Raw genomic sequence first — 110,020 nt, forward strand, 5'->3', positions numbered from 1 at the left:
ATAGATAGATAGATAGATAGATAGATAGATAGATAGATAGATAGATAGATAGATAGATAGGCAAACTGTGGACAATTCTTGGGGGTGCCAAGTGGACAAGCAATGGATTCTTGTTTCAATAGTGGAAAGTTTTCTTCCATGACAGTGAAAGGCAACAGGCTAGTTTAGGTGGATGGGGGACTGGAAAGGTTGTCCTCGAGACAGAAGGCTGGCCACTAGGCTCAGGACAAATGGTAGCAAGACTACCATTGTTGCCCCTTTCCCCAGCATCTGCTAGACAATCGTACCACTCTGCCTAATAGTAAGATAAGGGGTGCATCAGCACTGCAAAAATAATGCAGTCTGACACCGCTTTAACCTCCATGGCTCCATGCTATGGATGTTTAAGCCTTCTCTGTCTGGTGCCACAAAAACCCCTCAAATCCCAGAATTCCATAGCATTGAGCCATGGTAGTGGCATGTGAAATGGCATTATTTCTGCAGTGCAGATGCAGCCTAGTTCTGGTCTACAGAGGGACAGGATGAAGGAGATATCAATCCTGCATTACAAGAGACTCACTGTTCAGGTGTACTCAGTCCCCCTGAGCCCAACAGTCTTTACTCCTGAGTGAGTGTGCTTTAATAATTGCATTTATTTGTTTTGGTTTGTTTTTGTTTGTTCATGTATTTATTAATAAATGTACATCCTGCTTTTCAAGAAAAAAATTGGTTCAGGGTGTTTGCAGTCCCACAATTCTTCAAATCCCAGAATCCTCCAAGCCAGTATAGACATAGGCTGATGATCAAGCTATCTTGTGGTTTAGGTTAGAAGTAAGAATTCGCTGGTTCCATCTCCACTGCAGAATTAATGAATTTGATACTGCTTGAACTGCCATGACCCAAAGCCATGGAATTCTAGGATTTGTAGTTCTGTGAGTGATGTAGCCTTCTCTGTTAGAGAGCTCTGATGCCACAACAAACTACAAATCCCAGGCTTTTGTAGGGTGGAGTCAAGGCAGTTCAAGCAACGTCAAACTGCATTATTTCTGCAGTGCAGATGCAGCCTTTGTCCTACTCCTGAGGCTGCAGATTCCTTAAACAGCTTCAGTTTGTGAGTGAATAAATGTTCTATTTAAAAACAAATATCAAAAATTAAAACTCCATCCTTTTTTTAAAAGAAAAAAACAATAACCTCCTAACATCCCAGAGAGAGTACTGAGCTAGAATTCTGCATGTGTGTGTTGTATGCCTTCAAGTCTATTCCAACTTATGGTGACCCTATGATGAACCTATCATGGTGGGGTTATTGTTTTGGCATGATAGGTTCCAAGGAGATTTGCCATTATCTTCCCTTGAGGCTGAGAGCATGTGACTTGCCCAAAATTGCCAAGCAGGTTTGATGGCGGAGCAGGAATCGAACCCTGATCTCCAGAGCCGTAGTCCAACACTCAAACCACCATACCATGTTGGCTCTAATGGTTTTCCTTTCCCCCCCAATTTATAGAGAGATGCTGGGTTTTGTTTTGTTTTCCAACTTTTATAGAGAGATGCTGTTTTTCATGCAAGGGACCATTCAAAGATGAGATCCTTTCCCTTGCATCTCTCAATTGAAGTGGTATAGTCCATTCTACCAGTTATGGACTGTACCACCTCGTTTCATTCCAGGCACAGAATGGGGCTCAGGAATGTCCCTGGACTGGGGAAGGAGAGAACTGGAAGATTCACACAGCCACCTCCCAACAACCGCCAGGAGCAATTTCCCTATCGCTCAGACTTTGCTTGCTTGCTTCCATGTATAGAACAAGGATGTGCCAATTATCATAATTTATTTGCGTCGTCTGGGAGGGCCACTGGTGATGGCAAAGCTACGCGTGCCTGGACTCTCTGCTTCAGGAGGTAATAATCAAGCCTGACTCACCATATGATAATGGCTTACTATTCCGGATAAGGGAGGTTTTGAAGTTTACGATGCATATTTATCAAATGAGGGAACCAGCCTATTAGTACCATGCATCATCGACGCAGCACTTCCAGAGGTCAAGGGAACCCAAATTTTATTCACGCAACAGCATGGCTGTGGCCACTTATCCAGCCACAAGGGCCTTCCTTCCTTCAGTCATCCCAGATCCTCTTCCTCAAATAGATGGCCACAAGCTGCATAGGAATGCAAGAAGAAGCCTTTTGCAAAGTCAAGACTCTTTCTCCGTTTAGGTCAGACAGTTTCCCATGCTAATCTAATCTATAGATCTGAAAGCAGAAGAAAGGACTGACTTTTTTCCATTTTATTGTTTCCTCGAAACCTTTTCTTTTTGGAAAAACTGGGAGGAAAACATGGTTTTCCTTTTAGAACATTGAATGGCATGTTTAGGACCAGGTGCTCACCAATATACAGGCCCAATGATGTTTGAGGAAGACTTTTATGTAAGACTACATACAATGTCTCATATCACTGCAATTCCAGATTTCGGTTTCCTTTTCTCCGTTCTTTTGATGGGAAAGACAGCTTTATCTCTACTCGGCACAATGGAGAACTAGCGGAGAGGAAATAATTTTCTCTCTTTTACTACTGTTGCTTTCTTTGGTTTTTCTTGTAGGTTATTATCCTGCTCCTGAAAATGGCAAAACCAAAGAGATTCTATATAGTTCAGAACCTTTTAGCTGTAAATAAGTAACACATTTGTGTGTGTGTGTGTATTAAAAGGAAGTTCATTTTGTACTTATATTCTGAATAAATTGTACTTTTAATATGCCAAATATAATTTTATACCAAACCAGGTTATATATCATGTGTGTTATTAAAGTAACCAAATGACATTCCACATGTAAAGGGTGCTAATACTGCATTTCCCCCTCTAAAATGTTACCCACCCCCACCATGGCTTCAACATTTCCAGAAACTTTATATCTCTGATTTAGTCTGACTGACAATATCTCCCCAAGGTTCCAGGCGAGTTTTTTTCCTACAACCCAATACTCAGAGCTTGGAGGAGTTATTGTGTTTGTACTACAACCTGTGGCAGCTAGTGACTTTCGTGTCAATGGTACAGTGGAGGTGAATAATCTGGACTTTGCAGGCACTATGTGAGGTGCCACATAGGTTTGGATAATGTCTTTAAAGTTCAGACTATAACCCAGAATGGATTCACTACCCCATTGATATGGAACCACCAACCACCATGGACTACAACTTGCAGAATCCCCAGCCACCACTAGCTGGGAGGTTCTCCCAAAAAGTAACATTTCCAAGGTGTGTTTATGCCTTTACCTGGAGATATATCAGGGACTGAACATGGAACCTTGTACATGCAAAGCATGTGCTCCACCACTGATCGGTACAGTCGGCCCTCCGGATCTACGGATTCCTTATCCATGGATTCAAACATCCACAGCTTGAAAATATTTGAAAATTATTCAGTTCCAAAAAAAAGCAAACCTTGTTTTGGCCATTTTATATAAGGGGTACTATTTTACTATGCCATTGTCCTTAATGGGACTTGAACATCCATGGATTTTGGCACCCACAGGGGGACCTGGAACCAAACCCCAGCAGATACCAAGGGCCCACTGTACTTCATCCTAGGAAATCCTCAAAGTCTCTGAGCTTCCCCTAAAATAGCCATTAGGTGCCCATGCCACAAATAAATATAATAAATAAATATAATAAATAAATAAATAATGAGTGACCACAGCAGGTGATGCCAGCCCTAGATGCCAGTGGAGTTACCCAAGAAGGTTCTCTTCCTCCTCTTTTTCCCTTTCCTCTTCCTCCTCGGGCCTCCATCCCTCGGTTGCCAAGGCAAGGTGCCACCAAGGCAAGCGCTGCCATCTCTCCTCCTGGCCAGCAGGTGACCCTAAGCCGGGCTCTTCTCCGCCTTGGCACCGCGTGGGTGCCCAGGGAGCTTTGAAAAGGTGACGAGGAGGGTGGGCATCGAGAGAGAAACGCCTCCCGGCCGAGAGAAAGCCGGGCCACCCGTGCCACTCGCCTGGGGCCAGGTAACCTCTCCAAAAGGCGCGCGCGGAGCTCTCCAAAAGAGAAACCTCTCCAAATCCGTGCGCTTTGCTGGGAGGCAAGGGGACCCTTCGGGTGGCAGGGGCTGACGGGGCAATGCCAAGGAGCAAGGCTGGGCCTCTTCGGGGGTGGCAAAGAGAGGGTCCAGGATGGGGGGTGGAGGTGCCAGGGGGAGCTTTGGGTGGAGAGGGAAAGGAGGAGGGCCCCCTTTTGGAAGGCGATGGCTCCAAGCGCACCTCTTCTCCGTCTTCTTCTTCTCGCTGTGCGCGCTTGCGACTTATGGCGGCCCCTAAGGCGCACCATCTCTCCTGGGTTTTTCTTGGCCAGGTTGGCTCATACCTTGGCCATCCTCTGAGGCTGAGAGAGTGGACCTGGTGGCTTTCCACGGAGCAGAGCCCAAGGTGCCTGCTTCTAGCTGTCTCTGCGTTAAGGGCTTTGTAAGGCCAAAGAGCCATCCATCAGCAGTATTTGCAAGACATCCACAGCTGGCCCTCCAGTCTTCCTTCCTCTTCATCAGAGGATCTGGGGAAGGAAGGGGTTTTGGGGTTGTGGTGGGCCTTCAGTTCCTTCTCAGTTTATGGAGACCCTACTATGGAGTTTTCTTGGCAATGTTCCTTCAGAGCGGGTTTGCCCTTGCCATCCTTAGAGGATGAGAGAGAGTGTGACTTGCCCAAGGTCACCCTAGAGCAGTGATGCCCAAACTTGAGCCTTCTGGGTGTTTTGGACTTCAATTCCCAGAATCCCCAGCCAATCTTGACCAACCAACAGTCAGGAATTCTATGTGGAGAGATCTTGTAGCACCTGTGAGACTCGCCAAAAGAAAGGAGTTGGCCGCATGAGCTTTCACAGACTTCTGAGTTGCATAGATGCTTAATGCATCTGAGGAAGTAGACCATACTCTAAGAAAGCTCCTGCTGCCAATTTCTTTCTTTCAGGAAGTCTCAAAGGTGCTACAAGATCTCTCTACATACTGATTCTACACACCAACACAGCTATATCTTTGAATTCAGGAATTCGGGGAGCTGAAGCCCAAAATATCTGGAGGAGCAAAGTTTGGGCCCACTGACCTAGAGGTTTCCATGGCCGAGCTGGGATTCAAACCCTGGCCTCCAGAGTCAAAGTTCAATGCTCAAACCATTATGCCAGCCTGGCTCTCACATCTCCTCCACCTTAAGAGAGAAACTGGGCATCATTCCAGGAGGTTTAAATTCCCTCTGCCCACTCTCATTTTAGTTTGTCTGCCAAAAGGGTTCAGCCTGAGTGCAAGGGTGCTTATAAGCACATGCAAAGTGTACAGAAGCAGCATGGTTGAGCATGGGACTCTGGAGACCTGGGTTCGAATCCCAGCTGAACCATGGAAACCCACTGGGTGACCATGGGCATGTTACATTCTCTCAGCCTCAGAGGAAGGTAATGCCAACCCCCTCTGAAAAAATCTTGCCAAGAAAACACCATGACTGAGGGTCCCCATAAATGAGAAATGACTTGAAGGCACACAACAACCAAGAGAAAACATTGCACCAAAAAGGTAACTTCATACTTGAACAATACATTTCATTGGAAGTCTCTCCTTGTGATTCTCTAATTGTTGTCCTGGCATGCCTTCAAATCAGTTCTAACTTACAATAACCCCTTGTTGTTAACTGCTATCAAGTCAGCCTCAACTTATGGCAACCCTATGAATGAGAGACTTTAAAACTACTCTATTGTAAACAGCCCTGCTCAGTGCAGTAACATTCAAAATCCACAGGATTTGAGCTGAGGTGCCTGTATGCATCAGGTGGCCAGTTACCAGAAATGGAAATCTCAAAGGCAGAGGATAATAAAAATCATGTTGAACCATTATTGCTGCTAATGGACACTCAGATGCTGTTATAGTGCTCTCTTGTGAGTAGGATCCCAAAAAAGGAGATCCTCCAAATTGGCTAGAAAGATTCTACTTTAGGGTTCAAACCAACCATACATGCCCTCCTCCTAAATGAGGTAGGGGCTAAATCAGGTTTTTTGGGGTCCCCATTTGGCTCTCTGAGCTTTCTCAGTAAGCCATATCCCCTTTTACATGATGATGTCAGAAGTAGGTAGGTTTTTAAAGCTTTTGTACAGGGTTTGTTTGTTTTTGGCCTAAGAACAGCTTTCTGTGGGCATAGTTATTTTCAGGAAGAGTCTTATTCCAATGTATGTCCCAGCCCTTTTGCTTTTCATTGCACCCACCAGGATCTTCTCTGAAAATGATTTTCCATTCAGTTTTAAAGAGGTTCCTCTTTAAAATGCTTCTTTGTTCTTCTACAGATCCCAGCATTTGCTGATTTGTTGTTTTTGTTGTGTAGCTTCAAGAACTCCAACTTATGGTGAACCTATCATAGGGTTTCCTTGGCATGATGTCTTCAGAGGCTTGTGATTGCCTTTCTCTGAGGCTGAGAGTGTGTGACTTGCCCAAAGTTGCCCAGTGAGTTTCCAGGGATAAAGCAGGATTCAATCCTTGGCCTCCCAGACTCCTAGTCAAACCAGGCCTCAGACTACAGACTAGACCTCACTCTTCAAACTTTCTTGTTATGTGCCATCAAGTCAACAATTTATGGTTATTCTCTCCTAGAGTTTCTGCTCCTAGAGTTTCCTTGGCCAGATTTATTCTGAGAGAGCTTGCCATTGCCTTCCTCCAAGGCTGAGAGAGTGTGATTTACAACCCAAGGGGTTTGCATGGCTGAGCAGGAGAACAAACCCTGGTGTCCTGTCTTGGAGGCCAACCAGGGACAAAGTATCAAGCAAAGTCAGTCAGAGAGGAGACATTTGTGGCTACTGGGGAGTGGCACTGTCTTTCTCAAACACTGGCAGTTCCCTTGTCCTTCTTTTTCCCTGTCTGTGACATAATCTGAACCTAGGTCCTGGGAACAAAGCATAGCACCCTGTCCTTCTGCTTCACTGTCTGTGTCAGAGTTTGAACTTGGTACCTGGAAATGAGGTATGACACCTGGTTTCCCAGAGCCCTAGTCTGACACTCAGACCACTGTACCACTGGCTTGTATGTGTTGATACTTCCTACTTATTTCTGATCTACCCAATGGTGCCCATTTTGGCGACATGGTATTTGGTGGCATGTATGCAGTATGGTGGTTGCTTGCAAAACTTTGGAGGATTTAACTCTTTACTTCTCTATCCCATTCACAGCATGGCAGCCAGCATGGTTCTCCGAGTTGCCTTCAGTCTGATCGGCTGGCTCTCCCTCTACACGTGGTCTTACCATCGACACAAGGATCGCACCTGCGAGTGGAGCTGCCGACTGGTCACTCTAACTCATGGGGTCCTTGCCACTTGCCTCTCTGGCTACATTGGCTTCATAGATGGCCCTTGGCCAATGTCTTATCCAGGTATGCTATAACTGTCTTCCACCTTGGGATAAATATTGCTTCCAAATGCATATGTGCAGTAGCAAAGACTTTTGTATGTATTGTGTGCCATGCAGACAATGTCTTTGTTCATACCTCTGCTAATGGATTTGAATTTGTGAATATAATTCAGTTCAGCAATTTTTCATTCTAGTCTTCCTTTGTAATTTCCTTGTTCAAGGACTGCAGCCTGTAAATCCCTTACTGCATGTCGAGGAAAGTTGAAATGTTCTGAAACTGGTTTTGGGGTATTGCCATTTTTAATGTCAGATTTGTGTCCGTCAGTCGTTTTGCATGGAGACTGTCTTGTTTGTCCAATGTATAGAGGGGCATTGCTGGCATAGGATGGCATATATCCCATTGGAGAAAGAGCAAGCAAATGTACCTCTGATTTTGTGAGTGCTGTTATTGGCCCCTGTAATATTGCTTCTAGAGTAGATGTGGGGACAGAGTTGGCATCTGAGTTAGTGGCAAGGTCTTGTCCATGTATTATACCACCCATGTTATGAATCCTGTTGTAAATGAGTAGTTGTTTAGGCCAATAAAGGCCTGCCTGTCAGAGTTTGTAAGAGGTGTGTTATTCTCCAGAATTGCTTGTAGCTTATTGGTGATGTGTTTGGGTGGTCTTAGCTGGGAACTGTAGGTGACTGGGATGTTCTATCATTTTGCGTTTTTGGTCTGTCTTGTAATATATGATTCCTGGGTAAGGATCATGCTTTGTCAGTTTTTTTCTTCAGCTCCTTAGTTGGGTACTGTAGTTTGAGCCTGTTGTAAATCCAAGATCACTACTGCACGTAAAGCAAAAGGAATCTTCTCAGAGAGAGTGTTGAACCATGGGAAACTGACTTTTGAAAAGGAAATTTAATGCTTTCACACATCAACACTAACTGACCCCTATAAAGAACTGAAAGACCAATATCACATCAATGCAGCCCTTTGAAAATTTAGGGCAAGTGTCATGATTTGCATCTTTCTGGAATCCTGTTACATTCCAGCACACTTCAAAATTGTGTAAATATGCTTTATACCTGAGTATTTATTGTCACTCTAGACTGCATCTGAAAAAGTGGGTTTATAACAACAAAAGCCCATGTGAAAATAAAAACCTGTTAGTGTTAAAGATTCTGCCACATTTCTTTTTCTTTCTTTTTCCCATCTCCCTTCCTTCCTACTTTTTATGCTGCAAGAGATTAACACGGCTGCTTCTTTGAAAACAGTTTGATTGTTTTTAGCCTTTTAAAATTCATTTTATTGTGTCTGTTGTTGTGTGTCTTACAAGTCAATTCCGACTTATGACGACACTAAAGCAAACATATCTGTTTTGGACAAGATTTGTTCGGACAGGGTTTTGCCTTTACCTTTGCCTTTGCCTTTCCCTGAGGCTGAGAATATGATTTGCCAATGGTCGCCCACTGGATTTCCATGGCCAAGCAGGGACTCAAACCCTGGTCTACAGAGTCTAGTCCAAAGCTCAAACCACTACATCAAGTTAGTTCATTGCTTTAAACAAATGGTGTGAATTTTATAATATGCCACTCTGAGATCAAAATATTTTAATTAATAAATAAATATTTTTGTGATGTATATTCATTTGACCCCTGCCATGCCAATGAAAAAGAAACAATTCTGAAATGTAAACAAAGTGTAAATTTTTTATCAAGTTGCATGGTTTCTCAGAGTCACCTGCACTTGCCCTTCTGTCATATTAATTTATTCTGGGTAAGATTTTTTGTTAGGTTTTGCAAAGGTTGGAAGCTTCCAAACCATGTTATGACTCTCCATACGATTCTGTTGAGTGTGTGGTTTGGACTCAGGGGTGACACTGATGTCTCCTGTGCAGTATATTGTCTGAACTCCTTGTTGATGGGATGCAAGCAGGTTGACATGACTCTTGTCTCTTCTTTCAGGGTCACCAAACACCACCCTCCAGGTCCATGCGTTGTGCATGAGCTTGGGCTACTTCCTCTTTGACCTAGGTTGGTGTGTCTACTTCCAGGCGGAAGGTGCCTTGATGCTGGCCCATCATACCGTCAGCATTCTGGGAATCACAGTTTCCCTTGCCTTGGGCGAGTCAGCTGCAGAAGTCAATGGAGTCATCTTCGGCAGCGAGATCACCAATCCGCTCCTGCAGGCCCGTTGGTTCCTCCGGGAGATGGGGCTCTATCACACGTTCACAGGAGACGTGGTGGATTTCTTCTTTGTGGTGCTGTTTGCAGGGGTGAGAATTGGGGTCGGGGCTTGGCTGATGTACTGCGTGTTGACCTCCCCCAAACCCAAGTGGTTCATCAAGGCTGGAGGTGTGATCATGTATGCCGTTTCTTGGGTTTTTATGGTTAGCATCTGCCGATTTGCCCGGCGAAAAAGCATAAAGAAGTACCATGCTTGGAGGAGTTGGTGGAACAAAGAAATGAACTTGAATGCCAATGGATACCTGAAAGACCACTGACCCTAACCCAAGCTGAGTCCATCTTCATGAGTTGGCAGTGAAAGTTACCCAGGGCTTGTCCCATGAGACTGCGTTTGAGCGAGGAACCATATTGGAATGAAGGGCAGGTTATGCAGGGGTTAGATTGTTGGACTTTAAGTGGAGAGACCCAGGTTCAAATCTATGCTCAGTTGTGAGCTCATAATGAGCTAGCCATGTTCACGCAGTCTAACCTACCTCACAGGGTTGTTGTGGGGATAAAATGAGATAATTCCCACCCTGCTCTCTTTGGAAGAAGTGTGGGACACAAATATGATAGGTGGGCAGACCTTACACTGGCAGACTGCCACAGGTTCTGTTTCTGTTTTTAACACCAGGGATGTTTACACTCTGGAAACATTTATGGACAGGTGCCATAAGCAAAGCACTTCCATATGACAAAAGAACTAGTTTACAAAATTAAATGTTCTTGCACTCCCAAGCGTGTGGTTGCACAGAGTTTGCTGTTACCTCCTCCAGCACTGCCATAACCTTAAGAGGAGTTATAAGCAGCACCAGTATGTTTTTAGCGATCCAGTTCACTACCAGTATTCTCTTCCGAAGGTGGAAGTCCGTAATACTTGCAAAGAGCAGTGGAAGTAACTTGGGAAGGTGTACAATTATATAGTAGTTTTATACCACCTGGACTGCCATTGTTCCCCTTAGGGAATTGTGAGACTTTTGTTGTAGGTTGAGGACTTAACAGTTCTCTTTTGAACAGCTCTAGTGCTGCAACTCAGAGCAGTGAACTACAACAGTGCTACTCAGTGTTGATGGTCCATTGACTGGTGCTGCTCCGCAAGCCCTCAGTCCAGCCCTCAGCAGGTTTCCAGGAAACTGCAAAGATGATGATGATGATGATAATGGTGGTGAATATTATAATATGGCACAAGTAAAATAATAATAATATCCACTAGTAACCTTCATAGGTTCATCTTGGAGTCACCATAAGTTGGAAATGAGTTGAAGGTACACAACAACATTTATTAAAAGATGTAGTAATTTATTTATTAATAATTATTAAGAATTCACAAGAGCAGTGGTTCTTAACCTGTGGTCTGGGGATCCCCGAGGGGGCTAAGGTATGCTCACAGGGGGTCTGCAAAGGCTTGAAAGGTACTCAGCCCACCTCCTCCCTGCAGTAAGGCAGGCATATGATGGGAGCCAAGGCAAACGCTGGCAGGCAGACTGGGCCTCTATTGCCATTCAATCTGTGCCAGCTGCAAAGTGGATGGAAGACGCAGGAGCAAAGTCTTCTTTCCCTCTCCGTCTCCTCTGAGGAAAGGTTTCATGGATAATGGTTCAATGTTCAGATTGCATTATTATTATTATTATTATTATTATTATTATTATTATTATTAGGGTTTTATTGAGTTATGTCTTGGGGGTCTGTGGCAACAAAAGATATTCCAAGGAGGTCCCAGATAAAAGGTTAAGAACCACTGCCCTAAAGGCACCAGGTCCCATCTGATCTTGGAAGCTAAGCAAGGTCAGCCTTGGTTTGTACTTGGGAGGGAAAACCAGCAGTTAATACTAGGTGCTCCTGGCTATATTTCAGGAAAAGGAACTGGGAAAACTGTGTTTGAGGATTCCCTTGCCCAAGAAAACCCTATGAATCCACCATAAGTCGATGGGAGACTTGAAGGCACAGAAGGCACAGATTCTGATACATTCTGTGAGAAGACTGTCAGAAGATAGTTTAAGCTTAAAGAATGGCTAGCCAGATGCGTGGATCCAAGAGCTCTTTTTCATTATTTCTTAGAAACATAACTTAAGCAGAGGCTGGACAGCCACTATAATGTCCAAATCCTCTCTCCTCTTCCTTTTGTTTCCTCCACTTTATCTCAGCTTACTTCAAAGCACAAAAATAATATATAGCAAGTTATTTCAGAGAGGGGGAGAGGAGAGGAGGGGGAAGAACCTTGCCATTCCCAGTAAGCTCAGGCAAAAGCAAATAACTGCATTATCTCTGAGATTATGTTCTTCCTCCTTCATAACTTCTGCCACCTTAACCCCACTCTGGCATTGTTTGGCTGCATCCGTCCTGGTTTTCATCTGTGAAATGTTGGAGGGTATACATTCATCCACTGCTATACTTTGACGTTGCAGTTGCAGACTGAAATCAGTCATAATAATAATAATAATAATAATAATAATAATAATCCCTTTAAAAGTATGATTAGCATGTGCCTTATCAAACTGGGTTTCCAGTCCTCCTTTAGAAAGAAAGCACAATCATACTTTATCAAATCAGCCTGTTGTAAACAACCAGGTTTACCTCTAAACAACAAACCAAAGGTGTAGCCTTGTGAAGGAGCAAAGAGATCCATTGCTCCAACAGCTGTTTCTCATTTCTTAACAATTCTCATTTTTAAAAAATAACAGTTTGCACGGCCATCCGAAATAAGTGGCACTAAGGCTGGTGCCAGACTGAGGAATTAATGCAGTTTGATACTGCTTTAATTGTCACGGTTCTATTCTATGGAATTCAGAGGCTATATATCTCACAAAACTACAAACCCCATAATTTCATAGCATTGAGCCATGGCAATTCAAGTGGTGCCAAACCATATTAATTCTGCAGTGTAGATGCAGCCAAAGACAGGGCATGCAACATTTCAGTTTGAATGGATGAAAGGCCCTGCCTCAGTCAGTGGGAATCCGGGTACATTAGAGACAGGCAGGGTGGAGGCCAGTATGCGTGAGGGAGAAAGCTGAGCCAAGTGCTTAACTCAGCATAATCGACTAATCCGCTGGATAAGGAAGGTCATTTGAGCCACCCTGATGCTTCGGACAGAATAGCAGGACGGCTGCACCCTGTGACGTGTGCAACAGCAGCCGCCCCTTGATGAGCACATTCCAGGTGCAAACAGGCATAAGAAATCAAACTTGCAACCATCAGGATATTCACTGCCATTTAAAGGGCAGATAGACTGCCAAGGCATGTGCCAGTCACAGCCACCAGATCTGTGCGTTCGCTTCAGCTGTTCCTTTTTCCTGGGAACATGCCAGGGACCAGTGGTCAAAGGCTTGTGGACCAGCATAAGTCCAAGTACTCTTGGAATAGCACTGCTCTAAACTAGCTGCACCTCCAATTTTGATCCCAACAACAAGCCAAAATGCAGTAGCCAGGTTTGTTAGAGTTGCACCAGCTGTGCTTTTAAAAGTAACTGCTGACTTCAAATACAATCCTGTACAGGTCTACTTAGACGTCACTCTGGATTCGGTAGAGCTTACGCTTAGATTCACACATTTGTGCCTAGGAAACTAGCCTGATAGGGGGAGAGGCTAGGTAAATATGCCTTCTTGACATACTAGATTTCTACATGCAGGGAGATATTTCTGTATCAAATGGAGGAGCAGTCAAATAATTGATTTCCTATTACTGCCACATCTTGCAATCTACAGTGGAACAATCCACAACAAGACAACTCTTCCCTTTGAAAGGAATGGACAGTAACTGAAGGGGGTTTGGTTGGTGTTGATCAAGTGTGCAAAAGGACATTGTGGTACTAATTTACGACACCTATCTTGAATTACTGTGTACAGTAATAATTTTATGTTCCACCAGTGATGAGTGTTGCAGCTTTGTATTATATTTTATAAAAAAAATTAAAAGATTTTATGTATGTAAGAAAGATAGTAGTTTCTTTTCTCTGCCTCCAGGTGCATAAAAAGAAATGATCAGACTAATAGCCAATGATAGACAGCCAAGACCAGTTGATAGACTCCTCTATGACTTTTATCGACTCCTCTTTTACAGGCATCAAGCTGAGGTTGGAAAGGGGAGGGGAGATTGAATTGCAACTCCCAGAATCCCCCAGCCAGCATTAAATGACTTCTCCAACCACTATTCATCATACTGTATGGCAGCCAATCTTGCAAACTAGTAATGCATTGTAACATCAATCTGTTGTGTTTGACCTGAATTTGTAGTCAGCCAATTCATTGATCATTATGAGAGGAGGAGAAAAATGTATCATTATCTATTTTCTCTGCACCATACACACGATAAAGCATTTTTATGCATTTCTGCCATTTCTGCAGCCAACTGCCTAGCTTTCTTTCTCCCTCAAATTATGAAGCCCCAATATTTTGCTGCACCTCTCTCAGTGCTGTGACATCTATCATTTTAGATGGAAGTGGGATGGGCAGAATTGTGCATGATGTTGCAAGTGCTCTTTCAGATTTATATAAAGGTAATTGTCCACTAATTGGGTGCAGAGCAATTGTACAGTACTCCAGATCCGCTAAGAAACTATGAATATGCGTGCATACATATGCAAATACGCTGGCTGGAATCCTGTTTCTTAAGGCTATATTACACAAGGTTAAAAAGCAGAACTGCATATCCTGAACTATAGAGTGGTCTCTCCACATTTGCCGGGGTTCGGGGTGAAGGACCCCTGTGGATGTGGGAAAACCACAAATAAAAGAACACTTTTTACCTAAGAAAACACCACTCTAGGAATTTCTAGGTTGTCCAGTGCAACTCAGTGGTCAGCATCTGTTGATCTTAAAATAATGCTGGAGGACATTCAAAAGATGTGTTTTCTGTAGGAACTTCTAGGTTCTCCAGCACAACACTATGGTCAGTCTCTGGCAGAATTTCCATCGGAAGACCTAGAGATTCCTAAAGGAAAAGGTAAAGGTAGGCCCTTGACATAAATGTCTAGTTGTAACTGACTGTAGGGGGTAGTGCTCATCTTCGTTACTAAGCCACAGAACCAGCATTGTCCATGTGGCCAGCATGACTGCACTGAGCATTGTTACCTTCCCACCAAAGTGGTACTTATTTATCTGTTTGCATTTGTATGCTTTCAGATTGCTAGGTTGGCAGAAACTGGCACTAGCAACAGGACGGAGCTCACCCCATCATGCAGCATTTCCGCCTCAAACTGCCAATCTTCTGACCTTACAGTAGTCAGAATTGGCATCTTAACCACTAGGCCACTCCATCCCCAAAGATTTTTAGAAAGAGTATATTAATGAAAACCATAAATAATCAAATCTGCAAAAGTCAAAGCTGCAAATGTGGAGGGCCAACTGTATTTATAAAAGCTCAACCAACGCTGTACATTATTGCAATGATATACATTTGGGGACTGAAAGACAATTAAATGGGCAGTCAGAATTCTTATTAAGGGGGGGGGGGCAACAACCTCTTTTTGTTCTGTATCCCCTAGCTATCTCCTGCACCAGAGCATCCTAGAAATACACATCATCCAGGTTTGATAAGGGCACATCACCCTGCACAAAGGGTGGGTCATGCACACAGAAAAACCATATCCGACACCTGGGTTTGCATACTTGGCTGTTCTGTTTGCAAGTTTTAACCCATCAGCACTTATAATTTCTTTTTTAAATAAATCATTCTTGCTCACTGAACATGCTTTTATATGCTTAACATTTTCTTTTTAAAAATAATAATGATAAATTACATACAAACTAATATTTTGTAGAAGTCAGGGCTTTCTCCCCTGTAACAGTGACACCGACGCCAACGAACAAATGGCATCTTTGGAAAGTTTTGGGACTCTAGAGAAATACCAGCATTGTCAGCAAGTCTTTTCCTTGGATCCAAAGATGAGAGAGCTTTAAAAAGAAAAGTATCTGAACATGAAAGCTCTAAACATGCTTATGTAGCTTTTAGTTTCTTTACTGCATGGTGGTGGCGAGGGGTGTCTGTGAGGCGTAAGTACAGACTGCTGCTTTTTCCAAAGAACATGGGAGTTCAGAGGCCAAAACAGTTTTGAGCAGACGTCTTTCATTTCTTAACTCTTGCTACTTTGATCTTCTTCAGTCTAGACTGGGATGGATATTCTTTGTAGGGAGAGATGGAGGGAGCATAAATTCAAGAGAACGGGCTGTGTGCCGAAGAATACTGTTTGTGAGTACTGACTGGCTCCTCCAGCCAATATTTATTTGTTTCCTTAACTGTTTGAATACTAAGAGTTTCAGGAGATGACACTGCTGAAGGCCTCCCAGACCTTGCTGCTGCTTTGGTCTCAAAACATGCTTGAACGTTGACATACCCCTTCTTCCCAGTTGAGTATGATGGGAACCTGTCATTCGATGTTGGCATCATACACTCATGGATTTCCTTTGGAGTTTTCTTCTGCAGGAAACAGGAACTTCATGATGGCCTGGAGTTCAGCACTTGAAAATGCCACACTTTTGTTGTTGTTGTTCTATTAGTGATGAAAGCCAGCATGGCATAGTGGTTTGAGTTTTGAACTACAGGATTCAATTCCCAGCTCAGCCGTGAAACCCATTGGGTGACATTGGTCAACTCACACCCTCTTAGTCTCAGGGGAAGGCAATGGCAAACCTCCTACGAACAAATCTTGCCAAGAAAAACCCATGATAGGGTTTTCTTAGGGTCACCGTAGGAAACGACTTGAAGGCATTATCAGTGAGCTGGGGGGAAAATGAGAAATTTGGCAATTTACAGTACAAAAGAACAGTCTTTCAAAGCTACGGTGACAAAATTACACTCAGATTTTGGGAAGTGGGACAGATCAAAAACGTTTCGGCACCCCAGCATATCTAAAGATCTTAGGGCACTGTATACTTTTGCACTGGATAAGATCCTTTATAAGGGTTGAGGAATGAGACCATCAAGAATCCCAACTCTTGGAAAGAATAGCTTGACTAACCAGGCTCCACTCTAGCACTCTCCTGAGTTCACAAGTGTAGGAAACTACGGCTTGTTACAGACTGCCAAAATAAAGCTGCTTTGGGTCTCTTTGGAGGTATGCTGTTTAAATGATGCATGCATCCTAAGAATCCGGAAGCTGCACCAAAGCTGCACTCCAGTGCTTAGGAATGGATTGTGGCTTTGGTGCGACCTCCGGACTCTTAGGACCCATGCATCATTTAAATAGCATACCTCCAAAGAGACCCAAAGCAGCTGGCAGTCTGTAAAAGGCCTTAGATGAGTCTATATGTATATCATGCTTTTTGTCCCAGAGCTTGGAAAAGCTTCTTTTTGGACTGAAACTCCCAGAATCCTCATTGACCATGCTAGTGGGAGGGGATTCTGGGAATTATAGTCTAAAAATTAACTCTTCCAGGCCCCGTTTTGTCCCCATCTGTCACACAGTTTGTGAACATAGGAAATTCCACTGAACTGAGGTAGGAAAACCTACCTGTTTGCATTGTAACTTCCAGAATTCCCAGGTAGCATGGGGAATACTGCTGGGGGATTCTGAGTGTGATAGTCTTAAGAAATAGGCTGTATCCGCTCTGGAGAAATAATCCAGTTTGGCACCACTATAACTGCCTTGGCTCAGTGCTATGGAATTCTGGGGATTGTAGTTTGTTGAAGCATCAGAGCTCTGGTGCCGCATCAAACTACCAATTCCAGAATTCCATAGCATTGAGCAACGGCAGTTATAGTGGTGCCAAACTGGATTATTACTCCAGTGCAGGTACAACCTTAGTATACCAAGCTCTAGGAGTGACTGATATCACACTCTTCACAAATTTGTCTAAACCTGTGCCCATCATTGGGTCTTATGGCAGTGAGTTCCACAAGTTCATGTGTAGCTTGGAGAAGTTCGTCCTTTTGTCAGTCTCCCGTGTGTCACTTGTTCTTGTATTATATCTTTGTGTCTGTGCGTTATGCAGATGCCCAGTTCAGCTCACTGCTGTGGATTAATAAGGAGAAACCCATGCTTGACAACAGTGGCTTAACAATGATAGATTCTTGCATTAGAGGATAGAAGAGCTGAGGGCTGCCAATAGATTTTCTGGCAAGCTGAAATAAATGGGTTAGCTTCCGTTCCAAACAGTTTCTTTTTTGGTCTGTCCAGATGCTTTCCCCTCGAGGTGTTGGACCCAGAAAGAGGCAGAAAAACTCAATAACAAGTTTGTAGTCCCTTTAACATAAGTAGCTACCAATCCATTTATCAGGGTAGGATTTGGGATGTTGCACTTTCAGCGCTAGCATTCCTCTTTCCTAAGTCAATAAATTGAGTTTTGTTCCATTCTGCTTAGCGTATAGGAGTCACTTCTTTCATGTACTCTCTTTGCATCTGAAATGCAATGTTGTAAAGTTTAAACTGTTTCCAGAGCCAGTTATTTTGGCAGACATTTTAAAAAGTTTTCTTAACCATAGGAAAAACAGAACACCCTTCCATATAAATAGAGAGAATTATTTCGACCCATAACTTTTTTTATTTACTTCAATACAAAGATGAAAATACAGAAGATCAAATCGATAAATGCATTCCTTCATTACAGAATTCATATTGTACTATACATTCCTTACTGTATTATATATCAACTTATATTATTTTTGTAATATTACATTGGCGCGTTACAGACTGTCCCTTTGGGGCAGCCTGTAGGCGCGCCTTTCCCCGCTGTATCGGGGCCTCAGTGGTTAGAACGGCAGCCGCTGAGGCCCAGATCCGCCGCTTTCCGGGCTGTGGGGAAGCGGCAAAAGGCCCCTTCCCCACAGCCTGGAAAGGGGTGTCCTTGGGGCTTCAAGCCCCAAGGACACCCCGTGGCGGAGGGGAGGAGGAGAAAGGGGCTGCTTGGCCCCTTTCTCCCTTGTGTCGCTGGGCGCAGCTGTGTGAAGGCTGCGCCCAGCGCCGCAAACCAGGAAGGAGCTCCGAAACGGAGCTCCTTCCTGCTCCGTGAAAAGGGCGCACTAAGCACCCTGGCACGGAGCGACGATGTCACGTCCGCGCTGCCCCGTATAGAGGCGGCGCGGTCATGACGTCGTCATGGCGGCCCCCATGTGGAAGGGGCGCCGCCATTTTGTACAGACTCAGTCCATACTAGGGATAGGGGCGTCCGGAAGTGACGCCCCTTTTTAACCCTAGTACGGACTGAGTCCGTACTTAAAGGCCCATTTGTAACGGGCCATTGTTTCTTAAGCCTTCCCCTTGTATACTTTCTTTATTTTATCTAATTTTCTAAACTGAAATTATACAAACTCAATCTTTTTCATCTTTTCATGTTTCGTCATCTTATCTTGTTTTCCTACAATTTTGACACTTCTTCCCATTTATTGTTGAGTTGTCCTTTTATTTTGGTACACTGACAAATTACATAGTATGGCCAGATCATTCAGTTTTATAATCCACTCGTCTACTGATGTCGACCCATTTAAATTCGACTTATATCTGTGAAGAAAGTGGCCCAGACCTCCGAGGGAGGTATTGATCCTGATTTACGAAGCTCTAGATACGTTTCCATACCAAGGAGAGCCGGCATGGTATAGAGGTTTTAGCACTGGATTATGACTCTGGAAACCCGGTTTCGAATTCCTGCTGAGGAAGACAAAGGCAAACCCCTTCTGAACAAAGCTTGCCAAGGAAAGATTTGCCTTAGCGTCATCATAAGTCGGAAAGGACTTGGACACACAACAACCAGATACGCTTCCAGTGAGGAGTTGGAAAGCTCAATAGGAAACGCCTTGTGCTGCTATAAATTCCACCACCTTCTGTAATGATAGAAGAAGTATCTGGCAAATAACAAAAGCACTGTGTGTTTTATCTGTGAGAACACCTTTCTAGGAATTTCTAAGTCCTTCAGTGCGACTCTATGGTCAACATTTGCCAGGTATTGACCATAGAATTGTGATGGAAGAGCTGCAAAGGCCTAGCGGAGGGTTCTCTCTAGGAATCTCTAGGTTGTCCGGTGCAACTCTATGGTCAACATCTGCCAGGCACTGAACCATAGAATTGCGTTAGAGGAGCTACAAAGGCCTAGGAGCTACAAAGGCCTACAAAGTACTAGGTCCTCCAGGACAACTCTATGATCAATATCTGCCAGGTATTGAACCATAGAATTGCGTTAGAGGAGCTACAAAGGCCTAGCGGAGGGTTCTCTCTAGGAATCTTTAGGTCCTCCAATGCGACTCTCTGGTCAACATCTGCCAAGCATTCAACCATAGAATTGCAATGGAGGAGCTACAAAGGCCTAGCGGAGTGTTCTCTCCAGGAATCTCTATAGGTCCTTCAGTGCAATGTTTGGTTAAAGTTGACCATAGAGTTACGCTGGAGGACCTAGATATTCCCAGAGAGAATATATTAATAAAATCCTCCAATAATCAAATCCGCAAAGGTCAAAGCGGCGAACACTGAGGTACGAGTGTACAGCTTTCGCAGACTTTAAAACTGGAAATACAATGGCATGGATTAGGTATTGATTAAAACACTAAACGTTGCAATACGAAGAGTGTCCAGTAGATGGCAACATTTTGTAGATGGCACCTAGGTTGCAATTCTGCATCTGTACAGTGTGATACAATGTACACAATGTACCCTGAAATGAGTCCATTAAACTCAGTGAGGCTCACTTCTGAGTAGACATGAATCAGACATCCAGATTAAGCCCAGCACGCTTTAAAGTTCGGACTAAAACCCACAATGGATTAATTTCCCCCCTCCCATAGACGTTATATGGCTCATCTGTTGTGTTTTGTCTTGTGACCATAGAGTCGAACTGGAGGACTTAGAGATTCCTAGAGAGAACACTCCGCTAGGCATTTATAGCTCCTCTGGTGCAACTTTATGGTTAATTATTTTAATCTAATAATAATAATAATAATAATAATAATATAAAATAATAATAATAATAATAAATTATTTTAATTTAATAATAACAATAATAATATTTAATTTAATAATAATAAATCAATAATAATAATAAAATATTTTATTTTGATAATAATAATTTAATTTAATAAATAATAACATGTTATTATTTTAATTTAATAATAATTAATAATATTTAAATACTAACACTACTACTGATAATTAATAATTATAATAATAAATTATTATTAATAATTTATTATTTTAATTTAATAGTAATAATATTTTAATGTAATAACTAACAATAATAATTTATTATTTTCATTTAATAATAATAAAATAATAATAATTTATTATTTTCATTTAATAATAATATTTTAATGTAATAACTAATAATAATAATTTATTATTTTCATTTAATAATAATAAATTATTAATAATAATAATTTAATTTAATAAACAACAATATATTATTATTTTAATTTAATAATAAGTATTATTAATGATAATATTTTAATTTAATACTAATACTACTAATACAGTAATAATAAATTAATAAATTGGGGACCATTCTCTTTCTCCATATCCTGTCCTAACAGTGGAGGCACTACCCTTGCAGTCTCTCAGTTCCTTTCTACAAACAACCAACAACAACACAAAATTATTTCCTTTTTTCCTTTCCATTTTTAAAAGTTTTAAAGGGACTTTTTTCCTCCCTTTTTTACAAACTCTTACAGCGGAGGCGTCTCCGACGTCGGGACGGCTGTGCTTTGACAGGAAACGTGGGACAACGTCAGGACGTGATGGCGTCACCGGGCGGAGGGATCCTAAGAAGAAAGGAGGGAGGGGGCGTGGCCATGAGAGGAGGAGCGAATTCCTGAAGTCGCTAAAGAAGCCGAAGAGGGAAACAAAAAACGAGATCCGGCTTTTCCGGAAATTGTCGAACGTTTCCGAAAGGAGCCGAAGAGGCGATCGTTGGCCTGGAGGAGGAGGAGGAGAAGTGGAAGGATTTTCCAAGGAGGGGAAGGGAAAACCGGTTCGAAACCGAATCAGAGCCGGATTGGAAGGCGAGGAGGAGGACGGAGAAGGGGCCCTGCCTCGGTGGGAAGCCTGGGAGCAGCCGAAAACTTTGTTTAAAGACACTGCAAAGTCTGCTCCAGAAGAGAGAGGCTTCGCAAAGGAAGGGAAACAAGGCCAGGATCCTCTGGAAGGAGAAGGAGAAGCAAAGGAAGAGAAGGAAGGAAGGAAGGAAGGAAGACGCCCTGAAGGAGGAAAAGAGGGAGGAAAGGAAGGAAGAAGGAGGAGGAGAAGGAGAAGCTGCCTCTCTCCTCTTTCTATAAAGGAAGCCTTGAGAAGGAACCTGTTAAAGGCTGCTTTTGTTGCTCCTTTTTCCCTCTTCAGACTGATGGGCTTTGTAGTCCCCCAGGCTCCTTTGGCATTGCTTTGAAGCCCTCCCAGCTCCCTGAGAAGGGCTCTTTGTGAGAAGAAGGAAAGAGGGAGAAAGTTGGGATATAAAAGAAGGAACCTGTTGTGCTTTCTATTTTTTCTTCAGCCTGATGGGCTTTGTAGTCCTTCAGGCTTCTTTGGCATTGCTTTGAACCCCCCCTCCTCCTCCCTAAGAAGGTCTCTTTGTGATAAGAAGAAAAGAGGGAGAACATTGGGATAGAAAGGAAGGCTTGAGAAGGGACCTGTTAAGGCTGCTTTTGTTGCTTTTCCCTCTTCAGCCTGATGGGCTTTGTAGTCATTCTGGCTTTGGCATTGCTTTGAAACCCTCCCAACTCCCTAAGAGAAAAGAAAAGAGGGAGAAAGTCAGGATATAAAAGAAGGAAAGGATAGAAAGAAAGGTTTAGTTAAGACTGCTGTGTGCTTTGATGCTTTTCCCCCCTCTTCAGCCTGATGGGCTTTGTAGTCTTTTGACATTGCTTTGAGACCCTCCCAACTGCCTTAAGAGTTGTCATAAAGAGGGAGAGAGTTGGGATATAAAGGAAGGAAAGGATATAAAGGAAGCTTGAGAAGAAGCTTCGTTGTGAGAAGAAACCTGTTAAGTCTGCTGTGCTTTGTGCTTTTTCTCTTCAGCCTGATGGGCTTTGTAGTTGCTTTTTCATTGCTTTGAACCCACCCATTCTTTAATCCTCCCCCCTTTTCTTCTTCGAAAACAGGACAAGAGGAGGGACCCTGCCTTCCCTGAAGGAGAAAGGAAAGAGGGAGGCTTGAGAAGAAGTGTTCCTCTTCCCCTTGTTGATAAGAAACCTGTTCTGATCAGGGACCTGTTAAGGCCGCTGTGCTTTGTTGCTTTCTCTTTGGCCTGATGGGCTTTGTAGTCCTTGGGGAAGCTGCTTTTGCGTTGCTTTGAAGCCCCCCCAAACTCCCCTTTGCCTCCAAAAACAATTCAAGAGGGAAAGGATCCAGTCCTGAGAGAGGGAAAGCGAGTGAGTTGTGGGATTCTGGAGAGCTTTAATCTCCTATTACTACTACTATACTACTGTTTTGCTCACTTCTCCTAGAAAGAGAAGGAGCAGGTCGAAAAAAGAGAACTGCCCACCCTTCCCAAAAAGAAAGCATCCTTTCCTTGACAATCCCATAGAAGGAGAAAAGCCTTGTTTTCCTCCCATCTCCGAAGGCAGCAGTAAGGGATCAGGTTCTGTAAGGTTTGAAAGGCAGAGGAAGCAGTAGGAAGTTTTTTTTTGGGGGGGGGGGGGGACTGCTTTGCTGAGTTGTTTTTCCTTGCAGTCAAAAAGAGGGAGACCAAAGAGGAGTCGTGGGGCCTTTGGGAGAGGCCACCGAAGGGTGGAGGATTAACCCCCGGAGAAGCCTGGCGTTGGGTTTCCATGGGGTAGTAAGGGTATGGGGAGGCCAGCAGCCCCCTCCCCAAGTTCCCTCTCCTTCCCATGGATGGGAATTGTAGCATTGTTTCTCCTCTAAATGGCTTGGGGTGCCCTAATGACCTGAAAAGGGCTCTGGAGCTCAAATGACCGGACCCAAGGGCTGGAGATAACTCGGGAGCGGACACCTGAGAGTCACCATCTTGGCCAAGCTGCCTCTTGAACTGAGATGTACATCCCTTCCGAAGTTTCCATAGGATTGGGTCATGACTCTGGAGGCCTTCTCCCTTTCGTCTGGTAGGATTTTGGCCCCAACTGGTTGTACTCTGATATGGATTTTTTGGGGACAGTTGTGAAGAACAAGTGTTGCTAACTTCTTAAAACAGAACAAAGAACACAAACAATCCTGACTCTATTTGTACCTCGCTTTGGTGAAGCTGGAACCCGAACTTGGTGTTGTGTGTTTGGGGATGTGACAGCTAACCTCCTTGAAGGTTATAACTCGTACCATGCAGATTGGCTAAAAGGTTGTCTCCTTGCCAAGGGCTCCAATGAGTGGCTCACAGTCCGCAATCACGGACAGGTCAGTATGAGGAGGATAACGCTGGGAATTTGGTTGGACTTAAGCTTCAAATCTCGTGTTGGTGTGAAAGGTGCAAAAGTTGATCGCTTGGAGCATACGGAACCGGGATCTATTTCTGGAATGGTCAACCCCCCATTTGATCTGCTGGGGTCTGAACCAAATGGGTTAGTTGGGAAGTCGAAGGCTTTCATGGCTGGCATCCATAGTTTTTTGTGGGTTTCTAGGACCATGTGGCCATGTTCTAGAAGCGTTTATCCCTGACGTTTCACCAGCATCTTAAGAAAACCTGGGTTAGGTTGGAGAATGCTTTAGCCCAGTGGTTTCCAAACTTTGTCCCTCCAGATGTTTTGGACTTCAGCTCCCATAATTCCTGACTGTTGGCTAAGTTGGTTTGGCCTTCTGGGAGTTGGAAGTACAAAACACACGGAGGACCAAAGTTTGAGGATTGCTGCTTTAGCCTAATACAATGTTCAGGGTCTCTTGGTCCAGATCTGCATTCTGGCATTCTCTGATGGTGGTAAAAGTTGCTGTGGGGAGATATGTCTTTGTATTAAGCGTTTAATGTGTTTATTTAATGTTGTTAATTGTTTACTTGTTGTTCCTTGCCTCAGTCCATGGGGAGAGGTGGTTAAGAAATAGGTTATTAGTTTTGTGTGGGTTTTTTTGGGCTATTTGGCCGTGTTCTGGAAGAGTTTATTCTTGACGTTTCGCCAGCATCTGTGGCTGGCATCTTTCTGGAAGGGTTTATTCCTGAAACGTCAGGAATAAACTCTTCTAGAACATGGGCACAAAGCCCCAAAAAACCTACAAAATTATAGATGCTGGCCATGAAAGCCTTTGACTTCACAAATATATTATTAAATATATTATTATTGTTGTTGTTGTTGTTGTTGTTGTTGTTGTCAGTGAAAGCTTGGGCTTTCTATAGAAGCCCTGCCAGTTAGGCTGCAAATAGTGGCAGTGAAGATCCATTTGGAGGAAATGGGGAAACATGTAATATGGTGGTCAACTTACATGGCACAGTGACCTTCTTCATTCTGAGAATGCCTCTGTTTCTGGAACCCATGATGTGTCTTTATATTTAGTTCTCCTGAAACTAGATGCTGAACTCTCCATCTCCATAGTAGAAGAGAAGTGTATTGAGGTTGGCATATGATTGTTGCTTTCCCTGTTGCCTTTTTGGATCTCACTGCATTACATTATTTTGTTGGTTTTGTTGTTGTGTGCTTTCAGATTGTTTCTTATGTTTGGCAGTCCTAGTCTGAACTTCTCAAGGGGTTTTCTTGACCAGCTTTGTCCTCCTCTGAGGCTAAGAGAGGCCTCTGAGGCTAAGAATTGCCTTCCATAGTCAAGTGAGGATTCAAACTCTTGTCTCTGGAGAGATCTTATTGCACCTTTGGGACTGGTTGACTAACTAACATGGCTATGTCTTTGAAGCCTAGTCTCCTGAGTTGTAGTCCAAAGCTCAAACTGCTACATCATACTAGCTCTCATTGCACTACTACAGGGATAGGGAACTTTCGGCACTCCAGGTTCGGATGAACTACCATTCCCATCATATCTCACCACCAGCCAAACTGAAGGAAGTTTTAGCCAGGCTCATGAGGGCTTGGTTTGTAGCATCTCCCCTTATGGAGATGCTACATGATGCCACAACCAAACCCTCAATGAGCCTGGCTAAAACTTCCTTCAGCTTGGCTGGTGGTGAGGTATGATGGGAATGGTAGTTTGTCAGAACCTGGAGGACCAGAGGTTCCTCACTACTAGCAGTACTCAAACCTAAGAGGTCGGTCACACAGGTGGGCAGCCTATGCCATTCCAGATGTTTCTGGACTGTAACTCCCTGCAATGGGAGTTGTAGCAAGAACATCTGTTAGTCTGCAGTTGCCCTCTTCAGTCTGTTTTGTGGTAATGGTCTAGTTCAGTGGTCCCCAAACTTTGGTCCTCCAGGTGTTTTGGGATTTCAGCTCCCAGAAGCCCTAACCAGCTTGGCTAGCCAGGAATTCTGGGACCTGAAGTCCAAAACATCTGGAGGACAAAAGTTTGGGAACCTGTAGTCTAGCTCATTGAGACTTAGGTTATCTTTAAATAAAATATGAAATCTCCAGCTTCTTTGAACAAGCAACTGGAGCGGCTGGCATAAAATCCCAACAATAACTTAAATATAACCCACATATCCCTCTTCCACTTAAAATTACAATCAAACAAGTAATAATTAAAATAATCTGTAAAGAAATCACAATTAAAATCTCACCAATTTAAATTAACAAACCACCGTCAATCCAATCTGGGCAAAGGCTAAATGGGGTATAAAGTAGACAAGTGCCATTTTTATGGTTTAGGTAGCAGGTGTCATGCATTTTTAAGTGTGGTTTTTCCTAATCTGAGCCATGATAGTTTCCCATTTTGATGAGAAGAATATGAAAAATTCATTAGGCAGCTATTTCCCCTCCTGGCAAATACCTCTTAATCTTCCTAATAGAAGGAATGCTAGTTCGCATTTCGCCTCTCAAAAACATAGCCATGTTGGTCAAAATATTTGACCTTGTGATCGCTATAATAGTCCTGAAGAGTTTATTTTACATCTGAGTCATAGAGTCACCAGGAACATAAGCAAGCTCTCTTGATCTTCTGAGAGATAACGTTCTGGATTCCAGAGCTGGGTACAGAACAGACCAAAGGTGGAGTCCTCTGAACATTTACCCAGCTCCATTGAACTCAGTAGGGCTTACTTGTGAGTAGACTTTTATAGGCTTGACCACTGAATGTAGCAGATTTCTAAAATGGTGAGCCTGTTTTATTTTTATAGCCTTGACTTAAATTAGAGCTGCATATGATTAATTTTACATTGCATAACTGAATTTTGAATATTAGGAGCTCTGAAACAGTCTCCAAGGCTCCATCCGCACTGCAGAAATAATCGGGTTTGACGCTGATTTAACTGCCATGGCTCAGTGCTGTGGGATTCTGGGAGTTGTAGGTTGCAGCTGTGCTCTGGTGCCAAAACAAACTGCAGTTCCCAGAATTCCATAGCATTGAGCCATGACAAATAAAGCGGTGTCAAGATGGATTATTTATGCAGTGCAGATGCAGCCGCAGAAAAGTAATGTGTAGCAATAACATTTGTTCTACATAGCTTGAGCTCAGACTTTGGTTATTTGTCTATATGATAACGTTGTTTCCTCATTCTAATTATTTTACTTGACTTATAAGTACCTAGGTCCAAAACACACTGCAGAAATAACCCAGTTTGAGACGGCTGCAACTGTCCTGGCTCACTGCTAGGGAATCCCGGGACTTATAGTTTGCTGTGATCCCAGAGCTCTCAACAGAGAAGACCAAATGTCTCACAAAACTATATTTCCCAGAATTCCCTAGTGTTGAACCAGGGCAGTTAAAGTGGCGTCAAACTGGATTATTTCTGCAATGTGTTTTGGACCATAGTAACTTAATCAAATATTAAAACACAGGAACTGGTTGGTGGCTTTAAAAAGGGGGCACTTCATTCTTGTGTTTCCAGCAACTGTAAAACTATAGGCTTACATTTGCAGATGTTTAAAATATTTGCATACTTGATACGTGCATCCGGCTGACTTTTACAAAATATCTGCTGACAATGGTGGAAGCTTACTTTCTGTCTATAGCTTAGATGTGGGAAGAAATAAAAACAGTAGGAAGCTTATACTTCCATGCCACTGCAAATGACCTCTGCTCTTAAAGACCTCTTTTTCATTGGGCCTAAGTTTTGACTCTGCAAACATAATGCTGTATGTAATCTTGTCTTCGTCCAAGATCCACTTCTTGGTGAATGTCTGAGGTGAATTCATTGTGGTTAATTTAGTTTTGGTTGTAGGTAGTGCTTTCTTTTCCATCTGGCTTTGCTCAATATATCACTGACTGATACCAGTGGTTTGTGGCCAGCTTTTTGTCAATGATCTGTGAAATTCAAATAATCATGAACTTTTGATCCTCTTTGGAGTTATACTTTCTTTTTACAGCAACACTTTTTTAAACCTGAGAGAACACCTCTCTAGGAATCTCTAGGTCCTCCAGAGCAACTGGATGTTTAGCCTGGAGAAGAGAAAGTTAAGAGGTGATATGATAGCCCTGTTTAAATATTTGAAGGGATGTCATATTGAGGAGGGAGCAAGCTTGTTTTCTGCTGCTCCAGAGAACAGGACCCGGAACAATGGATGCAAGCTGCAGGAAAAGAGATTCCAGCTCAACATTAGGAGGAACTGCCTGACAGTAAGGGCTGTTCGACAATGGAATGCACTCCCTCGGAGTGTAGTGGAGTCTCCTTCCTTGGAGGTCTTTAAACAGAGGCTGGATGACCATCTGTCAGGGGTGCTTTGATTGTAATTTCCTGCATGGCAGGGGGTTGGACTGGATGGCCATAGCAGTCTCTTCCAACTCTGTTATTCTATGATTCTAACTCTGTGGCCAAAATCCAGCAGATGTTGACCATAAATTGCTCTGGAGGACCTACAAATGCCCAGAGAAGTGTTTTCTCTAGGAATCATAGGTTCTCCAGTGGGACTCTATGGTCAACTTCTGGCAGAGTCAGGCTTCAAGACCTAGACATTGTTAGAACATATTAATCAAATCTGCAAATAATCAAGTCTGCAAAAGTCAAAACCACAAATCTGGAGGGCCAACTGTAGTATTTCTTAAATTGCTCACCATTCAGATTCATGGTGTGATTCTGGGTTCTAGTTTCTCTTGGGTCTATATATTAATCTCTTCTTATTTGTTGCTCTGTCTAATATATTCCTTCACTGTCATTAATGTAGACTATAACGGCCTTTTTAATTTCTTTAGGGAGATCATTGTATCATTCTTATTTTTCATTGTTACTTAATCTTGCCCTTTGAGCTTACATAATAAATGTCCTCTAACTGATTTCTCAAGGGTTTGAAATTTGTCTCCTTTTTAAAGGTTCTTTCTGTATCCTTAATCTTTTCCCCTCTATGTACATATGTGTCTTGAAGATGATTCACGGTGATCCTATAAATTTCATAAGGTTTTCTTAGGCAAGGAATACTCAGAGGTGGTTTTGCCAGTTCCTTCTTACTCATATGGAAAATGTGATTATACTTCTTTTTTTAAACTTTCCTTTTTATCTCTGTCTCTCTGCTTAAATTGTGTTAAGGTGAAGTTCTTTATAGATGTATGCATTTGGGATTAATTCCCATTGAATTCAATGGGGCTTGTTTCAGAGTAGTTATATGTATCTCAGAAACAGGCCCCATTGAATTCAGTGGGAATTAATCCCAAATACATTCACCTATAAAGAACTTCATCTTAACACCATATGTATGTTTGTGTTTGTGTGAGATAGTGCATTTATGATGATTTGCTGGATCAGTTTTTATTTTCCCCTGAATTGACATCTGGCTTTAATGGCTCAGGTCTCGCCTGTTGGATAACAGAGAAAAGAGAACTTCTGTCCCATTCTGAAAGCAGACAATCTGACTTTGGACTTCCTCTGTCCTACTGTTTTGGGTAGACAGACTTATGGTAGAGCTATGGCATTCATAAAGGTTTCCGTCTTCATTGCTGGGGAAGCTAGTGCTGAGATGAAAATTGGAAATAACTAAGAGGGGTCATTTTTTTGTGCCTAGAAACATTTGAATGTACCCACCTTTCCTGTTAATTTATAGTCCACTTGTCCTACTGTAGGTGAAACTTTTTTTTTTATTTCATTGCTTTGCAGGTAATGATAATTCAGATAATTTGGGATAAATTGAATGTGAAAATTAAAAAATGCTACCCATGTTTTACCCATGTTCAGCATTTTCTGTTGGATGAATTCTTAGGACAGTGTCCAAAACCCCTTCTGTCATCACTGTAAACTGGGGTGAAGAGGAAATTTTATGCCATTACAAACTCCTTCATTGCTGCTTTCTTCCATCAACTAAATACTAAAATAGAGGGATGTTGTAAATCTATGAAAACCTGTAAGTCTCACTGAATTCAACAGGGCAGACTTTGACTAGACATGTACTATAGGGTTGCAAACTTTCCCCCCCTTCTAATTTGCTTGAAGGAACAGGTGTGTGCCCACATAGCAATTGAGGAATTTCAGTTGGTGGACAGTGGGATTTCCCAACTATTGTTCATGAAACTGTAGCACATTAATTGAAAGCTTTTCATTCTCTAACTCAGAGATAAATGAACTGTACTGGTGGCAGTCTTTCTTTTCCTTTGAATGTTAAGGTAAGCATATTTCTGACTATCTCCGTCTCTTCCCAGACACCATGGAAACATACTGAAGTGAGTGATATAAGCCAATAAAATATAAATAAACACACTCTCTATATTCAAATATCTATATTCCATTTTGCAGGTGATTTTCCTAATGTGATTTACAAAAAAAAATTTTTTTTGCAAGCTAAAGAACACTAATTTACTAAAAGAGCACAGAGAAGCTAGGAAGATAAATTTTGAAAGTGAGATCTTTTCATTCAGGCAAGATGGTCCTTAAGTAACCCTACTGTGAGAGTTGCAAGACCGAGAGGCAGCATTAGCTTAGTGTGCAGGGGTCATTCAGGTAGTGTTAGTGATACCTGTTTCCTTTATGAGAAGAATGAACATTGTGTGTAGAGTGTGCTTATGTTGACGTTCAAGCACTTCACCACGATGTCTGCAAGCTGGTTGTTTGCACCATCGGCAAAGAAGAGGTCTCAAATCTGCTTTTTTAAGTAGCAAGCTGTAGCCTTCCTCAGCCTGTGATTTCTAACTAGTTTTCTTGCAAACTGGCATTACAAAAAATGGAGTCCTCCTTTTATGAGGGTCTCACTTTCCTGCAGTCAGCAACTCTGTCCATGAGATACAGTTTTTACAAACTACATCTGCTGATAGCATATCTTTAGTTTGTGGTTGCTTTTAGCTATTATTTCTCTCCTCGAAGTAAAAGCTGAAGGCTTTGGTCATTCTTGTCGCTTAAAACTTGTCACTTCTCTCCAGGCTTTTATTCTGGTACTAGCAGATGCTGGAGCTTGATTTTCTGGTTTTGAAGAAAGCTGTGGGTGCCAAGGTAATTACTTGGGTGGAGGCAGGATACTGCTGGCCAAATGTATGTAATATTTGGGTTGCACTGAACTTAGAGTGACACAAGCCTGTAATGCTTACGGAGAACTGAAAGTTCAGGGCAGTAATGGATACTGCATTATTTCCATGTCATCCAGAACATCATCTTTGGATTAAGCCAAAGTCAGAAAGAAACCAATTAGCGAGTCTTCGTGTTTCAAATTGGCTAACAGTATGAGGAAGGAGAGGTGAGAATTGGACAGCGATTGCCAAAAAAGCTGAGGAATTCCCCCCCTCCCATCATCCTTTTCATGTGAGAGCTACTCCACAAGCCTTCAGATTTTTGTTACAACCTGTATAGCTTTACGGTCCTTTGTGTTCAAGTATTTTTGTTATCCATAACCCCTCTAAAATTTGTACCACCTAATTAAGAGAATTGGATAAATACTGAGTCTTACTGCATGCAGCACATTTCTGTGATTACCAGTTTCTAGTGTAACACCATAATGACCTGAAAGGGTGCTTCCCATGGCATGCAATAGGTGTGTAAACCACTCACATTCCCTGACCATGTAGCTCATAAGAGTTTGTAGCTCACTTCAGTATAATCTGATTTGTCTGGGTCCTTATCCCAATGTTTGTCAACTGTCCTTCAGCGTTTGGTGGTTGATGACCAAAGAACTGCGCTCTCTGTTAGAAACATATTGTCATCTTTAGGATTTCAACCGGTTGTGCTGACTTGGGAGATGCACTTTAAGCCTTTAAACTTGTTTAAACAGCTCAGAGAAATTATGGCTCTTCTGTTATGATCTCACTGGGAGACGTGGTGTGCAGCGCAAGGTGTGAATTAACCAGAGTTGGTGCGGATAGAGAAATGGCATGTAGAGACTGCCAAAGGGAGAACTACTTAGTTGTCTGCCTGTACGCACACGAATGAGGTGTGGCTTTGCAGAAGCAATCTGCTTGGAATAGCTTAACCTGTCTGCAGCAAAGTCTGTGCAGCAAGGAAATCTCACTTATTTAAGCAATTTTCCGTTGCAGCTAAATGTGCTGTTCTTCCATAGTTCTTGTTTGTGTAGGAAAATGAACTCAGGCTTGCTCTGTTCAGAGTCCCAGTTTGTTATGTCACATGACGGAATAATTGGATGGCTTCCCATGCTGAAAAATTAAAGCTGATAGGAGTCTGTGAGCAGTTTAGACATGTTTTTTGTGGAATATTGAATGAGCCAATATTATAGAAGGTGCCTGGAGGAAGAGCTCTTGGAATCTAGTCTGAGGGAGGAAGGGTCATTGGACCTTGGCAAGAACTCCAGATGTACTACAGGAATGAGGGGGAGGGGGGAGAAGAAGTTAGAAAACTTTGTGTGAAGGGGGGAAAACTGCACAAAGTAATCCAGGTAACAACAGCATGTGTTCCTCTACACTTATTGCTGTCAGTGCTTTTATTGTGTGTGTGTGTGCCTTTTGGCAACCCCATGAATTTCATAGAGTTTGCTTAAACAAAGAATACTCAGAAGTGGTTTTGCCAGTTCTTTCATCTGGTGCCTACAGCATCTGGTGTTCATTGGTAGTCTCCCATCCAAGTACTAACAGGGGCCGGCCTTGCTTAGCTTCCAAGATCAGACAGGATCTGGTGCCTTTATAGCTCATAGAATCATAGAATCATAGAATTGGAAAAGACCACAAGGGCCATCCAATCCAACCCCCTGCCACGCCATAAATCTCAGTCAAACCATCCCCGACCGACGGCCATCCAGCACCTTAGCTTAAATACCAGAAAGAATAGTTCTCCATAAACAACTACTGTGCCAGGGAGAATGAAGGCAAGGTGCAAGTGCCCCCCTCCCAATTGTTGGAGGAAGAATGGAGCAGAGAAGGGACAAATAATTCTACTGGGATGTGTAAAATGTTGACCCATTGAGTTATTGGTATAAAATCAAACTATGGTGTTAGGCATGTAATGGTGTTAGGCATGAGAGGAGGAAAAAACCTAAGAGAACTCAGCTCCCTAAGGATTTGAAGCAAATATTGATTGCAAGACCAAGGAAAGCACATAACAAGAAGCTGCAGATTTCTAACCGGTGATACGCTCCTGCCATCTGTTAATAAAAAATCAAGATGAGAGATTGTGGTTTCCCATACGCAGTTCTTGTGGTGTCTAGAGGCGGAAGTGGCTCTTGTGGGTTATGATTTTATCACAGTTTGGTACTGCATCTGCCGTTTCCACTTCCACTTCCATGGCTGGTTAGGGAAGCTGTTATCTGGAACTGACTTTTATAGGCAAGGCAATACAGATTTTCAGCTGATGCAGCATTCAGAGAAGCTGAAACCTCTGCCAGATACAGACATACGCTGCACCTCTAAACTCCAGAGTCCTGAGTTACCACTGGAGTGTTTTGCAGCAGGGGTATAGAAGGTTGTATGTAGTTTGGAGATTCTTGTCTCATTCTGACACGGAAAAGGGCATGTCAACAATCCTTAACCTTTTGTTGTGTGCTTTCAAGTCATTTTATGAATTATAGTGACCTTAAGGCAAACCTATTAGAATGGGTTCTTGGCAAGATTTGTTCAGAGGGGATTTGCCTTCACCTTCCTCTGAGGCTGAGAGAGTGTGACCTGCCAGAGGTCACCCAGTGAATTTCCATGGCTGAGTGGGAATTTGAATCCCGATCCCCAGTTGTAGTACTGTATCTCATAACTTGGTTCCCTCTGTGATAGAAATAAAAAGCCTACTTTGCCCCATAAAGACAATTAAATGTTTACAGATGTTTTGTTATTATCTTTACCATCTGTAAATAAATTTGTTTTAATGCTGTTAAACTTACAGTTTTACTGCTACAGTAACTGTAAACACACAGATAATGTTTAATAAGTGTTAATGAAAACGCTAGGTCTGACCTAAACTACTCCTGTATCTATCAGTTGTATGCATGCAATTGGTTGAGGACCACTGAATTGTATTATTATTAGGTTGTGCTGCATACAGCTGCAAAATACAGATAGAAGTAAAAATGTCTCAGAAAAAGCAATATAGGCTCAGAGGAAATACTATATATTAGTGTTCAAGGCAACCTACATGTTTGAAATGAATATTTTATGAAATTATGATAAAGGAAATTGTATCTCTTGCAAGCCATCATTTGCTGCTGCATTCCCAGTTCTTATTCCCAGTGACTGAATGCATTTCATTTTATAGAAAGGACTCATCTCTTCTTGATATAATACACTCTGAGGAAGTATTGGTGAAGAGTACTAGTTTTCATGCAATTTTAAGAATAATCTCTCAAATGACTTGCCCATATCCATCTATATACCTGTCTGTCATCTTTTTTTCTAGCCTGTACGTACACAATACATAAAAGCTATGTGTGAAGCATGAATTGTCTGCTGAAAATAATTCTTGAAGCATTTCACATTTCAGTTATGGATAATAAATTCCAAATGCTTAACTTTCTCTTGTAGTCTGGGACTTTTTCCATTAATGTATAATCTTATCTGTTTTTTTAACCTGAATTTCTGCATGCTCTTTGCAAAAAACCAGGAAACTACCTCCGTTGTTGGGGATATGAAGCTGTCAAAATAAATAAATACATACATTCCCAGCTGTGGTGACTCAGGGTTCACCGTTGGAGTGTGAAAAGCTTTTTGGAAGTGGCTGAATCCTTTCATAGGCCGACATCCCTTAGCTCTTGATATGTATTGCTGATGCTTGCTAGCAGGTGCAAATCTGGAAGAAATGCTGTGTTCTGAAAAGATCCTATTTTTGACTTTTGTGGTAGGCTTTCTGAAGGAGGGTATCTCTTCTAGAAGCATTCCTTTGCCATTGATAAGTGGTAGATAATTAAACATGGTTGAAAAATAAACTTGCAACAGGTTGTGAGTCATCGGCTGTTTGCTGCTCTCTCTGGTCTCATTATCTGGAAGACAGCCAGTTGACAAGGATCCCATTTCTGTCATCAGTGCTTCCACCGCATGCTGGAAGTTCTTCATCAGGACTGTTTGTTTATTCCGCTGACAAGAACATCAGGGTGCCTGAGAAGAAACACTTTACATTTTTTCCCTCTACCTATCACTCGTTTTGCATTGCGAGGGAATCATTCTTTTAGATCTGTGCAGTGCTTCCTGAGATATTTGAAGAGCAAATTCCACCGAACGTTTGCAGACGCTCACATCACTTAAAAAAACAACAAAAAAGAAAGCCCATGACTACTCTGTCATCTTTCGGGTTTTTATTATTTTTTAAAAAAACATGGATCATTTAAATTTTTTAATATTTTATCTCCTATGCTGAGCAGTAGATGTGGTCTTCTTATTTGAATTAGAGCTGGTGTTTGAAATAACTGAGGTGGAGAAACAGAGCAAAGAAGCTAGGTATTAATGATGCACACTGTACCTGCCCTGTCGAGACATATAATGTGCAGTGAAGAGAGCTGAAGTTAAGTCTCTGGCGACTTGTCAAAGTTACAGCTACTCGTTTCTAGAATATTTCTTTCTTTAATAGATTATTCAGCTGATGAAAGGCCCTGACTATCTCAACTGCTTCCGCTGTAGCCTTTCAGGGACATAAAGGTAGGCAGTATCTGCTGGACCTAATCCCCTGCCCCATTCACTTCTGCTTGAGTCTTAGGTGCGTTATAGATGCGCACAAAGTACGTGCTCGGCACATACTAGGGTTAGACGCCCTAACCCTAGTACGTGCCAAGCACGTACAAAATGGCAGTGCCCTATACACATTGGTACGTCACGACCGCGCCGCCTCCAAACGGAGTGGTGCGGAAGTGACATACTGGCGCTGCGCGAGGGCGCCTGGGGTGCCCTTTGCACGGTGCTGGAAAGAGCTCCATTTCGGAGCTCCTTCCAGCTTTGCGTCGCTGGGTGCAGCCTTTAGATGGCTGCGCCAGCGACGCACAACATAAATGGGCCAAGCGGCCCCTTTCTGTTTGTCCCCGCCACCGTCAGGTGTCCTTGGGGCTTGAAGCCCCAAGGACACCCCTTTCCAGGCTGCGGGGAAGTGGCCTTTTGCCGCTTCCTTGCGGCCTGGAAAGCGGCTGATCGGGGCCTTAGAGGCTGCCGCTGTGGCAGCTGAGGCCCTGATCTGGCGGGGAAAGGGGCGGGAACAGGCTGCCCCAAAGGGATGGTCTGTAAACCGCCTTCGTTAAATTGTATGACTGAGAGCAGGAGACTGGACAAATTAGCAGTGTGTAAGCCATTCTGGCAAGGCCTCAGGCAACATTCCATTCAACAACAGAACAATACACAGATTAACATGCAAATCGTTTCCTCTCAACCAACAATATATATACCCCAGTCACTTCCATGCCAGCATTCTTTGAAGATGCCAGGCACAGCTGCTGGCGAAATGTTAGGAATAAACTCTTCTAGAACACAGCCTCATAGCCCGAAAAACCCACCAAAAACTGTGGATTCCGGCCGTGAAAGCTTCAGAATTATGCTGCCTTATCACTTTTCTTTCTAGCACATTGAATGTGTGCAGGGAAGCATGCCAGACCAAAAGAGCCCTTTGTTCCTTACTCAGGGGTGCTGAGAAAGTTTCAGCAGCATGTCTGCAATGAGGTGTAAACAACTAAATTGCTCTGTCCATAATCCTATGCCTGGTTTTGCTGAATGTTAGGCTACTGTACCACTAGTTCTCATCTCCAAAATATTTTCCTGATCTAGATTCACTGAAGATGAAAACTTCCAGATTTGAAGTTGGGTGGAAATCCATTTAGTATAGGTTTGCATTCACATTTTTTAAAAAAACGAATTATGGATTTTGCCAATTCATACCTATAGAAAAATTATTCATTTGCCACATTTTATCCTCCTAGCTTATGTTGGCAGTAGCTAGGAACGAAGACCAGCTTTTACACATTATTAGACATTATTTTTAAACTAACTGAAACTTTTAGCATGGTTAATTGTCAGATAAAAGAACCTGCTGACTTATGTTTGCTCGGTGGTAGAAAATTGCTGATGTCTTCTGTATATTACACAATAGAATGGAGAGCCTGCACAATCCAACAGATAGCTAGACTCTTGGATTTTAGAGTTGTAGCTGAAATCTTACCTCTGCCATGGATTTATATATTGCAGGCTGATCAACTGCATTTCATTCTATTCCATAACTGTCATTTCGAATCATTGGTAACCTTCCTGACTGATTTATGAAGCATATTTGAAACAGGATTGAGAGCCAGTATGGTACAGTAGCTTGCGTGTTGGAACAGGGCTCCCAAACACATGCACACTATTGTTTTGAGAAGCAGACAATTGCTTGTGTCAAATGTTGAAAGGGAGATCGGTAGGCCTGGAAAAGGCTATTGATTATTTATTGGCTTGAAGGCAGTGCGGAATTATTAGTGTAGAAAAAAATCAATATTGTTATCACTGACAAAGTAAATTGTACAGTTCATTTGGAATGAGCGAGGATGCACTCTGTTGTAATTTCCGTTGATTGTCTCCACCGAGAATTTGGGTGTTTCTACTAACAGGAACAAGACTCTGGAGCTGTTTTAGGAAATGGATCTTTGCGTCTTCAGAGCCTGGGAAAATGAAAATAGGTACTATAGCTTTTTATTCTGTATCTGTTTTGTTGCTTTCTGATACTGACTGTGTCAAAGTTTAGATTTAAATGCATATATATATATATATATATATATATACTGTATACACGCACAGAGAGAGAGAGAGAGATGTGGACTATTAACATAGTAATGTTCTGCAGTATGTTGGTATGCTATGAAAGAAAGAATAGATGTTTTATGGGTTAAACCACTAGATGTAAAGTTACTTTACCAGTGTTTATTATTTCAGCTATCCTGCTTTTCATTCAAGAGGTTTGGTGCCGTGTACATAGAGTTCCCAAACAGTCTTCCTTTGATGCACTGACATAGATCTGTTTAGCTTTAGTGAAGTTGTTCCTTTCTTCAGTGCTCTTTGGCTACTATTTTTCTCTTTTTAATTTGATACATTGTATTTTTATAATCACTGATTCTGATGTTTTTTGGCTAGCATGCAGATTTTAAGTGGTTATTCCAGATTCTGTAAACTGTCTGTAATTCAGGTAGTGCTTTCAGTTGCCTCAGTAATTCCCCTTGTCCATTGAGTTGCCTTCTTTTTCTTTAAAATAACCTACATTTTCTCATGATAGACATAAAATTAATCTTTAGTATTATATAAGAGTGTGAATTGGTCTCCAGGGTCATAGTGTAATGCTCAAACTGCTATACCACATTGGCTCTCAGAAAATATTTAATAAAATATAAATCAAATTGCAAATAAATATGCACAGAGATATAACATTTTCCTAGCTAATTAATGCTCGCTCTGATTTCACTTGTGAAAATATAAGGAATGTCTTTGTTTCTTCATCCCAGCAGTCCTAATGCAATCTGAAGCTATCGTAGTAACTGGTGAAGCCTAATTTCAATGTCTGCAACATCCACCCTCATTCCTTCCTAAGACTGTGACTAAATGCAGATTCCATGGGTTCAACATCAGCCAACCTCTTCCTTTGTCACCCCCCTCCTGATCTATCTCAGAATTGATGAAGCTTTGGCTGTCCAGGTGTTATCAGACTCCATTCCCAGTATCCTTGGCCCATCATGGTCAAGTATGGTGCAAACTGATCTGTAGTATCTGGAGTGACTATAGGATCTCCCAGTCCTGGTTAACTACCTAGACTGGTGCTGAATTCTCAAGATTTCCATCACTTGTATACTATTTTGTGACCTCTTAAAGTGACCTATTAAAAGTGTTGCCTGTAAATAGATTTTTGAATTGTTATTCTGCAATTGTCACCGATATCTTGTCTTAGCCTTGTACTTTGAAATGTCGACCTTCTCTAAATCAGTTCAGCAGTTTCTGGCTACTCCCGTAGTAGCAGATTGATCCTTGCAAAAGGGAGGCTAGGGAGGCTCTTTAATTTGACGCAGCACTCTACTTAGTCACAACCTTTCAGCTTCCATCAGTGATGAGGCTTCTGTTCCTTGGGGACTTCTCCATATCCTCTGTGTAGAGCTCTGGGAAGCTGTTCATTTCCCATGCCTGGATCCTTATTTAGGGTAAAGGTCTGTGAATTCCACATAAATATTTACCACATCTTGTTCTAACCAGCAGGAGAGCAGCTTTTGTTGTAATGTCAAGAAGCTCCAATTTACTTGGTTTGTTCTTGCAGGATTCATTAAAGAACAGGAAAGCATTTCTTTATCTGCAGAGGGAGTAAAGAATAACAAAAGCCAACTGGAAATAAGACTGAAAAACAAGGAGAGTGTAAGGACTGACAAGGTATGAGGAATATGCCAAATAAATTGCCAGGTTTTAAATAGACTTTCCCCAAGATATGAATTATTACAGAGAAACAATCTTGAATCAGAGCATAGGTGGATAACAATCTGTATTCCTCAGCCTGATCTCATGCTGCCCATGGTCTTGTTCCTGGAAGTGATTCTTCCATACTTTTGCCAGTGCCTGCACACTGCTAGGTGAAATGGAAGAGGAAGGGGTGTCAGAGAAAGAGGAGGAATGGGCTCACATTCTGGCACTGCTTTCAGCCCTATCTACTACAGACATCCATCCCTTGATAAAAAAAAATGTTGCCCATCACTGCTTTAAGGTAACTCATGCTACCTAGGAATCCCAGTGAATGTCAGCCACTTATAAAAATATTTTGATTTGATTGTCTGTACAGGTTGAGTTTTGTTAACTGCCTTTGAGTTGACCACAACTCCTGGCGACCCTGTGAATGAGACATCTCCAAGGTCCCCTGTCTTCCACTTCTCTGCTTCAGTCCTGCAGATACAGGCCCATGGCCTCTCTGATCGAGTCTAGCCATCTGGCATGCAGTCATTCTCTCTTTCTGCTACCCTCTACATTTCCTAACATTATTGTCCTTTCTAATGAGTCAGGCCTTCTCATGATGTGACCAAAGTATGACAGCCTCAGGTTCATCATTGTGGCTTCCAGAGAGAGTTCAGGCTTGATCTGCTCTAGGACTCATTTGTTTGTCTTTTTGGCTGTCCAAGGTATCCTCAGCACTCTTCACCAACAGGACATCTCCAATGAGTTGATTCTCTTCCTATCCACCTTCTTCACTGTCCAGGTCTCACATCCATACATAGTGATGGGTAATACAATGGCTTGGCTGATTCCAACTTTAGTGCTCAGTTGTATATCTTTACACTTTAGGACTGTGTCCAGTTCTTTCATAGCTGCCCTTGCTATTCCTAGTCTTCTTATTCCTTAACTGCAGTCTCCATTCTGATCAGTGTTTGATCCTAGGTACAGGAAATCTTCAGCTGTACTGGTTGTACAGTTTGAGTCTCCTTTATCTGAAATGCTTAGGACCGGAGGTGTTTTGGATTTTGGAATATTTTTAAACAATTTTGGAATACCTTTATTTTCATGTACACTATTGTTGTTGTGGTGATGGTGGTTGTTACTGTCATTTCCAATGCATAATGACATGCTTTGGATGTGGGACCCAAGTCTAAAAACAAAATTCATTTATGTTTCATATGTACCTTATACACATAGCCTGAAAATAATTTTACGCAATGTTTTAAATCATTTTATGCATGAAACAAAATTTGTGTACATCAGAAAGCAAAGATGTCACCATCTCAGCCACAAAATTCCAGGTAATAGAGACTCAGCTTTTATGTACTATTTTTAAAATAAGCCTGAGTTCTTGATAAAATGCAAATACTTATTGAAAATATATAACTCTTCTCCTCTAAGGTGACAAGATAATTCTTTCTTTGTCATGCATGCTTCTCCCACTGCCAGAAATCACTACTTGATGGTCCCATACTCCTTTTAGTTCAGTGAATCCATTAAACCTGGACTATCTTATACATCCAGTATTTCCTTTCAAAATGTCATAAATATCTGGGATACTGAGACGTTTTAAAGATGCAGTTCTCTTTTTTCCTTTTATTCTGTTTAGACTTCTGTTTCAGTAGTATTCCTGCATGTCTTCAGTGAGCTGCAAGCTGGATTTTCCCCCTAAGGGATGGCATTAAGTTGTATTTGTTCCGCTGGATTTCACCATCATTTTGGCTTTCAATCAGCATGGCTATAAATGTCCATCATGTAGTATCTTGAAATTTTCAGAATTTGTGAGAGTGCAACATAGCTGGATGTTAAGAAGCTGTTTTCTGCCCGGTCAGATGATCAGACCATCTCCTTCCTTTGTATTGTCTATACCAGAGGAGTTCAGAATGTGGTCCTCAAGGCCCTATTTTGCATCTCACATTCCGCTGCGTTCCCCAAAGCCTCTCCTCCAGGGGAGATAAAGGCCCTTCAAAAGGATTTCTCTCAAGTTCTCCTGAGAAGTAGCCATTTTGCAGTTAAGTACGTAAATGGTTGGTACCTCCCCTACTTAATAAAAATAAAAATCAAAGCCAGAAGAGACTACAGTATTAGGTTACTTCTAGATTGCTTAGTTCCTCCTCCCTGCAATTGTTCCACATTTTTTGCTGATTTCAAGCTTTGTGTAGCCTGCAATGAGTGTTGAGGGTGAAAATGTGGCCCCCAGCCACACCAAAGTTGCTGACTTCCAATCTACACTGACTTGCAGTCATGTTTCACGATTTCACTGAGGAGTTCTTTTCAGCCCTATCTGAAAACACTGAGGATTGAATGTGGAACCTTCTGCGTATAGATCCTTGAGGGCCTTCTAATGCATATTGATCTCTGCTATACCTGATCTGAGGACAGGTATGTGTGGCTTTTCATAGGATCAGAAACTGCAATACTGATCCTAAAATAACTGCTGTGTTGCAACATCTTTTTATCTAGGCACTGAACTATTTACTCACTAGCTTATTATGATTTGGTGTACAGATTTGTTGATAAAATGATGCTTATGTTTTGAGATCTCTGTTAGCATTGCTGTGTTGTTTGGTATTATTATTATTATTATTTCAAAGATTTATATGCTGCCTTTTTCCCACAGTGGGGTTCAGTGTTGAGATAAATGATGCTCTAATGTGCGCTGCTTGTTTTATTATTTTCTTTATGCATTGTGCTGAGGTGCCAAATTAAAGCAATAAAACACCAATCTAAAATGAAAATAAGCATAGAAATAAATGATATTATCAGATGGCTAGGCTCTGGCAATAGCCATAAGGTAAAGGCAGGGATTGCTGATGTATAAACTTTAGGCAGGGTTTCTATTAGTGCTGGGTTTGAATGCTAACTTTGATTAATTTCATATGTTGCATTTTGGGATGTCTCAAATACTTTCTTATAATGGCGGACATAAGCAACTGTAATAATAAATTTGAGTATTTCCCATATCTCCTTAAGTCAAAAGAGGCTAACGCTGGTAGAAGTTTTATTTAATCCTTAAATTCAACAAATGTAAGTAACTCACACCTGTTTACAGCCAGAAGACTGTGGTAATCTGGTTACATAACTGATCAGAGAAATTTAAAGAATGAAGATAGGTTTTCTAGTGTTCTTCGTCACAGTGTCTGTGCTTTTCTGCTTATGAGGATAAGCATGATGTGAAGCCAGGTGGACCTTTCTAGTGATGGAGCTCCAATCATATCTGTCAACCATATGCTATGGGTTTCCTCTGAGGCAGGTTGAAATACACTGATGTCCAGGACTAGCCAGTTTACCATAGAGCTAAAATTTAAACTCATATCCCCCAGATCAAAGTCCAGTGTGCTCTAAAGAGTCCATTGTACTGGTTGCACACTGCAATGGCTTGCAGAGGCAATGGGGAAAATTGGGATTGTTCAGGCTCTTCCAGTTCAGTAAATGTTTTCTAATTCTGTTGGCGTCTCATATTTTTAGAAGATTGTGCTTAGCTGTTGGCTCTTTTCTGTTGTCTGTAGTGTGGAAATCAATGGCTTTGTTACACTTATTTGTATACAGTAGTGTGCTTCTGTCTTACACTTTCCTGGATCACATGATTCTGGTCCTGGAAGAGTTTGGGAGAACATAAAGGAACAGTGTGGCCTTCTCCTATATTTACTATTTCTGTGGTCCCTCCACATTCACAAGTTAGGGGTGAATGTGAAAAAACGCAAATAAAATAACACTATTCTTTTTAGCTAAGAGAACACCTCTTCAGGAATTTACAGGTCCTCCAGAGCAACTTTATGGTCAACATCTGTCAGCAGTTGATCATAGAATCATGATGGAGGACCTACAGATGCCTAGAGAAGTGTTTTCTCTAGGAACTTTTAGGTTTTCCAGCACACGTCTGGATTGTGCTGGAAGACCTAGAGATTCCTAGAGAGAATCTATTAATCAAAGCCATAAATAATCAGATCTGTAAAAGACAAAACCGCAGATGTGGAGGGCCAATTGTAATGGTATCTGTATTCCACGCAGTTGTCTTGTCTCTGCTCTCATAGTAGGAGAAAGAAGTGATGTTCACTCCAGCAGTATTCATTGCAAATGACTGATGCTGTGTCCCCATCAGTCGATTATTTTAAGGGAATATCTTGAGAGACTCTCTCCCCGCCCCCCTTTCTGTTTTGTGTGTCTGCTGTATTCAGTGGCATGGATGCTTGTTCATGGCGCTCCATCCCTTGTGTTGCCTGGGGCATGGTTAGAGCCTTGGGAAGATTTACATTAATCAAACACAAACAGACAGTGTAGCGTGAAGAAATTTCTCTCCCGCCAGCGCTGCTCACAATCCTAATTAGGTTTATTGGGGCAGAAAAAGAAAACAGCCCTCCACCGCTGCCCTCCTTCCTCAGGGCTGACTTGGTTGCATTGCTAGAAAAGCAGTGAGTTGGCTGCTCTCTTGTGCTGACCTGCTGACCTCCATCCTCCCTTGTGGGAGGAAGGGATGGGATTCCTCAATGTTGTTGCTAATATGGCTTATAATGGCCAGGTGCAAGCTTCTGGAAGTCTTGGCAAGATCAGAGCTGCTGTGAGCAACCAAAGCCCAGAAGAGTTTGGGGCTAGTGAAGAGAGTCATCAGGACTAGATGAAAGAGAAGTCGAAGGGTAGACAGGTTTGGGAATCAGGAGAGCAGCCTAGTTGAGCATAAAGTAGAGTGGGCTGTGGCTAGGTGTGTTGTGTGCACTGAAGTGAAATTACTGAGCAGTGGGGAGCATTGCAGGCTTGTCTAGTACCATCTGAAGGGAACCGTAAGTAGGCAGATCAGACGTCTTGTAAAACAGAATGAAGACCTTGCTTAATAAAACATTGGTTAGCGAATCACATCCTGATAAGTTAGGTTGATGCAAAGCTGCTGGCAGCAGAATATCAGGTTTGAGGGACTTCCTTTCTCCACAGCCATCAAAAACTATTCTCTTCTTTTGTACTTAAAGATGCATCAGAGGATTACTCACAGATGCTTATAAAGTCAGATCTGAGTGGGCTTATCTATACGTACCCTTCGTTACACTGGGAGGCAGTGCGGTCCATTTCATTCCCTCCCCCAAAAAGGAAAGGTAGAAGAATAGCAGATCTGCAAATGTGATGTCAGCTACTTAGCCAATTATAAGACACAACTTTCAACTCCATCTAAGAAGTGGGAGACCAGGATGTATGTCTAAGCCTATTCTGAGATGTGAATGCCACACAAAAGATGTAAAGCAGGACACTCTAACCCATTTCTTGGCTTTGAATTCAGTGCCAGCCTCCTGTCTGCTAGTGAGAGTTCTTCTTAATTCTCAGATTCACTTGACTTCCACAGTAGCTGAATGCTCAGACTTAAAACCCACCCACCCCCGTTCATTTTTACTACTTCTGGCAGGAGTACTTCATGTTGTATTCTTCCCCTCCATTAGTAGCAGTTTTGAGTTCACTGCAATAATGGCTGGGAGGGAGGCATGAAGAAACTCCACCTCTTTTTGCCAACCTCCCAGGCGAACAGACCAGATGCTTTTCCAGAAATATTAGAAGAGGATTTTTTTTTTAAAAAATGGAGCCATTAAAACCAGATGGATTAGCTGGATTTCTTGGAAGATTTTGATTTTGCTGGCTAATTTTGCCAGTCTCCTTCACTCCAGGTAGCCTTCAGAAGTCTTTGTTTCCTTGCTGTAAGAGAGATGGAAATAGCATCCTAACAGGTGAAAGAATTTTCCTTTATGGCAGACATTGTTTTTAAATGGAGGGAAGGGGGCTTTGTGCATCTCTTGTGATTGTGTGTTTGCTTTCTTATGCTCTAGCTTCTAGTTTTTAAAAAATCTGCGTTCAGCCTCGGTTAGAGAACAAAGGTTTTGACAGCCAGAAAAGATGTCTTGCACAGAGGATGCAGGCAGCAGCATTATTCTCCTGGATCCTGAGCTGAATGCAAACCATCACCCTGTTTTGTAAGAACCACCTAACCAGCCTTTGTGAGTTACCTGTAGGTGAGATTGGCTAATGTTTTTGTTAGTAGTTCCTCAGTGTTTACTTGATTGTTTGCTGTCAAGGCTCTGCAGTTAATGTCTTTTTTAAAATTTCTGTTGCCAATGTTATAAGAAGAAGGGGGCAAAACAGCACTAAAGAAGCTTAATTAATAGGAGTAGATGTGGGATCTATGCATTTAATGTCCTTTCATTCCCCCCCCCCCCATTATTTGGTTTATTCAAATTTGACACAAAAGAAGACCAGCGGAGCGTTGCCACAAGCCGCCCTAAAGCTTAATTGCTTGCAGGATCACCATGTTAGTTTATGATTGCTTTGTTGAAACCAAAATCAGGCCGGGGAGTTGGCAGCTTATTTCCAATAATATTGGTTTACAATAATAGACCAGATTTGAACCATCAGCGGTTGTGTTATCAGCTTTCTTATGACACGTGTAGAGAAGCTGCTGTGAGGCTTTGTGACAGCATGGGGTGTGTCGGTATCCATTTGCAAACATCTCTGTTAATACGGAGGGATGTCAGATTAGATGCGGTGGAAACAATTTCCTCCAGGGAAAATGGCTACAGAGGAAGCAGTGTTTTTCAGGGGAAGATTGCTCTAGCTGCTCCTGTCTCAGGGTAAAAATGTGTAAAAGTATTGTGTTTGAATAGACAGGGCATTAGGATGTTTCACCTTGCTCTGAACTCAGACCTGGAAACTGTTTGTCCAGAACATAATTGGACATTCCAGAGCTGATTTTGTAGCTATGTTATTTGCAGACCTACATTCTGGCAACACTGATCTCAGAATGCCATTTTGATTTTTATAATATAGTTCTTTGAGAGAGCAAATGGTTGAAATGAAACCAGGCGTGATGGGGAAGGGATATAGATTAGTGCTTTGCATGCACAGGGTCACAGGTGTAGTCCCTAAGATCTCTAATTCAGTCTCAATAAGGCTCTGGAAAACTGCTTCCAGTCACTATGCACAGTGATGAACTCAGTGCACCAATGGTCTGATTTAGGCTGGTTCTGCACTGCATAAATAATCCAGTTTGACACTACTTTAACTGCCATGGCTGAGTGCTATGGAATTATGGAAAGTGCAGTTTGTTGTGAGCTCTGGTGCTGCAACAAACTACACTCCTCAGAATTTGATAGCACTGAGCCATGGTATTTGAAGTGGTGTCAAACGGTGTAATGCCTTTTGTGTAGGTAACTGTAATTCTTCAGTACCTATCAAAGGCATGAAAAACATCAAAAGTAAACATCAAGATGTGAAAAAATGCAGTCCTGTAACAGATTTCCCCCTCCAGCTTTGTGATGGTATTAAATAAAAATGTTAAAAAATAAGTAAAAAAGATGTTAACATTATCTGGCTCCAATCTATTTGTCCTGATAAATTTCCAGCTAGTGTGTGATCTGCAAGAGTCTGCCCTGGATATGAGATATGAACAGTATTGAGCAGATAGCTTAATTTTTCTGGAGTTAACCAAAGGGATCATATATCACTCACTCTGCAATAGATGTGGAAGTGTGTTGCTCTAAGGAACCGGATGGCAAATACGTATATTCCAGTTCTTTCCAAAGTAGGGTCCTTGAAACTTGGACCACACCAAGTTGCTTGCCTGTGAATGGAACTGTGACAGTCTGCCCTGAGATATTCCAAGGCAACACATTGGATTTATCACTGAGTAAAGCAGGAGAGGTACACCGAAAATATAGAAAGAAGTGGACTTTGAGCCTTGAGCCCGGGGCTTTGTGATGATTTTTTTCTCTATCCCAAACACTTTCTTCTAGGGCAGTGGTTCCCAAACTTCCTAATGCCGTGACCCTTTAATAGAGTTCCTCATGTTGTGGTGACCCAAACCCATGAAATTATTTTCATTGCTACTTCATAACTGTAATTAAATAGGTGTTTTCCAATGGCCCTAGGCGACCCCCATGAAAGGGTCATTCGACTCCCAAAGGGATCCCGACCCACAGGTTGGGAACCACTGTTCTAGGGAATCTTTTGAGTCTTTCTCTGGTTTTTACATTAACGTTCAGTATATAATGTATGCTATCATCAGCTTTGGGGCAGTTGTGGTTGCAGCTACCAATTGTAGAAACTTTGAGCTTTGTGGATAAAGAAATACTCTAGTATCTTGACCAGGCTTACCTCTTGGGGGTACCTTAGTAGGAATACAATGCTTTCAGTTTTTCAGTTTGTTTTTTAATAGCTGTCCTAGATCCCACAAGCGGAAAAAGGTGCTATCCACCTCACAGAGTAGAAATACTGAGCATGTTTGGAGAGAGCTACTATTTAAAACCCCAAAACAAATCTCTTGTATAGCTGATAGACGTAAGTGCAAAGCGTGCATTGTAAACTCTAGCAGGTGGAATTTGTGCCAGGTTTAAAATATCCTTCCTCCCGTTTCCTTAAAACGAAACAGTAATGACGAAGGAAGAACATTCTTCTATTATCAGATGCTGTTGAGAAGAAAGTAATAAAAGATGCAAGGAAAAAAGAATGTAAAATATAATAGCATGGGGAAGAATGGAGGGCAAAAGCAGAGAGTAGAGAAAGGTATTCTTCCTTCACATCCGGGTATGAATCCTCCTCTCCAGTTCTTGTCTTTACTGCACCAACCCTAAATAGCTTTTTTGTTAATTAAAATCTTTCTTGTTGCTAGGCTTCGGAAACAGTTTTGTAAAACTGTTTCTAAAAATCTATTACAGGCAGCCTTTTCCCCCTCCTTACTCTTGCCAGCTGAGTAAGGGTCAGTCCTTGCTTGTACTAAATATTTTCCATTGGCCAGCAACCTCTATCTGATGAAAGATTGTTCTGTCTTAAAAAGGCTCTATTTGATAACAGCGTATAAGTTAGATGTGGCGTTCAGGTCAGCTCAATGAACCTATTCCCACGACTACAAAAGTAAGGCAGAACTATATTGCTTCCTCTCCTGTATTTTACCTGTATTTGAATTATGTAATCTTTGCCTTATCAGGTCCCCATGGACATCCTCCAAAATTTGAGACTATGGTGATTGGTTCAGATGAGGGTTTTTTAGAACTTATACTCCGTTGCTTAGTGATATATTTCAGTTTAGTCTTGTTATTCTGATAGAAACTGAAAAAATTAGCTGGTCTTCCTTGTTCAGGCTTCTAGATATAGTTTTTGTTTTTTTGTAAATCTAACATTATTACTTAATACATTTAGGGTTTTTTCATATTAATTCATACTTGGTGGATAATAAGCAGCAGCAGTTTCGTTTACCATGAAAATATGGCCTCTAAAAACCTCTTTTAGATATTCCTGTTACTCCGATCTAAGCTGGTCTGTTCCACAGATTCATTGGGACTATGGTCATTTCTGGCCTCGGTCGTAGAATGAACAACTCAAAGTACAAAGTACTAATCTGTTTGGCAAGTACATTATTTGGTGCTGGAAACGTTTGGCTGCCTTCTTCCTGAAGAGGCAGAGTTTCTGCACCAAATAAAACCACTTGCAAAGTTCTGGCTGTAGCTGCAGAGCAATACAAAGGCCACATTGAGAGTAGCTGCCGGGGAAGCCCTCCTTCCTCGCAGACTCTGTAAATGCAGTTCTTTCTCTGCAAAAAGTCCTGACATCAGCTCTTGGAAAAATCCGAGGACTTGTGTCATGGAACAGCACTGAGGAACTTGCTTGGGCCGAGGCTGAATGGCTGGACTGTGGCTGTAACTTCAGCAGAGAGGCTTTTGCACTTCCACCCCCTCGACCACCAGCCTTTCTCTTAACCCGGCTGCTGAGGCAGATATTGCTCTATAATATACTCTATTATGGAAACTGTCTGCTTGAAGGCTGGCTTCAAACAAGAGCAGCACTGTATTTTGTTACTAGCAATGAAAATACAGTACAGTAAATGCAGCTAAAAAGCATCTTTGCTCTCCCCCCCAGGACTAAGGAGCACTGGGATCTCTTGAGTGAATGTGGAGTGTGGGAAGGTTGTAGAAGGAGTTCATTGAGTGTGATGTGTAGACTGAACATACCATCCAGGCCATTATGGCTCTGCTTTAGCTTTCCCTGAAAGTACAGATACATACATTTATATGACACATATAGGGGATGAAGAGAGCCAGTGTGGCATAGAGGTTTGAGTGCTGGACTACGACTCTGGAGACCAAGATTTGATTCCCAAATTGCCCATGAAACCCCCATGGTTGGCCTTGGGCAAGTCAAATGCTCTCAGCCTCAGGGGAAGGCAATGGCAAACTCTCTCTGAACCAATCAAAAAAAAAAAAAAACAAACAAAAACCCCGTAATAGGGTTGTCTTAGGGTCGCCATAAGTTGTAAATGACCTGAAAGCACACAGCAACAAGGGGACAGAAACAAAGGACACTGACTGTATTATATGGGAATAGAGTTTACAGTCCAAATTACTCAAGCTGATAGTGATAGGCACAGCCAGTAGTTTTATTATCACTACACTTGGCCTTCCACATTTGCAGCTTTGATTCATATGTTCTCTCTAGGAATCTCTTAAGTTTTCCAGTGCAGTTCTGCTGGAAGTTGACCATAGAGTTGTGTTGGAGAACCTAGAAGCTCTTAGAGAAAACACTTCTCTAGGCATTTGTAAGTCCTTCCAACAAGATTTTATGATCAGCTTCTGGCAGACGTTGACTATAGAGTTTCACTGAAGGACCTGGAGATTCCTAGAGAGGTGTTCTCTCGGGTAAAAAGAATAGTGGTTTTTAATTCGTGGTTTTTCCACATGCCCATGGATCCTTCACCCCTAACCCCAGTGAATGTGGAGGGACCACTGTATTGTTTTCCTATATTGCATATCTAAATTGGATTTACAGACATGAGCCACTTATACAGTGTGATTAAAAAAGGATGGTGCAAAACTGAATAAGAACAGTTTTATTTTTGCACCATTCCTTTTGAATCACTTTGGCATGTTACAGACTGCCGAAAAGCAGCGGCCTGCACCCGCCCCTTTCCCCACCAGATTGGGGCCTCAGCGGTCAGAGCGGCAGCCGCTGAGGCCCTGATCTGCCGCTTTCCAGGCCGTGGGGAAGCGGCAAAAGGCCACTTCCCTGAGGCCTGGAAAGGGGTGTCCTTGGGGCTTCAAGCCCTAAGGACACCCCGCGGCAGCGGGGAAGAGGACAAAGGGGCTGCTTGGCCCCTTTCTCCTGTGCGTCGCTGGGCGCAACCATCTAAAGGCTGCGCCCAGCGACGCAAACCTGGAAGGAGCTCCGAAACAGAGCTCCTTCCGGGGCCGTGGAAAGGGTGCACTAGGTGCCCTCACGCGGCCCCACTACATCACAACCGTGCCTCCCCATTTAGAGGCGGTGCAATCGTGACGTAGTAATGGCGGCGGCCGTGTGGAACGGCCGCCGCCAGCACGTCCTAGGGTTGGGGGTGTCTGGAAAGGACTCCCCTTTCTAACCCTAGCACGTGTGGAGCGCACACTTTTAGACCCGTCTGTAACGGGCCTTTGTATGTTTTTCTTTACTACTGTGCATACTATCTTATTCTGTCATCTCAGATCAGATGTAGACAATGACTGTCAACAGTGTCTTTCTCTGTGATTTCCAAGTTGAGTGGCAGTGCTAGTCTTCTTACTCTCCCTCTGCTCATATTTGTTGCTGTAGATAGTGGCTCATGTTTGGTATTGGCTTGTTTGGTTTTCCTATCCATTTTGACTGCCTCAGTTACTTTAGCTCACCAATATAGTAATGGCAATCAGTCGTAAATCTTGATTTTCACTCCAGTGTACACATGAAGAAAATGTACTGAGTGTTGGTTGTCTACTTGTTGCCATGGTTATCTAGTAGTTTATTTTCAAAACTAAGCAGCACTGGCCTAAGATCTTTTAGCAGCCCAACCTCAAATGAGTAATTCCTAGGCAGCAAATTCTTAGTATCCTTAACATAATATTCCATATTGAATTTGATAAGTCTGTGAGATCTAGAATTGGATGTTGCAACTTGCTTAAGGTTTGCTTAAACTGTGAGGCTTCAGTGTTGTTGTTTTGAAGATGGAGACTACATTTATTTGTAGAAGTGACATATCTAAAGCAAATAAAGACATGCATGGTTTTCTCGTGAGTCACCTGTCATTTATGTCTGCTTTTCTGTTATCATACTAAAAATGATTGTATGGTTTTCTGTAAGTGAGATTGGTGAGCACTCCCAGCTTTTTTACCACTTGGTCAGTGTCTCTACATATGATAAATCCCATTGTCATTGTTTTAATTGTATTGGATCTCTTTAAAAAGGACATTTCCCCCAGTTGAACTATAGATCTGTGCTTAGTGAGACCAAAACAGTTGATATACTGCCTTTTGTACTGGTATAGTGTACTGAGCAACAATACAGCTGCAACTGGGAACACACACCCTTTATTTTTGCAAATTTCCTCCCCCCCCCCCCATAGAAATGCTCTCTAGGGAGCCAGTAAGGCCCACAAACATAGTGAGACTTCTTCCTGTTGTCCTAGAGCAGGGGTAGGCAACATTTTTGAGCCGGGGGCCGGGTTGCTGTCCCTCAGACAACTGGGGGGCCAAAGCCAAAAAATAAATAATTAAATAATTTTTCAAAAAAATTAATTAAATAAATAAACCGGGACAAATGTACGACAAAAATTTCAAATGGAGGATACTTTTAAAAAAAAAAATTGGAGGACACGCTAAAAAATTTGCTGATTTTTAAAAAAATGTTAATATAAATGCATGTTTCTGAGGCTTCTATAGACAATTGCCCCCCTTCCCCACCGCTTGCCCCCCCTTGTCTGCCGCTTGTCCCCCTTGCCCACCTCCTCCTGATAGGCCAAAGGCCCCACGCCCTCACACGAGAGGCCAAAGGCTCCGGCGGCAATTGGTGGCAGGACCGGGCTGGGGCCGGTCCCAAGGCCTTGCCAAGGCCGCATCCGGCCCGCGGGCCGCAGGTTGCCTACCCCTGTCCTAGAGGGAATGGCAGGGGGGCATTTCTTTTGCAGGAGCAGCTCCAGTGGGGAATGTGTCCCTCCAAGGAATCCTGGGCGATCATTGCAGCTCCTTAGCCTTTCACAGCTGTCCATCCTGAATACTGTATATAAGAAAGTCTTCAACAAACACACGAATGCTATCTAAGAGGTCAAGCGGATGGGCAAGAAAGAGTGGCCTGAATCTTCCGAGAGTGAGCCAAGACCTGTTGACCATACCAATTGCTCCCAAGATGTCCTTCATGCTTCCACCACAACCACATAGTGCAGTATCAAGTCCATGTTCTTGCGATGCACACCATTGCACAGACACACCACCAGCAAACACCTGCTGCCTAGATGACATCCCATTTGATGGCCACTCACTTTGATCATGCATACAGTTGTACCTGCAATCCTCCACCTGGCATTGCAGTAAAACACTGGCAATGCACAGTCATGCCCCTCCTTCACCCCCTCTTCACCCATGCCCTGTCTTGGACTGTCTGGTTTGTGTATGTTGGACTTTAGCCATTGGAGGTATCACACTTTATCTTTTTTGTATTGCCACCCCAACAGCTGGCTCCGCTCTTTTTAAATGCGCATCTGCACCAGTGCATTTATACACCACGTTAGGGTTAGGTTTAGGTTAGGATGGAGTGCTGCTCAGGGACTGGTCTCGCATTGGGGTGTTTATATGCAGGGTCGAAAGTGTGTTCCGGAAGCAACGGTTTTTCCAGCTTCTTTTTAGTTCTAATTTCCCTACCTTAGTGTGGCTGTGGCATAGTTTCCAGCCACTTTGTGTGCATGTGCCATCTAAATGCCATGCCTCCAAAGAAGCCTGAAACCACTTCTTGTGGCCTGCCTGTTTGAGGTCTAAGAGTTGTAAGAAGAAAACATCTTTGAGCAGGGACAGCATTTCAGATCTATTTAACAGGCATATTGAAAACCTTGGTTGGCTTAATGTTGTAACTCTTTATTTTGGGCAGTATTTCAGGCACTGATTTAAGGGAATTCCATCAAGATCCTAACAAATGCAGGACATATGTCTAGGTTGGTTTTATTTGTTCGTTAATTCATTCTTTTTTCCCCCCGAGCAGCAAGAGAATTTTATACTGGAGGTCAGAATCACCCTCTTAGATACTCCTTTTGGGGGAATTGGATGAATAGCTGTTAATTTTTTATTGCACTGTAACAACAAATTGGGCTGTGAGTGGTTTCCCTGTCGTCATGACCGACTACTTGCCCTGCTTCTGTTATTCTTCCCTCTCCATTCTCTTGCACAGTATGTGTCAAGAGAGAAACTGGGGAAGCTGGCTTGCATCCCAAGAGCTTCCGGGAATCTATCCCAGAATCCCTTTGGACTAGTTCTCCCCTTTTGACGCATGCGGCATTGTTTGTAGGCATTCTCATGTAAGAGAGATGAAGGCTGGGGCAGGCTGGGGGCAGGGAGACATACGCTGGGAGTTCATTCTGCTAAAACTGCATTTCCAAGTGTTTTTCTGCAGGCTTCAAAACAAGTCTGCTTTCATTTCTGGGAGATGTTCTGCTGCAGCGTTGAAAGATGTAATAAAAAGCTAGCGCTTGCTAAAAAAATAGATTGCATATTTTAAAATTGAGGTGCTTGTCTGTGCAGTAATGCTCTACAGATTTTTTGTAGGTAGATAGGTACAGAGCGGAGCAAGTTACTCGGCTGATTTTGAGTGAAACAGTTACTAAAGCTCCTTTCTAATCAGTGTTTTAGATGTAATATGTATTTTGTTGAACTATGTGTTAAAATTGTGCTAATTTGGGAGAAAGTAGTCATTTCATAGTTTGTGAGGTGAGGGATGTGCAGAAGGAATGACTGAGCTATACTGGTACTCTTATAATTCAGATCCCTATGCGTTGAATATTACAGTAAAATAGAGAGGAGCCTGCACTTTTGTGCAATGAGTACAGCATCTAGAGGAAGCATTGTTCTTTATCAGATACAGAAAGATATGAAATATCCCTACAAAAGCAGTGCATTACCTGGAACAAAAGTTTCTAAATGATGGGTAACAAATTGGAAAGACATCTCCACACACAAAAGAGGTCACATGGCAAAAGTCTTGTGTTTCTCCAGTTTTTGAGAACTGAAACACTTGTTAAACAGTTGCAACTTTAAAAAGATGCTTTTAAAAATTAATCATTAGTAACAAATTGTAAATGCAAATCTTTTGTCTGAAAGCTAACATGCTCTCTTTTAGTAATCAGTTTATTCTATGCTAAACTTGATTCTTATTTCTACTTTTCAGGTTTCCCCTCAAAAAACCTACAAGGTAAGTTTTTTGGGATTTCACTACCTGTATGTATGAGTTTATAAGGAAGATCATACTGGTGCTCCCACCACAAATACTGTAACCTTATATTATATCTAGTTCTTCTTGACTGCAACTAGAACTCCTGTGACTAGGATAGAATAAGCACCTTGAGCTCACTGGAAGCATATTGGCAGCCAGTGCCATTCTTTTAAGACAGGCATTATATGCTGACCATATGATATTCCATCAGACAAGAGTCTGCACTAGCTGTGGCTTCAAGTCATCTCCATATAGAGCACAATACAGTAGTCTAACTGGGAGGCTACGAGCGCATGAACTACTGTGCCTAGGTTATCTCTTCTCTGTCCAGAAAAGGCCATAGCTGGGGCACCCGTTGTCACTGGCACCAAACACTTCAAGCCACAGAGTCCATTTGGGTCTTCAAGTGACAGGGATGTATCTAAAACTACTCCCAAGCTTTCCAACTGCTCCTGGAGGGGGAGTTCAGCCCCATCCAGGAGAGGCTGTTTACCTGATCTCTCGACCTAAAAGCCACCAATCCACAGAGCCTAATATTCTGTATCGGTAGATTCATCCTTCATGAAAAAATAATAATTGTTCAACCTATGCCAACATAAAGGTAGTTATGAAAGAGAATATTACTTAGGAGAAGATATGGACCAAAAATGGAGGCTTATGAGGTGTGACCTACATTCCTTTAGGGGAACCTCTTCCATTCATATTTCTATTTGTGTTGTCTTTTGATGTTTACACTCAGAGTAATCAAAGCCATAATGTTCTCTAGTGTTAGAATCTGGGTTTTGCCAGTCAAGATGAGAATGATCTGTGGGTTGGTATATATGGGTTGTTGTGGACAAGTCATGACCTAAGAAGAGTTCAGATTTTCTGGGACAGTTAACCTCTGCAGGGGAGGTGGACCCATTAAAATGGTCATCCTTCAGAGAATAATGCAAAGATTTCTGAAGACTCTGGGGGAATTATCAGCTGCTAGAGCTGGTTATTCTGTTGATACCCTTGTTGGTACATGGTGTAGGGAGACAACCCAGGTGATCGACACAGTTGCTCTTAAGCATTGTCTCCTTGGGTGCAGTGCATGGGCTGAATGATTTTCTGAGATGCACCGGACAGTGAAGCACTCAGGTATGCAACTAGAGCTATACTGGAGAAAGACTTGCAGTGAATCCAACTGAGCTCAGGTCAGAGCTCATTTTAGAATCTAATATGCAGCAGAGGTTGGTAAAGAAACACTTCTTTGCTGTCTCTCTTACATTGGCACAATCTTGCACCAACATATTTCTTTGATGTAGTCAAAGGGCCATTGCACTCCAGACTGTAGACTGTTGAGGAGGAGGCCTTTGAAATGTGCTGTGATAATAAGAGGTTGAAATTTCACGATCTGCTAACAAAACTATAAAGTTAACGCAGTATAAAACCATTGCTTTTGTATCTTATTTTACACAATAATCACCACCAATTTAGGGAGTTCTTAGGTGCACAGAATAAAATTGCATCTTCCGTCTTCACAGGAGCCATCACTGAGGGCTTTATTAGATTTATTAGTTCAGCAAGGTTTTTTGGTGTTTGTTATGTTCTAGTCAGTGATGTTGTGATGTGTTCAGTTTCTACTCCTTTGTGTTTTGCTTTAGGCACAGCAGCATTCTGAGCAGAGAGTCACCAGCAGATAAGAAGCAGAAGGTTGAGCGCTGCATCAGTGCCCACGACTTTGACCCTACAGGTAACATCCTCATAGCTTCCCACACACCTATTGAACACTTCATAGCAAATGGTTCTTATGGGTTGGGTTTAAAAAACAACTTTGCTCTTTTTACGGGTATTATGTTCAGAAGCGATTGCTGGCTTTCTTTTTCACATTGATAGCACAATATTTTATATATCCAAGTAGAATTGTACAATATTCATCACAGTTGTGCTATTGGGTGGTATACATGTCAACTCATGTAATGAGTGCTTTTTGTCTGAAGCCCATCTAGAAAGATGAGCCATCAGATGTTTGCTGCAGTGGATAGACCACTGATCCTCGGATGGCAGCGGTATTTTTAACCTTAGAGCCAAATTACATGAACTGCATGTTTGAATCTTCCATTATTATATTTTTTTAAAAACTACTGTAATTGGAGTCTTCCATGGCTGCATATTTGATTGAAGCAAGGATACCATGGGATGGTCCTCTTCCCGCCTTGTTCCTCCACTCAGAATTGGAGTCCCTTATACCTTCTTGTTGGGATATCTGACAAGTGTGGCCCTAAGGCTTCAGGATATGACTTTCTGTTGTGTGATTGCCAAGCTTGCTGAGTTGGCATACCCAACAGCTGCAAGCTGCATGAGGATTATGCTGATTTGGGTACATATTTCTACTTTGCTAATGAGCAAACACTACAACTAGCAGTCAGCACAAGTGTCCTGGTGCAAACAAGGGGTTGCTGAGAGCTTTTGTTATGGAGACCTCAGACAAATTTGTGTTGCTCTCAACCTCCTATTTTCTGGTAGTTCTTGCTACATCTGTTCCTTTTAGCACAACATTGTTTTCAACCACCAATACACCAAGCTCCTTTTGGTATATTCATGCTGCCATTTCCTTATTAGTTTCTGATGCTGATTGCTGGCAGGCTAGAAATTTTTTTGTTTTTACCCAGTATTCTTTTTATGGAAGAATGTTAAATAGTACATACTGACTCTGTTAGCTGAAGAAGCTCTTTTCTTAGTGAAGTTCCACTGAAGGATTTTGTGTTTTTATAAACTTCTAATTGGAAGTGGCTGTTCACTTTCTTCTTTTTCCCTATACCTGTAGACCATCTGTGTTGCATTCAGAGTCTAACGCTGTCTTGGAAATTAGTCTGCATGTGAAGGTTCCACCCACCCCAACCTACTAACCCAGTGACTGCTGTGTGCTCCTAACTGTGTGACTGGCTTGCGGGTGAGCCTCTTGGCCCCATGTGGTGTGTTGCTTTTTGTCTGTGCACTTTGCTGTTTAGTCTGTTATTCTCCAAGAACATGCAGCAGGCGAGAGCTGATTTTGAAGGCTGCAGAATGTGATATGCAAAGATACATACCTACAGAGAGTGGTCAATGCACCAGGTGTTTATTATATCAATCTCTTTAGGAATTCTTGCTAGTGCAATCCATAGTCTGTTGGGATTTGTGAAATTAAGAGAGAACTGCCTCCGAGTTTGACTATGAGATTGAATGAAAAGTGATACTTCAGCAGTGAAATGGGCTCATGACATCAAAATGGGCAGCAATTGCTGGGTCCTCTACCAGAAGTAAGGCAGGATATTAATTAAATAATTAATTAATTAATTACTGTGCAAAATAGCTGTAGTTTTAAAGGAATATTGAAATTAAATCTGTTTCAATAATAAATACTTGTATTCTCACCTGTGAAAGCACAATCTGTTAATATGTACCTTTGTATTCTGATGAGGGATGTTCAGAATTCTTGGGTTTTTGCATCTTAAATAGTGATGGTAATCTGTTTTAGGCACACATGAAATATCATGTGACTGTAAGCTTCTCTACAGGTTCTGGATAACAGAGCTAGAGGAAAATCACTAACAGTTAGGTTTAAGACTTGCTGCCATTCCCTTTTGTGGCTGGAACAGTTCATTATTACTTTACACAGCGTAGTCATTGTATCGGGTACTCTGCATGTTGCACATATAGAAGTAAAACATCTTCTGCTGTTCACTGTCTGATATATTAAAAGTGGAGCTTCGTGGTATCTTTTTCTTCCTTACTAGAACCTTGCAGTGTGGTGTTACCTGTATAATTCAAATCTCTTGTATTCACATTCTGATTTCAAATGTTATCACCTCTATGTTTGCCCATACCTTGTTTGTGTTTTGCATGAATTAATCTGATTATTCAAATCATTCTGTTTTTTATGAATTTTTTTTCCATGTTGGTCTCCATATTTCCTATATCTTTTTCTCCTTTTCTCCTGCTTTCGTGCAGACAGCTCCTCCAGGAAGACAAAATGTAGCTCGGACGAGAGTAGATCCGAGACATATGGTAAGCCGAAGCAGCCACTGCAGCCTTGTGCCTTTGTTCAGTGTGCTTTGTGCAGTTGTTCTGTATGCCCAAGGCCTCTGCCCTTTACCTGCCATGTACGGTTTCCTCTGCGGCAGGGAAAATGACTGAGCTTTTAACGTGGCTTACCTGTGCAAGCTTGCTGATAAATACTAACCTACATGTACCAACATTAGATGTCTTCTGTATTGTCTTCCATTCTCTAATGAGAAACCTTTCTTTGAGCTAGAAGAGCATCAACTAATATCTGCATCAGGGGCTTCTGAATAGGTGTGGATATGCAAACCAAAGGATGTAATACTGATGATGATACTCAACTATGCTCAGCTATAGGTTGACCTCATGTATAAGTCGAGGGGAGGTTTTGAAGCCATAATTATGGATTTCGATATGATTCATGGATAGGTCGAGCGTAAAACTTAGGGGCATATGATAAAGGATGTAAAGGATGAAGCAAAAGAAAATGATGCCAAAGAACTTACAAACATCTGGCTGGCATAACTGTTTCTGCTCACCCTAAAGGCTGGATAGATGAGGAAGGAACTACAGTAAATGCGACATTTGGGGGGGGGGAGCAACCAGGCACAAGTAGAGCTAAGAAAATGCATACGTGTCAAAAAGGATGCAAAGACAAAGCAAAGAAAATGGCTGTTTCACTTTCTTCAAATACTGTATATACTCGTGCATAAGTCCAGAAATTTTAGTCAAAAAATTGACCCCAAAAAACCTGAATCGACTTATCCACGGGTCAATGCAAGTACTATACTTTAATTCTTGTCAAGAAAGGAACCATCCCCTTCTCAGGTGAGAGTGGGAAATGGCGAGAGCTTAGTCCATCTTGGGGACATCTAAAAGAACCACCAACTCCCTCTAGTCTCTCCATTGTGGCGCTGCTTCTGACCTTTTTGAATGCTCAAGCAGGAAAATGGTGGCGGTGGTGGCTCTTTGGTGCTTCCCTTCAAAGGAGCATTGAGGGGAAGCAAACTGAAGGATCTGAATGAGACACCTGTGTATTTTTATGGGTTAAAATCAGGCAAAATGGTCACATTAAAGCTAAAGGCATCACTGCTAACGTAGTTACCATTCCATTTTCCCACTCCCTGGGAGTGAATTATCCACATAAAGGTCTCTCCTTATGTTACATAATTTAAAAAAAAATTGCTTAGAACCCCATAGCAGAGTATGAGTGTCTTTGCAATCCAAAATACTGGAGTACTTCCATTAATTGAACAAAGGGCATTCTCTGTGCTTCTGTCTCTTGAAATGGCTTCATTTTTTGTTCTGTTCTTCCTTGACCTATGAATCATGGCTTTATTTTAAAATAATTCAAAGCTATATGGGCCTGCACATGTGAATTTCTTGTACTTTCCTTGATTTCTCCCCTAACCATAAGTATCTATGTTTCAAGGAAGATGGGATGTCTATAGGATAGACAATGACTCTGTCTTGACTCCATAATCTCCTTAAAGTGTTGGGGTCTGTTGTTTTTGCACAGCATTTTGTAATGACGATTTAATCTTAAACCTAGCATGGTCATTTGCTGCATTGAATCATTCTGTTTTTTAGTGCTTGAATTCATTTCAAAACTAGCTTTTACTCCTAATCACATATTTTTTAATGTGGCTTCTAAAGAGATGTCTGTAGCAACTACACCGGTGGTTGCAGAGGCCCTGCAAAGAAGTGAAAGATGTCTTCTTAGAACACAGCAACTAATTTTTATTGAACTAGAATCCCATTTGTGGGGGAAGGATTCTACTTCGCAGGAACTGTTTTATATAGTGTTTTTGCAGAAACGGAAGTGCTAGAATATTGATTGAAATATCAGTCATAGCTTCAGCAGTAGCAACTTTTCCCTAATATGCTGCCGGGAAATCCCAATGCTATAAAATTTTCTGTAAAGTAAATAAAGTGTTGTATGTCTGTTGGAATGTATCTGTAATGTATTTCCTTCTCCTCTGCTGTGTTCTGGGTTTTCATGTATGTTTTAACTAAACAAGACTTCCTAACACATGCCTTTTTGCTTCCTCTCCAACTTCCTGTTCAAGTTCTGTCTACGGTTAGGTTTTAGTGAATCAGATTCCATCCTTCTCTTTCAGTTGTCCTTTGCTTTGCTGTCTCTCTTGCTACTCCTCTTCTTTCTCCTCCTCCTGATGCTGAAATCTGTGTGGAAAAATTTGCAATGTTTGCTTTGGACTGAAAAAGCTGTTTAAGAGCCGGCAAGTAAAGAAAGCTGTGCTTTGTATTGCAGATGACTGAAGTGTTTTTGCTTGCCTTTGGGTGTTAGGGAGGAAATATCTTGAAGTGGCAAAAGTGATTAGAGGTGTGGCAGTTACCTTTTTGAAGTGGGAGCTGTTGAAATTCCTTTTTTTAAAAAAGGAGAAATGTGTTTGCTTCTGAAAGGAAATGTAAAGTTGGCAGGGAAAGCAGTTTTCCCTTTGTGGAAATTACAAGATCAGTTTTGCATTCATTCTTCTTCCATCTGAGGATCTGGCAGCATTGATGTTCATTCAATAAAAAGCATCATTTTCTTTTATATTTTGAAAGAAGAGCTCCATAGTACACTCCACGGCCTTTATTGTGAGTCTAGATCTTTCTACGATTCCCTTAAGCTGTTTCTCAAAATTTGTAATTTTCAGGTAGTTAAATGAATCTAGGAAGAAATACAAAAGTCTGGTTCTTCGCAGGAGGGTGTAACAGGAATGTGTGGCCATCTCAGATTAGTAGCAAATCATTTGAGAATTGAAGAGAACTTGATACTTACTTGAACCACATCCCTATATCCCAACACACTTCCTTTTCCATTCTGTTTTGTGACATTTTGTCCAATGGTTGCATCCTAATAGACACCATGAAGACAAAGTTGAAGAGATCCAATCCAATGCTCTAGACTATTTCTTTGATCCAGGTGAATGTTAAAGGAATTGACATATTTTGCACTTCCCTTTCTTTTTTTAAATGGCTTTAGACTTTCCAGCATCTTGTAGTAGGTTGACAAAAAGCAGCAAACAGCATACCATTGAACTGTCCATTTGTCTTGCGACTATAACACAAGTTACTGTCTTAACACCAGAGTTTAATGTTAGTGTTTGTGAACTGAAAAACTGTACCAGGAGGTTTTTCAGGTGGTTTTGTACCAAGTGTATTAAGCAAAGGAGTGATTTATAGAAGAAGTATCTATATGCTCTATAAGAGAAATTAAAACATGCATACCCAAGAAATGAAGCTATCTAACTTCTCCAACAAAGTATTGTGACAACATCCGGAAGGGTCTTTACAGGAGGATTAGCTAAAATCTTACTCTAAAACCATGTGTCGGAGAAGTTTAAATGAATTTGAATTTTGTAAAATTATGTTTGTTTATTTCTCTACATCATGTGCTGCATCATAATATTTTAGGCTTAGCTATTCTTAATCATTTTAAAGAACTGAAGGTCAGTGAACAAGTGCAGGTTGGGTTATTTAAGGGTTGTTCTTTGCCTATTTGTTTTGTTTTGTTTTACCATGAATGTCTTCATTTGGTGCAAGAGGATTGACATAAATGGGATCAGAGTTCTAGTAGCATGGTTGCACCAAAGAACTTGAGACAGGCCTGCATGTCTCTGTGCAGTTGCCCTCTTCTCTAAAGAAGGGCCTGTGTAAATTTGGTCTGTTTCTTAATTTCTGTGGGTTGCTTTTTGACATGTTTTGAATCAGAACAGAACCCATGGGCTGTTTTGGAAACAAGTCTGAGAATGATGAGCTCCTTGCACAATCCTGAAGCTGGAGACAGATTTATCACAAATATATGTGCTGTGTAGAATTTTATTGAGAATATGGCCTTCTGTGCAGAATGACTTAATAGCTCAGTTCTTTAAAATGTTTTTGTTATTTCAAAATGTAATGGATATGCCTCTTTTTGCTGTATCCCTGTGTCATGTGATCATTGTTATAAGCGTGACTTACCTGCTGTGTTAATTCCCTCGCTTCTGGCCAGATCCCCTAGTGTTGGTTCTTCTTTTTTCTCACTGCCATCCCTGGCTTCACTTTATGCACAGATTTAATTCTGTAGATAGTGGTTATCTTTCAGTGTGATTAGATTTTGGTGTAACACCTGAGTTTCTTTGCTTTTATCCCCACCCACCGGTACAGGTCTTGTTCAGCGTTGTGTTATTATCCAGCGGGATGAAAATGGATTTGGGTTGACAGTCAGTGGAGACAATCCAGTCTTTGTACAGTCTGTCAAAGAAGGTGAGTATTCTTGTGAGGGTCATTCAGTGTACCAGTTTAAGCATGCATATGTTGCATATGTACTGTGTATCTGTAATATACAAAACATTATACAGTCGGCCCTCCACATTCGCAACACTGACACTCACAGTTTTGATTATTTGTGAACTCAAGGCCACATGCACGCACACTCCTCTTCCCTCATGGACCTTTCCTCTGGGGAGGGGAAGTCTAGGAGGGAAAAGCCAGGCAGTGTACACATACCAACCCCTCTCCTTTCCCCAAGCCCCAAGGAAAGGGGAGGGGTTGGATCCATCCCTCTTTCCTAGGTGGATGGGTGCCCATCCCCTCCCTTTTCTTGGGTGGATAGGTGTCTGGGAAAGGCAGGCACCCATGTGCCTGGGAAAGAGGCTTGGAGGGATGGATCTATTGCTGTCCCTTTCCCAGGTGGATCGGTGCTTGGGGAAGGCAGGCACTCATCTGCCCAGGAAAAAGGTTTGGAGGGATGAATCCATCCCCTCCCTTTTCCTGGGTAAATGAGTGCCTTGGGAAAGCAGGCAAAGTCCTGAATAGAACTTGAAAATATTACTTTTTTGGACTACATCTTTCAGAATTCCCTAGCCAGTATGATCATACTGACTGTAGGTTTTGGGGAGTTGTAATCCAAAAGAGCTAGTATCATTAGTAACATTTCTAAGCTCTGATCTGGAATAGTTAGTGAATATGAATCCACAGTATAACAGTGGGAGAACACATACACTCTTTGTAGGTCTTGTGTAACCTGAAAGGGAAGGTGTATTTTGATTGGACACCAGAGGGCAAAACTGATACAAACAATGTATTCCTTCCTAAAATATCTGTTTCCTGCCTTTAGATGGAGCAGCCATGCGGGCTGGAGTTCAAACTGGCGACCGAATCATTAAGGTAGGAGCACTTGATATCCAAAGAGTCAATTGCTGTTGGAGAGTCACAAGAATGCTTCAGTGGCCTTCATCATGGCCTCAGTGTTTTGCCAAAACGTACCTCTCAGGAATATTTAAGGCACTGTGTATTTTCCTATATTTAGAACTGGCAATAAGCAAGAAGTGCCTGTTGCCAGATGCTTGCTTTTTTTTCATGGAAAGCACTCTTGTTTCATAACCATGCTTTGTAAGCGCCTGCATATTACCCAAGGTTTCAGTTTTATGTCTGTTAAAAGGACTTTAAACTCTGAGCTTTTCAGAAGCAGAAGCCAAAACTTCTGCTTCGTGGCTGTGTTGTTAAAATTCACTTCATTTTCTCTGTTAGTTTTCACTTCACATCACCAGCAAGTAGTCTAAAGAATTTTACCTTAAAATAGCACATAGAGAATGTCTCCAAAGATTTTCACTGCTGTACTGAGTATTTGATCCTTCTGTTGAAAGTTGTTGTTGTTTTTAAAAAGGTTCATTAGAACTTTCAGTGTAATCTTGTCTAGTAGGATAAAAATTCCTGCCAGAAGTTAAATCATTTTAGTTTCACAGTGAAGCATAGCTTTCATGTTGAAAATCAGAAATGATGTAGCTTATATCTTTTCGGTAGGTGAATGGGACCCTAGTAACACACTCAAACCATTTGGAGGTGGTGAAACTGATAAAGTGTAAGTAAATCATACAAGTACTTTGTTCTTTGAGTCATTCCTCTGCAAATGGGATGAACAGTGGAGGTCAAATTGTCTTGATGCAACCAGGAGGGAGTTATTTATTTTTAGCCATTATATCGATCCATCAGTTGCAGTGCATTTCTATAATATTGTATGAAGTGAAATGTGAATAATTTGGAAAATACCTTTGGCTCCCCCTCAGTGTACAACCCTTTACTCCTTGTTTTGTTAACCAAAGTAGGAAATAAAGTTGCATATCTGTTAGCCCTTCACACATAATTTTTCCTGGTGCCTTCGTTAGTCACTCCATGTTTTCGTTGTGACTGATGGACCTACCTGTACTAATGCACTTACATTTTAGCTAAAGACAGTAGGATGACAAATGACCAACTTGTTCTTTAAACAAGAGTAATTTGGCCAAGGGAAATTATGTGCTTACTTTGCTCTTAAGATATTGTGGATATGGTTTAGTGTTCCAGTGCCACGGTTTTATATAGAGTTTTTGCTAGAACACAATGGAAGCCATACCGTTTTAGATACTCATCAAGCCTTCAAAGTGACAAGTGTGTTTGGGGGAGGAGTTGCAAGCACTTAGTCTAGCCTCCAAGATATCATTAGCTTTTTACTAATTCCTCCAAACAGAAAATGCCACTGATACCTCTCCCTGGTGCCTCTGTTCTACTGGAGCCAATATCCAAAATATCTGAGAAGCATCACACGTTAGAGATGTCATGCTGACTCTTAATAACAAGAGTTCGGCTTTGTGGTCTCTGTGACTCATACAAATGAATTATCTTGCACCTGCACCGTGCATCTTTTGAAACCTTCTAGACTGGTAATCCATTTGTGTGAGGTCACAGAGGACCACTTGAAGAACTACAGTCATTAGTCCTTTTGTGAAATGTTTTGTGTTGCTGGCATGTATGATTTCTTTTAGCAAATAGCCCTGCCACATCATCTGTGGTAAGGAGCTGATTTTCTGACAAATTAAAGAGAGGAAAAGTAAATTTAGTCTCATGTAGTCCTATGAGTTTGAGATTTTACCTTTCTTTTCCCCAGCGGGGTCCTATGTAGCGCTCACTGTGCAAGGGCGCCCACCAGGGTCGCCCCAGATTCCTCTGGCTGATTCTGAGGGGGATCCAGCAGCGTTTGGTCATATGTCTCCCATCATGACATCTCCTCACTCACCTGGAGCATCTGGAAACACAGAGAGAATAACTAGTCCAGTGCTGATGGGGGTAAGAGCTAAACATTTCTGGCGGTGATGGTTGGGGTGGGGGAATGGCTTGGTCTGTTTGGTAGGAAAATACTGTTTGTCCTGCTCCATCCAGTCTGATTGGCCACAAGGCCTGAGAGACATTACAATAGTGGTTCTCAAACAGTGGGGCAAGAGTGTTCTCGCTCAGGGAGTGCTTAAGTGCACAGATAAGAGGTATAGAAATGTACTTACTATTGCTATTTTATGTGTAAAACTTACACGTGTTGAGTTAAATACTGAATTCACTTAAATAAAATTATTCTAATTTGAATATTATTTCCTTATAAAATGTTAAAATATAAATGTATGAATGAAAATGCACAAACTAAATAAACAAAATATTTCCATTCATATACTGTGTTGAGGGGGGAGTGACGTCTGCATTTAGATGTAAAGGAGGGTCCCAAGGGTAAAAGGTCTGTATGCCACTGTATTATAAGACTTTGTTTCAGTATATATTCCTCCTTGCAACTCAGTCATTGTATTTATAAGGAAGCTTGATAAGGAGTCAGGGATATGAGGCACAGCAATTGCCCTGATCTTACTCTTCTTTGAATAACATTGTTTCTAGACCATATGTCTTGGGTGTGTTTGATTTTCTTCTGAAACTCAGAAGAGATAGGATTACTTCTGGTGAAAGTGTTGTTGTATTTACATAATTGCCAAGTATAGATAAGGTATAGTCTGTTTAAACACAATTAGACCAATTTATAAATAAATTTATAAAATAAATAAGTAAAATAAATTTAGAAGATAGCTACTATTCAGAATTGCTTTAAGAAGAGCTAAACCCTCCTCAGAAGTAAAAGTTGATCATCTCTTCTTTTTAGGAAGAAAATAATATTGTTCACAGCCAGAAAGTGGAGATTTTGCGGAAGATGCTGCAGAAAGAACAGGAGCGGCTACAGGTACCAGAGGGAAATTTTCTGGATTTAAAAAAGGAGGGAATTAGCTGTTATTGTCCATTTATTTATTACAGTATTTATTGACTTTTTTGAGTTACCCATTTCAAGGTGATTCAGATCATACTAAACACAGCATAATATAAAAACACAGTGTAGGACACAGGAAGAGCAATCTAAAGTGGATAGGAATGAGCAGAGGTGAAAGAAGATCCCCTACTGTATCCCAAAGCCTGCTGGGTTAAACCAACTGTGGCAAAAATGGGGAAGGAGACATCCCTAGCCCCATGCACTATATTTGAAATGCCTTGCTTATCACTAAGGCATCAATGTAATGTAGACAGTTTGAGGCTATGTGTGATACCAATGTACCAAGAAAATGCTACTATGTTTTCTGGAATGGCTGTATATTTTAAAAACTCTTTGATTAAGTCTATGCTCACTGTTATCAGGCAAGCGTAATGCACTTACCTTAGAGTATTGCCACTCAAAATGGTGATCCCTGGACCAGTATTGGACCCTAGCACATCTGGAGAATAAATTGCTGGTCCCTCGTATTGGATAGCATGGGAAGCAGTGCCTTAGAGGAATGAGTAGCCACTGAACATCTGAAATGAATGATAGTACAATTTTGTTTATGAGGAGAAGTCTCAGGTCAATTTACTTTCAGAGGTGGGAGGCACATTGCAGCCTGGCCTCACCACCAAATGAACTTAGATCATTTCAACAGCACTGTTGCTGTTATGGGCAGAAGAAAGCAGTTGCAGATACAACAGAGGCATACACATTTTTAAATAATAATAAACTGGATTTCTGTTACACATTTGTAAGCTTTACCAATTTAACAGATTTGTCTTCACAAGGCTGGCGAAAGTCCTTGTCCTGGGTGTTTCCTTGACTTTCCCGCTTTTTTTGGATCACAAGTATAAGTCCTGCACTATCTTTACTGCACAGATTACCAGTGTAATAGAAATGTTGTGTATATGTATGGGATTTTTGCTCTGAAGATGCAGCAAAGGGACAATTATAATTATTGATTTTCCAAAATTCTTTCAGTCTTTGCAAGAAGATTATGGCCGTTCCCCTACCTCCCGAGTGCTCAAGGAGATCCAGGAAGCCAAGAAGCACATCCCTCAGCTGCAGGAACAGTTGTCCAAAGCAACAGGCTCCATTCAGGTAATGGGAGTGTTTCTAATCCTGATCATACTGTCCTAGTTGGGAATGTTGTGTGGGAGCAAGCTGTTTTTAGCAGTGTTCATGCCAGTTTATGCAAGCCTGCACAGCCCTTCAAGTGCAGTAAATTAAGGAACGCACAAGTAACAGCTTGGTTTCATTTCTAACTAAGCTCACAAAAACTGATGATTGACAAAGGAGAGCACGATACAGATAAATTAAAACCTTGTAATGAGAAATTACATACCCTCTCTTTGTTAAGACGGCCTTGTAAGAAGGGCTGTGTGCATTGGGCCTGGTTCTTTTGAACAGGTTTCTTGTATCCCTTAAATCATAAGCTAATACAGTTTTTTGCAAATAGTTTTCTAAATAGTGGCCTGTAAAATCTTACATAATGATTTTACAATGCAAATCATTCCTCTTTCAAAACAAAACAACGTTCTCTTAAAACACCATATTATGGGGGTGCTTCCTGTTTCTTACTCATCTTTATCTGCTTTCAGGATGGAGTTTTGTCTTCCAAGTCTGTTACAGAGTCTTTGCAGATCAGTGAGATAGAAGCTGAGAGGGGGGATGGGCTGAACAAAGGAGACTGCAGTTTTGGTGACAGCTCCCACACGAATAGTGATACACCTGAGGTGAGCACTTTGCCTGAAGCAGCACATCACTTGACCAGTAAGATTTGTCCAAACCACTGCTCTGTCATTTTCAATCAGCCAGTTCTCCAAATTCTCTGACTGACTGAGAGGCATATAGATGAGTAACATTCTCTATTATCCTCTCTATCTTTGAAGCAGCAGAGATTTTAATTTCCACTTCACTTCATAACTCCATAAATGCTATTTTTGCTTATTGACTTCTTATCCTATCCTTCAACCGAAAAAAAGCCCCAAACCTCCAGATGGCTTTATACTCCAAGCAAATCCTATGAGATGGGTTAGGGAGAGAAAGTAAGACTAAGTGGCCAAAGACGCTTCACAGATTTCTTCCCATTTCAGCTAGATTTGCTCTGTATTCCACAAGTTTTTCTTCAGTTTTGATCCCACAAAATTGCTCATCTTTCATATGCATAAGATGTTTGCTAGGATACTCTTGTTTAGAAGTTTCAGAACTGGGCCTAATGCTGTGGGGAAACCTGATTTGTAGGGCATCTTCAGCAGTTCTGGAAAAGGAGTGCCATGTTTTTCAAACCTGGGGTTCCTGGTACACACCCAGTTGCTGGGCAAAGAAGAACGATGCTGGCCTCTCCTAAAGAAGAGAGAAGAAAACAGTACCAAACATGTTAGAATCTATTTTGTGGTTAGGATGACTCGAACTTGTAGGGGCAGTTTGCTGTGAAAGGGAGGTGGTAGGAGTTTGGTTCTTGCACAGTTATCTCAGTTCGTTGCCATCTGCTAAAAGAGTATTGCTTATTAACTGACATCTCTAGAAACTTAGAGGGATCTCTCAGTCTAGGCTGTAGCACTCAGGGCACCAATCATGGTGCATCATCCTTGGGGTAGTTTATTAGTGGAGCAGTGGAGCTCAAAGATGTTCAGCTCATAATAGTGACTTGTTTTTTATTGGCATTAATTTCTCTGTCATCACTCCTTAATTTTTAGAATTGTAATTTTTTTAAAAAAAATCATTCTTCTTATCATTGTGAAACTTGATATGTTTAAAAGACTTTGGCATCTGTGCATGTGAGCTGCTAGACAGGTGAAAATTAGTAGCAGTCAGTGCTTCAATCTTGTCATTGGCAGAACAAGCACTGTGAAACTGTGCACTAAAATGTGTGCAAGTTAAAACTATTTAAAACGTCATTTCAAAGAGGGGGGGGGGTAAGAATTTTGCAAGGGGTTGCATTTATGAGAGTTGTTGTGAGAGAGAATTTTCTCTTGAAGACTTGAACCAGTGGGCAAAAGCGGCACTATAGTATTTGGAAACTCCATTGACTAGGAAATTAAGGCAAAATCTGATAGACCTTTTCTTAGTAACAGAACAAGAGATCTGATCTCGGCTACTTTCTGAGAATGTTGGTTGTCTTCATATTTGGGGACATTTTCATGGTGAGGTGGAAGGCTCTTTGGAATTTGCCAGGAATAGTTTACTTTGAGAAAATAGTAACAGTCATTTGTCAGTACTTTCAAGTGTATGCACTTGAAGTAGAAGTTTAAGGGAAGATAACAAGATTGTCGAAATGCTAGATCTTTAAAAAAAAAAACAACCAGGTGGCTTTTACATACATATTTTAGAGGTGGGTGTTTGTGTGTCTGTATTCAGTAAAAAGACCTGTCAAAACTGTTTCTTGTAGTAAGATAGTATGGGCCACAGATTTACTTGGCTGGTTTCTTATTCTTTTCTTAATTGATATAAGTGTGTAAATCAGATTGATTTTCAGGGACCACTTAGCAGGAAACAGCTCCAGTTGCACTTTGTGGAGCTTACATCTGATGGACATGAATAGGAATTTTATCAGTGGCTTTTCTATGAAAACAAAATGAGAAAAGCAGAGGCGAGTTAGAAGTGATGAAGATGCATTGTTTATCTCTGTCTTTGTTTTTAAAAAACAAGACTAGGATTATATGATTTTTCTTCCATGCCTCGAGGGCAAGTAGTTTTGGGATGACACAGTAAATAGAAAAGACATTTAAACCAACGTGAAGTGTTTTCATTTGGCTGTATAATGGTAACAAACCCATGGTTGCTGGTTTACATGCTGCTCCCTAAGATTTTTAGATCTTTCTTTTTTTTGAAAAAGTTGATGTATGCTTTACAAATTGGATGTTGTTGAATTAACATGCTTGCCCTTCCCTTGTTGGTTTTGCTCTGGGCTTCCTTTGTCAAAAAGTAATGACTTCTTTTTCTTATTATGTTTCTTTCCTAATAGAGTCCCCAGAGTGTCCTAAGGGAACGAATGTATCTTGATGAGAGCCCAGAGAAGAGTGAAAATCAAGATACAGTGAGTGTCCCATAAAGCCCTGTTAGCAGCTCCTGTTGCATTCATTGTAAACAGCCTGGATGCTTGAATTTTTGAGTAATATATTAATCTTAAATTTAATGTAAATTAGTTGAATTTGTATAAAAATGAAGACTGTTTAAAGTTTCGTTGGAATAGAATTTATTTTATTTATATTTGCCCTTCCTTCAGCTAAAGATAGCTGACAGTCTACATAAAACAGAGTTAAAACCTCCATATTCAAATTTCTAAAATAGTAAATTGTAAATATCTAACCAAATACAGTAAAAGCAGTACAAGACAAATAAATCACTTGAAAAATTCAGCAAGATGAGGAATTTGGGTTAAGAACTTCAGATCTGGTTTTGTGTGTGTGTTCCTGTTTGGATGAAAAACGGAATACAAAAGAGATCAGAACTGAAGTTTTTAACCTGAATTTCTCATCTTACTGACTTTCTCAGCACATTTTATTCAGGATTTTGTGTCTGTTAAAGTAGCTCCTTATCACAAGCTCAGGGGGGTAACTAATAGCTCAGTAGTAGAGGATATGCAGGCTTTCCCAGGCTCAGCCCCCAGGATCTCTAGTTTAAAACGTCTGGGGACACAATGCTGGGAAACACTTCTTGTGCTTGTTTTGCTCTCAAATCACTAGCTAGTCTTGGTGTGTAATTGTCTGGTTCAGCCATACTTATGTTCCCCGAATACCAGCTGTGTATGCACACCTGTTATGTATACTTAGCTGGAGATGAAACTTAATGTGCAAAGGCCACAAATGTTTTCTGTTGTTGTTTTTTCTCCCTGTAGTGCCTTTGAACCCAAAAGACAAATTGTGTAGCTATGCTTGGGCCAGTTATGCTTTGACAATAGGGAGGAGAGTTATTTTTCCCTGCAAGGAAACCAATATCTGGCACAGAGGATTTATTGACAGCTTCAAAAGTATTTTTGATGTTACAGTACTCCAGTATTTAATGTCACAGAAGTCAATGAAGAACATAAACATATAATGGAAACAGTTTTATGAAAGTTGACTTTTAAAGAATGTTTAGCTTAGATGGTCATTTTCTGAAGTCCAAAACAAAAGCTAGATTCTGGCCAGAATTTAGTTCCCAGAATTTAGTGGCTTTTGGCCAGAATAAACGCTTATAAAGTTGTTTTGCTTGAGCAGGTAAAAAGTGTTGTGTATGTATGTTAATGTTCAAGAACTGGCACTTCTTTGTCCCACAAAGCAGTCAGTCCCTTGCAGCTTTAGTTATTTATCCATTTAGGAGACTTTTATCCTGCCTTTCTACTGCAGTCCACAAAATGGTTCCAGCAGATATAAAAATGCAAAAACCAAAAATCTACATACAGTACTTATTTCAACAATATCTAGCTCCATTCATGCAGGAGCATCCCCCAAGGTGGTTGGTGTAAGGTGTCCCTGTTGTGATGGATACAATAGTCCAGCTTGAACAAAAGCAGGCAATCTAGTATTGTTTTTGCTTGTTCTCCTCCTCTTTCACGTACCATGTCCCAATGTAGCTCTTTCCGGTAGACTATATTTCTCAACACACCATACAGCCCTTTGATAAAAAATAAAATAAAGTACCAGTTTCAGCAATAGTTCAAACATTAAAAGCAGAATATAATTTCCATGATTCTGATTGCTTATTTTTGCTTTATGTGTTGTTTTCCATTTGATGCCAGTAATTTTATGCAAGACCTTGAAACATGGGTAACATTGAATAAAGCAAGCAGTGTAAAGAACAAACATATGCTTTCTACAGCTATTGTTTTTTATTCTGGTTTCATTATCAGAATACAAATATTGTACTGGGGAGGGGGGAGTCTGTTTTATCTCCTTTTGGCAAAGAGTAATGGCTTTGATTTTTTTTAATTCACCCTACAATCTCAGGACTCCCAGTCTAGTATTGGTAGCCCCTCGTCTCGTATGGCACCTCAAATCATAGGAGCGGAAGATGATGATTTTGATGGTGAACAGGAACAGGTAAAATTTTAAATGTATTTTGATGATTGTAATACAGGAGTTGTGATATGATTGCTTCTCTGTGCCTGAGTAGCAGATTTCTCCTTAGAATTCAGAGTCATAGAATCATAGAGTTGGAAGAGACTGCAAGGGCCATCCAGTCCAACCCCCTGCCATGCAGGAAATCACAGTCAACACATCCCTGACAGATGGCCATCCAGCCTCTGCTTAAAGACCTCCAACATACCCATGTCAGTCTGGAATATCAATATGCAAAGGGATTTTGTAACTTTGGGGGGATGGGAATGGGGATGGCGAGGAGTTCCTTTTTGGAGGAATTACTGATATGGTTGACCTTAGCCATCAGTAACTATTTTTCCCTAGAAGATGTCTGTTGACAGCCATTTTTCACTATGCTTAATTTGTAAACATGCTGAAACTGAATTGAATTTCTTAGCTTATTTGGCTTATAGCCCTGGGGCAATATTTGCTGAGTCCAGCTTTCAAAGGGATTTTGTCTGTCGGGGGATTGGTTGTGTATGTTGTATGCATGCAAGAAAGAGATTTGTGTAGAAACAGGGTGAGAACAGGCTGCTGTAAAAAGAACACGAAGCAAGGTTGTGCTGAGCTTTTCTTCTCTTTTTTTTTTCAAACAGGCAAAAAGGGGTTAGAGGCAGCACACAGTTTGAAGTGCTGGTTCTGATAACTTCTTTTTTATCTTTACAGATCAATGGGCAGTGCAGCTGTTTCCAAAACATAGAGTTGCTGAAATCTCGCCCTGCTCACCTGGCTGTTTTTCTGCATCACGTTGTATCCCAGTTTGACCCAGCTTCTTTGGTAAGGGGTCAGTTTACAGGTAGTTCCACAGTATGGATTTAATGGATGGTGAAACTCTGTATAGCTAGATCCAGGTTGAGGCAGTATAGTAGTAGCCTTTTGTGGTGTGAAGGAAAAACATTGAATTTGTTCTGAGGTTATTTATTTATTTATTATTATTTGCAGAAACTCAAATGAAATTAATGCACAGTGTTGAAAGATAGATATGTGTACTTTTATTTATATTTCCTATTTTGTTTATTTCTTTCCATAGCTTTGCTATCTTTTTGCGGACCTGTACAAGCAAACAAACTCCAAAGAGACTCGTCGCGTCTTTGCTGAGTTCAATCAGTTTTTCTTGGATAAATCTGCAGTAAGTTTCAAAGAATAATATACCATTTATCTTTTTGTGTGTTTATTATTACAACTAATTTTTCCTTTCTTGGTTTGAAGGTTTCAGAGGTCAAGTCTTAGTAACTAGACTAGAATATAACAAATACTCTGTACACCAGTGACTACATTTGGGCAAACAATATGTAATTCCTCATATTTCTAAAGTAGTTCATACACATAATGGCCTTGATCCAAGGGAATTAAACAGAAGAAGGATTGCATGCCTGGCACTGTATATTTGTATATATTCACTGTGCATATGTATAAAGCCTGGTGTTATACATTTATACACAAGGATATCTCTACAATGATGAAGGAAGTGCCATTTTGAGTTAAAGAAAAAAAATACATATTTTCTATAGTCTTTCTTTTTATTGTTGCAGAATCTAAAGGTTCCAGTCCCAGATGAAATTTCTGTAGATCTAGGTAAGATAATATTAAGTCTTGCATAGAGAATGCCTTTTGAGAAATGTGTATCTTAAATTTTAGTGTACAGAACTTCTTTAATACAACGGTGGACAAAATGCAGCCCTTCAGCTGTTGTGGACTTGCAGTCTTTAGTAGTCCTAACTGGCGTAGTCAGTGGTAAGGAAGCTGAGAGGTGCAGTTCAATGTCCAGGAGCCACATTTTGCTCACTTCTGTTTTCATTTTACAGAATTCGTTTGGGATGCAGACAGAAATTGTATTGTTTGTATAATGCAGACCTGCTGTGTGTGGCTAAATTTCTGATCCGTTGACTAGGGATATTTCTGTACTGAAGAACCAAAACACACCCATTTTCATTTTCAATGGATCAGAGTTTCTCCTTTTGTCTGCAGAAAAAAGAAGACTAGATTTAATTCCTGAAGAACTGCACCGCCACTATATTCAAACTATGCAAGATAAAGTCCTTCCTGAAGTCCACAGGCACCTTGAAGATTTTAGGTACCGTTTCTTCACGTTTAAATCATGTGGCTTTCTACTGCTTTCAAAGGGTACCTGTGGTGTGATTTTAAAAAGGAGGAAGGGAGTGAGAGAAAAAGGGAATGTGGCAGAATATTTAAGACTAACTAGCTTTTATTTTAGCATGAGCTTTCATGGTGGTAGTTTTCAAAGAAGTAGCTGTGTTATTCTCTTGTAGCATAAAAAGGAGAATGGGAGGGGGGAAAAGGAATGTGGCCATCTGTTTTGCTTTTGAATGTGGTTTTGTGGCGATCTGTTCTGCAGCCAGAATGGGATTGCTTTACCATTGTAGGATTCCAACCTTGGCCTTCTCCACTTAGCAGCAGCAGGACAGTAATAGGAAAGCCTATCACCTCAGCCTTTTTTGTCCAGCCGTTTCAGCCACCTACCATGTAGCTGTCTACCCAGACACAATCCTTTCTGAGACGTTAATTTCTTCCTTAGTTATTAATGAAATTATCTAAGTTAAATTCATTTCAATTATTTTTTTCCTATTCAAAATCCAGGGCTGCTTTTTGTCTAGGTATATTTTTCATTCTAGGAAATTGCCAAACACATCTCTGTAGCCTAGGAGTCCTGTCACTTACTTTTGTTACAATGGAACACTAGATTATTGTGAGTATTTGACAAATCAGGTCTTAGAGTGCAGTGTGGATATTGCTGTAAACACCAGTCAGAAAAACTGGCTGATTTTGGAACAGATATCCAATAATAGTGACTTGGTTTTTTTTCTCCATATCTACAAGTTTTTCTGCTATTTCTCATCAAAATTAATTTGTAATGTATTTCTTTGTCCTTCCTGAACTCATTGAGTCTCAGAAGGATGCTTCATATTAGTGGATTCTGCATGTGTGGGTTACATGTTTTACTTCTGTGAGGTGTGTATGTTCACTTTGCTTTCTGCAGCATGAAGCATAGGGTGTTGGATGCAACAAGAGCAGACTATACACTTTGATAGTAGTATAAATGGATATTGGTAGGTTACTGTTATACGCATTAACTGTCCTGAGTGATGGCTGTACATTGCTTCAGTTCTCTCCTATCTCTACAGTAGTTTTCCTCTTTTGCTCCAGACAGAAACGCAGCATGGGGTTGACTTTGGCAGAGGGGGAGTTGACCAGGTTGGATGCGGAACGTATCCGTGACCGGAATACACAGGAAAAAGAGAGAGCATGTGCAGAGCAAATCATTACCAAAATTGAAGAAGTACTGTAAGTGTGCATAGTGTGTGTGTGTGTGTGTGTGTGTGTGTATAGATATACACATATACATATATGTGTATGTATGTGTGTGTGTCTCTCTCTCTCTCTCTCTGTGTGTGTGTATATACACTTTTGTAGTCTCTCATAATCAGAGAAGATAAATTGATGATGAATTAAATCTCAACAGCATTCTGTTGTGATGAGATCCAATAGGAAAAATGATTCTCCAGGCCACACACAATCCAAGACTCCACTGAGTTGCAGCTAATCTAAGCTAGCCTTTAGGGCTGAAGGGCGGGGTATAAATACCATAAATAAATAAAATAAAATAATCTAAGCCCAGTTTAATTTTAGTGATGGAAATAGATCCAATGATATTTATTCCTTTCTGGTGATAACTTGAAACAAGATTTACTCTTTGTATGGAGGAAGGAGAAGGAGAGATGAAAAGGAAGAGAGAAAGCAAATTTCTGGTGGATAAAAACCCATTAATGAACACAGGTCATGGTAGCTAGAGATGGCATTGTGCTGTTCAAATATAAATTAATAAATTATCAAGTCATGGCCTGCACATGAATTTCTTTAAGGCACCTTGATGACCCAGTGTTGGGGGTAGAATGGATTTGATCTTGTTATCTGGAATTGTAATCACTTATAATTTTTAAAGAAGGTGAATGTTTAGTGGGCCAGATAGGTAATTCATCATTTGTCAGAATAAAGTAGGAAGAACAAGAGAACATGTTGGTACAATTGGTTTTGATTGATTTGTTCAATTTTCATTTTTAGGATGACGTCTCAGCCAACAGAAGAAGAGAAGAGGTAATCAGACAGACTTTGTAATGCTAGAGAGTGCTCTCTGCTGGCTGTTTTGAAAATTTCATAGTTCTCACATATCAGTTTCTGTGATACCATACCAGCTTTGTACTGTCTACTCTGAGGGTAGCTATAAGGGTCTTTCCTAGGTTTGCTACCCTGTATCTCTTTTTAAGAGTGATTCCATTTAAATTTGAGACTTCCTCTGTTTCGATTTTATTCTGTATTGCTGTGTTGTGGCTCCTCCACATTTTAGCTGGGAAAATGTTTTGTTACATCGCAGATGTTTTGAACAAAATTTTATTTGAATTACACTGGGTTGTCTTTCACCTGATTTTATGTAATTTAATTGTCAATTTCCATTTACAGATTTTATTACAATTAAATGATGTCAGATATTTTTAGTAAATGAGTTAGCAGAACTCTTTGCTAAGTTTGTTTTAACCAGTTTTCCATGGCTGTTAGCATCTAAATCACTGTTCGATGTCATGGACACACTTCTGTAAAGTGAGAAAAATCATTTGCCAACACTTCAATGAAGATTCATGTTGCTACATTCAGTGTCACTTACATATATCTTGTCCTCTTCTTTGACCTTGTCTATAGTTCAAGCATACAGTATGTTGTTCTCACCTACATGAAGCACCTTGGTGTGAGAGTCAAAGAGCCCCGGAGCCTAGATCAGAAGCGGGGACGGATTGGATTCCTGCCAAAGATCAAGGTAATGGTAGCACGACTGTAGTTCGAATACTTGTCCAGGTGGCTAAAGTTGTCAAGGTGGGTATATCAGGGCGAGAGTTGCTTGCACTTTTCAGTGGTCCACATAGGACTTGAGCGGGAGTGCAGAAATTACCTCTGAAATGTATAAGAGCCTTGCTCCTCTATAGAAAGTGAGCTCTATGTGGTTGATTGGAATGACTGGAACACTTGCTGTGGTGTATAGTCTATAGCCAATCCAGTTGCTACATCAGCAGGGATTCCTTGCAGGCTTCAGCACCACCCTCCTCTGTATTGCACAGGTCAGGAGAACTTAGAATACTATAGATCATCTGGTGAAAGAGAACCATAAAATCAGTCCTTTAGAAGCAGCACTGACTTCTTGGCACTTCTCCAGGTTCTGCCTGTGCCTCCTGGAAAGGCTGCCTCAACACAGTGGGAACAGATCACTTTGGGAACCAGTTAAGGACTTTGGTGCAGTGCTTTAGTTGAGCTTCTGTTCATTTTAATGGGACTTAAGAGAATTTCAAGTTGATTGGGCCCCCAGACTGAATAATGGCCTGTTCTTGTGCCAGTCTCTTCCTTTATTTGTATTTAAAATGTTAGTAAGCCATTATGAGCTAACAGGAGGACCCTGGGAGACTTAGGGGTCTTTAGCTGTGGTTGTGAGCGCAGTTCATTAAAGTTTCTTTTTAAATTGATGCCTGTGAAAGGTCTTCCTTAACAATGACTCTCCTTGATTCCATTTTATCAATAGCAAAGTATAAAGAAAGAGAAGGAAGGGGATGAAAAGAAGAGGAGAGTCTTCCCCAATATCCTGGGACCCCCAAGAAGGCCGAGCCGCCATGACAGTTATGCAAGTATGTCAGACAAATATACACCCCTCTTCTAGCAGCATCACTGTACTATTTGTCTAAAATGTAATGTTGCAAGTCAGTGATAGGTTTTTTTAAAGATAGTGCTTAAAATAAACTCTCATTAAAATTGGTTGTCCATTTTATTTGAAGTCTGTGACACACTTTAAAAAATAATAGTAAAGGGGAGCATTTTGCATGAGTTACTCTGGTTCTGGGAAAGGCCCATTTCAGGTATATCTCAGTTAACAAAGTAAATGTTCCTGGACATTATTTCTTTAACAGAAAAGTTGCTACCAGAGGTAAAAATAATAGTAAACAAATAGGCATAGGTTCTTGCATCACACCCACACAAAGGAGTTCAGTGTGTTTCAACAAACTTCTTATCTAAAACTAACAATATGCACAGTTCAGGTAAGCCTTTCATAAGAAAACATAAACGTGTTGAACCTTCCAGAGACAAGTTGAAAGACATCTAGAGATGTCTTTTACTCTACTAGTCTCCATTTTTTTTAATGATATCCATTTTGCTGGCCAGACTTATAGTCTGAGCTTCTTTAACATGGTGAGGGAAACCTATCTCCTTTCCCCTTTTTTCTCCATTTTGTTGTTCATGCATGCTCAGCAAGGAATTTTGGAGGCAGCTACTGTTCATCTTGTCTGTTGTAGGCAGGCACACACAGCTAAATAGGATCAGCTAGTGTAGAATCATATTCGTTCCCAACTTGTTTTATTGCAGTAAATATATGGCTACAGTTCAATACCAAAACTGCGTTTTTCCAGCTCTCCTTCACTATTCTTCCAGTACTGATTCTGCTAAAAAAATCCTGTTTAGATAGAAGGCCAGGAGGAAAGGTGGAGCTTGCTATGTGTAAAAAGACTTTGTGAAAATGAACTTCTTTGTCGGAACCTTTGATAATAGAGGTGTGCCTGTATTTCACTGACAACAGTTTTTCTATCCAGCTGATTATTCCTTGTCTATCCAGTAGGCAGAGCCATAGAAATACAAAAGCAGCGTCATCCGAAGCACTTATCCACATCTTCCTCTGTTAGTCCGGAGCCACCAGACTCTGTCAGGATGCGCCAAAGCGGCTCCAGTGACAGCACGGATGTAACCCACCCCCTTGCCAACGTTGTGTCTCCGCTAGCAGCCGGAACCTCCCCTTCTCAAGAGGGAAACAAAGATAGTGAAACAGGTGAAATATAGTCATAATTCAAAATTACTTTGCAACTAGAATGTACATTTCTCAGATAAAAACTACCACAAAACGTTTCACGTGATGCCTACTACAATCACTTTGGTATTGCTGCTGGTTTGTAAACATGGAAGGTCCAGTTACCCCTTAATGGAAATGAAGTGGCACAGAAAAATGGGGTTGGGTTGTTGTGGAAGATGTATTAATTTTAGAAAATGGATGTGATTGTCCAAAGTTGAAAACATACTGCTGTATCCCTCACCTCCTGTATGTATTTTTCCTAGGTCCAAAACAAGTTGGAGAAACTCCTCCTTCAAGTGACTCTGTGGATGGTACACCACGTACAACTAACAACATCTTTGATTTCCCGTCTCCTCCACTAGACCATTTGCAGGAAGAGGAAGGAGACTTTGACAGGCAAGTTTTAGCCTCAAAACAGCCACCAACAACCTTTCATTGAGAAGAAGAAATAAATAGCAAACTTATTTCTTCAGTATCCTAGAAAGATGATAAATTTATAAACATTTTAGCTGCTCTAAGTGTTTATTATGAGGATCTAGTTGCTTGTAAAGACTGTTCTCCTCCTTTAAAAAGATACATCTTTAGTCATGGCCTGGGCCCCCCCCCCCCCCCCCCCCGGAGCATGAGATAAAATTTGTGACTAACTGGCTTAATCCATTGATCAATGTTTCACAATAATATTATTTCCTTTATAGATTAGCAGAATTGGGAACACCAAAATCTTTCCGCAAGTAAGTACAAGCATGAAGTTGTTCAAAATAGATTTTAACAAAACCACATGAATTAGGTAATGGTTCTGAAGGGAAAAACACATTTGTGCATAGCTTAAATATATTTATGTCCTTATCCACTTCAAATACATTAATATAAAGTTCTGTTTTCATACAGAAGTATGGTACAGGGTAGGGCATATCCATTTTTATCTCTGATTTTAAGATGCCAATAACTTCATTCATACTTTGACAAACCTATGATTTTAATATATTGATGCTATCGATGTAGTGAAAGATTTTTACCTCTTTCTGTTGACATCATAAGTCACATTTCTTCAGCCAAACTTTTAAAGGAAGATTATCTACTAAAAGGTGTTGATCGTAGCTGGTGAGCTTCTGACACCAGCCTTTATCTGCAGATACCATTTACTTCTTTATAAATGCCACTTCTTTGTTAGCTTTGTCCCTGGGCCATTTTATCATTACTAGCTTGCTTTTCTTATTCTTATTGTTCTCTGTTCTGCAAAGTCTCTTCCTATTTTAAAGGGAGGTTTACTGAATCTTCCTTCCTAGGATGGACAGTGTGGGTACTGGTGATAACCAGAGTGAAGATGAGCTGTTTGATTTTGATTTGGAGACAGACCCACCCAACTGGCAACAGCTTGTGAGCCGTGAGGTGCTGCTTGGCCTGAAACCTTCTGAAATTAAACGCCAGGAAGTGATAAATGGTAAGGTGGTTGAGGGCATTCATTGTTTCTATTGGTGTATGTTAGTGAGGGGAGGACTCCCCTCTGTACTTCATTGCTGACTTTGTCTTCATTCAGACTTCAGAATAGGAATTGTGTGTTTACACAAGCAGCAGGATTGGAAGTGCATGTACAAAGATTTGAAGGACAGGTGGATATTGGCTTGGCTCAGCTCTCAGATCAGAATCAACAGGGATGAATGGATAGGTGGATGGGCAGCCTATAGACTTTCCTAATTGAAGAGGGGCAGTATAGGTTCTACAGAAAGTCATGACTGCAGTATTTTCAAGAGTGTTTTCTAATCTTGAGACATGCAGATCTATAAACTAGTTTGCCAGGAAGAGCTAGTATACTCATTCAGCTCAAATGCATTGTTAATACGTACATCTTTTTTTTTCTTTTTTTGCTTGTTCAGTCATTTGGGATAGCAGTGTTATTGCTTCTGATTCCTCACAACCTTCAGGTGGAGTATCAAATGGGGATTTTTCACAGACTTAAGTTGTTGACTCCACAAGTTGATCATCTTTCCCTGAAGTGGCTTAATTAAATCTCTTTCACTGACTTTCTGATTAATTTAATCCTTCAGATTCTAAACTGTTTGATTTCTTCCCAACCTCCATATAACTATGGCCAAGGCCATTATAGCCATTCTATTTCTTTTACTAATTTCCAGAATTATTTTACACTGAGCGTGCTCATGTCCGTACACTGAAGGTTCTGGATCAGGTCTTCTATCAGCGTGTCTCTCGTGAAGGGATCTTGCCTCACTCTGAATTGCGGAAAATATTTTCAAATTTGGAGGATATCCTTTTGCTCCATGGTGAGTGGAAGCATCTGATTCTGATTTTTGCTAGAATAGCAGTGACAAAATGCATGGCCTTGTCTGTCTATGCATCTCTGTCTGAGAGTACCTCTGAAACAATATACAGCTGTGTATTGCTCTTTAAACATTCTTGAAGCTACCAGGCAGTACTTGGATATATGTTGACTGCAGAAATCTTGTTCTCAGGCTTCCAGCTTACTAATTTTCTTGTGTTCCCAATCAAGTTTACTGCAGCTTGCCCAGTTGTATCAGCACTGATACAGTCTATGATAAAACAAAACAAAACAAATTCTGTTCCCAAAATAAGCTTTTTTAAAGAAATAAAAGGATTTGTTTTCTAAGATAGAGTAGGAATTTGTTCTCTTCCCTTTTTCCTCTTTAGAAAGGAGGACTGTTATTAGGTTTTCAGAAGTGGCATAGACAAGTATTAAAACGGGAAAGTAACTTGTAGAAAGAAGGGTTTAGAATACCATGGAGCCTTTTGCATGTTCCAGCCTAATCCAAAGCTCCATAAAGTCTTGGTTGGACACATGGCTGTCTAGAGTAAACCAAGGGTTTTCCATTTACCTTGCCTTGACTGAACTGTTTTAGGCAAACAAGGTAGATGACCTCTGAGTTGTTTGGCTAACATTGGCAAGTATTGAAAGGTGAGCTCTCAGGCACTTCAGGTGAAACTGGAGTGGTTCTGTTGCCTCAGTAGTTCCAAACCAGGTAGTAATTTTCTCCATTTTCTTTTCCTTTTTATTCTTAGCTGGATTGAATGAACAGATGAAATCAGTGAGGAAAAGGAATGAGACATCTGTTATTGATCAAATTGGAGAGGACTTGTTAACTTGGGTAAACTGAACTTTTTTAATTTGGTTTTTCCTTCTCAAAAGTGAAATGTTTTGGGAAACAGAAGATTGGCAATAAAATATCAAACTGTGCCACAGGTCAGCTTTGGCAGTTTGTCTTCTCTGTGAACCTGTTAGCTGAAAAACCTCTCTTCTGAAAGAATCGTTTTGAACTGGAGTAGTCAGAATTGTGGAAGATGAAGTAAAACCAGTGTGATGTATATGTTTAACTTCTTTCAAAGTATTTTTTTCCTAGTCAAGTGTTGTTGTTTTTTAAATTAGGTTAACAATGGCGTGTTACAGACCGCCCCTTTGGGGCGGCCTGTAGGCGCGCCTTTCCTCGGTGTATCGGGGCCTCAGCTGCCAGACCGGCAGCCTCTAGGGCCCCGATCTGCCGCCTTGCAGGCTGCGGGGAAGCGGCAAAAGACCGCTTCCCCGCAGCCTGGAAAGGGGTGTCCTTGGGGCTTCAAGCCCCAAGGACACCCCGCGGCGGCGGGGAGGAGGAGAAAGAGGCCACTTAGCCCCTTTCTCCCTTGCGTTGCTGGGCACAGCCATCTGAAGGCTGCGCCCAGCGACGCAAACCAGGAAGGAGCTCCAAAATGGAGCTCCTTCCTGCTCCACGCAAAGGGCGCGTTAAGTGCCCTCGCGCAGAGCAATGGCGTCACGTCCACGCCGCCTCATTTGGAGGCGGCGCGTTGGTTATGCCATCATGGCGGTGGCTGTGTGGAACGCCCGCTGCCATTTTGTACGCGCAGAGCACGTACTAGGGTTGGGGGGTGCGTAAGCACCTCCCCTTCCTAACCCTAGTACGCGCTCGTCGTGTACTTTCATGGTGGTCTGTAACCCGTCAATAAATGAACAGGTTATTTGACTCAGAGGTGACTTGTGAAAAGGGAAAAGTGGAGAGAGAACTCAACTTTAATGTGATGATAAATTATCTAAATTAACTATCTTGAAAATTTTCAGGCTTTAAACATCTTTGTTCTCTTAACATTTTTAAATCAAAGGTGATACAAGACCATATTTTCATATTAAACCTAACTTCATTTCCCAAACAAACCTGAGACAATTTCGGGCTCCATTCTCCAAATGTAGACACCTAGTGACATTTTATATTAAAAACACTAAAATGCTGCCTGGTGTATATGCAGTAGTAATGACATTCAGTTTGCTGAACTTCCTTTACACACCACATAATCCCATTCAAAGCTTAGCTGAATGCGTTTCTGCATAAATTGGTTTTGTATGTAAACATTTAGCAAAAATATGGACAGTTCTGTATGGAACATTCTTTACAGGGACCTAGAATTTAAGGCACAGTCTGAACCCCTGCTTCTAAATGTTAATGTAGGAATATTAGATAGGAAGAAATGATAAGGCTAGAGGAAGAGGTTCTTCTGAGGTACCAATTAGTCCTAATTTGACTACCTCTTTGGCCCCAGCATTCACTTTGCTACTAGAATAACAGTACATGCCATGGCTTGTGCTGGCAAATGACCTTCCCTGTTTTGTCTTTCTTTAAACATTTGGTTTCTGTGGTTTCTTATCTCAGTTCAGTGGAGCAGGGGAAGATAAACTGAAACAAGCCACTGCCACCTTCTGTAGTAATCAGCCCTTTGCTCTAGAAGTAATCAAGTCACGGCAGAAGAAGGACTCTCGCTTCCAAACTTTTGTCCAGGTATGTCTTTCTGGGCGATACCTCAGAGGTACCAAAGGACTAGTGGAGGCTGTAGTTGTGAATAAAGCAGGGGAATCGTGATCAGTATATTCATTTGGATGTGGATTATCATTTTGATGATATCTTTATCGGCATTCCGTCCAGTAATGTGAATTAGGCGATTGCCTTCTTTTCAAAGAACCTTAATGTAATGCAAGCCAGGAGGAGATCCAGCAAACCAGGAGGTGCACTGTGCAGGTCTAGGATAGGTCAAGCATGAGCTACCAAAGTTCCTCCTCATACTGGAAGAACCCACACATCTAGTCTTCTAGAAATGAAGTCCTTATGCCTTAAACCTTTCTCTAGTTAAGTCATTCATAATGTCTCACAGAACATAACCATAACAGCTTCTTGAACACCCCTGTTCAAGAAGCTGTTCTGGCTATGTTCTGCAAGACATTATGAATGACCTAACTAGAGAAAACGCAGCACTCCTGGCTAAACAGGTGAAGACAGGACTGTTGAATGTTGGATGTAAGTCCTACTTTACTGAGGAAGGTATTTTGAAATTTGGCAGAGTTTCTGGCCATTAGGAAATGATTTGAGTCCTAAAGTACAATGCACATTCTCCATGACACAAGAGACTATGATGTTTCCTCTCAAGTCAGTGACTGAGATGAATTGCTGATGATATCAAGCCTGTATGAAATAATGAAGGAAGGAAGTTACCACCAGTTTTTGCAGTGAGCCTTTCCTCTGTGTAATTGCCCAATACAACAGGACCGCGTTGCCTCTCTGATATATGTTGGCATTCCTTGACTTGTATTTAATTGCTAGAAATGTGAACCAGCAAGACATTTATATGATGAATAGATGGTGCACATTCAGGTAATTATGGTCTTAATAAAAATGACAAATGGTGTTATTATGCTGTTTAAATTTAGGATGCTGAGAGCAATCCGCTCTGTCGCCGACTGCAGCTGAAAGATATAATTCCCACTGAGATGCAAAGGCTGACCAAATATCCCCTTCTGTTGGATAATATTGCAAAGTACTCAGGTACCATGGAGCACTTTCTGTTGGTGGATGGTTGGTGTTCGACAGTTGCAAATAACAATTTGAGGGTTTCAAAAGGAACCCTGTTGCTGTCATTCATGCTGTTAAAGAGTGCCAGTTCCTGCCTCTACCTGTTTACGGCTTCATCCCTTTAAGGTGCCTCATAACTTTCTTTGAGTGGGAGAGAGAAACTACTTTCTCTTGGGGGCAAAACAGACATCCCCAATACCTGTATTTCAGCGCCAGATCAGGGTTGCGGCAACCGCACACCCTGCCCCCAATCTGGCAGTTTGACAGCTCCAAAAGAGGCAGCAAAATACTACTCCTTTTGGAGCTGGAAAAAAAGGTGCCTTTGCTGCCACAGTGGCACTTTTTGGCGCTCCTTTTGGCATGCGGCATATAAATGCCATACCAAAGGAGCACCATGATGTCACCCACCATGTGGTCAGGCAGATGGTGTGACACCAGCAAGGGGGGGACAGCAATGGGGCATGCATCATCCAAACGCTGCACTCGCGTGCCACCTCCCACGCCGGCGCTTCAAGCTGGTCTGTTTAGCCCCTTGGTCAACATGAAATAATGGGAAAAAATAACTAACCCTTTCAAAGTATTATAGAGTTATGTAGGGGAGGACAAACTGGAGATATTCAACTTTGTCATTTTTCCTACTGCTTTTTTACATTTTAATGGCTAAAGAATCTTAATTTCAGCTAGAAGGAAAGCTCTCTAACTTGCTCTTTTCAGAGCTTAATAATGTGTGGTTTTTACAACTTGTTCGAAATAGCTGTTCTGCAATTAGAAACATGTACAATGTTTTCAATTGAGGGTGTAAAAAGTTGTTTTAATATAGTTGTGGGAATTGTATCCTCTGCTCCCTTGTCCTCCCAGAATTACCAGTGTCTTTTCTTCCAAGCTCCCTACTTATTAATACGTCTCTTCTGAACAAGGGCAAGAATGTTAAAACTCAATAGACTGTAAGGCTTCTAGCTTTAAATAGTATCACAGAACCATCCTGAACGCACCTAATCTTGTCAACTGTTGAAAGCCAAATAGCTGCTTTGATGGGAGACTAAAAAGGAATTCTAGGGATCTCCCAGTAGATATAGAAAACAATCCTGCCTGAATGCCTGGGAAATCACTGTCAGTCAGAACTGACATTATTGAGCTACTGTAGATCAGCAATTTGCCTGACTCAGTGTAAGAGAGTTTCCTATGTTCCTGTGCTTACATTTCAGCACCAGAACCAATAGCAATAGCAAGTACATTTCTGTATTGCTTATCGGTGCCTTAAGCACTCTCTAAGTGGTTTACAAAGTGTAACCAACCAGACCTTATGCAAAAGTCATGAACTCCATTAAAAAAAAAATCAAACCCAAGAAATTATTCTGAATATCAGAAATGAATGGAGGCCATAGTCCTTTCAAATAAAATTCCATCTATACTTGCCCAGCACTTTCAATTTAGTAATGTAATGTAGGCAGGGAGGGAGTCATTTTGGTAGTGCAATTGGGACTCCAAAATCCTTGCTAATCACCTACAAATCTACCAATAAATCCAGATCTGCCTCTGCCCAGTATTGTTATGCAATTGTAGAAGCAAGCTTTGGAACTTATACTTGAAGTAAGCGAACAAGATGTTAGCCAACTGAAAACTGTTTTATTGCCACACTTCATGCCTTCAAACGGTGACATGGGAAGGAGCCATAATAAATTAAGAAGAATATATATGGTTTCATGGTGCCATATTTCTGTATATGGTTTTGAAAGTGGACAGCAAGGAAAACTGACAGGAAGGGAATGTACCCATTTGAAATTTGATACTGGAGAAGAGTTCTGTGGAAATAGCATGGACTTCAAAAATAAGCAGTAGATTGTTCCTAGAGCAAATCAAGCTTGATCTCTCTCTAGAAGTGAGAATGATCAAACCAAGGCTATCTTACTTTGGCCGTATCCCAAGATGGCATGACATGGCATTAGAAAAGTTGATAGTGCTTGGCAAAGTGAAAGACAGTAGGAAAAGAAAACGAATACACCATAGATGAATAGACTCAGTCAAGGAAGCCACAGCCCTGAGTTTGCAGGATTTGAGTAGGGCTGTTGATAACAGGATGTCTTGGACAGTTTTCATTCATCAGTTGAACCTGAATTTGATAGCAACTAACAATGGCAATATAGCCTTCCAATATATTGTTCCTTTAAGAATTGGTGATTGAGCCAGGAGGAATACGACAGCTGTGAGTTAGGTTGTGGGCTAACTCTCTGAAGTTCATTATCTCATTTTTAGAACAACCTGGGGAGAAAGAGAAAGTGAAGAAAGCAGCAGACCATTGTCGACAGATTCTCAACTTCGTAAATCAAGCAGTTAAAGAAGCTGAAAACAAGCAGGTGAGAAGAAAGTAACATAGGTTTGTAAATGATAAGAGGGACTGTTAGCAATGCTTTTTAGCATTACGGTTGAGGAAGGGATCCTAAAGGGCTCTCAGACTGATCCACTTCTTCAGCACTGTGACCAAAGTCCTTCCAACTGGCCTTAATTTGGATTCATTTCTTCCTTAATGTGTAGCATTTAGAAGACTACCAACGCCGGCTTGATTTGTCCTACCTGAAGCAGTTGGAAGGTCCTATGCTAGAAGAATTCAGGGTGAGTAGAAAAGATCTCTGAGAGGCCTGGGGTGGATTATGGAAATTTGGTGTTATCTTTATTTACCATTATAGAGTGTTCCTACTCTTCCCATTAGGTGACAAGATCTATTTTAACTGAAAGCGACTAGCCTCAAAAGTAGAGCTGGCAGGCACTTACCTCACATCATCCCCAAACTCCCCCTTTTTATGGTCCTTCACCATTGATTTTTCAGACCTTAAAGAGGCAGATTGGACTTATTTCTTGCTCATCTACAACTGTGATAGTTTGAAATATATATTTTGCTATAGGTTTGCATTAGTGAATCTCTTTGTGAATATTGCTCTATCATGTTGACAGAATTTGGATTTAACCAAGAAGAAGATGATTCATGAAGGGCCTCTGACCTGGAAAGTGAATCGTGACAAGACAATTGGTAAGACCTGTGGTCTCCTGGCTTTTGCTGATATTTGTAACAAAAGGCAGGAGGGGGTAGGAAGTACATCTGCCTGATGGGTTTTCCCTGCTACTAATGATTATGTATGTAGATTTCTTGGAGCTGATTAAGCTATTTTTGTGCATTTTGAAATGGGCTTGGGGGATCATTAAAACTGTGAAGGGACACAACAGAGAGTTGCAAGGTGATTCAATCCCATCTGTAGTTTAGAGGTGAATGATTTTTGTGTCTAGCTGAGAGAGCACATTGCTGATTGCTGTCTCTGTGGGGGATGCAGCCTTCTACATGAGACATAGAATAGTCTGTAACCCATTCTTGCCCACTTTTATTGCTCCCTGCAGATCTCTACACGCTACTCTTGGAGGATATTCTGGTCCTGTTGCAGAAGCAAGATGATAGATTGGTGCTGAGATGCCACAGCAAGATCTTGGCTAATGCTGCAGACAGCAAGCATACATTCAGCCCTGTCATCAAACTGAACACAGTACTGGTTCGCCAGGTGGCCACAGGTTAGTGTAGTTGTGAGAACCATCTGGTCTCATAAGAAATAAATTTGTTTCAGAAAGATAGCTTTGTTTAATGAGGTCATTTCACAGGTGGAAAATAGGATTCTACACTGTACTATAGCTCTGAATTTGATGCCAGTTAGCTTGATACCAATCCTCAGAAAGCTTGAATGGATCAGGGAGATGGAATCATTGGAAGAATTTGCAGCAGACAGTGCATCACTAATTAAATAGACACCCTGACACCTTGCCATTCAACAACAGACCAACACAGAGATTAACATGTAAATCACTTCCTCTCAACCAAGGGTCACACAGTATACATACCCCACTCACTTCCATTCCAGCATTCTCTGAAGATGCCAGCCACAGATGCTATCAAAACATCAGGAATAAACCCTTCCAGAACACGGCCACATAGCCCAAAAAAAAACCCCCCACAAAAAACTATTGGAAAATCTATTTGCTCCTTATTTTGTTCTTCACTGCAAGTCCTTTTAAGCAGAGTTTCATCTTGGAGGAACATAGTTATGTCATACTGTTTTTGAAATATGGCTAAGGCCTCCCTATTTAAAACTGGAAAACCCTGCTTAGGTTATTATTGGATGTATCTATTGTGATGAATTAGGTAACCATTTAAATCCTCAGTATGCTACTTTATATTGTCTTCACCACAACCATGCCAATAAATGTCAAATTTTACATACAGTATAATATAAGTGGAGGCCAAGGGTGACTTACCAAGACAACTTACTGCATTCTCAAGTCCAACATTCTGACCTATCCCTAAGTACTTACTAGAAATGTGAGATGAACATTCAAGACTCCAGATAAAATCTGGTGTACTTGATTGGAAGTGGTCTTGTGCTTCTGTGTTCCTTTCATGTCCCTTCCCTTCTACCTTGCCATTGTCACCAACTTTATACATTAAGGCTTATTGGAGTATAACATACTGCTTTTGAACTGAGAAATTGGTTGACAGCTCTATCAAGTGCAGGAGGTAAAATTAGGACATACAGTGGTACCCCGGGATACGAAATGACCGCCTTACGAAATTTCCGGGATACGAAAAAATTAGATAGGAAAAAACTGTTCCGGGTTACGTTTTTTTTTTTTTTTTTCGGCTTACGAAAAATTTTTTTGGTGCTTTTCGGCGCTTTTTCGCACAAAACGCGGCTTTCCAGCGCTAGCGGCTATGGCTTTTTCGGGTTACGGAAAAAATCGGGTTACGAACGCCGCGGCGGAACGAATTAATTTCATAACCCGAGGCACCACTGTATTGCATTATGGTGCACATAAGAAGGCAGAGGAGTGTTGAGGGAGCACACAGTCACATAACTCAGTCTGGATCTGATAAACCATGATTTACCACAAAGGGAAACTTGGCTATGTTTGTGATGTTCTTATGTTCCTTTCTGTTTCCTTGGTACACCTTAAGTGATCTGTCTGGTAGGTAATAACCAGCTCAGGTCAGATTGTTATAAGCCTGGATCAGTTCACTGACTGCATTGAAAAAGTTCTTTGGGAAGCAGCAGTCATGGTTTATCATCAGTTTGGAAGCTCTGAAGACCCATTATCAGTCTGTGGTGAAGGAGTGGAAGCTTGTTCTATTTGTTAACTTCTGCAATCCCTTTGCAGTTTCCCCCTCCCCTTCTTTCTTCTATAGGATGCAGTATTCTCTTGCTCTTGGTTGTTGTTGTTTTCAGTAGAGTGGTTGTGTAAAAACCAGAAGAATAGTTAAGAATCATAGTACTTAAAGACGCTTTTAGATTACATGGCCCCTTGCCTTGCCTGGGCAGCAATAAGATGAAGTCCATCCCTAGATGTTGCTTTCTCCACAAATAAAAATAGCCCTTCATGGTAAGGGTCCAATGTACCATTCTCTGTACATGTAATTCTCTTTTTTCTAGACCTAGCTGAAGTGCAAAATGCAGCTTGCTTGAATTTTTAAGTTAAACAAATACAACAAAGTGCCGTCGTATTTAATTTACTCTTTGTTTTTCCCCAGATAACAAAGCATTCTTCGTCATCTCCATGTCAGAAAATGGAGCTCAGATTTATGAACTAGTGGCACAGACAGTTTCAGAAAAGACTGTGTAAGTGGGTTTGGCAACTTCTGCCAATGTTTATCACTTGCTAAGGAGGGAGATAAATCTTCTGTTCTACATCTGTGAAGCAGCTTCCACTCAGAGTTGTAGTGATGCATGATAAATTCCTTGAAAGTTTTTTGTAAACCATCCTTTATATCATCTGGGCTAATGCTTTGTTTTCATCCTTCTCCCCAATTGGGAAGAAAATGTCATTGACATGAGGGAATCAGTTAATATGCAGAGTTGGATTCTACATAGTTTACTCCATATTTAGAACTAGCCCTGGTTATAAGTCATGAAGACCTTAGACAAATGAAGGATGAGAATTCAGCATTTGTAGTTAGTAACGTTTATAACCTTTAGCAACAGAGGCATAAATTGTATCAAGATACACATAGAATGTCTCAGTGAGGCATAATGTTGGACAATTTCTATTTTCCCTTTCCTAAAAGAAGTGAGGTAATATAAATGGCATTCTTTTGCCTTGTGTTTTGCTGTAACTTTTGTATTAAACAACTTAAAACCGATCTCAAGATAAAATTCCAGGGAACAATTTTGCTCTCACTGCACAGATTCTTTGTTAATTCTGGAGCATTGTATGACCAGCAGTAATTATTAAAGGTTAATGGGAATTGCTGAGGGTACCTTGCTCTTTCATGTAAAGGTTGCATAGTGGTAGGCTGTTCATACACATTTTGAGATGTGCTATATGCCTAACAACCTTCTGTGAACAAGCCTTGCCTTTAATACAACTGACAAGAGATTGAAAAAGAGAAACATTCCTAGATGTTTCACAGGCTCTGGGGTGTTGGTACTGAGTCAGTTCCTTTCTTGCTGTTCATTAGAAAAAGCTCTCAAGTCTTTGATAACAGTACATTGCCTTTTCATACTACTGAATGTGTGGGAATGTCTGCAATTAAACATTTGTTTAGACAGTCAAGAATTCTAGAGGTATCTGATGGGCATTACCAGACCAAAATAATAATAAATACTAAAACTAGCTGTAGTCTAGTCAATTCCAGAACTTCACATGCATGTTCATGTTCCTTATCTCATTTAATCCCCTGGTTGCTGTCTGGTTCCACTGTTATACTTGGTCTTGATTTTTATCCAAGTATAAAACATAAAACAATCCAGTGTAAATTACAGTTTATAACTCCAAGATAGTCTTTATCATAAGCATGCAAAAACTAATTTTGATACATCTTCAACATACCTCCATAACAGATCTCAAAGCAACTTGAATTATCCCAAACCACTACCTTGTACTGAATTGTCTGTCATTTAATGCCAGACACCCGAATCCCAGTTTTCCCCCCAAGAGACGTAAATATCAGTGTTGTTTTAATGGTTGCTTGGACCATTTCTTTTCAGCTTCCCTACTGAAGTACTTTCCACTCAGTTTCTTTATTCATTTATTTCCAAGTATTTTATGTGATCCTTCTGTAAAAAGCACCAAGGTTGTGTGCGATAGATTGAAAGCACTAAAAATAACATAAGCGTTAAAGCCATCAATTAAACCCCAAAATATACAAAATCTATTAAAACAATTGAAAAGGCCAACTGAAAAAGATGTATCTTGGTTCTTTTTCTAAAAGCATAGAATAGAGACTAAGAGGAGTGTATTCAACAATTTGGGAACAACAGAAGAGAAGATTTCTGGGTCTGCACACAATGACTGCAAATCTGAATAACCATAAAGGTTTATAATGTGACAGGCTATGACAGCTCTGCTGTTATGTACAGTGATTCCTTTTTTTGCTACCCTAAATCCTTTGTCTCCAGGGATATTGTTCTTTTGACCAGTTGAATATCAAAGCAAAGGGCTGGAAAAAGAAGTAACTTCAGGCCTAACAATAACAACAGGTCAAGTCTTCCTTCTCTGAGTTCTTTCCTCCGTTAACATTCACACAGATAAACTTAGGCTCATTTTCTGTGTCACGTGTTTTGGACTGAAGTTTTAATTTCTCTTCCTGGTTGTTGCCATTAATCCTGAATAACATATTTTAACAATTGCTCTTGTACACTACAGACTTAGCGATTCTGACAGTCAGGATTTAGTTTAGAAGGCACTCAATGTAGCATCTTGAAGTGTCTGTTGCAAATGTTCCAGAAAGTGGTGAAGAGTATTAATTATAAATTTGAAAAGTTCACTGGAAAAAAAGAAATGTGTAAGTCTTTTTTTTCTCCCTGCAGGCAATGTGCAATTAAAGTGAGTCCTTTATAACAAAAGACATCAGCAGCCTGATAAGCTTCTCTTTCTTTCTTTCTTTCTTTCTTTCTGTCTTTCTTTCTTTCTTTCTTTCTTTCTTTCTTTCTTTCTTTTTTGTTCACCTATTTGACATCTCAAATGGGCTGTTAAATTCTGAAGTACAAGAATTAGAAAGCATGTTTGCAAGAGTTTGTACAAGCATTCTCTGCATTTTCATTAACCTTGTGTGGAGAAACAAGCAAGAGTGTCAGACTGCTTCTTGTCATTTACCCATGTAGATGACTTTTTCTTGGGGCAAGAATCTTGCAATAAGACATTAATTTCTTTATTTCCAAGCCATTTATTTACTCCTTTTACCTTGGGAACTATGGAGCAAAGGTTGCATTTTCATCTCATGATACGCACAAACCCCTCTTATCTATTAATTGCAGAGTAGTCTTGACTCTGTTCAGTAAAATATTGTACTGGTAGAGTAGACTGCATTTCTTGGCTTCTGCTGGGCTTCTTTTTCTTCTGTCATGTTTGGTCATGGACTGATGAGAATACTGATATTCTGTTTCTAAGTTTCCATTAAGGCAGTGACACTCAACTTTTTACCCTTTGGTAAATCAAAAAAATCAAAAGCCCTTTACATCTGCATGCAATCTCATTTAACATATTTTAATTTCTGAAAATTTTAAGATGAAATAATAATCTGGAACAATGTTTCTTTTGGACATGGGACACTAGCAGGGTTTGCCCCCACTAGTGTGGCAGGGACTGATACCATGTTGGTACCCATTGGTTGTAACTGATTCTTTCCTGGAAACCCACTGTTTCCAGGTAATGGCTCCAGGGTATTCAAATAGTACTGATGAAGAATATTTGTCCTAGAACAGTTGTAACCAACGTTGAAAAGGAGGTGCCTAACCTCTTTGTTCCACCTAGCCATCTGTTAGACAGTCACAAAAAAAATTGGTCAGCAGATCTAAGTCTTGCCCTGTACAAGCCAAAGGCTTTTGATTTAGTCTTAACTGAAGGTGGTGATCAGGCTTTATCACCTGCAGGACCTCCGATCAAAGAAGGAAGCGGAAAACCCAGCTCATTCTAATAGGTAGAGTGAAAGATGGAAGAACTTTGCGCAATCTTGCTTAGCTGCCTGTCTATCCTGAAGACATCCCTTCCAGTCTGTTTTTGTTTCTCCTTTGGGCTTTTGCCATTTTTATATCAAATGGTCAATAATAATAATAATAATAATAATATCAACAGCAACAACTGCTACTACTGTTACTACTACTGCCTGACGGAAGAAAGCACATACACTATTTTAAAAACTTGAAAAGTTAATTTATGTCAGTGAAATGTAGATTGAAATGTGGCAATGGTACAAGCAACATGTAAGTTGTGATTTATTCCCTACATAGAAATGTTAAGTTGCTATTATAAAATACAGGTGAAGAAGAAATAAAGCATATCCACTAATAGTTCTCTTTAAAAATGGATGCACCTTTTTTATGACACTGTTTGTTCATATCTACCTACAGGTGGCAGGACCTCATAGCACAAATGGCAGGGACAGTGCAAGTTGGCAGACGAGTAATTCCATTACCTCAGTCAGGCCCCTGCGAGTAAGTTAGTGCTGTTGTTTTAAAAAGTCTTAACCCATCCATATACTCATTGCCTCCCTCCCTCTCCACATGTATATATTTTGTGCTTCTTTTCAAGCTACATATGGTTATAACAAAGCAGAGTCCTTTTTAAAAACAACAACATACAGCTGTGTGTAATTGATTTGTTCTACATTCTTGAATTTCAGGGAGGACCATGAGGAGGATCAGCAGAAACTGAAGGAAGAACAAACCATATCTGAGAGCAGTATGCAGAGCCCAGGTAAAAATTAAATGTAGATACTTGCTCTTATGCATTATCACTCTCCTGCATATTAACTGTGCACTAGAATTGGTTCTAGTTAGTTGGAGGTGTTTTTTGTTTGTTTGTTTGTCTGTCTGTTTAGAAGACACTTTTAGGAGGGGACTTCAAGGATGGGTTTAAAAAATTCTATACCTATGTTCTTATTTCCCCTAAGTTAAAAAGGACTTGTGTATTTAGCATATTTAATAACTTTTTAATATTTTTACAGCCTTCCCAAAAACTTTAAGCTTAAAAGAGGCATTATTAAATGAGGGGCATTCAATGAAATGTTGTTTCTGTATTGATTTTAGCACTTGTGGTTTGTTTACTAGATAAAGATCTGGAAGTGGAGTCTCCCTCAACAGCCATATTAGAAAAGGTAGAAGAGGAAGAGATCCTGGAGGCTGGCAGGCGGTTCAGAGAAAAACCACCAGCAGAATTGCTGATCAAGGAATCTTCTGACAACTACAGCCATATGACCCCAGAGCTCTCATTCCAAATCTCTGAAGACCGGTGGGCATTGGATGCACTAAGGAATTGTAAGTTGCTAAGGATGTATAGTACTATAAGGTTGTATAGAGGTTGAGCTTCACAGTCTGCTCTCTAATTACAACATGTGGAGAACCAGAGAACCAGAAAAGGAAGGGAATAGGAGCTTGATACTACAGGTGTCTCAGAATGATGCTGTTCTAATAAGTGACACTGGATCAAGCCAAAGGTTTATATAGCCTGGCATTCTGTTTTCCGGTAGCCAAACAGTTGCCAGTGGAAAGTCTGCCAGCTAAACAGGACTGTAACTGGGGGAATCCTGTTGATTATTACCAGCTAGAGTAAACTCACTAAATCAGTGGTTGAATAGTGAGTCAATATATAAGTTAACCCAGTTGATTCTGTGGGTCTGCTCTAGTCAGAATTCACAATAGTATTTAGGCCTGTTGTACAGAAGTATATTACTTTTGAAATGGGAGGTAGAGTGATAGAGTTGGAAGTTACTCCAAAGACTCTGTAGTCCAAATCCCTTCCATTTCAGAAATCCCCTGACAAAATGCCCCTACCCTTGGTGGCTAATTTTCAGGAGTGTTTTCTGGTAGATTCCTGCATTGGCAGGGACTTGAAGTAGATTGTATAGTCTTGGAAAATGTTGAGTTTTGAGGAGGAGGTGGCAGCTGCATCTTCCATTCCTTGTAATAAAGAAACTCATAGCTATACACTAATAACAGTGCCAGTCTTGGGATTATTGCTTTCTACTTTGATTTTGCCTCCTCACCCCCTTGGTGCCCTCCAGCATTCTAGGATAATGCCAGCATCCCTGAACACTGGTGGAAATGGATGGAAGTTGTCATCCAGAACTGAAGGGCACCATTAAAGTAGGATGGCTTCTAATTCACTTTTTTGAACAGAATAGTGAGAGCTAGCTGCTGGGTCTGCTTCTTCTCAAAAGGCATCAAACTTTAATGTCATAATACAGATATGCCCAAGAAGAGACAGCCTATGTTGAGGGTGGGGAGCAGGGGAGCTTGTCAGGCCATTGACCATTTTCTGTTCTCTTTTAGTGGGCTTGTTGAAGAAATTGCTGATGCAGCAACTTGGCATGTCTGAACAGGAGTCCCTTGAAGACTGGCAGCATTTTTCCAGGCATAGGACAGTTCCTCAGGGGATCCAGGTGGAGAGCAGCATCCAGAGAGGACTGCAGCACTCAGAAAATGGCAAGGCATCCATATCTGGAGTTAGTAGTAGTATGCCCTCTGGCATGGAAACAGGTAATTTTGGACCTTGCTCTGGACACCGGACTTCAGGCGAATTTGTGCAAACTGGGGACACCGCGTCAAGTAGCAGTCAATTAACGGACCCCTTGAGCACTAACACAGACACTCCAACCACTGAGCTGGAAGGAGTAAGCACTGAGGATGGGGGAGAGCACTTCTTTGACGCTCGTGAAGCCCACAGTGATGAGAACCAATCAGAAGGTGAACTGACAGAAAGGAAGGACATAGAAGAGGTGCAGTTGAGGATCTCAGGTGAGTAAATCCCACAAACTGAAATAAAATACTGCAGCAATTGGGTGGAATAACAACATTTGAGATATCAACATCTGAATGAAAAGTGCCTTATCTGTGTGCTCCTCTAAAATGATCAGACTCTTGGGAGAACACCACCCACTATGTCACACTCAGCAGTCCCCTGAATAGCCTTCAGAAGTCATGTGTCCTTGCAATGGGGTGAAATGACCATATGGAAAAAACACATTTTTTTTTCCAGAACATTGTAAAACTGGTGGTTGTAATAAAGAGTGTCTCTCCTTTCTATCTTCTTTAGAGTTAGAATTCATAATACGCTGAGCCCTTGATATCCGCTGGGTTTTGGTTCTAGGACTCCGCCTGGATACCAAAATCTGTGGATTCTCAAGTCCCATTAAATACAGTGGCATAGTAAAATGTGTCTTATATAAAATGGCAAAATCAAGCTTTGCTTTTTGAAGTGTGTGTGTGTGTGTGTGTGTGAAATATTTTCAAGCCGTGGATGCTTGAATCTGTGGATACAGAGGGATGACTGTAATGGGTTCAGGAAAACATCTGTCCAAATGTTTTTTGGACAGAGAAACAGGCACTACTAATCTATAAGGCAAAATTGTTAGAATGACAGCTAAGAAAATGTATAACGAAATTCCTGTCCATAAGTTTATGGTAATTCATCAAAGATAGCTGTGAATGTAAGAAAATGTTTGTGTGTAAGTGTTATATCACCAGTATTTTCTAATCTATAGAATTCTAAAAAAAAAGCATTGATGTTGCTTGACTTCAGAGTTTAGAATATGAACCATATTCATATTCCTACATATTGTTCAGTCATGTAAGCTTCTGTTATATGGGAGTATTAGCACTATTTCTCTTCCCCAGGAAAATTTTTGATCCTTGATGATTATGGCACAGTCCAGGAGAGCTCCACTGATGAGGAGATAGCTTCTTTGGTTGTGCAGTGCACTGCAGGCAACAGCACATTGGACTCTGCCCACCAACAGCCAGCATCTCTGCAGGACATTCAGCCAGACCGAGCAATTTCTCCACTAGCACAGGAATCAGTGGCCTCCCACTGGGATGCTGCTAAGGAATCTTCCTCAGATGTACTAAGGCCTTCCTTCTCTCTAGAGTCACATACTCTGATCATGCATTACATCCAGAAGATAGAGGCCAACCTTGAACACTTAAAGGTACAGTGCTTTATTGTGTTAATTGTGTAGCTTCCTTTTAGGTTTTAAAGTTTGTGTAGGAATTGAGAATTACGAGGCTTGTTGAGAACAATGGTTGTCATGGGTGTGCATGGTTATCTTTTTGACAGATTGTCGTAGTAACTTTTCAAACTGGTCTTGAATTCTGTATCATAAATGCCCATGCCAGAAGAAACAGCTGCTCTGTAGAATATATAACAATGGGTGTGCCTTTACGTGTTGAATTATTCAGGATTTAAAGATTTTGTTCAATTTCTTAAAGGCAATAAGATGGACAATGAAGATATTGGGGACACCTGAAGACAAACCTTTATGTGGGGGATTATGAATGAATGCAGGGAATGACTTTAGCATCATATACTGCTTAATGTTAATGGCTCATTAAAAAACCCTAGGCAGAAATCTGAAGGCTAAAATAATTCTGGATTTGCTATAGCTGTGATCTCAGAAGTCCTTAAAAGCAGCTGTTTTTAAATTTTATTGTGAAAGTTTTTAAATTGACTCTCTCTGGAAGCTGCCTTGGGTTCCATTCTGGGGGGAAAGGCAGCATGGATCTCTTTTTAGATAGGATAGAAATTTCCCTTGCTGCAGTGAGGCATTCACCACTCCCCTTTCCCAATTGGACAGTCCTCCTCTAGCTGTTTTCATGAGCCAGGAAGGTCAAGAATCCAGTATACATGTGGTGGATCTCAACTCTCAAAGGATCCTTCCCTCATTATCAGGCTGCACAAAATGAAACGTATCCAGTAATACAAGACAAGTCGACACCAAGATTACATCCACTGGACCTGTCTCAACTTCCAAGTCAGAAGGGATCTGAGTGATTTTGTCTGCAAAGTGTCTTGCTAATTTGACACAGCAAGATGTCACGTGTCTTAGTTATCTTCTTACAGGCCAGAGTGTCAGCTCCACTAGACAACACTGCAAATCCATCAGTGACAGAGAAATATAATTTCTTTGCTGTCACCATCACCATAGAATAGGCCTTTCAGTGAGCTCTAGCCTGTGTTCAATAGAACTCACTGCAAGTCTTTCACCATTGTCACTCCAGTCTCCATCCCACTCATTTCATTACTGCCAGCTCCCTAGTGAACCAGAGGGCTCTCTTGGCTCCACTTCATGTGAGGGGTACTTAGGTACAGTCATGCCCACCACCCCCATCATTCCTCTGTTCCAGTGATCAGCCAGAGTTTTGACAATTAATATAGCTGAAAGGAAGAAGAAATGTTCCCCTTTCAGCAGTGGAGTTCCCATTGATGATTTCAGAATGAACAGTGAAATTGTTTCAGAGCCATTTACGGTCACAGTGAGTTTAAATCAACTGGCTTTTTAAATGGCTTGCAGATTAAATGTATGATGTGGATTGTATCTTTCAGGAGGTAGAGGAGAACTATGCTACTCTTCAACAAAGGCTGGCTGGATCAGTCCCCACAGATGAGCACTCAGGTACATCTTCCCCATTCCCTGTGGTACTTTCTATACAAGTTGTGTAATGCATTTATAATCACTGAGCTTTCACTTCCAGGGAAGCCAGTTGTTAATCTCTCTAGTGAAAGTCTTCAGCACTTTCATTACAGCTCCAAATATTTTGGAAGAAACCCCTGGCTGCAAAACACTGTAAATCAATACTTAACTTTGCTGACAGTGCATTCTTTCCTCTTAAGTGGATTTTCTGGTATGTGGATGCTTTTCTCCCCATTCAGCACTCTCACATTTGATAATGTACAGTAGGATCTTGATATCCGCTACTGTTGGGTTCCAAAACCCTTTGTGGATACCAAAATCCAAGTCCCATTATATGAAATGACATAATAAAATGGTGCCCCTTATACAAAATGGCAAAATCAAGGTTTGCTTTTGGGATTTTTTTAAAAAATATATTTTTAAACTGTAAATGTTTAAATCTGTGGAAATCCTTGGATGCAGAGGACCAATTGTATATCTATATATACAATTTTTAGTTTTAAGGAGCCAACAGAAGATCAGCCAAGGCCTATTCCCAAGTTACATTTTCATGTTCAGATTTAAAGAGATAAGTACAGACCTGAGTAAAAATGGTCATGGGAGTATTTGACCAGATTTCTGTTGGTAACGCATGTTGGTTTAAGCCCTGGATCTGTTAGCATTTTTAGGAGTGACACACACCAAGGTATCAAGTACTTAACTTCTGCAACATCTTTGCCTCACCTGTGCAAGAGCAGCCACTGACCTCTTCTGGTCACTGATTGGCTGTGGGTATGCCCAAGTGACGTCTGGCTACAGTTTCACAACCAAAGGAAAAGCATCTTCCCATCTTTCTCCAAGGGGTCAAGGCTACTCCTCCTTTGCAGGTTGCACAGCAACAACTAGATGGAATCCAGGTGGTCTCCCTGCTGGCCAATCATTGGTCAGTGGGTGGCACTGCTTCTGAGAGACAAATTCCCACCTGGCCATTTCAGTGTATTAGGTATCTTTGACTGCTCCTTGTACCTGTGTATGCTTTCCCCCCTGGGTGTTGCATTTATGGTAGTCAGAAACCTCTAGAAAGCATTCTAAACTGGCCATTTTGCTGTCTCCCCTATATTAGCAGCAGTTACATTGCAATGGCTGGTAAAAAGAGATGCACACCACTCCTAATTCTTCACAATCTCTCTTTTTTCCTTCTGTGAATGAAAGTATTTTTCCTAAGATACTGGGAGAAGCTGGGGCAGGGTTACCTTGATCTTCTGGTTGAGACAGATCACTCTTAGAATTAAATGTGGCAATAAGTGCAGCTTGATGTAAGTACATCCCAAAATGTACTTTGAACATTTCTTTACTTCTTTCTCTTTCTTCCCCTTTAGATAAAAGTTAGTCACACTTCCTGTAAGTGGCTGAAGGTTGGATGGAAGCAGCAGCCTTGCATCGGTGCCTGCTGGTGTCTGCCCGGACTTTGTGGGCATGAGAAGCCTCTTCCCATGGACCATTCAAGCACAAAGTGGAGGGATGGGCAGTTTCCTTTTAGGCCTCTGCACTAGCCTGTTGGAGAGAGGTGGTGATTTTGTTCTTCTCCTCTTTCTACCTGAAATTCTTTTTGATTCCAAACAGAGGAAATAAGGAACAGAAAAAAAGAAAGAAAGAAACCAAATGTATAAAGCTTTGGGTGTAGGATATACAAATGTATTTAGACATAAAAAAAATCAATGTATTTATTTGACTTCATTCCGTGTACTGAAAGCACACTTTAATTTGTTTTTGTTTTGTTTTTTTTGCTTTAGAAAAAGAAAATGGATAGTGCCAGTTTGTAGGCCCTCAGCATCCCTCTGTTCCTGAATGCAGGGCTGAGGAATGCATGTGTGAGAGTGTAATCGTGTCTTGATTTTTCACTGGACTGGATTCCACAGCAACCAGTCCACCTCTCAAAAAGAGTTGCCCATGTAAGAGAATGCATTCAGAACATGTAGACAGGCCTTCCTGTATAATGTACAATGACAGTTTTGCCATGCACTGCACAATCACGCACTTGAAAACTGGCAGTCCCTTTGGGATCTCCTTCACTAAGACATAGACATAAGAGGAGGCGTGGAAAGGGCTGGGATTTTAAGTTCCATCCTGACATCCTCAACTCTGGTTTGATTTTGAGCATGGCTTCTCTTTGAAGGCAGTCCCTTGGCATTTCTGTCTGTTGGGGAGAGTCTGAGCAGGTAGAACCTTTAACAGAACAGGGCAAGCATGTTTGAAATCTTTCAGAACCATAGCATGTCTGTTGAGTCTCCTCTATTGCAAAGCAGTAGCTGCCACTGGAGTTAGATGCTTTTTCTGCATATGAGGCCAGGGATCTTCAGTACCCTGGCTGGAAGTGGCATAAGTTGACCATTACGTGGGGAGAGAGAACATGGTTTGGTTTGGGGTAATGTCATTTTACATTGCTTGTGCCAAAGTGCTCAGAAATCACACTGGTTGGGGGAGGAGAAAAAAAAAACCCAGAATAGCTAGATGATGTTGTGTAGTATTTTTCTAAATGAATTATTGCATCTTAGTGTTTCTAAACCAAACTCTGTCTCAGAATGCAGGTGTCACAGTGCAGCTGTAAAACGCAGGGTAGTGCAGACTGGTTACCTGTGTTAGTACTAGGACAGATTGTGCTTGCACGAGGCAGACAATTCAGGATACAGCTTCTGCCTTGGAAGTTTTCACTGCAAGTGGCTGTTAGAGGCCGAAGATGAATTTTTTTCCTGCATCAAGTACCCAAATCCTGGGTGCCTTGTTTTGCTTTTTCTTTTTTGCAACCAGCCAGATCAAAAAGTGCCAAGTTCTAGAAGCCCCCATGATGTGTGCATCCCTCCCCTCTTGATTATGCCGTGTGCATTACAAAGTATGGAGAATTTTCTCTTTTTCCCTCCTTCCTGCGTGAAGGTCATACTGCCTGCTCCATTAACACACAAACACATTTTCCCTGTAGCTATAATGGCCAAGAATCAACACTGCAGTTCCCCAGTCATGCGAAACACAAAACCTCTCCTTTCTCTCACAGGAGGTGAAGTAGTACTGAAATGGACCAGCTAAAGAAGGATTATTTTTATCCCCACTCCACCCTCAGATATTTCAGATGCATATTGAGATGGCAAGAAGATATTCCAGAAGCCAGTTCTGTGGCTCAGAATCAGTGGCCAGAAGCCCCCCAAAGCCAAAGGCTCGCTTTCCATACCTAGGGGAGCTTTCTGTTACCAGTGCCAACCCAAGCACCACAAAGTTCTGCTACTTTTCATTTCTAAAACTTCTCTGTATGAAGCTTTGTACTGCCATTGCTCGTCTTTACAAAGACTGTGCCTGAGTTGACAAAATGAACTTGGACTTCTAACATAATGCATTTTTGTAGATTCTTAACTGTGTTGACATTAGGCTTGTAGCATTTCCCTCCCATAGCCCTAGCATGCTTGAAGCTACCAGGAATCACACATATTTTCTACTACATTAGCACTTGGAATATAAATTTTACTACATGATGCTAACAGAAGTGTTCTTCAGCAGCCTTAAAAAGATATCCAGGGATCAGGCTGCCAAAATGTTTTGAGAGTCAATGAGGATAAGCAAAACATTAGTCCTTCTTGGTCCTTCATGGTGGAGATAGCCACATTTCCCCCCCAGGAAGTGGAACAGAATGCTGTGCTCTTGTCTTGTTGCTGGTTTTTTGTTTGTGTGTGTGTGTGTGTGTGTGTGTTTAGGCTTGTCTACACCATATAATATGTAATATCCCGTTAAGGGCATTATTCTGCTATAAGAAAAAAGAAGGTGGTAAGAAATAGGGATCATTGATTGCTCCCGACACCATAACCTAAAATCACTGGGGATCTCTTTTTAACTCCCTAGCGCGTCTACTGTACAACAGGCCCCAGGCACAGATCGATTTTTGTGAAGAGGGTCAATATTAAAATGCACTTTGTGGGGTTCCCATTGGTTTTGGGTGTTCTTTATTATTATTATTATTATTATTTTAATGTACTAAAATAGCCATGAGGAATTCCAGCCAAAGAAATCTTTCCTGTCCTTCACTGCTGGTTGTGAACATTCCCTTCTTTGGACTGGACAGTTGGATGGAACAGTCTTTTCTTTCCATACCCCACTGAAAGATATTAGTAATGAAATACTTTATTAACAGGAGAATATTATGATGTCTGTGCTACAGTACTACTTGGGAAATCGTGGTTTGTTTTTAGCCTGGATTTAAGGAATCAGTTTATAGGGATTTACATTCATAGAGCCAGGCCTGGGTCCAAATGGCAGCTTTCTAAGCAAGTCTGCTTCTGTGTAATTTTGGCTTAAACGTGAGGCAGAATGAGTTGGTGGAATCCTGAAAGCAGAAGAGCAAACTGTCTCCCTTTTTTTTATTTGTATATATTTTTGCCTCAGGGTTGTCTTGGGACCACAAGCAAAAACAAACAACAACAAAACCCAACAAAACAAAACGATATAGAGCATACTGACTGGATAATTCTGGGAGTTGCAGTTTTGCATGGGACTCCATTCTCTATTGTCAACATGAGGCTAAAACAACCTTTAATTGCAGCACTGTTGTTTATGATCTGCATTTCTTCACTGTGCATTGGCTCAGATTTCTGCTATAGCTTTGCCCGCTAACTAAACCGGTTCTCAACAACTACATCTCAGAACCTGGAAGACTGCAGGACTGGGAAGAAACATAGTTTTGAATGCTTTCCCCACCCATCCACCCACCCACCCAAGATTGCACCTTGTTGAGAATGTATTGTATTTACAAAGAGTTGTGTTTCATGTGGCCGCATTCAGAGCTATGCTCCCATCCCATCTTGCAGTTCACTTGTAATGGGAACAAATCCATTCTACCACCTCAGGACTCCTACCACCTCATTCGTATCTCATTTTGCTATATGTAAAGATCAGACTTCACTGCTGAAAAGAACAAGGGAGAATGGGAGGACTTCCACATTCTGTACAGAGGTTGCTGGTTTTTAGTTTTTCAAAACAATCCTAGGCCAGTTAACTTTTTTTGATGGTGCCACTCATTGCTACACTGCCTTCCACAATCTTATCATTTGGAACTATGGGATTGATGGTGAGGATGAAGGGATGCTTACAGGTCTTGGGCTGCCTGAGAAAGCTTTTACAGCCGTTGAAAATAAAGGCACCCTGGATTCCAGTCACCAAAGCTTGAAAAGAGCTGTGTGAGATCAGTGATGCTGAGTGTTTTTGTTTCTGCCATGTTTGTATTAAGGGTATATGTTCCAACATGTTGGCTAATTCTCCTTTTTGACAGAAGTTGTTCTGTGTTTTACTTGTGCTTCCTTCCTCCCAGTTGCCCTGTTTTGGAATCTCAGTGCAGCTTATATTTCATGGGTTAATTTTATTCCTCTGTTTCATTCCAAAGAGATTCTTTTCTACCCCTTTAACCCCCCAATCTGTACCTGAGAAGCAGATGTTCTCCGAAAGAGATGCTGCAGCCGGAGCACTACTTTGTTCATCTTTAAACACAAAATACACATTATTTTTTGGAATATTCTCTACTACAATTGTATTTTATTTGTTCACCGTACAATCATTTACTCCTTTTAACAGATGTTAGTTTTAAGCAAAACGAAAGCATCCCGATCTGGAAATATTCTTCCATATTCAAATAAGAAAAGAAAAAAAGTCCTCTTATTAATTATCCTGTATTTTTAACTGATCATGTTTGAATGTCTAAGGAAAAAGAAAAGAATTTATTGTTCTAATTATCCAGATGTATGTATGTTTGTAAAATAGCTCTTATTAATTAGCTTGATAAGGTTGTATGTTTTTGGAACAAAATATTGGTCATTAAAAACAATCTGAATTTTATTGTTGGGTTTTTGTTTTGTTTTGTTTTAATCTGGAGAATAGAAAATTAAAGCATTCAGATATCAGTAAATAAGCTGAAAGGAACCAACCATTTGTCTGGTGTTTATTAAGTTGCTTGCAAGATGATGCACCGTCTACAGACAGATGAAGCCTATCTGGTTCAGTGAAGCAGTTATCAAAGTTGGATCTTTTCTCCCATAGTTGATGCTTTACACTCCTGTACTTGTTATATAGAGGTTTCCAGGTTGAGTTGCTTGCATCTTCACTTGAAGTGATGTCTTGAGTGAAAAGAATTCTTTGTCTGACCTCTTTGAGACCTGCTGGCTGTCAGTATGTAGGTTAACGCCACCTATATCACCACCTTGACTCCCCTATATTGGGAGAAAGGCAGAATGCTATGTTCTTGTGTGACCTCAAGATGTTTCTGAATTCTGGTGTCCCCATTTCAGTGTTTTCTAAAACTATATGACACAGCCAAGTGGGTTCCCATGGCTGAGTGAACATTCAAACCCTGCTCTCCAGAGTCATAGTCCAATGCTCAAACCACTATGCCACACTGGCTGGAGTGCTTACAGGATTAAAATGCTTAATTTTTGCATGTTTTTGCACATTGTAAGCCCCCCCCCCCCCTTGACTGAGCTCAAATCCTCTTGAGTCAAGTACCACATGCTTAATGGCCAGCATCTGCTCTTGGGCATCTTTCTGTGCCAGGCTCCATGTGTTGCCTTTTCCTCTTGGCAAATGGTTCCTTCACCCAGGTAACCTTTCTCCCACCACACTGAAAATGACCCATTTGTTATCTCACTCCAGCTTCCCCTCTCTCTTTTTTTTTTGGTGTTGTTTATCACCCAAGGTTTTGGAAATGTTGAAGCATTTGTAATCTTCCAGTCCCCCACACTACCCCCACCTTGCAGCGTTTATATAAAACTGCAATTTACTTTACTGTAATTGCTAGTGTGAGCTCTGCTACGCTTGCCTGGTGAATGTATGTTTTTCTTTCTGTTTCCTGGTGCCTTTACTATTGCACATTGTCTTTATCTCCTGGTAAACCAATACTATGAGCAAATTCAAACGATGCCTTCCAGGTTTCTGTGAAACCAGCCCCTGTGAACCAAGACAGGATGAATGGTTCGGACCAACTCGCCATTCTCTTCTGTCCATTCTCCAGTGGTTCTGCTGTGGGATACTCTTCATTTTGGGGGAAAGAAGCTCATATGGGTTAACAGACATGGCTTCACATTGGATTGAGACCAAACAGAGAGGCTTTCTCCCAGCTCCCAAACCAGCCCTGCTGGGTTCGTTGGCAGTAGTTCCCTGGCATAGCTCATCCAAATTGCCGAGACACCATTTCTTGTTTTATTTGTGTTTAAATCTGCACCCTTTTAGGCTGAGGACTCTGGAATTGTGTATCTCTGGTCCAAATATCTGCTTTCCCCCCCTTCCCAAATAAAATGGGAAAGGAATTAAAAAATGCTGCAAGGCCATAGGGTTGCCATCATTCCCTTCCACAAAACCAGAACAAAATATGCAAGACCAGCTATTGTTGCTTACCTCCTTAAAAAGGGGGAAATCGCATAAAAATAAAACGAGCGGGTGAAGTCCTGTCTACACTTTAAGAGAATGACAAACTACTTTTCTCAAATATTAATGAAGGTTGCTCAGCAATGAAAGCTGGCTAGGGCTCGGTAGGGGATTTTTGCCAGCTGCTCAGAAAGGTTTTTATTCTATTTTATTTTCGCCGTTGCTAAGTGGATGCAGTGTCGAAGGAAGAGACAGCGCTTTGAACGGCTCCCATTTAAAGACTCATTAAATATTTATGCCGAGGAAAACTGCCCAAATGGATTTTTTTTAAAACGTAGAGAAGAAGAAGCTGGAGTCATCCACGCATCCCTCCATCTTGTCAATAGACTCGAGGGTTCAAAGATGAGTAGAAAACACAAGAGGAGATCATCAAAGGTCACTTGTGCCACAGACAGTTGTGCTGATGTTTTTGCCTTTTGCAAGTTTCTCCAGTCTTTCAGACTAAATGGCCTGACCTTGTTTATTCCTGCATCCATAACCAGCACCAGAAGAAAACAACCTTACTCTAGAGATCGCATCTCTTGTTGCATAAGTTTCGCTGAACATGCCCATGGTTGAGGCAGAGGTCAAGTATTTCTCTGTTTGTTTAAAAAGGAATAAAGGAAGGAGGAGGAAGACGGCACACAGCCTCCAGTTCTTTCCATTCCTCTGCCTTCCCAGGTTTGTTTAGTGGGAACAAGGTTGAGGCTAAGATCCTTGATCCGTTTCCACCATCCATTTCTTATTTTGCTAGGCTTTTAGGAAAGGCTTTTAATGGTGGGCTGTTTTGTGGATAGATGCTTATATTCTACCTTTTAATGGACTTCAAATGGCTTTAAGTCTACAGATTGTTTCTAACACGTACGCACTTGACTGTTTTAAATCTGGCTTTAATAATGCGTCCCGCAACTTGAGTCCCATTGTTGGAGAAAAGACGGAACATAAATGAATAAAATAGCAGCAGCAACAACATTCTTGGCATGCGTTCCATGAGCAAAGGCCATGAGTGAAGTTGTTTTCTGAAGCAAATGTGATGAAAGTGTGCCACATAGTTTGAAAATGATCCCCTTTCTGAAGAAACTTGCCAAGAAAACCTTCTGATAGGATTGCCTTAGGACTGCCGTAAGTCGGAAACAACTTGAAGGCAAATGACGACAACAACATCTCTTGCCTTCCTGGATGTAAAATTCAGTTTTTCCATCAGGGACATCTGCAAAATGAAAAGGTCCTGCTGAATCTTCCAGGGTTTTGCAATTTAAGTTGTTGCTGTGCTGAGGAAAGTAGATCTTCATGCATAAATTTCCATTGCTACCTCTCCAAAATTGACAGTATATTTCAATAGCTCACAGTGAGTTCATAGATGACCATTTGAAGAACTACAGGTACAGATATGAAACCTGTCCTTAGGTCTTTTAAAGTATCTTATGATAGGTGTTCTTAAGTGATGGTCCATGGTCCACCAAGCAACCTAAGTTATGGGCTTCAAGATGGTTCAGCCCCCTTTGATTTTCTCCTTGTTTCTTTGCAAATTTAAGTCAAAGCACTTTTTCCCCCCTGGGGAAGGAATCCACAGCTTTCATCAGATTCTCAAAGGGGCTTGTGAACATTAAAAAGTATATGGGAGTTATGCCTTATGAGATAAATTAGAGAGTGAGTGTCTTATCCCAGGTCCATTTAGTGCATTTCCAAGCAGAGCTGGGCTATAAAACTAGATCTCACTGGCCCATGACCAAGTTGTCCTCCCTTGGTTCTTAATTTTTTTATTCAAATGAGGAATTAATTTGCTTATGTGATTAATGACATTTTAGTTGATCATTCATCAACGGTCGGCACTAAATATAAGCCTGCCGCAGCTTGTGAAATTACCCAGTAGAGTTATTCTATTTCTGAATCTCTGTGCTCTTTGGTATAGTTCTCCATAAAATGGCATACCCGGTCACATCCTGACCAAACATTGACAGCTGTTCAGTAGCTTGAAAGGGTTCAATTGTATTAATGATCTCCCTGGATACTTTTTGCATTTGCATTACAGTTTGTGAGTAGGAAAAAATATGAAAATTGAGAATGGACTGGTACTGGCGAATTTTCCTCTGTTGATACAGTTCTCATACCTGTTTCCTATGAGAACTATGCAACAGGTTAGCGATAGAGGAAAATTCACTCCCTCGGTCTGTTGCCCCTCAGTCAAGTTGCCTTGGATCCCATTTTGGAAGAAAGGTGGGATCTAAGTCTAATAAATAAAGTAAATAAATTCTCATATCTTTTCCCAACTTCAGACAGCTGGATGAGTATCTAACAAAATCATTACTACAAATGAACCCTTATTATTCCACATGTGAGGCATGCCTTTGTTGGGCAGGAAAGGTATTGCTGTTTTGTGGATTTCAGATCTTATTGTACTTTGCTGTAGGCCAACATGTCTACCCCTGGATATAACACAATGGGGCTGCCATAGGTCGACAGGCAACTTAAGTGTACACACACATACACACACCATTGGACATTTGTTAGCATTTGGCCATGATGCCAAAAGGACTCAAAAATGCATCTGCCTGGTGACCGAGGACTAACAACAACTATTTATCGAGATGTTATTGGACAACATGCTAGGTTCCAAGTAGTGCCATTTGTTGTAATATTATCATCTTGGTTTCACAGTCTACCAGATGTTACTAAGTGGAAGTTGGACCATCAGTGAATCAAATGCTTTCCAGGAATCTACAAATCAGTGTGATGTTGTCAGATAAAATGGCACGTTGCAAGCCTTATCGCTTTTTGTCACTGCGCTATAGTGATCCTGTCTATAGCAATTTCATTTTGATGTTTTGCCAGTCCATTTGGGGTTGCTCTCAAAGCATCCACTGGAACCACAGTTGTTTTCTCAGAGGAAGC

At 41.1% G+C, this 110,020-nt stretch overlaps 2 protein-coding genes across 7 annotated transcripts; both read left to right on the plus strand.

The window, feature by feature from the left end:
* Positions 1 to 3,900: 3,900 nt before the first annotated feature.
* LOC121935004 (TLC domain-containing protein 5-like) lies at positions 3,901 to 10,424 on the plus strand. Its single transcript, XM_042475986.1, has 3 exons — positions 3,901 to 3,972; positions 7,154 to 7,353; positions 9,279 to 10,424. The coding sequence occupies exons 2-3, from the start codon at positions 7,155 to 7,157 to the stop codon at positions 9,815 to 9,817; spliced, it is 738 nt and encodes a 245-aa protein (XP_042331920.1). The 5' UTR covers positions 3,901 to 3,972; position 7,154; the 3' UTR covers positions 9,818 to 10,424.
* Positions 10,425 to 21,999: 11,575 nt separating this feature from the next.
* ARHGEF12 (Rho guanine nucleotide exchange factor 12) lies at positions 22,000 to 101,503 on the plus strand. 6 transcript variants are annotated; one of them, XM_042471866.1, is made up of 43 exons: positions 44,651 to 44,870; positions 44,970 to 45,152; positions 54,337 to 54,360; positions 56,010 to 56,098; positions 57,173 to 57,298; positions 58,336 to 58,392; positions 62,539 to 62,637; positions 63,491 to 63,540; positions 64,177 to 64,234; positions 65,297 to 65,475; positions 66,326 to 66,403; positions 67,454 to 67,573; positions 68,074 to 68,208; positions 70,440 to 70,511; positions 72,403 to 72,495; positions 73,201 to 73,311; positions 73,565 to 73,663; positions 74,067 to 74,109; positions 74,503 to 74,608; positions 75,700 to 75,837; positions 76,615 to 76,647; positions 77,248 to 77,362; positions 78,116 to 78,218; positions 79,199 to 79,408; positions 79,693 to 79,825; positions 80,125 to 80,160; positions 80,716 to 80,870; positions 81,562 to 81,708; positions 82,463 to 82,548; positions 84,097 to 84,222; positions 85,146 to 85,260; positions 87,541 to 87,641; positions 87,820 to 87,897; positions 88,237 to 88,312; positions 88,675 to 88,842; positions 90,848 to 90,935; positions 94,665 to 94,748; positions 94,937 to 95,010; positions 95,364 to 95,570; positions 96,585 to 97,049; positions 97,929 to 98,239; positions 99,634 to 99,703; positions 101,080 to 101,503. In XM_042471866.1, exons 8-43 carry the CDS (start codon positions 63,502 to 63,504, stop codon positions 101,088 to 101,090), a joined length of 4,263 nt encoding a protein of 1,420 aa, XP_042327800.1. In that variant the 5' UTR covers positions 44,651 to 44,870; positions 44,970 to 45,152; positions 54,337 to 54,360; positions 56,010 to 56,098; positions 57,173 to 57,298; positions 58,336 to 58,392; positions 62,539 to 62,637; positions 63,491 to 63,501; the 3' UTR covers positions 101,091 to 101,503. The 6 variants fall into 6 exon arrangements, with proteins under 6 accessions (XP_042327796.1, XP_042327798.1, XP_042327797.1 ...); XM_042471862.1 differs by lacking the exons at positions 44,651 to 44,870; positions 44,970 to 45,152; positions 57,173 to 57,298 and adding exons at positions 22,000 to 23,793; positions 37,320 to 37,388; XM_042471867.1 differs by lacking the exon at positions 44,970 to 45,152.
* The last annotated feature ends 8,517 nt before the right edge of the window (positions 101,504 to 110,020 follow it).

This window comes from Sceloporus undulatus, chromosome 6, assembly GCF_019175285.1.
Source record: "Sceloporus undulatus isolate JIND9_A2432 ecotype Alabama chromosome 6, SceUnd_v1.1, whole genome shotgun sequence".
Taxonomy (NCBI): Eukaryota; Metazoa; Chordata; class Lepidosauria; order Squamata; family Phrynosomatidae; genus Sceloporus; species Sceloporus undulatus.

What these genes read in the sequence shown, in the direction of transcription:
- ARHGEF12 (XM_042471862.1), top strand. Translation starts at nt 37,348, where the DNA reads ATGGATCTTTGCGTCTTCAGAGCCTGGGAAAATGAAAATAG. An exon ending in GATTCCTGCCAAAGATCAAG is followed by an intron (nt 77,363 to 78,115) that starts GTAATGGTAGCA and finishes TTTTATCAATAG; the next exon opens with CAAAGTATAAAGAAAGAGAA. An exon ending in GAGGAAGGAGACTTTGACAG is followed by an intron (nt 79,826 to 80,124) that starts GCAAGTTTTAGC and finishes TTTCCTTTATAG; the next exon opens with ATTAGCAGAATTGGGAACAC.
- LOC121935004 (XM_042475986.1), top strand. Translation starts at nt 7,155, where the DNA reads ATGGCAGCCAGCATGGTTCTCCGAGTTGCCTTCAGTCTGATCGGCTGG. An exon ending in TTGGCCAATGTCTTATCCAG is followed by an intron (nt 7,354 to 9,278) that starts GTATGCTATAAC and finishes CTCTTCTTTCAG; the next exon opens with GGTCACCAAACACCACCCTC.